Source organism: Hippopotamus amphibius, chromosome 2, assembly GCF_030028045.1.
Source record: "Hippopotamus amphibius kiboko isolate mHipAmp2 chromosome 2, mHipAmp2.hap2, whole genome shotgun sequence".
Lineage (NCBI taxonomy): Eukaryota > Metazoa > Chordata > Mammalia > Artiodactyla > Hippopotamidae > Hippopotamus > Hippopotamus amphibius.
Window position 1 is genome coordinate 106,807,682 of NC_080187.1, and position 144,179 is coordinate 106,951,860.

The 144,179-nt window shown below is 45.1% G+C and overlaps 2 protein-coding genes and 1 long non-coding RNA gene across 9 annotated transcripts; 2 read left to right on the top strand and 1 right to left on the bottom strand.

Annotated features, from left to right (window-relative positions):
- The first annotated feature begins 3,691 nt into the window (after positions 1–3,691).
- LOC130844136 (kynurenine/alpha-aminoadipate aminotransferase, mitochondrial-like) lies at positions 3,692–28,932 on the top strand. Of its 2 annotated transcripts, XM_057720263.1 has the most exons (13): positions 3,692–3,913; positions 4,449–4,617; positions 5,581–5,713; positions 7,859–7,933; positions 13,462–13,671; positions 14,238–14,303; positions 15,528–15,610; positions 16,039–16,135; positions 17,387–17,448; positions 17,718–17,782; positions 19,045–19,151; positions 27,294–27,395; positions 28,346–28,932. In XM_057720263.1, the coding sequence occupies exons 1-13, from the start codon at positions 3,847–3,849 to the stop codon at positions 28,385–28,387; spliced, it is 1,278 nt and encodes a 425-aa protein (XP_057576246.1). In that variant the 5' UTR covers positions 3,692–3,846; the 3' UTR covers positions 28,388–28,932. The 2 variants fall into 2 exon arrangements, with proteins under 2 accessions (XP_057576246.1, XP_057576247.1); XM_057720264.1 differs by lacking the exon at positions 7,859–7,933.
- A 7,264-nt stretch (positions 28,933–36,196) lies between these two features.
- LOC130844139 (uncharacterized) lies at positions 36,197–52,826 on the bottom strand. Its single transcript, XR_009051186.1, has 3 exons — positions 51,757–52,826; positions 37,563–37,684; positions 36,197–37,169 (listed from the first exon to the last, which is right to left on the bottom strand). It is a non-coding gene; the product is annotated as an uncharacterized LOC130844139 (long non-coding RNA).
- Positions 52,827–52,837: 11 nt separating this feature from the next.
- On the top strand, positions 52,838–96,300 carry MFAP3L (microfibril associated protein 3 like). 6 transcript variants are annotated; one of them, XM_057720269.1, is made up of 5 exons: positions 53,270–53,478; positions 72,650–73,068; positions 82,762–83,591; positions 89,639–89,685; positions 89,781–96,300. In XM_057720269.1, exons 2-4 carry the CDS (start codon positions 72,759–72,761, stop codon positions 89,648–89,650), a joined length of 1,152 nt encoding a protein of 383 aa, XP_057576252.1. In that variant the 5' UTR covers positions 53,270–53,478; positions 72,650–72,758; the 3' UTR covers positions 89,651–89,685; positions 89,781–96,300. The 6 variants fall into 6 exon arrangements, with proteins under 6 accessions (XP_057576250.1, XP_057576252.1, XP_057576248.1 ...); XM_057720267.1 differs by lacking the exons at positions 53,270–53,478; positions 89,639–89,685; positions 89,781–96,300 and adding an exon at positions 52,838–52,885 and having other exon boundaries at positions 82,762–89,622; XM_057720265.1 differs by lacking the exons at positions 89,639–89,685; positions 89,781–96,300 and having other exon boundaries at positions 82,762–89,622.
- Positions 96,301–144,179: the final 47,879 nt, after the last annotated feature.

The window sequence follows — 144,179 nt, forward strand, 5'->3', positions numbered from 1 at the left end:
TCCTTAATGCTTCCCTATACATCAATGAACCTAAAAGGTGGCTCTTTGAAAAGATAAACAAGATTGATAAACCACTAGCCACACTTATCAAGAAAAAAAGGGAGAGGACTCAAATCAATAAAATTAGAAATGAAAAGGGAGAACAACAGACACAACAGAAATGACCATAGAAGACTACTACAAGCAACTGCACACCAATAAAATGGACAGCCTAGAAGAAATGGACAAATTCTTAGGAAGGTACCAAGACTGTACCAGGAGAAAATAGAAATTGTGAACAGACCAATTGCCAGTACTGAAATTGAATCAGAAACTTTAAAATTCCCAACAACTAAAAGTCCAGAATTAGATGGCCTCACAGGTGGATTCTACCAAACCTTTAGAGGAGAGTTAACACCATCCTCCAAAACTATTCAAAAAACAACAACAAAAATTACAGGGGAAGGAACACTTCCAAATTCATTCTATGAGGCCACTGTCATCACGATGCCAAAACCAGACAAAGATATCACTAACAAAAAAAAGAAATGTACATGCCAATATCACTGATGAACACAGATGCAAAAATCCTCAACAAAATACTAGCAGATCATTGTATGCTAACTCACATATACGGAATCTAAAAATGGTACTGATGAACTCAGTGACAAGAACAAGGAGGCAGATACAGAGAATGGACTGGAGAACTCGAAGATTGGGAGGGGGCGGGGGGTGAAGTGGAAGCTGACACGAAGCACGAGAGTAGCACAGACGTATAGATACTACCAAGTGTAAAATAGTCAGTGGGAAGTTGTTGTATAACAAAGGGAGTCCAACTCGAGGATGGAAGATGCCTTAGAGGACTGGGGCGGGGAGGGTGGGGGGGACTTGAGGGGTGGGGAGTCAAGGAAGGGAGGGAATACAGGGATATGTGTATAAAAACAGATGATTGAACTTGGGGTATCCCCCAAAAAATAATAAATTAAAAAAAAAATACTAGCAGATCAACTCCAATGATACATTAAAATGATCATACGCCATGATCAAGGGGATTTATCCCAGGTATGCTAGGCTTTTTCAATATTCGGAAATCAATCAATGTGATACATCATATTAACAAATTGAAGAAAAAAAACCATATGATCAGCTCAACAGATGCAGAAAAAGCTTTTGATAATATTTGACAATGATTTATGATAAAAAACTCTTCAGGAAGTGGGCATAGAGGGACACAATAAGGCCATATATGACAAACCCACAGCTAACTTCATACTCAATGGTGAAGAACTGAAAGCATTTCCACTAACTTCAGAAACAAGACAAGAATGCCCACACTTGCTACTTTTATTCAACATAGTTTTGGAAGCCTAGCCACACCAACCAGACAGGAAAAAGACATAAAAGGAATCCAAATTGGAAAAGAGGAAGTAAAACTCTCACTGTTCGCAGATGACATGATGCTATACACAGAAAATCCTAAAGATCCCACCAGAAAAATACTAGAGTTCGTCAATGAATTCAATAAATTTCCAGGATACAAAATTAAGAGTCCTTGCAGAGGTAACCAAGTTAACACGAGGCTATGAAGGTGAGCCCTAGTCTGATGTGACTGGTGTCCTTATAAAAAAGGGAAGTCTGAACACAGGGACATGCACACGAAGGGAGACACCATGTGTAGATGAAGACAGAGATCAGGGGATGCAACCACAAGCCAGAGAATGTTAAAAGTTATCAGCAAACCACCAGCATCTGGCCGAGAGCCTAGAAGAGATTCCCAGTCACAGGTCTCAGAGAGAACCACCCTTGCCAATGCCTTCTCCCTGCACTTCCAGCCTCCAGATCTGTGGCTGGTCTCTGTCATCTCTTTAAACGTATTACAGCAGCACAGAGGAAGCACTCAACAATTGTTTAGAGAATGACTGGGTCCAGAAGACCCGGCCCTTTAATTCACTCTGTCCCCAAGAGTCCTAAGCCAAGTCTTTAGAAGGCAGCCGGACCTGTGACCTTGCTCACCCATCCCACATCCCTGGAGAGAACTTCTGCAGTTGCTCCTGACAATTTTAAAGTCTGATCTGTTTGATTTCTCTGACAATCAACTGTCTATTCAGTTTTCAGCATCTGATTGTCAGGCAAGCTGTTCCCAACTTAGCCCCTGCCTAACTCTTCCCAGGCCATTCTCTGCCTGCATTTTCTAAGCACAACCCTCGGGTCCTCTGCATTCCAGTAGCCTCCCTGATGGTCCACTTCTCTGCCTCTGCACCTGACCTAAATCATCAACACCTTATAATGAATCAGCACCCTCAACCTCTCACCTGTCCAACTCCAGCAGCCAGATAGAAAATTCAGCAAACTGATGAAGCTTGAGAGCCTGCATCTTATGATGAGCTGGCCTGAAAACTCTAGTTTTGGCTCCTTTAGTTTTATTGCCATTGATTGGAAACATGCACAGGTATTAGTTCTGCACCTAAAACAAAAATCTGTATATAATAAATACTATAAGCAGCACAGACCCGAGCAGGAATATGGCTGCAAAGGCTAAACTTTAGTTTTCTTCTCGGCCCAGAACGCCAAACACCTTTCACAAACAGGTTCCTACTGCCAAAGGGAAGAAGTTTGAGTTTGTGTATCTAACGGACCTAAATATCTAAGGGCAGGAGTCCCCAACCCCCAGGGCCGCGGACCCTACCTGGTGGCCTGTTAGGAACCAGGTCGCACAGCAGGAGGTGAGCAGCAGGCTAAAGAGCAAAGTTTCACTGCTGTTCCCCATAGCTGCATTACCTCCTGAATGACTGCTGGCACTACCACCTGAACCAGCCTCCCCCAACACCCCCACCGCCCATCCGTGGAAAAATTATCTTCCATGAAACAGGTCCCTGGTGTCAGAAAGGTTGGGGACCCCTGTCTAAGGGAACCACACTAATGGGAGGGGGGGGAGCCGGGAGGGGGAGGAATCCTGCATCTCTAGTAACAGCAATAGCTCCACTTTTATTTCATAATTAACTTAAGTTTATACCCTAATTAGAGGTTAGTTAGAGCTTCTTGAGCTAATTTCTAGAAACATTCAGAAGCAACATTTTGTTAGATAACCTCACAAAGATCCTTAATTGTGTACATGAATTAACTAAGGACATAATTTGCCTTAAAAGTTGCCAGTTTCTCTAGCGAAAACCTTTAGGAGGCTGAGTCCTTAGTTTTGCTAAGAACATTGCTCCTAATCATAACAGCTAACAGTCACTGAGTGCTTTTATAAGATCAGGCCAGGGTTCTGAGAAGCTTCAGAGATTCTCTGATTTAATCCTGCCCACAGCTCTGTGAGCAAGCAAACTGATGCCCAGAACGCTTAAGTACCTTGTGCAAAATACCCAGTCAGAAAATCATTAAATGCAGCCAGCCTCCCTGCACTGCCTGCGCCAAGAAAGAGACCAGGCTGGAGGCTCAAGGTAGGTCTCAGGCTGGACCAGCGACCAGGGGCCGGAGTCTGACTAGAGGCTTGGAGAGTAGGGACTCACTCGCCTGGAAGCTCAGCCCACGCTGGGCGGGGACTGGAGGCGCGGCTGGGGCTTGGCCAGGATGGAGGGGCGTGGCAGGTTAGAACCAAAGGCCTTGGAGCAGGAAGAGGCGCGCACACTGTTTCTGCAAGTGGACTTAGCCAGTCCTGCCACCCGCCTTGCCACTTCCTAACCAGGCCTAAGCCAGCCTCCAGCCGGAGCTTCGGTGGCCTCTCCTGGCTCCGCGCGCCATACTGAGGCACGGGGGACAGTGGAGGTGGCCTTTCCAGGGCGAGGGTTACAGACAGGATTGAAACGGATCCTTGATTTTCCTAATCTTCAACCACCGAAGGAGGGGCTTGGTGCTTGGAATCAAAGAATGAATTACGCACGGTTCATCACGGCCACAAGCGCAGCCAGAGAGCATTGTGCCATTCGAGTAATGGGTGAGTCTTCGCCGCGCTCTCCCCCGGAAGGGTCCCAGCAAAGCTGCTCTTGTGTCCTGAAACCGGTTCTGCGCAGTCTTGGCACAGAAGACCAGCTAGAACGGGCACGAGGGCAGTAAATCATCAATAGAGAGAACACAGGCCACTGTGCACTCGTCCTGGTTAGAGTCCAGAGGGCTCTTCAGGACACAGGAGTCTGGGTTGGGGGAGGGGGTGTGTGTGTAAGGAGGGTAATGGGAGAGAGAGGGGTGCAATGGGAGCCTGGCAGGCAGGGAGGGGCCGAGTGGAGGAGCCTTTTCTGTTACTGTGGCCCTTGGCTTGTCTGTCTGGTCACTCTGCCTTCTTAGTTGCACCTGTCTATTCCTTAGCTCCTCCACCGGTGAGGCTGGTCCAGAAAAAGTCATCTTCTACGTTTCTTTTAGTCTAGCATTCCTCACACTCTAAAGTTTTACTGACTTTAATGCAACATGCTGAACCATCTCTGTTTATGAAAGTCTTCACTGAAAGTGTTTCTTCTCCTCCTCATTTGTTGAAGCTGAGATATTGGGCAAGGCATCGAAATCTGCCCTCTCTTTGGCGGCTGGAGCACCAAACCCCAACATGTTCCCTTTCAAGACTGCAGTTGTCACCATAGAAAATGGAGAGGCCATTCAATTTGATGAAGAAATAATGAAGAGAGCACTGCAGTATTCTCAAAGTGCTGGGTACTGATCAGTAGATAATTTAATTTTGTTGGTTCATTTTCATGAACAATATTCTACGGCCTGCTGATGAAGCAACTTGTGTCCTTTTTAACTGGGTATTCAGCAGTTAGGAAGGTTTGGGGAAGAGTTTTAGAAGAATAATTAACAACAGCAATGATACTGAATACTTAACCCAAGTGATACTTCTCAACCTTAAATGACTAGGAGAGGGGGAGGTGTTTGGAAGGAGGTTCCATTTGAGCTGAGAGTGGAAAAAAAAGAGAGAGGGGGAAGATAGCTAGGTGAAGAAGCAGGGTAGGAGAAAGGAGGAAAAGGATGACTCAGGAAGCAGCCAGTTAGGTCCTGGGGACATTTTTTGATCATTTTGTTCCCTTTCTAAACAGGCAGCTATGCAAACATGTTGCCCTCAATTCAGATGTGTTTAATTTCATGAAGGCACATGGAACACATATTCTAAGGCTTCCCTTAGCTGGTCTTCTTCCAGTGCTAAAGGGTAACTCACAGAGTGTCTATTAATTATACTTTATTAAAGACTGTTTGCTCGGTGATTGAGGAATAATGCATGTTGGGTGCATAAGAATTGTATAATGTACACCTAGGCTCTCTTTCTGTAATACAAAGAACTTACTAAATGTGAACGTCTAGGTATCCTACAGAAATATCCCTAAGCAAAACAAAAAAATTAATTATGCAATGAGTGCTCTAATGTAAAAGAAAAAGTACAGGCTTTGGATAAGAAAGCTGTAAAGTCAAGTCTCAGCTCTTTTAATCACCAGCTGATTAATTTTATGTGGATTTCTTAATCTCTAAGTCTGTTGCCTTGTCTTTTAAGTAAAGATATTAATATTGGCAAAAAGCATTTGAGGACTTTTAAATTGAATGTATAAAGTGCTTGGTATAAAGTTCCTGTCTACTATTATGATTTTCACTACTGGAAATTTTGAAATGCATTTTGTACTTTAGACTCCCAGAGCTGTTATCCTGGCTAAAACAGTTACAAATAAAACTGCATAATCCTCCCACCATCCATTATCCACCCAGCCAAGGGCAAATGGACATATGTGTCACATGTGGCAGCCAAGAAGGTCTCTGTAAGGTAAGACTGGAAGGAAGGGTACCTGCGGGAGGAATCAAATACTATGTTCCCCCATACAGCCCTCTCTCCCTTAACCACAGAGCACCATGTTTTGTGGGTTAGGAACTCTTCCTTGTCTTCACCTAGAATCATAAATGGAACTTAAAGACATTCACCAACCTGACTGCTCTTAAACAGAGATCCCATCATCAATGATCCAGGGCTCTGAGTCATTAGGACAAGATTCCCAGTCAGGGAGAACTCAAGCCCTTCCTGCAGCTTAGTGAGCGCTGCTTAGTCTCATCTGGCTCAGAGATTCAGGCTACATTTCTGTTATGCTTGTGGCTATAACATTTCAGTGTATGACTTTTAAATTTTTCAGAGGGTGTATCCTGATACTCCTGAGCTGAAACGTCATTCCCTTGTGTGTCTGCTGGTGTCATCGTCTGTGCCTCCTGCCTCTTGTGCCCTGACTCCCTCATGGTTGTGCTTCTGCAGGTCTAAATATATAGTCTGTGTCTGTGTCTGACTTCTCCTCTGGGTTAGTTCTCTCTCTTTCTCTCTCTCTCTCTCTGTCTCTAGTCTGCTTCTCCCCTGGATTCCAGGACCCCACAGAGGTAACCATCATGGGGGGTTCCCCCAATAAAGAGACTGCATATATGGTTCAGTTTCATCTATTCTTCACTTTTCTTTTTCATGAATAATTAGTCCTGGATAAAGAGGCTCTATATTCAGTCTTCACATCCAGATTCAAGTATGACTCTTGTTTATCTCAAACCAGAGTAGCTTTCTTGCTGTTCTTTTTCATGTAAATGTGCAAGCTTGCTATTTTAATGAATTTTAATTAAATTATTATTACAGAATAATGTATTAAAGTAATAAGACTTTATAATTTTCCTCCCTCTTTTTGGACTCAATTAGGAAAAATAACAGGATTAGCTGCTGTTTGTTTTTTTCTTGAAGAGGAATATTTGTGATGCCCCAGACTAGTAGGAAAAACAAAAAAGCTGTTTTCAGTGAAATTTTTTTCTTAGGAAGGTCCACTTTTTTTTCCAGAAAGATACTCAAGAAAATTTCTTCTCTGTTGCAACATCATTCTTATCAAAGAGGAAGATAGCATAGATGGCCAAATGCATCAGTCACTCACTGGCTTATAGCTATGCTTGTTACAGAGGCATCCCGGGACTCTGGTTTACTATTTCTTCCACTTTGTTCTGCAGGATGGAAATTATTTTAGGTGTCTGTGTCTCAGATAATAAATGTCCCTCCCTCCTCATTCAGGATATTTTACTTCCTCATGTTCCCTTATTGACATGGGAAATGTATGTGATAAGATTTTCAGCTGATCCATGGATAACACACAAGCCACCCCACTGATTTGTTTGGTCCTAAGAGGTCTTGTCAATCATGAATTAATTAGAAACTTGTCAGAGGAGGACATTGTTTGTCATAAAATGCCAACAGCTCATAAGGAAAAGTAAATGGAACATCCTAGATCTAATCAGGAAACAGAGGTCACATCTTCTGTCTCAATGGATAATGGCCATGCTGTTTGTCAAGAGCTCTAGGTTGTTAAAATAATAGGGAGGAGATGCTTGACCTGGGGATTGTGAAACATCACAGGATAGGAAATGATTATTCTGTGACAAGTGTAAGATTTAGTCAGAATGGTGGACTAGTATCTCCATGAGGGTAAAAGCCATGCTGTTATGCTCATCACTTTCTCTCCAACCTTTACACAGGCCTGGCTTATAGCAAAGATTTTTAAATTACTCAAAAAAGGAATAAAAGGATAAATGAATTTTAGGAGCAAAACCAGTTATTTTTCATTATTATTATTTTCAACCTAGAATGGAGGTTTGCAAACTATAGCTTGAGAGCCAAGCCAGCCCTTGTCTGATTCTGTAAATAGAGCTTTATTGGACTCAGCCACACCATCGGCTGAGGTATTATCTGCAGCCGCCTTCTCACCATACAGGCAGAGATGAGTAGTTGCAACACAGACACCGGGGCTCACAAAATACGTACCATCTGGCATTTACAGAAAACTTGCCAACTCCTTCTCTAGAATCCTAGTGAGCTCAAACTAAAAGAAAAAGGGGTGCGGGGGGGTGTTCTAAGACTGGAAACCATACTATCCAAGCTAACCTATGCTTCTTTTGTTAGGTGTTTGAAATGATTGTTAATCCTAGAGATAATGTCCTCGTAAATGAACCTATTTATTCAGGAACAATTCATGCTGTGAGTACACATTTCTACAAAAGGCAACTCTCTTTCTTATAATAAATAAGAAGAAACCACTGCACCTTCAGAATTATCTGTCCACCGAAAAATAAAATAGCATCTTTCTTCTGTAAACAGGAGAATCTTTAATATATGCAAAATCTATTAAATGTATGTACCCTCTATACATTTCTTTTTACAGTCTAAGTGTAGAGGTGCTAAAATTGGGTTGTGCAAAATCATGTCCAGATTTCTTAATATTTCACCTGAAATGCAACTTAATTTACAAAGACTTTTTTTATTAGTATCTATATAACCACATGCCTAAGGATGATCAAATGTCAATGTAGAATAACTGTAAAGTAACATGGAATTTATTAGTTTTTAAATCCACAAGTAATACATAATATGATTGTGTTTTCATTAAATTTTCACATAAATGATGTCATATGTATTAATAATCCATTAATTCATCTCATTTATTTTTCGGTATGGGGTGAGATAGGGTCTAATTTTATTTTGTTTCTATTTGAAAAGATTCTCCAAACCCTAATTTTTTTTTAAATTTTATTTATTTATTTATTATTTTTTGGGGGGTACACCAAGTTCAATCATCTGTTTTTATACACATATCCCCGTATTCCCTCCCTCCATTGACTCCCCCCCCACCCTCCCTCGAGTCCCCCAAACCCTAATTTTGAATAGTCCATCCTTTTCCCTCACAAATTTGTAATGGCTTTTGACCATACACCAAGGTCCCATATAACTTTGTCTCTCTTTTCTGTTCCATAGATTTATTTGTCTACCTCTGTGCTAATAACCAGGGTGTGTTCATTATCAAAGCTTTATAATAAATCGAGATTTTTAAAGATTAAAACAAAAACAAAATAACAACAAAAAAAACCACCACCACCAACAAAAAACAAAACAAAACAAAACCATGGAGTGATTCGGACTTTCCTCTCTAGTATTAATTAATGGGACTCTAATGTCCAGAATGAGGAAGCAGATCACCTGCTCTGCTGGGGCCTGCTCAGATCACGCCACTGTCTGGGGCACAATACTTTCAGGTCGATGTGAATACGACTGGAGCACAGTTGGAGAAAAGCAACGAGAGTGAACAAAGAATTCGAAATAATACCATAGGTTGAATTGTCTTAGGAACTATACTCTTTTCCCCAGAAAGAGAAGACTCCACAGGGACATGAGAATTGTCCTCAAGTACATTAAAGTTAACCATGTGACAGAGAAGTTAGATTTGTCTGTGCATGCCTTAGGTTGATAGAACTGGAACCAAAGGGTGGAAACTACAGGGAAACAATTTCAACTCAATGTAACAACTTTCTAACCATCAGCCTTACCAGCTCTCTGAGGAGTAAAGCACTGTCCATCACTGCAGGGGCTCAAAGTAACTTTCAACAGCCACCTGAAACGAATGCTAGCAAAGTAATTCTAGTTTAGAGTAGGGGATTTAATAAGATGATCCTTACGCTCTATTGAATCTAACTTCATGGGTTATCTTTTCTTTTTGGAATTTAATGTTATCTTTGTAAAAATGAATATATACAAAGCAATTAGCTAGTCTTGATGAAAGGCATATTTCCTCAACACTCCTAAGGAAGGGTAAAAATATATTATAAACATTGTTTTTCTAATGAACAATCTGAAAAGTAAATTAAGAAAATTCCATTTCTAATAGCATCCAAAATAATAAAACATCTGAGAATAATTCTACAAAATGGGTGAAAGACTTCCACATTAAAAACTACAAAACATTGTTGAAAGAAATTAAAGAAGACGCCAATAAACCAAAACCATCACCTTCTCCTGGACTGGACAACTTAATACTGTTCAGGTGTCAATACTACCAAAGCTATTGACAGATTCCACGCAGTCCCTATCAAAATTCTGATAGCCTCTTTTGCAGAAATGCAAAAGCCAGTCCTTAGATTCATATGGGATTAAAAAGGGTCCAAATGGCTAAAACAATCTTGAAAAAGTGCAGATTTAGAAGATTCACAGTTCCCAATTACAAAACCAACTGCAGTAATCTGTAGTAATCAAAACCGTGTGGTACTGGCATAAGGATAGATACATATTCCAATGGAATAGATTTGAGAGTCCAGAAATAAACCATACAGCTGTGGCCAATTGATTTTGACAAGGGTACCAAAACTATTAAATAGGGAAAAAGAAGTCTCTTCAATGAACTGTGCTGGGACAACTAGATTTCCACATGCAAAAGAAAGAAGTTGGACCCTTACTTCATGCCATATAAAAATTTAACTCAAAATGGATAAAGACTTAAATATAAGAGCTAAAACTATAAATTCTTAGAAGAAAACATAAGGGCAAATCTTCTTGACCTTGGATTTGGCACTATTCTTAGATGTAACAATAAAAAATACAAGCAACAGCAACAAAAATATAGATAAATTGGACTTCATCAATTAAAAATTAAAATCTTTTGAGCATTAAAGGACATTATGAAAAAAGTGAAAAGACAGCCTACAGGGTGGGAGAAAATACATGCAAATCATATGCACGGTAAGAGCTCAAAATCCACAGTATATAAAGACCTCCTACAACGGAACAACAAAAGACAAAAATTAATTTTAAAATAGAAAAAGGACTTGAGTAGACATTTCTCCAAATAAGATATATAAATGGCCAATAAGTACGTGAAAAGATGTTCAATATCACTAGTCATTAGAGAAATAAAAGTCAAAAACCATAGTGAGGTACTACTACACACCTACTAGGATGGTTATTATTTTTTTTAATGGGACATAGCAAATAGTGGTGAATATGTAGAGAAATTGCAACTCCTGTACATTGCTGGTAGAAATGTAAAATGCTGCAGCCCTGTAGAAAACTGCTTATCGGTGCCTCGAAGAGTTAAACATAGAATTACCATAGGGCTCACCAATTCCACTCCTACTATGTACCCAAAAAGATTTGAAAACTGGGGCTCAAACAGAAACATAACCGTTCATAGCAGCGTTATTCACAATAGCCAAAATGTGGGAGCAGCCCAAGTGTACATCAACAGATGCATAAAATGTGGTCCATCCACACAATGGAATAATATTCAGCCAGAAAAAGGAATGAAGTTCTGATACCTGCTACGACATGGATAAACCTCGAAAACACTATGCCAAGTGAAAGAAGCCAGACACAAAAGGACAAATACTGTATGATTCCACTGACATGAAAAATCTAAAATAGGCAAATTCATAGAGACAGAAAGTTGCTTAGAGGTTACCAGGGCCTGGGGGAGGGGTAAGTGGGGGTTTTTTGCTTAATGCCACAGGGGGTCTGTTTGGAGTGATGAAGAGATTTTGGAAATTAATAGGGACAATGGATGTACACATTGCGAATGTAATTAATGCCACTGAGTTGCACACTTTGGCAAATTTTTGTTATTTATATATTTTGCCATAATTTAAAAAACGAAAGTAAAATCATTGCCTTTTCTTAGTGACTATATACTATTATTTTCCTAAATTCCTACAGCATAAGATTATACAGTGCTTACAAACATAAAACTTATATCTGTGTAAACAGCACACATGCACACACGTTTTTTCACACGTCCGGAGACCAAGGCCAGGCTGTGAGGGAATATACTGATGTGTGTGTTTATTGCATGGTCCAATATTGGCTTCTTTTATTCATGTTTCTGTGATTTTTAAGTCTAAGCCCTTTTAAATTTACCATAGGTGGGGTCTGGATTAGTCTCAGTGCACAATTCTACATTTGACCGCTAAGAAAAGTGTTTGCTTATCCTTTGAAAAATTTTTTCCGAGAAACTCACTCAATTATTGTTATTTTTTAAATTTTTATGAAATATATTCTGGTTGCTTTACAATATTGTGGTAGTTTCAGATGTACAGCAAAGTGATTCAGTTATACATATATATGTATAACTTTCAAATTCTTTTCCATTATACGTTATTACAAGATATTGAGTATAATTCCCTGGCTATATAGTAGGTCCTTGTTGGTTATCTGTTTTATATACAGTAGTGTGTATATTTTAATCCAAAACTCCTAATTTATCCCTCTCCTCTTCTTTCCCTTTGTAGCCATTAGCTTGTTTTCTGCGTCTGTGTGTCTATTTGTTTTGAAAATAAGTTCATTTGTATCATTTTTAGATTCCATATATAAGCGAAATTATACAGTATTCGTCTTTCTCCATCTGACCTACTTCATTTACTATGATAATCTCTAGATCCATCCATGTTGCAGAAAATGGCATTATTTCAATCTTTTTATGGCTGAGTAATATTCCATTGTGTGTGTGTGTGTGTGTGTGTGTGTGTGTGTGTGTGTGTGTGTTTAACATCTTTATTCATCAGTCAGTGGACACTTAGGTTGCTTCCATATCTTGGCTATTGTAAATAGTGCTGCATGAACATTGGGGTGCATGTGCCTTTTCAAAGTATGGTTTTCTTCAGATATGACCAGGAGGTGGATTGCTGGATCATATGGTAATTCTGTTTTTAGATTTTTAACAAACCTCTGTACTGTCCTCCACAGTGGCTGCACCAATTTACATTCCCACCAACCGTGTAGGAGGGTTCCCTTTTCTCCACACCCTCTCCAGCACTTGTTATTTGTAGACTTTTCAATGATGGCCATTCTGACAGGTATGAGGTGGTACATCATTGCAGATTTCCTTTGCATTTCTCTAATGATTTGTAGCATTGAGCATCTTTTCATGTGCCTGTTGGCTATTTGCATGTCTTCTTTGGAGTAATGTCTATTTAGATCTTCTGCCCAATTTTGGATTGGGTTCTTTGTTTTTTGGATATTGAGCTGTATGAGCTGTCTGTATATTTTGGAAAATAATCCCTTGTCAGTTCCATTGCTTGCAACCATTTTCTCCCATACTGTACGTTGTCTTTTCCTTTGCTTGTTATTTACGTGCCAATTTTTTTCTTTATTTTTGTGCACAAACATAAAACATGAAAACACAAGACTTTCATAAAACTATGTCCATAAGCAAGGCCACTACTTGTGACTTCGGCCTCTGCAATCGCTACTCTATAGTATCCACATGCCGTGGCGAGCCACTGCCCTGATGCTCCTTGGTGCCCCAGCACCACCCTGGCTCCCCTGGCCCCTCTCCTAAGACCACCCTGAACCCCGTACGACACAGCTAATGCGCGCATGGCAGGGGGCCTCCAGGACCCCATTCCAGCCTGCTCTGTGTCTGATGTGCCCATGCTACACCACTTGTCCAATATTTTGAATATCACCTCTGCTTATAACTATTTTATGTATTAGCATCACAGATGCTTTATAAGATTAATTTGCTTAATATTCCTTAATTATAAGGAAAATATTCCTTAATAAACACCTATTTTATGAACCAATTCTAAATGTAATTATACAGATAATGCAATGTGGGAGTAGAGATGAGTGCAGGTTTGTGTTTCACTGCATAAATGGTAACATTCTCCTTAGTGTGAGAATGGAGGGCACTGATATTTTGTTACCATGTCTGAATCTTGGGCTTTCTTCTCTCTTTGGACTGGCAGCTGCAACCCCTGGGCTGCAACATGATCAATGTTTCCAGTGATGAGCACGGGATTATTCCAGACTCCCTGAGAGAAATACTTTCCAAGTGGAAACCAGAAGATTCAAAGAACCCAGAGAAAAACACCCCCAAATTACTTTACACTGTCCCAAATGGCAACAACCCTGCTGGGAGCTTATTAACAACTAACCGCAAAAAGGAAATCTATGAGGTATTTTCAAAGAATGTGTTACTTGGCTGTGTTCTTGTTTCTTTCTGATCCTTTAGAAGAGGGTGCTGCAAGTGCCTTCTCTTATTAGCCTCTTGCTCTCAAGGAAGATGATTTTTAATAAAAGGAAGTCATCTATGCCAAGGGTCCCAATAAATTTAAATTCAATAAACTATTACACCCTTGTGGACTATGAAATTTTTCTTTCCCTTTAAATGACATTTTCTTTGAAAGAAATGTTATTCTTGGTGGGATGTTAAACTCCATGAGGTTAATTGACCCAAATTTGATTTTCATTATTTTATGTCTATGTTTTCAACCTGGCCCTTACCTTTCCTACTTCTTGTCATTTCCAGTTAGAAAGAAATTCCTTAAAACTAGGAGGCAGGCTCCTTTTGTAAAGTCTATTCTAGGTAGCTGACCTTGATGCCTAAGATTTTCACTATAAACCTTTTTCTCAGGACCACATATTAAGCTACACAGAAATGGGTACAAAGAACTATAACTCGAAGTGCTTTTCATCTTACATAGCTCTGAAGAAATAACTATGCCCCTTTAACCTTTTTTAGCTCGCAAGAGAATATGACTTCCTCATCATAGAAGACGATCCTTACTATTTTATGCAGTTCAACAAGGTAAGTGACAGTGTCAACACAGCCCACTATCAGTAGATAAGTGGCTGAAAGTGACTGCACTGATTTGATTTTAGCTGGCGTTGCTGAGTATTTGCATCTCTGGTATTACTGCTCTCTCCAGAAATTCCTTACCTTTAGAATAGTGGCTGACTCTATGTGCCAGGCATGGGGAGGATTGTGTGAGTCAAGGGTGAGGGTCGTCTTGACTCCACATCCAGATCGTAGCTCCTCAGACATCGTACCGGGGATATGGAGGGGGTGTCTCCTTGGGTGGCAACCTCAGTCTCTCGGGGCTGGCTGATGAGCTGAGACTTCGAAGCTGTATTCAGACAGGAGGACTGTGCTCAGTCAGTGATGTGGTGGTGGGCAGAGGAGGGGGCATTCCTAGCATCTTGCAGCCTGCTCGGCACCATCCTTGTCACTTAGGCACTGGAACTTACCTGCAGGATAATGGGCTTTTAGATCCCTTTCTACTACATATGTACACTGCTGTTTCCGAGGAGACAGCAGCAGTGTTACAAACTCCCAATGCCCGATTCCTCAAAATCCAATACTATTTGCCCTCAGGGCTGCAGAGAACAAACACATGGATTCAGTCCCCACTTTAAATCTACTGAAAAGAAACAGAACTCTTGGCTTTTTATCTACTTTGCCTGAATATCATGTCTGCCTGCCGGCCACCCTCACCAAAAACATACCCCCCTTTCCTGCTGGCATTTACTTTTGAAGTAAATATGGAAGTCTCAGCATTGCACACTGACCACATGGCTCATCTTCATTGGCACCTCTTTTGTGTTTCTAGTTGGTCTAAGGGTCAACCTTCTCTTTCTAAACAGCTCTGAATGCTGATGGTCCTCTTCGTTTTGGTCTTTTCCAAACTAGTTTTTCTTGTATCCTTCCCCTAAATCTAGTTCATCCTGGATCTCAAGCCTTGGCACAGGGAGGTCCTGTGTGAGGTTCCTGTAAACTCACAGGAGTGGTGTCCTGAGCAAGTGAGAGGACGTGTGTATGTGTCTTTGGCAGAAAAGCCGTGAAGATCGGCAGATACGAATAGAAGAACACGCATCTCAGTCTTACTCCATTTCAAAGGGCTGAGATGAAAACAAGGAAAAGGATGTTGGTCCTACTGTTCTCCAAGTCCATTCCTCCCCACTCTCTGCACAAAGCAGAGACACGGTCTCTAACAGACGTCCCAAACCAACAGTATTTTTCTTCCATTTCAAGCCCTGGGCACCGACTTTTCTCTCCATGGATGTTGATGGGCGTGTCATCCGAGCTGACTCTTTTTCCAAAGTCCTGTCCCCTGGGTAAGGCCCTGCTCTGCCTTCAGGATGCATCAAGAGGTGACGCTGCACCACAGCATCTCTTAGTGCGAATAGTTCTCATTTAAGATGCTGCTATCCCCATTTGATTATGACTATTAATACCAGGCTTTTCTCCCAATTTGTCCCCAGCGGTCAAAAATACTTGCCTGTTAAGCTATAGCTGTAGGGGGTTGGTCAGGTTTTTGATTGTACATATGAAAGAACGCATTTAGAAATACGTGGTCAGATATGCATTCTATTTTAACTGTACAATTTAAATGTGTATTTTAAATAAGAAGTAGTTTTATTAGAATGTGTTAACTGTCTAGGTCCCTCTTTCCCCAGGTCACAACTTTCCTCCCTGTAAAATCAGCAACATAGTATTAATTGTTAATGCAGGGTTGGTATTGGCCTTTTCTCTCTTTGTGCAGGTTGAGAATAGGGTTTATTTCTGGTCCAAAGCCCTTGATCGAGAGAATTGTTTTACACACAGAAGTTTCAACAATGCACACCTGCACTTTTACACAGGTAAGGACAATTTAGGAAAGAGGAATTTTTTAAGTCAGATCATAATACAACATATGAGTAGTTGTTGGCAAATAAGACTGAGTGAAGGTGGCAGGAAGAGAAATTACTGATTGCATCTCTAGTTCCACATGGACTGCATTAGGAGACCACACACCACAGATGTGAGCTCTAGAAGGCAACAGCAATTTGAATGGACCTGGTGCTGTTTCACAGTGTAGGCAGAGTGCCTTGAGAGTCAGAGATCTTATTCACCTTGTGTCCTGCCATCTAGCCCAGGAACCCCCTAAACACTCTGTTGAACTCAACAGGACAGAAGAGGTTTGGTGAAGTAACACAGCATTAGCTTCATTGTCCTGGAATCTAACAGCAAGTGTTCCAAACCCATGTGGTGGCCTGATGTCTACCTCTGCTGCTCACGTGCTGACCTCCCCTACAGACACCAGCTGGAATGTGTTTTAATTAAAATGCAGTAAAATTATTTGCGGCAAATGTATAAATTTCCTCACAAGCTTTGAGAAATGATTGGACCCATCCCTAAGGCAACCTTGACAATCAGACCTTAAGGACAGAACTTCTATCTACGAAGGCAAAAGTGGTAGTTTATATAGATTGGACATTTGTTTGATATTATACATTCCACAAAGTGCAGATGTCCTCATGTTTTATCAAGTTGGGGACTTTTTTCATATTTTCTGTATCTGTTATCAACCAAATTCACTATCCATTTACAACATTTAAAACTTCCATTTTGGATAGAAAAATCTCTGAATATATTGCATAACTTCATGTATCATCTGCATGTGTTTTCTGTGTAGAGAGGCCATCCAGGGCAGCAGTTATTGGGTGGATCTGGGGCTGGACAGTCTGACTTGTGTCCAGGCTCTGGGACTGCTGGTGACCTCAGCAAAGTTAACTTCGCCCCGTGCCTCAGTCTGTTTATCAGTAGAGTGGAAATAATGACCTGCCTGATAAGGGTATTACGAAGATCAACTGAGCTGAAATATATTCATATGGTACAGCAGTTTCCAGCACACAGCAAGTTCCATATAAATACGTTATTTTCACTATTATTGTTGCCATTGTTCTTAATCAACCTTATTATAAACCATTGACTCACAAAGCTTCCTGCAGGTGGTTGCATCTTCTTTGGGTGGTTTCCACACACAATCAAGAGTGGTTTGCTGTTACATTTGGCAAAAAACACACTTTAGAGGATGACTGATGACCTTATTACTGTCTCATCCCTTTTAGCTCCTGGTATCACAGCTTCTCCACCAGTGGGGAGAAGACGGCTTCCTGGCTCACGTAGAGAGGTAATGTATTTTAGGTTCCATACTTTACATAGAAAGAGACTTCACTCTATTAATTTTCATTTTTGAATTGTTCCACAATAATGGGAAAACCACAATGGTAAAAAGTTTACCGCCTGACAGGTCAAATAAATGTGCTCTACTGCCTCATCAAGAACTCAACATTTTCCTCAAGGTAGAATATAGACTCTTATAGACTGGACTCCAGACCTTCTTAGTTTCTGCAATCAATGTAGCAAACACATCCTTTTCATTTTTTTTTCTTCGTCTAGGGTTCTTGATTTCTATAGGAAGCAGAGGGATGCATTATTGGCTGCTGCAGACAAGTGGTTAAGTGGTGAGTGGAACGCACATCCTGTCCTGGGATGAACAGTAGCCCTTAGATGAGTGAATGATAAACACCACATGGTATCGTCAATAACCCTGGGGAAGGAAACAGGGTCCAGGAGGAACAAGAAAATGTTACCCTGTAAATAATCTCAGAAGTAACAGCACAAACCCTGGTACAATTCTACCCATCTCTGCTATACCTGACTGCTGCCAAGTATCTGTGGTTTAAAGAAAAAATACCAATTAGTCTAACAATCAACCAGCAATAACCTAATTAAAGCTAAATAACATCTGTATTCAAAAGGTTTTCAAAATTTTGCTCCAAATAGAAGAGAAATTGTGAAATAAACAGCATACACCTTTTCTGACGTTATAAAGACAAGACAGTACAATCTAAGGCGGGTTTCTCTTTACAGACGACTTGCCTTTTAATCATTAACCTCATGTATCTAATATTTTCTATTGCTAAATTGATTTCAGAATAGTTTAGATTTAATTTTATATTAAGGAAGAAAGTAAAATGAATTGCATGGCTTTCATTACACCACTAAAAATGCCCTTGGCAAGAATAATAGGAAATACAAAGTATCCACTCCTTATTTCCATCATATCTTGTTCCCCAGGAAGTCTTGGTAAAAATAGATTACATCCTTTTGATAAGAGTACTATTCTACTACTTTGTATAGTAAAGTTAAAAAAAAAAAAAAAGGTTTTAATCAACAGCAAGGTGTTTTTTTTTAAGGCAGTAATTAAAATCAAAATATTCTTCCTTCTTGGTTTCTCTGTCCTTATATTCAATGAAACATACACCCTACAAATGACCAGAATTTCTTAACTGTATGTACTCCTTTCATAATTAATTACATTCTGATAAAAACTTCAATTCACTGGACTTCTGAACTATTGCATTAATGATAGGATTTATTAAAACACTAGAAGACTAGAAAGAGTTGAGGAATCCTCTCCTAAAATAGGAAGAGGTGGGCATGGCACTGGATCTCCTGCACTGCCCTGAGACCCACTAAAATCATAAAAAACACATGGATCCCCTCTCTCCCTTTGAACACACACCCCCCCCTTCACTTTTTGAAATAAAACTCAGAACACCCATTTTCAGGACTCATAAAACTATTTTTTAAAAATGCTATCACTGAAGGAACTTTTTTGGAAATACTAGTTTACAATTACTTTGATTTGTTATTTCAGTGATACAGTTGACATCATCAAAAATGACCTTTGGAAATATTTCTTCTCTTCTTTTTTTTGTAGGTTTGGCAGAATGGCATGTTCCAAATGCTGGAATGTTTTTATGGGTTAAAATTAAGGGCATTCAGGATGTAAGAGAACTGATTGAAGAAAAAGCGTTTAAGAAAGAGGTAAAACAGGAAGAAAAGCTACACTTTTTCTTTAATTTCTCAACAAAAATGGTGAGAGAGATTTATTGTTGCCCACTACCCCAACTCATAATATTTGCCTATCAGATACATTATCTCCTTACTAAGATCATAATAGATTTTGGGTACAGAATCAGTCTCCTGGTCTAAACTAGGGGAAATACAGTGACAGCTCAGCTACTAATTAGCTTAGTGACTAAAAGCACAGTCTCTGGAGCCACGTCCTTGGGTGTGAATCCCAGCTGGAGCCCTGTCCTAATATGCGGCGTTGGGTGAGGTGCCTTCCCTGAGTTTCATCTGTAAAGTGCAGATGATAAGAATCCTTCCCTCTTAGGTCACTGTGATGTTGGAAACAGTCAATATAGACTAATACCTGGCAAATAGCCAATGCTTGGTAAGTATTAGCCATTAGTGTTTTTTTATTATTTTTAAAAATTTTTATTGGAGTATAGTTGCTTTACAATGTTGTATTAGTTTCAGGTGTACAGCAAAGTGAATCAGTTATACATATATCTACTAATTTTTGGATTCTTTTCCCATATAAGCCATTACAGACTATTGAGTAGAGTTCCCTGCGCTATAGAATAGGTCCTTATTGTCTATTTTATATATAGTAGTTGTACATGTCAATCTCGGTCTCCTAATTTATCCCTCCTCCCCTTAACCTCTGGTAACCATAAGCATTAGGATTAAAATAAAAGGATTTTTTTCCTGATTATGAAAGTAAAACACACTCATGGTAGCATTATAGGTCATCAAAGCAAAATGAAAAATTTTTAAATAGCCCATAATTTTACCATCCAGATTTTTACGACCATTTGTGATACATCTTCTTGAAGAGCTTGTATATACCTAGTGTTTTGTCTATGAAATTATTTTTTATGAAAGTATAATTGATTTACTATATTACATTAGTTTCGGGTGTGCAACATAGTGATTCAATATTTTTAAAGATTAGACTCCACTTAAAGTTATTATAAAATATTGGCTATATTCCCTGTGCTGTACAATATGTCATTTTGTCTTGTTTATTTTATACATAATAGTTTTTACCTCTTAATCCTCTATTCCTATCTTGCCCTTCCCCCCTTCTCTCTTCCCACTGGTAACCACCAGTTTGTTATGTGTGAGTCTGTTTCTTTTTTGTTGTATTTACTCATTTTATTTTTTTAGATTCTGCATATAAGTGCACATTTGTCTTTCTCTTATTTCACTAAGCGTAATACCCTCCAAGTCCATCCATGTTGTCACAAAAGGCATTATTTCATTCTTTTTGTGACTCAGTAGTATTCCATTGTGTATCGCATCACATTGTGATATGATACACAATGGAATACTTCCTTAGCCCAAATATATATATATATATATATATATATCACATTTTTCTTTATCCATTCATCTGTTGATGGGCACTTAGGTTGTTTCCATATCTTAGTTATTATAAATAATGCTGCAATGAACATTGGGGTGCATGTATCTTTTTGAATTAGTGTTTTCATTTTCTTCGGATAGGTACCCACCCGTGCAATTGCTCGATCATATGTAGTTTTATTTTCAGAGGGTTTTTTTTGGATTTTTTGTTTTCTGTTTTTATTTATTTATTTATTTATTTATTTATTTAGGCTGCGTTGGGTCTTTGTTGCTGTGCGTGGGCTTTGTCTAGTTGTGGTCAGCGGGGCCTACTCTTCGTTGCTGTGCACGGGCTTCTTGGTACGGTGGCTTCTCTTGTTGCAGAGCACGGGCTCTAGGCGCACAGGCTTCAGTAGTTGTGGTTCACAGGCTCTAGAGCATAGGTTCAGTAGTTGTGGCACACGGGCTTAGTTGCTGCATGGCATGTGGGATCTTTCCAGACCAGGGCTCAAACCCGTGTCCCCTGCATTTGCAGGTGGATTCTTAACCACTGCACCACCAGGAAAGTCTTATTTTTAGTGTTTTGAGAAACCTCTATAATATTTTCCATAGCGGCTTCACCAATTTACATTCCCACCAACAGCGTAGGAGGGTTTCTTTTCTCCACACCCCCTCCAGCATTTATTGTTTGTACACTTTTTGATGATAGCCATTCTGACCAGTGTAAGGCCGTACATCATTGCAGTTTTCATTTGCATATCTCTAATAATTAGCGATATCAAGCATCTTTTCATGTGCCTTTTAGGCATCTGTAAGTCTTCCTTGGAAAAATGTATATTCAGATCTTCTGCCCATTTTTTATCAGGTGGCTTGTTTGTTTGATATGACTGTGCAATTCTTTTACATGATTAAAATTACACAGAAAAGTTTATATTCTGCTTTTTTCATTTAAAATTAGCCCACAAGGGTTTCTTCCGGGTTCTTTTCTCCTTTTGTACTTAACTCATAACTCTACTTCGATTTCATTCAGAGGCATTGATTAAGTTGAGACATCTAAATATGCTTCTGTGTAGCTTTCCAGTTTACTAAATCAGTCATCCTTTCTCCATTAATTAGTTCCTTTGTCATATTTGTCACTCTTTTGTAAACACCAAGATCTGTTTCTAAGATCAATTTTGTCTTGACACAGTAAGTACAAAGAACAGATCATGTTGTTGTTGGCAAACTCCTGTGCTAGAGCATAAGAGACAGTCTAGAGGTCAGAGCTGGGAAGTGGCTGCCTGGACTCAAGAGCCAATCCACTCCCCTGGGAAAATCACTCATTCTCTGTAATCATTGTAATTGAGTGTAGGACTCATGCTTTATGAATTGTTTTAATGCTAATAACAGCACATAGAAAGTGCTTAACAGATACTTAAATGACATAAAGAAATGCACTTTAGTAGAACAAATCAATTTTATTACATCTTCTTTGCTTTGTTATCAATGCCATTATTATCCAGAACATGTGATAAGTGGCTATTTGTGTGTATCCCTGAGCTAGGAGCTAAGGATACAGACTTCATACTTTATTGATTTTTTTTCGGTCCCTTTCCTTTACTCCATATACCCTGTTGCACGTACCTTTATCTTTTCTAAATATCTCTAACTTTATCACTTCCGCCTTAGCTCAGATTTTCGTCATCTTACAAGGAGATTATTACCGCTCCCTCCTTCTCTACAGAAACTTTCTTCCAGCACATCCCTAAACTGTTCCACAATATTGGGAGAAATGATGTTTTCATTTCATTGTTAATGAGGAAAAAAAAAACCATCTTCCGCCTTGAAATCTTCTCCCCAGAGTGCCCCAAATCATTTCATTCCCAGCTCATCTAACTTCAGCAGAGAGGGCCCATAATTTACACCATGTAACCACAAGCAGTTACTTAAAGCTTTGAATGTCATGATTTTGCTAGACAACAATCTCAAAGGCTTTACACAACCCAAGTTTATTTCTGACTCACGTACAATTTTCAAAGACGTGGTCTGCAGGTTCCTCTGCTCCCCTCTTGAGTCAGAGACCCAGGTTCCTGCCATCTTCTTGCTATGCATTTTTCAACACATGGATCCACGATGACCTTTGCATGCAGAGGGCACGATGGGTCACATAGGGAGATGTTCAGGGGCCAGGCCGAGAAACAGCACCACAACTTTCCCTCTCCTGGCTGGGATTCAATCACATAGCCACAGGCATCTAGATAGAGGCTGGGAACCCTGTGTTTTCATGCCCAGGAAGCAGAGGACACATGCTTTGGGGCAGTGAGCTGTCAGCCACAGAGGTCACCAAGAAGACAGGTGTCCCATCATTTGGACACAATGACCTATCATTTTTATTCCTTCACTTTATGTATTAAGTTTTTTCACTTCTTTGAGTGATCAATTTTCTTTGCACCTTGGGGCCTCTACACTCTGTATCTTTACGCTGAAGGATTCTTCCCCTACTTTTTGCTTGGTCAACGCCTACTTATCCTTCAACCCCCAGCTTAAAAGTCACCTCCAAATTTGATAACTTAAAAAGGGTATTCCACACTGATTCATTTGCAGATGTTGAAAAATCCTTCCATTCCTGGGATAAATCCCACTTGATCACAGTGTATGATCCATTTAATGTATTATCGGATTTGGTTTGCTAGTATTTTGTTGAGGATTTTTACATCTATGTTCATCAGTGATATTGGCCTGTAATTTTCTCTTTTTCTGTGGTATCTTTGTCTGGTTTTGGTATAGAATGAGTTTGGGAAGCGTTCCTTTCTCTGCAACATTTTGCAATAGTTTCAGAAGGATAGGTGTTAACACTTCTCTAAATGTTTGATAGAATTTACCTGTGAAGTCATCTGGTCCTGGACTTTTGCTTGTTGGGAGTTTGTAAATTACTGATTCAATTTCAATACTGCTAACTGCTCTGTTCATATTTTCTATTTCTTCCTGCTTCAGGGTTGGGAGGTTGTACCTTTCTAAAAATTTGTCCATTTCTTCTAGGTTGTCCATTTTATTGGTATTAGATGCTTACAGTAGTCTCTCATGGTTCTTTAACTCTCTGTGGCATTGGTCATAACATCTCCTTTTTCGTTTCTCATTTTATTGTTAGGCCCTCTTCATTTTTTTTTCTTGATGAGTCTGGCTCAAGGTTTATCAGTTTTGTTTATCTTTCCAAAGAACCAGCTTTTAGTTTCATTGATCTTTTCTATTGTCTTCTTAGTGTCTAGGTAATTTTTTTCTGCTCTGATCTTTATGATTTCTTTCCTTCTACTAACTAAGGGTTTTGTTTGTTCTTCTTTCTCTAGTTGCTTTAGGTATAAGGTTAGGTTCTTTACTGGGAATTTTTCTTGTTTCCTAAGGTACAATTGTATTCCTATAAATGTCCCTCTTAGAACTGCTTTTGCTGAGTCCCATAGGTTTTAGAGAACTGTGTTTTCATTTTCATTTCTCTCTAGGTATTTTTGATTTTCTCTTTAATTTCTTCAGTGATCCATTGGTTGTGTAGCAGCATATTGTTTAGCCTCCACATGTTTGTGTTTTTTGCATTTTTTTCAATATCTACAAATCAATCAGTGTGATATGCCACATTAACAAACTGAAGGATAAAAACCATATGATCATCTCAATAGAAGCAAGAAAAGCTTCTGATAAAATCCTAAATCCATTTATGATAAAAACTCTCTAGAAACTGGGCATAGAGAAAACACTCCTTAACATAATAAAGGCTATATATGAAAAACCCACAGCTAACATCATACTAAATGGTGAAAATCTGAAAGCATTTCCTCTAAGATCAGGAACAACACAAGGGTGCCCATACTAGCCACTTTCATTCAACACAGTTTTGGAAGACCTAGACACAGCAATCAGAGAAGAAAAAGATATATAAGGAATCCAAATTGGAAAGGAATAAGTAAAATTGTCACTGTTTGCAGATGAGATGATGCTATATGTAGAAAATCGTAAAGATGCTACCAGAAAACTGCTAAAGCTCATCAATGAATTCAGTAAAGTTCAATGATACAAAATAAATACACAGAAATTTGTTGCATTTCTATACACTAGTAACAAAAGATCAGAAAGAGAAATTAAAGAAGCAATCCCATTTACCATCACATCAAAAAGAATAAAATACCTAGGAATAAACCTACTTTAAAAGGCAAAAGAACTGTACTTGGAAAACTATAAGACACTGATGAAAGAAATTGCAGATGACACAAACAGATGGAAAGATATACCATGTTCTAGGATTGGAAGAATCAATATTGTCAAAATGATTTTAGTATCCAAGGCCAATTACAGGTTGAATGCAATGCCTATCAAGTTACCAATCACATTTTTCACAGAATGAGGACAAACACATTTAGCATTTGTATGGAAACATAAAAGAATGCTAACAGCCAAAGTGATCTTGAGAAATAAGAATGGAGCTGGAGGAGTCACATTCCCTGACTTCAGACTATACTACAAAGCTACAGTCATCAAAACAGTATGGGGCTTCCTAGGTGGCACAGTGGTTAAGAATCTGCCTGCCAATGCAGGGGACACAGGTTCGATTCCTGCTCTGGGAAGATCCCACATGTTGTGGAGCAACTAAGCCTGTGTGCCACAACTATTGAGCCTCTGCTTCAGAGCCCATGAGCCACAACTGTTGAGCCCGTGTGCCACAACCATGGAAGCCCATGCACCTAGAGCCCATAATCCACAACAAGAGAAGCCACAGCAATGAGGAGCCTGCACACCACAACAAAGAGTAGCCCCCGCTCGCTGCAGCTAGGGAAAGCCCGTGTGCAGCAACAAAGACCCAACACAGCCAATCAATAAATAAATTTACAGGAAAACAACAACAACAACAAAGAAACAACAACAACAGTACGGTACTGGCACAAAACCAGAAATATACACCACTGGAACAGTATAGAAAGCCCAGAAATAAACCCATGCACCAATGGCCAATTAATCTACAACAAAGGAGGCAAGAAAATATAGTGGAATAAAGACAGTCTCTTCAGTAAGTGGTTTGGGGAGAACTGGACAGCTCACATAAATGAATGAAATTAGAACATTCTCTAACACCATAAACAAAAATAAACTCAAAAGGGATTAATGACCTCGATGTAAGACTGGATATTACAAAACTCCTAGAGTAAAACAAGCAGAACACTCTTTGACATAAATCGCAGCAATATCTTTTTTGTGCTATCTTCTAGAATAATGGAAATAAAAACAAAAATAAATGGGACCTAAGTAAACCTAAAAGTTTTGCACAGCAAATTAACTATAAACAAAAAGACAACCTACAGAATGGGAGAAAATATTTGCAAATGATGTGACAGACAGGGGATTAATTCCCAAAGTATACAAACAGCTCATACAGCTCAATATCAAAACAAAACAACAAAACAAACAAAAAAAATGAATAACCCAATCCAAAACTGGGCAGAAGACCCAAAAAGACATTTCTGCAAAGAAGACATACAGATGGCCAACAGGCACATGAAAAGATGCTCAATATTGCTAATTATTAGAGAAAATCAAATCAAAACCAGAATGAGATATCAACTCATACCAATCAGAATGCCCATCATCAAAATTCTACAAATAATAAATGCTGGAGAGGGTGTGGAGAAAAGGGAACCTTCCTGCACTGTTGGTGGGAATGTAAATTGGTGCAACCACTATGGAGAATAGTATGGAGGTTCCTTAATAAAGTAAAGAGTTACCACATGATCCAGGGATCCCAATCCTGGGCATATGTATGGAGAAAAGTATAATTCAAAAAGATACACGCACCCCAGTATTCATTGCAGCACTATTTACAACAGCCAAGACATGGAAGCAACCTAAATGTTCATTGAAAAATGAATGGATAAAGAAGATGTGCTACATATACACAATGGAATATTACTCAGCGATAAACAAAGAATGAAATAATGCCATTTGCAGCAACATGGTTAGACTAAGAGATCATCATACTAAGTGACATCAGACAGAGAAAAACAAATATCATATGATATTGCTATATCTGGAATCTAAAAAAAATGATACAAATGAACTTATGGACAAAATGGAAATAGACCCACAGACATAGAAAACAAACTTATGGTTACCAAAGGGGAAAGGGGAGAAGGGATAAATAGGAGTTTGCGATTAACATACATACACTACTATGTATAAAATAGATTACCAACAAGGTCCTACTGTATAGCACAGCAAACTATACTCAGTATTTTGTAATAACCCATAAGTGAAAAGAATATGAAAAAGAATAGGAAGATAGATATACATATACATGTATATACATATGTATAACTGAATCACTATGCTGTATACCTGAAACTAACACAGCATTGTAAATCAACTATAGTTTGATTTAAAAAAAGAAAATAAATGTTTCATTGTTTGAATTTATTTTTCTAGTTACATTAAACATTTATTCATGTTTATTACAATTTCTATTGCTTGAATAAGCCATCCTTGTGCATTTTAAAGTTTTTCCTCTGTTTCTGTGCATTCTTTATAGCATATGGAGAAGAGGTAGAATTGCTGTATTTATTGTAAACACTTTTCCAGTTTCTATGCTTTCAGTTTTATTGTATGACATGCAGAAATTCTACATAAGTTGATTTTTCTCTTGTGATTTCTTTCATTGTTTTTTAAGTTTAAGAGTCGTCCTCCACTCTGAGATTAGGTTCACCTATATTTTCTTTTAGTTTTTCTTTTGGTACATCACCTATTTTCCATAAACTCTCTTAGATATTCATGCTTCCTGGATATAATTTCTACATTGACAGTTCAGCGCCTTGCCCCTACTTCAGAGCATCCTACTCTTTAGCTTCTCCAGAGCAGATGGACATGGTAAGTACAATATTCTCTTTAGAGTAACACTGGATATCAATTAATTTTTTCTGTTCATTTTGTGAGTTACAACATTGTTTGATATCTTCTTGGGTTTCTGAAAAACGGGTATTAGTTGGAAAGTCACGAACTACCATTCAAAGAAGTTGCCAGACTTCTATAGACAAATGATGCGACCACGTTGGGGTTGAATTTTATTGTCTTCATGAGCAGATTTCAGACCTACCCAGTGCTGGCAGATCACCAACATGTCAGGAAGCGAACCTCTTTTGTGCTGTCATGGAATTAGCATGAGCCAAAAGTACAAATTCATGAAGCCATCAGTCTCTATCTCTGAAGGAAAAGATATCAGCAAGGGTCAAATAGAATAATACTAATGATTAGAGTTAATTCATTGATTAATCACAAAGCCCAGCTTTAACCAAGATTACAGGAAGCGAAGAAGCGAGTTCCTATGAACTGTGTGTCTGGAACTCATGGAAGAGCCATAAACTGAGAGTCCAGTAATGGTAAGAAGAGTATATTCTTACCCTTGGAGATGGGTTATCTCTGGTGTGTTCTTGATTTATTTGCTTTCTCACATCATTAAATATGCTTTTCATAAGTTTTATTTGAGTAAAGTTGGACAATTGAGACTATACAGAAGGCATATGCAGGTGAGAAAAATAATTATATATACATGAAAAAATAATTCATGTTGTAGGAGAAAATGATGCTCTCGAGGGATATAAGAATTTTTTCAAAATTCCTGGGACTCTGATATGTTTCCATCTACGTATATTAGTGAACATGATGGCATTTGACCCAGATAAAGCTGAGGTTAAGCCTGACCTTTCATTGCCTTATCTCAATCTAAGATGGATATTCTTTGTCTAAATTTTTCAAGTTATGACAGACTTTTCCTAAACAGCATCCTAATTTCATTAATTCTTCTCTCTGTTCTCTTTTAGGCCTTCCAGGGATTAGCCCAATTTATAAAGGAAGCTTTATGAAGAAATCAAACTCTTCACAGCACTCACCGTTTGCAGATAAATTATTTCTATGTTTCAGGAGGAAGAAATGATCATTGGTATTAGACTTACAGATTGGGTTTCACCAAACACGTCATAGCTGTAGTAATTTAACTAGACAACTTTTAAAGGGCCCTTGAACCCATCAGATTGCCAAAATACATTTATAATCCAACTATACATGTTGATAAATTTTAAACCCACAAAAAATATTTTTATCCTAGATTTTATTGTAAAGAATTTTGTAGTTGCTTTATAATTTCCCATAAATTTTCTTTGAAACTGACATTTTACAGTAAGCTATTTGTAAGCAAATAGTCATGTTCAAAATGGTATATAATGTGAACTTTATTTTTTAGAAAATGTAATGAGAGCTTCTTGCAAAAATTGTTAGAATTTGACCATTATACATAATTTTCAGTAAGAGTATCACAGACATTATGTTACGGCATAGAAATCCTTTTAAAATAAAATTCTGAATCTAAACATACTAAAGGTCTGCCTGTGAATTCTAAGTAAGGAGGAGATAGTAAGGACTGAGAAAAATGTACTACATTGTATTTTCATGAAACTACACAGCTTTCAAAAATGCATTCTTGTCTATTACGTAATTTCAATCTACTAGACTACTTTGAGGTACTTAGGATATACTTTTTAATGATTTTCTTCCTCACCTTTAAGATCTTTATTTTCTCCATCTGATTATTAAATATATGCTCACTTAATTTTTGTTCAAACAATCCAGGAAGCATATATAAGGAATAAAGTAGAAGACACTGGCTATCTCACTGCCAGCATTTATCATCCGTCCTTTTAGATGTTTTCTATGCATGTATGCGTAATACGTACAAGAATGGGATCTCATTAGGACAGTATCATAAATACCCTGTATCTGTTTTCTACTGCTGTAGAACAATTTACCAGTGCTCCAAGACCCAGTCCTTGTAAGGTTATCCAGTCCTATGATCAATTAGGAAGTTTACCTCTTTATCATTCCCACCATCCTTTGTGTGTATAAACATCTCCATCACGGTTATTATTTTCCCGGCATCTGAATGAGACGTTACACCTTCTGACAGCTAAAGTTCTTGAGCAAAAATCTTACCTTAAAGCTCAGATCAAATCAGCTCGCTCCAAGCCCCATCCCATTTCTAGGGCAAGCTGTGGTGGTTATTTAGGAGACTGGAGAGACGCAGGAAGCAGAGGATAGATGAGATGGGGAAGCTGACAAGCCTGTGTAGTGGGACAAGACAGAGGAAAGTTCAAATTAATTCCCAAAAGTAAAACCAGCCTTCCATATATTTTATTCAACAGTTTTCAACAATAGCCAAACTGCTCAGCCTGGGCTATGTACATGAGGGCCTAGTTTTCCTTTTTAAGTCCCTGACATAGAGGAGTCGATGTACAGTCCCCTTTCAGGCCGGGAAACACGCAATCTAACCACAGCCTACGGGAATCTGCTTCTTCGTAGGAAAATAGAAAGGCAGAGAGAGGACACACAGGAGATGGGCAAGCTGCCCCTTATCACTCAGGGTTCACTTCCATTTCCAGAGATTTCCTCCCCACTGAAATGTTAAAGCACCACGAACAAGAGCCTGCTCTGATGTCTTTGCCCTTGAGTCTTTTCAAGCTTCTGGGAAAGCTGTCTGGCAGGATCCAGAAACACTAACATGTTTGTAGTCTTTGACACAGTGTATTAGATGCTGTGGCTTGGCTCCCTTGGCTCAGATTCTGAGCTCCTTTCTGGGTCTTTGAGCTCTGGAAGGTGAAATACCACATTTCCAGAGGGCCTTGCAGCCGCAGCCCCAGGTGTGAGCTCTGTCCCTCAGATGCCTGGGTTCAGAACTGAGTCAGGAGATGAGCGGGCAGGATGTGGGGCTTCCGTCTCCCGGCACAGCTAAGGCAGCAGGACCTCACAGCAGGCTGCTGCCAAGCTGGATGGATCTGCTTCTGGCAGAAATAGGGACATGCAGGGCTAGAAACTGTCCCCAGCCCTGTGGAAATTGCTCCATCCACATTTTCAGTCATACCAACTATTTGGAAACCATGGAATACATGATAATAAACATTTTTTGCTTAAAACAGTCAGAGTAGTTTCCATTACCTGCAACTGAATGCCCACCAGACAGGTGTGTCGGGGTCTCCAAGACCACCATCAGGCTTCATGGGTCACTGAAAGGACTCGGAGGACCAGAAATTGTTCTGTTCACAGTTACACGTTATTACGGCAGAAGGATAGAGCAAAATATCAAAGGGAAAGTCACGTGGGCAAAGTCTGGGGAAAACGAGGCACAAGCTCCCAAGAGTCCTCTCCCAGCAGTCCCACGGGACTCGCTTAAGTCCTTCAGCAATGATGGGTGACAACGTGGCTGTAAGACTGCCCGCCTGCCACAGAGGGAGAGCAGGTATTCAGCATAAACCACCTGGAGAAGCTGTGACAGCAGGGATCAGCCCCCCGGCGTGCAGAACACTCTTGCATTCCATGTACCCCGAGAGCTCCGTCCCCAGGAGCCAGCCCAGGGCAGGCATGCAAGCAGCCCGTGCCTGGGAATGTGTGCGGCCTGGGGGACCCACAGCTGCTGCCTTCACCTTCTCCTGCCCACCGGGAATCCCACTTCTGGAACGCGAAAGAGTTACCCAAAATACGCAAGACACTAAAAACTACAAAGACAGTAACTGTAATTTAAAACAGCAAAAAGCTGGGGGTGGGGGTAGAGGTTTGGCGACTAGAGGTCTCAAGGTGGGAAAATGTTGTGTCAATCACGGTTCATCAACGTAACTAAGTTTCTGGCAACCACTAAACGCCATTATGGTAAAAGTCAGCCTATAAAGTGTACACTAACTGTTACCTCACTGCCCCACGTAGAGTGAGGCCACACAACACCAAAATGTGGGAGTCTGGAGCAGAGGAGGGTGTACTGCAGGGCTGTGCAAGGAGGAAAAGCTCCGCTCCTGGAAGTTTCAGCAAAGCCCTCTTACAAGGAAGGTGAGGGAGGGCGTGGTTAGTTGTTGCAGCCTCCCTGGTGTCAGATCCTTTGCTCTTGAGGTCAGGTCACCGTCAGGTAAGGAAGTTCCTGTAAATCTGCACCAAACAAATGTTATCCTCTGTTCTGACAAGGAAGGGCAAGGTCTCAAGGCTTGACTTTCGCCCTCCGAGGTACAGGCCTGGCTGAGAGGAGGGGGGTCCCTGTCAGGGGGCCGGTGACCCTGGCAAGGAGCGTTCCTCCAGCACCGGGTCTGGTCCTCCTGCCAGCGCGCAGCCGACTGAGGAGGCAGCTCTCCACTGGCGGCTCCCTCAGGGCCAGGTCCCCAGACCCCGCCCCGCCATCCTCCCCAAGGGAGCCGGGCACCCCTCAGGCTTTTCACTGAACCTGGAGAAAATCATTTATATGAATCGATACATACTTACACGTTGCAGCAAATACCCATCAGGCTAAGCCCCAGCTCACAGAGATCGTCCTTCTTTGAGAGCAGCCCCACCCCCACAGGCGGACCTGAAGTAATGGCGTGCAGTGTCCTTGCAACTTCACCCTGACCTCCCGCCATCTTGGAAACCTGACCGGAGAGGCTGAAGCTGGTTGAAGCTGTTACCTGAATGGCGGCGTCCATGTCCTTCACTTGCTAAGGCCTCCATGGACCTCGTCCCGGGAGACGTGGCCGCTTTGAGGTCGCCCAGGCGGGGACAGGGGACGGGCTCCCGCCGCCTCCAGGCCTGGCCCGGCCGGCGGGCCTTGGGGAGGGCCCTGGGGCTCCGCGGGACTCAGCCCTCAGCCTGTCGCCGGGCGCCGGCTCGAGGCCAGGGGCCTGGAGGGCCCGGGGAGAAGGCCACGGTCGGCCTCTCACTCCGTTCTCCGCGGCAGGGGCCCGGGCCATGGACTGTGGGCGGGCGGCGCCAACCGTCACCTGAGGCTCTCGCGCTAACGCGGGGCTAACGGTCGCGCTAACGCCTGCGCGCTGTCTCCTGAGAGTCTCACGCTAAAGGCTGGGCGCCAACCGTCACCTGAGGGTCTCCAGTTAACTTGGGGCTAATGGTGGCGCTAACGGCTGAGCGCCCGCCCCACCCCTATTTCAAACGAGTTACAACTGTATAAAAACAAAGACGCTTACCCAAAACGGCAACAATTGGGTCATTTTTCTCTTTATTTACAAAATCTTCTCTAACGTGGCTCTTTACTTTTATACTTCAAAAATAAATGTATTGTCTCATACCCTAAGCAGGCGAGTCACGCTTGTCTCGGTCGGATAAGCACAGGCCCTCAAAGGCCATGGTACGAAGTATACCCAGAGCCAGCCCGTAGCAGCAGCTACCACTCCAGGGAAAGTCCACTCACGCAGCTGGTCGGGGTGGATCCAGTGGGTTTCCTGCTGTTGGTCCACGTAGCTTCTGTGGCCGCCCTGGAGTCACCGCTCCGGGTCCACAACCAACTATAGAGCCGGAACGTTTGGTCCTGATAGGAACTGACCGTAAAGTGCTACAAAGAAAATAATGCAGGGAAAAGGGTAATGTAACGTTGGGGTGCTATGTGTAACAGGGGCTCAGAGAAGGCCCCAGATGGGTGACACTGGCAGAGAACAGACTGCAGACACCGTGCAGAGTGGTCCTGGAGCGCAAAGGCCTGGGAAGGAACTGTCAAAGAGTTCAGAGAGAGGCTGCGGGGTCGGCAGAGGTGTGCTAGAGCATCACAGATGAGGCAGCTTCAGCAACAGAAATGTATTTTGCCACAGTCTGGAGGCTGTAAGTCCAAGATCTAGGAACCGGCAGGGCTGTTTCTTCTGAGGTATCCCTCCTTGGCTTATGGATGGACAGCTGCCTCTCCCTGTGGCCTTGCGTGGTCATCCCTCTGTGCATGGCTGTATCCTCATCTCTTCCTGTAAGGACTGTAGTCACAGGCATCTTGAGGGGCCAGGGCCCACCCTAATGACCTCATTTTAACTTAATTACCTCTTTAGAGGCCTGCCGAGACCAGCTCGGCGACTCGAGGTGAGTGACGGGTGCTGCAAGCTTAAAGAAAACACAGACACAGATTTAAGAGAAGGATGGGACCGGGGGACTCAAGAGCTCTAGGATCAAGAGCCTTGTTGATTGATCCCACGTTGCTTTTATTGAGTTCTTGGCATAGCCTAAAGGGCTAACACTCCCAGTTTAGTCCCACAAACAAGGTTATCTTTGAAATAAACTAACAAAGGCCTCACATGACTGGGGCAATGATCTTTGTTTGCCTCCTGGGTCCGATTTGAGCAGGGTGTGGATCTGAGCTGGGCGTGGATTTGAGCTGGGCGTAGAGAGCAAAGCAGCCGTGGGGGCAGGAGACCTCTCTCAGAAGGATTAAGGGTCTGTGCCCCACCCCTGTTGGCCCCTCTGAGACTGTGCCTGTCTTAGGTTGTTCCTCCCCTGAGGAATCTTACCTGTCTCTGGCTAACCAGCCATCCTCCAGGGCCAAACAGGGTGATATGAGGTGTGCAAGGGAGAAAGGGGCTGCGCCCCCCAGAGAGGGTCAATATTCTGTTTCCACGGTAGCCTATGCCCCCATGGTCTCCACGCCCAGCACCCTTAGTTCCTCCACTGCCCAAGCAGGACATTCTGCATCCAGTCACTCGGCCCACATACTTTAATTACTTTTAGTAACATTTACAAGGTTTCAGAAAGACTTCTGAATGTCTTCCCACAGAGGCCCTACAACCAAATACAGTCACAGTCTGAGGTCTTGGGGTTAGAACATCAACATATGAATGCCCCTCCCCACCCCAACTCAGTTCATAAGAAAAGTGGTAAAAGATAAAACACCAGAGAGGGCAGCTGAGGAGGTGGCCAACCAGGTAAGGCCTTGCAGGCCATGCAAGGTCCTGAATTAGCCCACAGACATGGGAGCCTCAGCAGGGTTCCAAGAAGGAGAACAGCAAGGCTGACTTTGCTTTTGAAGGTCACTCTGACCCTAGCATGGAAAATGGGTCACCAAGGAGCAGAGGCAGCACTGGGAGAGCCCTGAGGAGCCTGCGGACAGTACCCTCCGTCTCAACTAGGGGATCAGGACAAACTCTGACAACGCAGCATCTAAGGTGAAATCTGAATAAAGGGCAGATACTTGAGGAAAGAGAGAAGCAAAACAATTTTTCAATACAAACGGAATAAAAAGAGGCTACTGAATGAATTTAGGCTGAAATAAGTATTGCGTGATTCCCAATGAGGAAACTCATTTTCTCTGTCTTACTAGCATGGTTTGGCTCATGTGCTTTTTTTTGTATTCCTTCTTTTGGGGTTGTTTTTATTTCTGTTTTATTTCATACACTTCCTGTAAACTATTTTCTGTCTTTTTTTTTTTATAACTGACATTGAAAATTTAAGTTCCAACCTGAAATACAGACATGATTCCAGTAACACTGAACATTTACATAGCTGGATTGCCCAGACACTACAATTATAGTCATTGAAGAAGCACTCAAGATGATACCCTCATGGGGCTCTTAGATTTTACATTTAAGGAAGAAACCAGGAGAAAAAAACATGTCTCGCTACAATTCAGAAATACTGGAGCCTGACTGCAAGTCCAGATCTTTTGCTGTCCCCCACAGCAGCCTCTGTTTGCAAAGACCTGCCACAGGACCTCTCCCCCAGGCACCTTGAACCTCCTCTGAACCAACCTGGGAAGGAAGCAACAGAGCAGCAGGGGCACCTAGAATTCCCTAGACACCTTAACTGCCACCCTTTCCGCAATTTTTATTAACAAAGAAGAGAAAGAACAAAGAAGAGAAAGAAGAGAAAGAACAAAGGGAAGGAGGAAGGGTGGACCCACATACGTCTTGACAGAGAAATTGGACCTCCAAGAATTTGTGGAAGGAGACAACACTGCAAATATTACAGAGAGAAGGAAGCAGCCCAAGTGTCCGACCACAATGACTTCCTTCGAGTGCCACCCTCCCCCCGTGCCCCCCCCACCTCCTGATCCCCGTTCGCCCTGAGGACTCGGGTCCCATGCACCATGCACTTGGAGGCGAGGCCTGGACCCCCTGGCCAGCTCAGGGCCTTTGTCAGACACCACACAGCCCAACCTCTTTTCCTTTGTAGTTCTTCCTACAGTAAGAAGTCATTCTCGGTGCGCTTGTTAACTGATGTTCTTCTCCCAGGCCCTCATCTCTGAGGACAGGAGCTGTGCCAGGCTCCTCACGGCTGCATCCTCAGGGCCACGACAGTGCCTGGCTGAGGGCAGGCCTCCAGGGCATAAGTGTTGCTGCTGGATTGTGCACTTTTAATGGGGAAGTCTGTGGTGTGTGAATTCCTTCTCAACATAGCTATTAAAAAAAAGACATTACCATTAAAACAAGTAAACTAAACAATGAAGAGACTTACCAGGACTTCCCTGTTGGTGCAGTGGTTAAGAATCTGCCTGCCAATGCAGGGGACATGGGTTCGAGCCCTGGGCTGGGAAGATCCTACATGCCACAGAGCAACTAAGACCGTGCGCCACAACTATTGAGCCTGCGCTCTAGAGCCTGTGAGCCACAACTACTGCGCCCACGCACCGCAACTACTGAAGCCCATGTGCTTAGAGTCCATGCTTTGCAACAAGAGAAGCCAATGCAATGAGAAGCCCATGCACCACAGTGAAGAGTAGCCCCCGCTCACCGCAACTAGAGAAAGCCAGCGTGAAGCAGCACACCCTACACAGCCAATAAATTAATTAATTTTTAAAAAGAGAGAGAATACAGTGGCATTCAATGTAGTTAGAAACAAAGTTTCAGTTGCATGTCTATTGAAGTGGGAAAACATTCAAGAAACACCATGCAAAAGAGTTTGCTAAAGCAGTTTATTTATACAATATGACCCTGGGTTGTTTTTTGTTGTTGTTTTGGCTTTGTTTTTGGAGTTTTTGTTTTTGTTTTTTGCTTAACAAAATGATAGATCCACATATTTAACCAGTATTTTTGAATGCCCATATTTGTTGGCACAGTTCTAAGCGTCTGTGACCCATCAGTGAATAAGGACCCTTGTTATCATGGGGCTTACATTCTAGCACGGGAGGTTGACCATAAGTAATAAACACAATACACAAGTACATCACATAGCATCTTCGATGGGACAAAGGGCCGTGGGGCCACCTGGCAGAGAAGGTAGGGATGCTGGCAAGGAGCGTGGTGCAGCCTGAAATCAGGATGCTAGCCTGGTCCTTGAGAAGGCGAGCAAAGACTCAAGTGGGCATTAGCCACGCAGGCATCTGGGGGAGTGGCAAGACCCCAAGGACACCCAGATGGAGACGTGGATGAGGCAGCTGGAAGTGTCCACCTGGAGTTTGGAGAGAGGTCAGGGCTGGAGGTGAGACTTGGGGTTACCCAATCAGGTCTGGCTCCTCAGCACTCAAAAGTCAACACTCAAGAGAGAGAAGTGTTGGTGGAAAGGAAAGGTTCCTTTAATCAGGATGCTGGCAATCTGGAGAGATGGTGGACTCCATGTGCCCCAAAAGCCACTTCTGAGATTCTGCTCGACCAAGAAAGTTTTAAAGGGAAGGAGGGGAGTCATCTCCGTTAATCACTGAGACGGGGGTCACAGGCATCACTGAAAAGCAGCTTCGTGGCGTAGAGGGGGGTGAAAGCCACCTGGAGGGGGTTGACAGGGGGTGGGGCAGTGTTCAGCACTCAGCTGCGTTCATTGTAAACGCCTGGCAACGTGCATGGAAGTGTGAGCAGGCAGTGTGTCCATGTCCTGAGGCTCCAGGTGAGGTCCTGTCCCCCGTATCTCTTTACTGAGCAGCTGAATAATCACGCACTGCATCTAGAGTAAGTGAAAACACAGTGATCAACATCCTCCTCTAAATGTTCCAACAACCAGCAGCCCACCTCAGCCCCAGGGGCTCAGATCTCAGCAGCAGAAAGTATAGGTAGATCAAGTTCAATGGTACATAGACAGTTCAGTACATAATAGTTCAACTGTTACACAGTAACAGTCCCCAGGAAGTGTCCACCTTCTTCTGATTCCCAAGAAGTCCAGAGGATACACATCCAGTCTGCTGGTCCCTAAGTTCAATGACGGAGCACTCTGAAATTAACGGGGCCCCTGACAACTTGAAGATTCTTTTCAGGATTTCAAACAGACGTTTCTTTCCATGTAGCAAGAACATGCTAAACTCTGCAATTAAAGAGATGAATGTGGTCACTGAATGCTTACCCTACACTGTGGACACGTGGACACACGTGGACACTGAGCACAGCCCCAGCCGCAGACATACCCGTCAGCTCCACTGAGAAGCAGGCAAACCAGAAATTTCAGGCACTTGAAGCTCATAAGACCTGAAAAGGTTAAAAAGAAATCTGGGATAATCCAATTGTGACACAACACATATAACAGCCATGAAAGGAACCTTGTTACTGGGATTGACACAGTCAGGGGACTTTCTCACAGGGCTCTGGAAAAGGTCTTGTCCCAACCTCCTGCCCCCAGCACCTCTCCCCATCGCTGTGTATGGCTATCGTTTAGTTAACACTGCCTGCCCATGAAGGGGATCTTCAAAGCACAACAGGGAAGAAAAAGAGGACTAATAGCTGGGTTGGGCAACATAGATGAGGTGAAAAGTCACACAGTCATATCTTGGTGAGTCTTCTAACTGCTGATGATGGATACACACAGAAGAATCTTACAGCTTCCTAAGGGCTTTCCCACGTTACCTGATTTAATGCTCAAGGCAACCAAGAGGAGTCATTAGTCCCTACTTCACACATAAGGAAGCTGAGGTTCTGGGACTCCTGGGGGACGGACAGCCCCAGGCTGGGCTCAGGGCCAGACAGAGGAGAGGGACACTGCATGGGGACACGACAGCTGCACCAGTGTATGTGTGTGCGTGCGATGTGGTCAGGAAAGAAGAGGCAGAGGAGTGCAATCCTGCAGGAGGGTTGGCAGCACTTACAGATAGGTTCTTGGTACATGATTGCTTAAGAGACGGAAGCCTGAATCAAACTTGGACTTTGTATCAAGGACTCAGAAATATACAGCCCTAGATTTATCATCAGTGGTCATCAGAAGGGATGAATAAACATGAAAGGCTTGGGGGAATGATAATGAGGACGTTCAGACTTCAGTAATTTATGACAGCCTGGGAAATCTCAAAAGTCCACGTATAGGATTGCTTCAAATTGTATTACATTCTTTTGCTGTAATGAAAAATGCCCAGGTTATTTGGCTGAAGTAACAAGCCTTGACCAGAGGGTGGCAGGCTTGCCTCATGATGATTTCTTCAAAAGCTCATACTACAGTAAATTTTTTTTTTTACGAAAATCATAGTGACTAACATTTATTGAGCACTTACGATAGGCCAGGCACAGATATTAACACATGCAGGGCTCACAGTAACCCTCTACAATAGTACTATGGCTGTTGCCATTTCAGTGGTGACAAAACTGAAGTACAGAGAGGTCAACGGCTCAAATTCATGCAACAAGCCCGGTGAGGGTGGAGAGAGAGCTGGGATTTGAGCCCAGATAGCTGGAGATCAGGGCCTGTGCCAATAGCACTAGTCAGTATCGGGTAAACACCTACCTTTTTTTTTATTGGAATATAATTGCTTTATACTGCCATGCCAATCCTTGAGGCACACCAAAATGAATCACCTGTATTTATTCACATATCCCCACCCTCCCACAACTCCCTCCCACCCTCCCTATCCTGGCCCTCTAAATCATCACCCATCATCAAGTTTGTCTCCTTATGTTATGCAGGAACTTCCCACGAGCTATCTGTTTTACATTTGGTAGTGTATATATGTCAAAGTTACTCTCTCACTTCATCCCAGCTTCCCCATTGCCCCCCGCCCCGCCCCGCCCTGTGTCCTCAAGTCCATTCTTTACATATGCATCTTTATTCTTGCCCTATCCCTGGGTTCATTAGTAACATTTTTCTTTTTTTAAGATTCCATATATATGTGTTAGCATACAGTATTGGTTTTTCTCTTTCTGAATTATTTCACTCTGTATGTGGCACATTTATACAATGGAATATTACTCAGCCATAAAAAAGAATGAAATTAAGTTATTTGTAGTGAGGTGGATAGACCTAGAGCCAGTCATACAATAAATTTTTGATTCTGATACCATCCCCAAAATCCAAATGTATCTCATATTTAGCAGGAAGTATGAATGTAACATTATTTAATCATACTGTGGCCTGGAGTTTCATGAATAATGTTCTCTGAATCTGTTCATTCAATTAACTGAAAGAATACAAGATAATACATGTAGGTGTTAATATTAAGTGAATGAATCATCAAGACATTTCTGCACACTCCATGTAAAGCATCATATCTAGGCCATTCTAAGTCATAGTGGGGGGAAGTAATATACTTAAACATTGATTTTCCAATGAAGAGATTTAATATATTTTGTCTTCCTATGTGAGGCCTGTCACTAATTGTATATGGCATACTCCTGAGTCTCAATTAATTTTTTTTAAAAAAATTCAAGTTTTCATTCACTGTAGAGAAATAAAATTTACTTTTAACTTTTTAGAAAAATTAATATGTAGCTGTAATTTTTACAATATTTAAAAATATATTTCATCCAAAAAGAAACATGTACCATAATGTTCACTGCAGCACTATTTACAATAGCCAGGACATGGAAGCAACCTAAATGCCCATCAACAGATGAATGGATAAAGAAGATGTGGCACATGTATACAATGGACTATTACGGCAGCCATAAAAAGGAATGAGATGGAGCTATATGTAATGAGGTGGATAGACGTAGAGACTGTCATACAGAGTGAAGTAAGCCAGGAAGAGAAAAACAAATACTGCATGCTAACTCATAGATACCGAATCCAAAAAAAAAATGGTACTGATAAACCTAGTGACAGGACAAGAATAAGGATGTAGATGCAGAGAATGGACTGGAGGACACGGGGTTGGGAGGGTGGGGGGCGAAGGGGAAGCTGGGACGAAGTGAGAGAGTAGCATAGACATATATACACTACCAACTGTAAAATAGATAGCCAGTGGCAAGTTGCTGTATAACAAAGGGAGATCAACTCGATGATGGGTGATGCCTTAGAGGGCCAGGACAGGGAGGGTGGGAAGGAGTTGTGGGAGGGAGGGGATATGGGGATATATGTATAAATACATCTGATTCACTTTGGTGTACCTCAAAAGCTGGTACAAGAGTGTAAAGCAATTATATTCCAATAAAGAGCTAAAAAAAAAAAGTATAATTCACATCGTAGTCTCAATTGAAATGGCAAACCCCATGGGTTAATCATGGTAAATACATGTTTACTCTCAAAATATCTGCTGAGTCTAGTGCAGTAAGATAACACATTTTCCTCTATTGACCTTATTTACATTGGGACAACACCTGGCTTACCTAGCTGGAGTGACAGGTCAACAAGCATGGCCCTGCCCCAGCAGGAAGTTGGCACCAAGCAGGAAAGAGGAGGTTCCTGCCTTCAGGGAGCACACAGCCTTGTTGTAGAGGCAAGACCAACAGAATCTTATGTCCCTGGGAACTTTCTAAAGTTCCCAAAGATGTGGTTGCATATACAGTCCCAACAAAAGACTTAACATTATCAAAGTGAGAACGGCAGTGAGTTTCACGTTTGGGTGAAGAAAGGCCAGCCAGGCACTCATTGACTCAGTTACTCATTACCACCCACTCCACAGCCTGGCCCCACACATCCACTCTTCAAAACCCAAGTGATTAAAACTTGTATTTCAGGAGGCTTCCCTGGTGGTCCAGTGGTTAGGACTCTGCACTTCCACCGTAGGGGGCCCGGGTTCGATCTCTGGTCGGGGAACTCAGATCCCGCATGGCCCATGGCACGGCCCAAAAAAACAAAATAAAAAACTTGTATTTCAGAAAAATTTCACATGCCTAAGTATCAGAGTTCCTTTTAATATCAGAAATCTTTCCATCAGCAAATGCCAGGAGCCTAAAAACTGCATGGCATGATTAAAACATAAGGTAACATAAGGTGGTTTGTACATTTCAAATTTCAATGAATAAAAGTCAAAAGACAGAATGGACAAGTTACTAAAGGCTGGTGGCACAGAGTTGGGCAGTCCACTGCTGAGGACAGCTGGGGAAGGATTCCAGGTGGTGATGGAGGTGGGCAGGAGCCAGGAGGGCAGGCAGAGTCGGAGAAAGAAGAAAAAGGGCCGCTGGGGCTGGAGATAGATGTGGGCAAATAAAGGATCTCTAATTATTTGGGAGCATCTGAAGGACACTTTACATGATTTAATTTTTAAAATAATAGTCTTTACTGCCCATCGATCTCACGTGCAAAATAATACGATTGCATCCAATAATCTCCAGGACCCTACTGGCTCTAAGTTTCCATAAGCTGATTAACTTCACACTGATCGCACTGTTGTGTGCTGAACTGTGTCCCCCAAAATTCATACGCTGAAGTCCTGACAGCTCCTTCCCCAGAGGGACAACAGCCCTGCTGACACCCTGATCTTGGTCCCTCTGTGGCCCTACTGTCAGCTGATGGCTCCACTAGGAGACTGGAGTCAGAGAAAGACCATGTTCTAGACACGTTTCCTGGAAACAAGCTGGCTTAGCCAGCCCAGGCTGCTGTAACAAAATTCCCCAGGCTGGGGGCTTCAAAAGCTGACGTTACTGTCACAGTCTGGAGGCTGGAAGTCCATGGCCAGGGTTGGCTTCCAGGGAGGCTCCCGTCCTGGCCTGCATGGCTGCCTCTGCAGTGTCCCCAAGTGGGGAGAGATCCTCTCTGGGTTTGTCCACGGGGGCACTAGCCCAGCAAGAGGTTGGGCTCTCACGACCCAGTTACCTCCCACCCCCACCAAGACCAGCCCTTGGGGTTTAGGCTTCCACCTGGGAACTCAGGGCAGACAGGACTCCATCCACAGCACAGAGGTGGATGGACCTAGTCTGCCCGCCTTTTCAGTCCTGCCCATGGACATCACTCCTAGGCGCACAGTAGGCACAGACCCAGCAGGACTCATCCCAGTGGGCTTGGGGTCTGCCCCCCCAGGTGCTGGGACATGGGGACATCCGTGCATAGGGCCCTGCAGGGCACACACTCATGCACAATGTCTCAGCATGTGGGGAAGGACCAGGTGCCCTGGTAAATGCAGAGCAGCTCGGATGGCAGGAGTGCACAGGTAGGGGAGAGATGCCCCTCAGCAGGCTGCCCAGGGAACACCAGCAGGACAAGCAGGCCTTGGAGCCCCTGACTTCTGGGCAACTCAGCACGCAGAGGTCCAGCTGCTAGGCCACCGAGGGACACCAGGCCCCTGGGAAGGGTTCACTATTGGAAATATTAAATGTAATTATTATTAAATTAAGTTATTATTAAATTATTAAATGTAATTATTAGTAATAAAAATTAAATGTCATTAATACAAATTAAAACCGATTAAATGACACCAAACTCCCGGAGCTCATGGCATCCACACTCTCCACATGCAGCTCACTCGGGTCCCTGGACCTGGAGCCGTCCGTGACACTATCAGCGTCCATCTCGCTGTAAGATGAGCCGTTGTGGCCCCTGGTACTTGAGCCTAAATTTAAGAGGCATCCCTGGCATTGAAACCATCAGGTTGTTTCAGAGTAAATCTCGCACTGGCATTCATCACCCAGGTGCCTGAGCAGGTTGCAAACAGGACACTGATGGCTCTTAGATTAGTAAGGTCATCATTAAAGGAAAGGCTGAGAACACAGTGCACTCACACAAATGGAACAGAAATAGTGCACCTTTGGTCCAAAGACAGTACTGATGATGAACTTCAGACCGCCCACCCGATCTTCGAGGGTTTCTAATAATGGTGACAATTTGCACTCATCCACTCGACCTCACGCAACCTCCTGTGACCATCTTAAAGCAGAACAAAGTGAGATTAAATTCCAAAAAGAGATGATACCCTGGCTTTACTGTCATGGTGATGTGTCCTGTGACCTGAGAGCAATAACCATTCTGGAGCCAGGCTGCTCACGGAGGTTTTGATCCAGCTTAAACTATTCGAGGAAGCCCTGTTTGGTTGGTTATTGCTCCAGAACGGCCGCCTCTTGAATAACGTAACTCAATCCAAGAACTGCCATGACTTCCAGGCTCCTTACAGCACAAAAGGCCACATGGTCTCTGACTCCTGCATCTGACCCTCCCCTACGTAAGATGCAGAAACCGTGACTTCTTATGTTTAATCCTCATAGTGAAATGTACTCAGGAATAAAGGTTTAATATTAAGGCAGAACGCATAGATCCTGTGGACAAGCAGGATCCTTTGGGTGTCTCCCCAGCCTCCAGCCACACGGGCACTTGAGAGGTTTCTTCAAGACTGTGGATCTGACTGCCTGGACATTTGTACAGAGACATTCTTCTCATCCTCCCATTGGAGAGAGATTATTTACTCAAACAGGAATGTTAAATTTTATGGTCAAGGCAAGGGGTTTTCTAGAGTAATTTTTATTACATACTAATTTTAGAGATTAACTGTATGTAAAAAGCCACCTCCCCAAATACTAAGTTGCTTCTAACCAAATCATCATTCAGGTTTTTTAGATAAACAACTATTCCAAAGGAAGTCATTGCCATACTTTCATGTACCTTTCCTCATAAGGACTAGCTTATTTTAAACTACTATATATAAAATAGATAACTAATAAAGGGCTTACTGTACAGCACAGGGAACTGTACTCAATACTGTGTAATGACCTGTATGGGAAAAGAATCTAAAAGAGTGGATATATGTATAACTAATCCACCCTGCTGTTCATCTGAAACTAACACAACACTGTAAATCAACTATACTCCAAAAAAAAATTAATTAAAAAAAACTGTCTAAATCACTCCTTAAGTTCAGGTGTCACCCAGCAGACACTGAGCCAGTACCGACCCCATGTAGGATGGCACCCCAGATACAGAGGCTGCACGCACAGGAGGCGTGGTCTCCATCCTCGCGAAGTTTCAACTAGTTTGGGGGGCTGGGTAACGTGTGGTCAATGCAGTTCGCATGATAGAACAATTTTAATGTTGTGCCAGATAAAAATAAAGTTACTTAATTTGCTGTGTAGTAAAATTCTTTAGCCTGATTAAAAATGTGAAATTCGTTATTATTTATTGTGATATTTATTCTTGCTGTAAGCCTGTAACAGCAAATGCATTCATCATGCGTAATGTTTTTATTAATCTTCTGCCATAAATAACTCATGGGATAAGAGTCACTCTCCAATTTGTTTTATGGCTTAAAAAAAAAGGTACCCTAGTTCTTTCGTAAATGAATTGTCATATAAATTATGCAATGTTCCTAAATTGTTAGACAAATCTGGCATATTTATTTTATAATAAATTAAAATGCATGCATTAGACTCAATTTTCCCACTTACGTGCAATATAGTTTCACTGGCCCAAATACCGCATCTAATGCATTCTAGAAGTCACAAATGCTACGGCTAATTTCTTGTGCTGACATTAAGAGCAAATTTTTGTGATGCTTGTACAGCACGGCCCCTTTCACACTTCACGCAGGTACCATCACCTTTACGTTTAGGAGGATCAGCTTGACCGCTAATGCAGCAAATGAAAAATATTCTCACTCTAAAACGATGGATATGTGTTTATAGACAGCAAACATACTGATTTCATAAAAACATCACACTCTGCTGACAACAGTATAAAGTGCAGACATACATCCCCTCTTACATGCCCAATTTCTGTCTCTCTACCTCCAACCCCCTCAAAGGGCCCACAGCTCTAAGACTCCGGGTTGAGCTGCAGCTCAGAGAGGCTTCTGGCTTCCAGGGGCTCGAGGAAACCCCAGGGGGATCCACAGGATGCCAGGAATCCTCAACAGGGCTGGGTCGGGATGATGGGGTCCAGCCCCAGAAACCAGCAGGTCATCAGCCCATGCTTGGGGAGCAGAGGTGACAGGAGGGCAGCAGGAGGGTCATCCAGCCCCAACGCCAGGCCTCAACCCAGTACCGCCATGAGGGGTTGGAGGCTGGGGGTGGTTGAAGGCAAAGGACCACCATCTTCCTCCATCACCCCTGACCCCGAGCACAGAGGTGGAAGAGGAAGAGCAAAAGGGTAACTGTCAGCCCCCAGGAGGTCCCCATCACCCTGCACTTCTGGCCTTCAGCCTCCTGGCCCCCAGGCCCTACTCGCAGAGAGGCCCGCTTGGACCACGGCTTTCTCCCCAAGGAAGTGAGGCCCTGGCAGACCCAGTGACCGGGGGAACATTCAGGGAAGCTAGGGCGGCCATCCTGCTGTCTGAACTGGTTCCTGACAATCAAATGCAGTAGATCTCACAAACACAAGAAAGGTATATTTCATGTGGGTCATAGAAATTGGCAATGTTTGAATTATGTAATTCTATGCTCCTGACTTCCCTCTCAGGTCACATTTTGAATACTTTAAGTTAGAGAACAACTACTATTTAAAGGAAACATGAGCCAGAATCTTATATGAAATAAATCAACTCAACCCTCCCTGCATGCGGTCTTGGGAGCCGTCCTGGGCGCGAGGCTTGTTCCAGGTGGTCTCAGCACTGACTCACTGACTTGGTTCCTCCTTTCCTGGTAAGTCTTCTCACAAGCCTCCCATGACACTACAAAATGAAAGCAAACAACACTCTCAAGAACGATACGTCGTGTGAGAGTCAACACAAATGAAAATAAGAGACAGAAAACCGGATCTGACCTTCAGAGCCAAAGCCCCCAGGTACTGGAAGGTGGTCATGGGAAACTGACAATACCAACTCCACGGGGAGCATGGTCTCCCTGCAGGGCTAGTTTGGTGCTAGCATGGACACCTTCAGAGCTGTCCCGGGCTCTCCTGCTTCTCTGGTGCCCTCAGGAGGGGGGGTCCAGCACCAGATGAGTTATAGGTTGGTAAGTGGCTGAAGATGATGGGGCATTGCCTTTCGTGTCTCTTATGGGAAATAAGCAATAGTGGACTTTTAATGTAATTAAGTGTAATATTCATGCACCAGCCAGACATTCCTGAAGACCGGCTGGTTACCTCAGTCCATCTGCAGTCATTAGTACTACAGGCCTAAGCACACACCCGGAATTATAAATCACTGAAATCAGCCATGCGGAGATAGCTGTGCAGAGCCCTCTTCTACTCCACTGTGACTGCTCCCAACATCACCAGCCAACGTCACTATGCATCTCAGCAATTCCTGGGTGCACTTCTCACCTGACCCTACACCCCACACTGTGGGCAGCAGATCGCAATTTCCATTCAACTTAAGCAACCTGACCCATTTAGTTCATACATACAACATTCCTCAAGTTTTAGGGATGGCTGATTCTAAGACACTTATTGAAATTAATAGCAGAAATGCTGACCTATTACAGCAGCGAGCCCTTGAACTCTGATGCTAAAAAAACAGCCTCTTAGTAACCTTCTCTTGCAAAAATTTGTGTGAATTCAGCTATACACTCATCCAGGATGTATTTGCAGCCCTGCTTTTTTGCCAGTTGACCCAAATCAAGGAGGAACAGGCTAGTAATGGATCTGAAACATTTCATCAGAAAGAAAAGCCAAATCAAGATGACACAGACCAAGGCCAGAGTCTCGATGGTGTTTCCCACTAACCAAACGAATGACAGATTTTGTACTTTTACACACCTGCCTCCAAGATACTCCAACGTGTAGTTCTAACACAAATATGTGATTCAACAAAATTTACTGGCATCAATTATGTGCCAGTATGAGATTGAGATTGAGATGAGACTGAAATGATTACTAAAGAGAAGCTGCAGAGTTTGTGTCTGCCTGAGATGCAGGTGTGATCCAGCAGAAGAACCCTGTGCCCTCAGCTGGACAAATTGGCTGTATCAACCCCTACGTGGGCCAGAAGCAAAGAAAAACTATTCATAAGCACACTCGCCCACGATGGAGAACTCACCACACAACCGTTCCTGTAATGACGGCTAGAAACTGAACTTATTATCAGGGAGACAGGAGCGGGGATCTGAGTGGAGGCAGGCACACTTTGGGCCGTGTCTCTTGTGACTGGGGAGAGGAGTTTCAGCCTGTTAGGAAACTTCGTTCCTAGGTAGGGCTCAAGCCACAGCTGTAACAACATCAAAAGTAAGTTTGGCCCCCGTGTCGGCCCCATCCTGTGGTGACGATTCATGTGCAGATGTCCAGTATCCCCACGCTGCCCTGTGCGAAGCCCCCTCTCCGGGGCAGGGCCGGGGCCTGGGCCACCAGCTCCCAGGACCCTAACCTGCCCAGCACAGGGGAAGGCCCCAGAGGAAGCCGGTACCCACATAAAGCAGGGCTTCCAACCTTCCAGTCCTTCAGATCTGCTATGAGAACGAGCTCTTTCCACCTTCTGCGAGGCCAGCATCTCCTTTTCCCCATTCCCGCCTCTGTAAGGCCCCTCTGTAAGGCCCCCCCAAGGGGCTTGTACTCCCCTGTCATCCACCGCCGCCTGCCCAGCTCGGCTCAGCCGCACCTTGGGGCTTCCCCCTGCCTCTGTCCTGGCTGAGCTCTGTGTCCATTTTTTATCATGTGTACCCACAAGACAAAAAGATAAAGCACAGGATTTCCTTTCCTTCCCTCTTAATTCTAGCAAGTAATGGCAGGAAAAAAAAGCGAGGCATGGAAGCACAGAAACCACACCTCGCGTCTCCAAGCTCACCTTGGAGCCCTCATTGTTCAGGAGTCGGTCTCTCCTACCCAAGTCAGAGAGTCTGCAGACGCTCCCCTGGGCAGAGCCCGGGACTTCAGACAGCACTTGACCCAGGCGTGGGGCCTCCCAAGCTGCCATGCTCCTGGAGAACATCTTGGCTTCTCTAGGTGCCTGTTTCTCACTTGCCGACCAGTGATGTGTTTGTTAATTCCATTACACGGGTCACCCAACTTTGACCCGTGGTGGGAAAGTGGATGTTTGGCCTTCCCTCCCTCCAGAGGAGATTATAAATTCAAAGACCAGAAAGCCAAGCTATGCACAAGATGTAACTTCCTCAGCATCCAAGGGAAACGCAACTGTGAAGTCCAGTTTTACAAAGGGTCTCCCTGACCCCACCCCACCCCACCTCCCAGGCAGCCTCTCCTGCTCTTCACGGAGAGGTCCCCTCCTCCAATCTTTTCGTACAGATACCCATCACCTCTCAGGAAGGCCCTACACACGGAGGTGACCCCACATTCATTCCTTCTCCTGCCAATAACCCACGTCCCTAAATCCAAGTCACCATCCGGAATGAAACCCGGAGGGGGCAGTAGGCTCAGCTGGAAGGTGACCAGGGCTTTGTCGTGACCTCGGAAGGAGGTCAGGGAGGGTGTGACCCCCAGCTGGGTCGCCGGCCCCACGCAGGCTGTGCTGGTTTGCGGATAACTGCTTAGACCACACATATGCACACACCCCTCAGATGACCCCATCAGGGTTCCATCTATACCCAGAACAAGGAAGGGAATATTTTCCTAACCCTGACTCGGACGTTTCAAGAAGCTTCGCATTCCTCCACCAGCAGGTCACAAGGTTTTGGGAAGAAAGACTTGCTTCCTTCCATTCCTTCCCCGCCCCCTCCTTACTGTGCCTGGTCAGACTCCTAGGAACAAGGATGCTGCCTAATGAGAGTCCCACAGCTCTTGCTGGTCTCTTCCAGGAAGGGGTCAGGTCAGAGCCTCCAAGGCCCCCTCAACCCCACCAAGGGGACTACCCTGAGTACACAGGTGCTGGGGAATTGCACGTGGCCTAAAAGGCCACCAAGTAAAGCCCCGAGCGGCTCAACACACAGAGGAGCAAGCAGCTGCCTTACCCTCGTGCTGGTCGAGATCCCCAGACTCCCCAACACAAGCCCTGGCTGGTGAACACACACAAACACAGGTGACATTTCTGAAACAGCCAACCCTCTCTTCCCACCCACAGGCATCTCTCCACCAGAAAAAAACAATATACGGGCTACTTGAAGTTCTGGACTAATACTTTTTTTTCTTCCTCTTTTATCCATATGACTTACAATCCTGTTTCTCAAACATATGCAGAATCACCTGGAGGACCTGTTAAACTTGCTGGCCCCCGGGGCCACGCTGCTCAGGAAGTCTGGGTGGGTCAACCATCCCCAGTGAATCTGAAGCAGGACCCTCCATAGTCAGTTCCAAGTGCTCTCAGCAGACAACACGAGCTGACAGAACTGCAAAAAGTATGTTCCCTTCCAGTTAACCTGCCCTCCCTGGGTACCACATTCTCAACAGAAAAAAAACCAAACACAATCTATTCTAAGGAGTAACCTGTAATTAGAAGGTTATGACTACACTGCAGAAGGAAACAAGGAGAGAGAACAATGAAGATTGTGAATTAATTAGCAATACAATGCGGAACTTTGTGCAGCCACAGACTGATAAACGAGGACCTCAGACATGCCCTGATTCCTGAAGCTAAAGAAAATCCACTGGGTCCAAGGTCAAATCTGAGGTCTCACTTATATCACTCAAAGGAGCATAACCATTTAGCAAACTTCATATGATGTGCCTTTGTTCTAGTATCTTTTCTGTGCTCCCTACTTACCATCTTAGGAAGAATTTTTAAAATTAATGAACTTTAGGTGGGTACATATATCTATCATTCATTTATTAAGTAAAAATTTGACTGAGGATTGAGAGCGAAGATACAGAGAAGGGCTGACAGGAGCCCTTGTGGTCACAAGGCCTCAGTGCAGTGGAGAGGAAGGAAAATAAATCAAGGTCAGGTGTGTCAGATGGCGACAAAGTACATGGCACAGGCAAGGTACCCAAGAGAAACCCTTGGGGAGGTCAGCGGAGATCCAGCCTGGACAGGGTGCTGGAAGATGTAATCGTTTGCCAAGGGGTGAGCAAGGCAAAAGAAGGGACAAGAGAACTACAGGACCACGGAGGTGTGACTTTGCATGGCAAGTCATTCGGGTTGGTTAGGATGGGGATCATGCGGGGACACTGGCTGGAGGCCAATCTAGAGTGGGAGACGGGGGTCACTTCATGCCTAAACCTTGGACTTTATCCTAAAGGCACTAGGAATCCATGTAGGGATTTTTAGCAGACATGCTGAAATATAATTTGCTTAGAAAGAAAAGTGTGTGGAGGCAAGAGGATGGATTAGAGAGAGCACAGAGGGAGGACCCTTCTAGAAGGTCATTGTTCTGTGGTTGATGGGGAAGATGATGGGGCCTGAAGAGGATGGTGCAGGTGGAGGGTCCATATCCAGTGACGTCTAAGGGCAGGTGGACAGGGCCAGTGACTAGCTGGATAACAGGGGAAGGCAGATGAGTCTAGGATAACATCATTATGTGAGCATAGCTAAGAGAAAGGGGGTACTGGTCACCAAGCTAGGACTTGTGGGGGAGGAGCAACTACAGTTCACGACTTCTGTTGGGAACATACCAGATTCAAGTTCTCACCCATCCTCTCCCCAGGCTAGACTCTTCACGTTGCGGACCTCCAAGAGGCCTGCACAAGCTCAAGAGTGGGGCTCAGGAGCCACAGGAAATGATGGGGCTTCACAGGTCGGGGGAGGGATGTGGGGGATAACAGCACAAGGTGGAGTTCTAGGGAAGCTTCCCAGGAAATTCTTCTCTGGAAGGACCTTCACTGTAGCCAGTGTCCCCAAGTACGCCAGCACTGACCTGGGGCTGGACAAGGCGAGAGTGAAGCCACCCACAGAGGAGATCCAGCTGAAACTGTGCAACTCAGATTAGGACTTGAACCTATGGGCCAGGACTCAAACCCAGCCAAAACCAGATTGGGACTTGAACCTACAGTCTTTTTTTTTTTTGGCACACGGGCTTAGTTGCTCCGTGGCATGTGGGATCTTCCTGGAGCTGGGATCGAACCCGTGACCTCTGCATTGTCAGGCGGATTCTTAACCACTGCGCCACCTAGGAAGCCCGAACCTACAGTCTTTTAACTGAGATCACACACCTGGTCTCAGGACTTAATGAAGCTCTGGTTCTTGATGTCTCGTTGCAGAAAGAGTTCACTGGGACACAAAGTGATAGGTCAAAAGTGGATTTCTTTAGAGACACACTCCACAGACAGAGTGTGGGCCATCTCAGAAGGGTACAGGGTTGTCAGTTTTTATTGGGGTAATTTCATAGGCTATTGAGTGGGAGGAGTATTCCAGCTATTGTGGAGAAGGAGTGGGGATTTCCAGGAATTGGGCTACCTCCTATTTTGACCTTTATGGTCAGCCTTGGAACTATCATGGTGCCTGTGGGTGTGTCATTTAGTTGATGTATCCTGAGGCTCAAGGTCTAGTGGAAGTCAACTCCTCCTCCATCCTGGACTAGGTCATGTAATGTCCTTGGGCTGTGTCATTCTTTTAGAGGTTATGCCCTGCCCCCTTCCCTCCTGCTTCACCACCATCTCAAGCTTGGCGGGGCAGTGTCCCCCTCCCCAGACAGGAAACTGGCACAATCCAACTCACCTGAAAGCATCTCTCTGGGTTCCTGAGTTTACTCCTCTTGAGCCTGTAGACTCTCTGCCCTGGAAGCTCTCCATTTCTGTCTTCTCCGAAACGGAAGACGATAAACAAGTTCCCACGACCAGATCAAGTGCATCCAAGGTGGCACCAGCGCATTCTGCAGGGTCCTGGAGAACGTGGCGTCTCAGAGGAAAGAAGAACTGTCTGAAGAAAAAAAGGACTACAACACCGTACAATGATCCATGAGTGCGGACAAAGCCCTAATCTTTGAAAAAGGCAGGTGAAAATTTCGTGTCCTCATGCAATTGTCAAGGATGCTTATTAAAAACAGGAGAAAAGAATGAAGGACTCGGGTTTCCTGAAAGAGAAACGAGCTGAAAGTTCTTGAGGCAATGAAACTAACGCTGAAATAACCGTTCTAATTCCACTCACTTGTGAGCCAGAACCCCTCCTCGCCGGGCCTGGCCGAGACCCGCGCACCTGCGCCCCGACCGCACACCTGCGCCACCCCCGCGCGGCCAGACCCGGAGGCCAGGCTGCGTCCACCTGGGCGCCCAACGCGGCCGCGAGCCGGCGAGCATGCTCAGTCGGGTCCTGACCCGCTTCTGCTGCCCGGTCCGCGGCGGGGGTCGGGGCGCTCCCCGGCGGGGCTCGCCGGGGACCAGGAGAGACAGGGAGAGCGGAGTGGCGTCAACCCGCCCCCGGCAGCGCTCGCCTCTGTCGCCTGCAGGATGCCGAGGCGCTGCCGCGGCAAATCCGCCGCTCCGGGTTTTCGCCGCAGCCCTAGGGGGCGGGGCTCGGGACTCGGGGGCGGGGCTCGGAGCTGGGGCGGGGCCGGGGGCGGGCCGGCGGCGGGGGCGGCCCGAGCAGTAGCCGGATCCCGGCCCCGCACCAAGCGGTCCTGCAGTCTGGAAAAGGGCCGCGTGCCCCGCGGGGCCGGGTCTCTCAACTTCGGCAGGCGCCTTAGAAAACCCGTCTCTCACTGAGAAAGCACCACAGTAGTCACTAGAGAAAACTTAGAAACTCCAAATAGTCACAAAGGAGGAGACTAGAATCCCAAGCCCGCCGCTCAGAAGCCGCCGGTGGGCACTGACGGCGCGGGCACTGCGGCCGCACGGGAGCCCTGCTCGGGGTAGGTCCGGGATCGCGGGCCCAGGGCGGCTCCTGCGACGGCCGAGGCTGCAGCGCAACCCCGTGCAGCGGCGGCCGAGGCTGCAGCGCAACCCCGTGCAGCCGCGGCCGAGGCTGCAGCGCAACCCCGTGCAGCCGCGGCCGAGGCTGCAGCGCAACCCCGTGCAGCCGCGGCCGAGGCTGCAGCGCAACCCCGTGCAGCGGGCGCCGGCCGGAGAGAGCTGGGATTGGGGTACGGCCGCGGGACCGCGCAGACCGAGGAGCCGCCCCCGGCCGCAGCCCTGGTCCCTCCCCCGCGGGCCGCCCGGCCCCGGCGTCCCGCCCCGCCCCGCCGCGCTGCCGCGAAGACCCGGCGGCGCCGCGCCGCGCGCACTGGGCATGCTCCGCCTGGTCGCTCGGCTCAGCTCAGCTTCGGGAGGCTGGGCTCCGGGAGGCTCCGCTCGCCCGCAGCCCGCAGCCCGCACCGCCGCCGGCGCGAGGACAGAGGCGGCCGCCGGGAGGCTGCGGGCGTCGGTGCGGCGCGGCTCCCGGGCTGGCCATGGCGAGGAGCGCGCGGCGGCCGCCGGGGTGGCGAGGCGGCGTCAGGTTAGCCAGGTTAGTGGGGCGCCGGCGGGCGGGGGAGCGGGCGGCGGGGAGCCCCGCACCGCGTGGTGGCCGAGTCGCTGCCGCAGCCGCCGGGGCCGCGCAACTTTGCGGCGCTCGGGCTGCAGGAGCCCGCGGCCGGGGCTGCGCGCCGGGAGGCGCCCGAATCTCCGCGTCGGGCTCCTGGGTCGCAGGATGCTGCGGGATGCGGGAGCGGTGGGTCGGGGACACGGCGTCCCAGGCTCGTGCCATAGCCTTCCCACAGCGAGGAGCGTGATGTGTCCACCGCGCGCTGCCGGAAGGCCCCCGGTCTCCGGGGAAAAGGGACGCCAAGCCGCTGCGGGGCCTTCGACTCCAGATCTCCCGATTCACCGGGCCTCAGTGTCCCCGGTACGAGGGGAGGGGATGATGCACTGTCCCGGGCCCCGCAGGCCCTGAGTGCGGAAGGCGAGTTCGGGCGCCGCAGGGGTGCGGGGAGCTGTGGGCACCGCCGACCGCCGCTTCCACTGGAGCTCTCGGGAGTTTGTCGCATTTGACTCCACAGCAAGTTGACATCGAATTGCTTCATGGCGCGGAGTGGGGAAACGTGTTTCATTGGCTTAAAAAACAGTAATTGCAGAGCCAGTTTATTTTAAGCTCGACCGTTAGCCGGCCTTCCCCTCCAAAAAACTTGAGCTTGCAAGTTGCAAGATGTAGAAAGCAAGCTAGCAAAGAAGAAAAAAAAAAAAATGTTTGCAGGTCCGTTATCTGCTCACACTGTAGAAAATAATCTGTTGTGGTTAAATGGTTATTGTTTTTAAATATACTTGTTACAGAAAAGTTGGATTACTGTAGCCATCTTTACTGTGCGTTATTTTGGCTTTATGTTAAAAACTTGGAAACGTAGAGTCGCAGAAGCGCAGTGGGTTTTTTGTTTGTTTGTTTTTGGTAGTTTTCTCACTTTTGTTTCTAAAGGAAACATTTTTTTTCTCAGTTGTTACTATGCTGAACATAGTGAAATTGTTCAGGATGAAATGCAAGATGGAAGAAAATTTATTTTCAGAAGGGAGTAAGTTAGAACAGTGTGGTTCTATTGGGTGTTTTATGGAAAATGAAATTTGTAGATCCCACTACCGTTTCTGTTGGTTCTGAAAACATTTAGTACCATTACCACCCTTAGGATTGCTGGATTTTGGGAACAAGGCAAACAATCCTTATTCTAGTGGGAACTAGGTCTACCTCTAATTGAAGCTCTAATTCTCAAGCTGGTTTCCAAAAGTACCACTTAGTGGGCTCAGTTGTTTTATTTATTAACTTCTTACAAAATGTCTGGTTTGAGTACTTCATAGACCTTAATAGATTTTCAAGGTGTATTTGCTTTTCATTGAATTGTGACCAGCTTTTAATGTTTGTGCTTGTGTAAGAAGTCTCCAGCTGTCATTCCAGAAGCTCCAGACAGTTTCTCCAAGTGGGCTCTGTGCTATGCCTGTAGGTGACTGAGACTTAATAACAGGAGTGAAGTGTCCAGACAACAAGAGCTGCAACACAATGACTCTTTTTGCAAGTTAGACCCCTGTAGTTGTCCATTTTGGCCAAAGAGTTTGGTTGGTGGTGTTCATTGCTCCTAAACATTTTTCTTAATATAATTATAGAAAATTTTAGAAGTTTTAAAAAAAACCAACACAAATGTTGAGAAATTGTGTTTCTCTTTTCTATAAAAATGCATCCAGTTCAAAATCTGCCATGTGTACTGCTTATATGTAAAGCTTATATGTACAGCAGGGCCTGTGTTCTCAGGAGGAGGAGTTAGGACCATCTTCCCTCACCCTTGGCTTTTTCCTGGCCTGGAGGAAGCAGCTAGGCCTGAGTTTCCCCTTTGTGAATGTGAAGTTTAATACAGATGCTTAGGCCCCCTTCTGGATCTGAAAATCCTACCTATTTTATCAGTGTTAGGAAGACAATGAAATTTAACAAAAGGCATGTTTAAACACCACTCTTGGCTTTAAAAACTCCGTATTCTGCTAACCTAAAACTAACAAAACCAACAGGAGTTAGGTTGAAGAGGGATTTTATTACTGCTAATGAAGAAAAAATCGCAGAGTAGACTCTGTATTCACATTCGGAAATAGGTGATAATTTCTTCTCTTTTGTACCTAACTGTTGAGTTCTTGCAGCTCAACTACTGGGCACATAGATTTTACTTTTAATTCCATGTCTTTAGGTTTCTGTAGTGCATAGTGCTGTTAATCACATTGGATATCCGAGGCAAACTATTGCCTTTAAAAGTAGAGTTTCAAAAAAAAGAAAAAAGTAGAGCTTCCTCCATTCTCAAGACAGAAATTTATTCAACTCCTTGTTTGCTTTGCAATGTAAATACTTGAGGCCCTTTGCTTAATTTGAACTTTTTTTTTAAACCTCAACCCATGGTTTTGTCCCACTACTTTTTAAAAAAATTTATTTATTTATTTATTTTATTTAGTGGCTGCATTGGGTCTTCATTGCAGTGTGCAGGCAGAGAGCGGGTGCTGTTCTTCATTGCAGCGCGCAGGCTTCCTATTGAGGTGGCTTCTCTTGTGGAGCACAAGTGAGCAGCCTTCAGTAGTTGCAGCATGTGGGCTCAGTAGTTGTGGCTTGTGGGCTCTAGAGCGCAGACTCAGTAGTTGTGGCTCACGGGCTTCATTACTCCACGGCATGTGGGATCTTCCCATACCAGGGCTCAAACCCGTGTCCCCTGCATTGGCAGGCAGATTCTTAAAACCACTGCACCACTAGGGAAGCCCTTAATTTGAACTTTTGCTTAAACTTTGCTTAATGTGAATTTTTTGTCCTATGAAAGAACTTCTAGATACTGAAATACCAAATAAATATTGTGGCAAAATTGCTTTTAACCCCCAGCAAAGTGCAGTCAGATATGTTAGATGAGAATCATTTTCTTGGAATTCAGAAATAGTGCAGATAGGTCATTTCGCTAATTCAGCATGTAACCAAGCATTTGGGGTATGGCTCGCCCTTTTCTAGCCAAGCCCGGGACACTTGACAACACTTTGTGATCTATGGCAAATTACATTGAAGTCAGAAACAGCCTTAGATGCAAATGGTTGATTTTAAGTTGGCTGGAAAACCTCTCTGGAATGGTTAGAGGATTAAGGGGCTTGGTTGATTCTGTGATAAGAACCAGTTAAGAGCTGTCCGAACTGGTTTCTCAGTTATACTCAGCACAGAAGTCCTGTGTGTTTATCGGCTTCTGCCTCTGCCTCTGCCTGAGGCCTTTACTCATTAAAAAATCACATTCATTTTTCTTCCCTACAATCTTATAGTCAGGTCCCTAAGGCTGCAAAAATGAGTAAGACACAGTGATTCACAATCAAGTCAGAGAGACAGGCTTGAGCACAAATAAACTCTAGTACAAAGTCAGTGCTGCCGGAGGGGTGTCTTGGGTTGGATGGGGAGGGGCCTCATGAAAATAGTGACATTTCTGTAGGATCTTAAAGAAAGCCGAAGAAATTAGATAGGAGTCTTCTAGCAGGCAAGTCCAGGCAGACAGACCACCATGATGGTAGTTAGGGTAATGTCCCCCCACCCCAAGAGGTCCACTTCGGGACTGCACAGACGGGATTAGGTGGAGGCTCTGGAGATGGAGAGGTTCCTGTGGATTATCCAGTGGGCCTCTGTAATCGCAGGAGTCCCTACAAGTGGAAGAGGAAAGCAGAAGTCAGTGTCAGATGCATGTGAGGAAGACTCACTGGCCATTGCTGGCCTTAAAGATGGAAGGGGCCAAGGAACGGGGGCAGCCTTTGGAAGCTGGTAAAGGCGAGGATGCAGATGTCCCCCTAGAGCTTCCAGAAGGAACACAGCCCTGCCACTCCTTGATTAGCCCATCCCGACCCATGTGGAACTTTTCACCCTCAGAACTGAAAGATATTAAATGTGTGTTTTAAGTCGCTAAATTTGTGACTTCGTGCCTTAAGAAGGAGCCATAGAAAGGTCATCCAGCCATATACAAAGAAAGATTTGGCAGTGATGGAATCAGGGCCAGGGCAAAGGAGTTTGGATTTCATCCTATTATTGATAAAGGATAGGAAGCCAACTGAGGGTTTTTAAACAGGAGCATGTGATGAGCACGCTGCCAGTTTTATCTTCCTGAAAAAGCAATATACAGCTAAACCCCAGGTTTCACAGGGCAGTTTGACAGTGGGCGTGTAACTAGAGGTGGTCAGAGGCAGATGAGAATCTGGAACCAGTGTGTCATATAATTCATTTCTCTCCATTGATATGAAATGCTGTTAGTATGCATGTTAGTAGGATTAAGAGCTTAAGAAAACTGTGTTCACATTTGGTAGTATATAGCCCCATGTAGAAAGTAAAGCAGGAGGGGGAAGTCACATTTTGACTACTTTGTTTCTGTTCATTGTGCTCTTAACAGGCAGCTGCTCTGCTGAATACACACCATGCAGACCAGAGGTGGGCAGGGACCTGGGAAAATCAGATTTAACATAGTTGAGAACAATGCCATGTCACCTGGGCCAACTGTGACCAGTTGGTAGGAGCTGCTTGCGGTGCCATGTCGTGTCGTGGGCTTGTACATGCTCAGCTGGGAAATTCCCACAAACCATCAGCAGTGTTTGCTGTGGGCTCCACATTTACTGGGACGTGGTCAACAGCTACACTACCAGATGCCCTAACTCACGGCTTTAAATATAAGAAATTCAGTCATTCTCTCCAAACCTATTTATTCAGTCTCTTTTATGTACAAGGGCTTAATAGCCTATAAAAATGTATAGTCTGGGTGAATTGACATCTCTGTATGTCTAGAAAACCTAACCTGAAGAAATCTTCTACTTTAGTGTTACAGGAGTGGCCCCAAGTTGAAACCGAACTACATGTAGAAAAATTAGTAAGAGAGAACAGATTTTTCAGACAATATGGTGAAGGAAGCCCTGCACTGGCAAAACCTAATCCTGGGAACAACAGTAAAGACTTGATTAAGACTTATCTTAGTGAAAACAAAACTGTAAATCTATATTGTATGGCTTCCATTTGCGTAACTTTTTAAGAATTTTACCCTTATTTTATAATGATGGAGTAATTATTGTTTTTCAGTGTATAGGACAAGCTCAGTGTAAACCGTTCTGTCTGTCTTGAATCTCCTCTCCCTTGGCCTCTGGGATAAGAGCCCCTCATTCTCTGAGGGTTTGTCCTTCCTGGGTTCTAGCCTTAGTTCTCTCATCATGTGGCCCACTGTGTTCCTTCAGGGAGATTTATTTTTTCCTCATGACTGCATCCGTCACCCACACACCAATGTCCGCAAATCTGTACCTTCAGATAAGGCTCTCTCATCCACTGATTCATTCAGCAAATATTGATAACCTGAGAGCTTATCACCTAGTGGAGAGATGGGCACAAAGACGATTACAGTGAAAATGTGAAGTTCTGGGTGAAGGTTGGTGAGAAAAGGAGTGTCTGGAGCTACCTGGGGAGTCCTGGTTGGCTTTGAACCAAGACTTGAGGAGGGGTTTGCCAGATGGGTGAGAATATGGAAGGAAGCAGGGCTGGAGCACAGAGGTACAGAGAGAGCTCCAGAGATCAGGTTACAGAGGTGGGCAGAAGTCAGCCATGAAGGATCATGTGTGTCCTGCCATGGACTTCAGGTTTACACTGCTGGCAAGATGAGCACCTGGAATATGTCTGAATCCGATCTCTCAGAGTCAGCTGACTTTGGCAGGCGCACGGTGTGTGGACTGCAGGCAGGTAGGACTAGAGGCAGGTCAGCCAGGATGGGTGGGGTCCATCCAAGTGAGGTTAGTCAGAGGGGATGAGCGCTTAGACCAGGGACAGACCTGGACGTGGCAGCCATGTGGGCAGGGAGGGAAAGCAGGCATCGTAACTCCCACGTACTTGGAGCATCTGGCAGGTGTGTGACAGCACCTTCTCGAGGGATTGCGGGCAGAGGCTGACTCCACCGCATGTGCTTAACCCAGGGGACCTGAAGCGGGAGGAGCAGGAAAGCCGATTCGGAGGACTGTAGTTGGAACTGCATTGTCGCAGGGCATAGACTTTGTAAGACAGGCATGGGAAAAAGAAAGAAGGGATTAATTCACTGGTAGTCATCCAGCTTCTGGACAGAAGTCTTTGGGACTTGCCAATGAGACTAAAAGGAAATCAGTGTGGGTGGACTTCCTTATTCTGGATTTAGAAGGTAATGCTTCTAGAAGCTGGGCTGAAGTTGACTCTGTCATCAGTGGGAAAGAAGTTTGCTGAGCAGAGATTTAAATACCATCCCAACCCTTTCCTTCCATTGATGATTTGAGTTGGTTAATGGTTCCAGGAGGAGTGTAAGGGAAGAGTTTGCTCCTTAAAAAAAATAAATCAGTGGATTGGAGGGAGTAGTTACCCTTTGACAGGGCTGGAGGTGGCAGTCTGGGGTTCGTTAAAGCAGTAGGTCTCCTAAACAAGACGGGATGTGTCTGTTCCCACACCTGTACCTCTCTGTACTTTCTTGAATCTGCCGAGAGCTCTGTGATATATGTGGCAGTGGGGACCAGCCCAAATTGGCTGGCTAACCTCTTTCTCCCCTGTAAAGGGGTAGGTAGGTGTACAGCCACTGTGCTTTCTTAAAGGTGCAGAGCCCACTTTCTCTGGTCCCAGGCAGAAGGTATTGGAATGCATTAGGGTTTGGCTCCAGGCTTCACCCAGGTCTTCCTTCTGGGTCTTCACACCTGAGGATGGCAGTGGGATGACTTAAATGTCAGTCAACCATGGAGCCTGCTTGCTTCTTAGATGCTACTGTTAGTTTCATTTTGTAGATTTCTGCTTTGCTGCTAAAGCCAGGGCTGGGCTGCACTGCCCCGTTACTGGACGTGTTGGAGAGAAGGTTTTTGTCCTTCAGGGTTTGGACAGCCCCAGATGACTTGGTCTCTGTGTGAGTCTAGCTCTTGTTAGACTTCCCAAAGGTAACCTGGCTTTCTCCATTTTAAAACACTTTTGAGGAACTTGAAAGTAATTCTCAGAAAGCATCTGAGTATTACCAGCCTTTTGCTTTACTGGGGGCTGGGCGTTTCTCCCTGTACGTCTGACCCCGGGACCTGTGGTGGACTTGATTCCCTCCTGCTTTCGTAGGGTGTCCATCGCTTCCTCCGGGTTTTGGCCGTCTCCTCTTCTTTTACTAGGGTTATGGATCTCTGTCTCAAAGCCCTCTTTATCATTGCTCCTAAGAAGCCCCGGAGGCCCTCTTATTAAATAGAGCTTCTGGAGGAGTGCCCTGATATGCCGACATTCTCGGGATGAGCACGCACAGCAGATCCACTGCATGAGTCCTGCTAAAATATACTGTAACAAAGGTGTTTGTTTTTAATTGGTAGGCTGTGCTTATTTCCACCCCTACTTGATAAACTAAGCCGTTAACTCCTGTGAGGAAAACCATCCTGTCTCATTAACTTACCCTTCAAGACTTGGCCAGTCCCAGTGAACATTCTGTGATCTTTCCAGCTGGCCTTCCTCTGAATTTCTGCAGGTTTTACCCAGTTGAGTGCTTAATTATGTGTTGCTTTGTGTACAGGTATCACCAAGATTATAAGCACCTTTAGGATAAAGACTTGGTCTTAAAAATTTTTTAAGCCCCACAGCAGTTGGAACTAAACTGATAATAGTAGCCTCTTAAATACTTGGAGTTCCACTTAACTGAGATGGCTGAGTCTTGATTGTTTTTATCATTCAGATGAATCTGACGGGCCCAGCTGAGAAATCGTTCAGAACACCCGTAGAGTGTGCTCAGCCTAGTGGGGCCTTCCCCTGTCAGAGCTGAGGGAAAAGCAAAACTTCCTTAAGAAATTCTGCATGGAAACCACCGAATCCACATTTTCAACTTTCTTTTTTTTTTTTTAATGTATTTCCTTTTTTTCTTTAATCTATTTTTTAAATTTTATTTTGTTTATTTATTTATTTATTTATTGGCTGCATTAGGTCTTCATTGCTGCACCTGGAATTTCTGTAGTTGCAGCGAGTGGTGGCTACTCTACATTGTGGTGCGTGGGCTCCTTATTGTGGTGGCTTCTCTTGTTGAGGAGCATGGGCTCTAGGCACATGGGCTTCAGTAGTTGTGGCACACGGGCTCAATATTTGTGGCTCACAGGCTCTAGAACACAGGCTCAATAGTTGGGCTCTAGAGCACAGGTTCAGTAGTTGTGGTGCACAGGCTTAGTTGCTCCATGACATGTGATATCTTCCTGGGGCAGGGCTTGAACCCGTGTCCCCGTGTAGCCTGCATTGGCAGGTGGATTCTTAACCACTGCACCACCTAGGATGTCCCCATTTTCAACTTTCTTCTGGTGGTTTTTGTGAAGGTCATTTTCCATAGTGTCACATTGAAACGCACTTAATTTTGAGGGAAGATTGACCTTAGGATATATGCATTAAACTCAGCTAGAAGAATATTCCGGTCCAACCATATTTTGAAAAGTATCACTCTATGTTCAAAATTTTAAAATAATAATAAATTTTAAAATAATACATAATCACAATATTTTTAAGTTATTTAAAAATAACAGTTATGACGGTTTGGGTGTTAGTGGCATTTAGCCAGTTTCCCCTGTCTGTGGTGTCCACTCCCAGGTCACTGTGGGCAGGCAGCAGGAGCCCTGGGGTGATGCAGTCCTGGAAGGGCGTCCACACACAGGTTGGCGACTTGGCCTCTGCCTCTTTCGCTGTCAGTGTAGACAGATATATACAGTCCTTCCCCACGGGTCATGGGGAGGCTCAGATGGGTAACATCCGTGGGTGTGTCTTATAAACCATAAATGCTTAGGTGACTATAAGGGATGTTTTCATGCTGTTAACAAGAATTAAATCAAGTAGAGTTTGAATTACAGGACCTCTTCTGATCTGTTTTTCCTAAGATCTGGTTCTTGGGGAGAGTCTGTTAAGAACACGTTGGTCATACAATTCCACTTAGTGATAAATGGGCTGGTAAAGGAGGAAGAAAGAAAAGCTTTGTAACTACTCTCTGCAGTTACTGAGCATATTTTCTCAAATAGATGAGATTTTATTCTGATGAAAGAAGCCCTGGGTGATCCAGTTCCTCTGTGGTGACTCCGAATGGCCTTAATCAGACACCAGGGAGATGAGGAGTAAGGGATGGTTTTGACGCTATGAACTATAAATTCCATTTCAGCAGTCATAGGAATGTCCATTGCAGGCGTAGACCAGAGTCCCGTAAACCTCACTCACCTCGCAGGCCCGAGTCCTCCGATGGCGGATCCTGCAGCCCCCAGCACCCCCACCCCCTTCCAGGGCTGCCTGGGCAGCGCCCTGCCTCTCCTGTAAGGGAAGGATGTGTTCTGAAGACTGAGCTCTAGGGAAGCCTTGGGTTATGTTTTAAAGTTAGATTTGTGGTAAAGAATGGACAGTTACCTAGAATTCTTAAGAAATGGGTGGAATTTGTAGGAAATACAGGGCCAGTGTGTATGCCCAGTGAGTTATCATCTATCTAAAGGAGAGGCCCAGAGGGGTTTAAGCTCACCCAGCAGGTAGCCAGGTGCTTGCCCTGAGCAGGGCGGCGACCCACCATGACCATGAACAGTGTCAGGGACAAGCCCAGCCCCAGGCACACATTCCCGATGGGTAATGCCCTGGAGAAAAAAGAGGGTTGGGGAGAGGGAGGGGGAGCACACCATCTCAGATCACACGAGGGGGAGGGTGCTGACCAGGTGACATTTGAGAGTCAGAATGGGAGCCTGGCCAGCATCCCAGGGGCTTGGTCCAGAGGAAGGAGTGGCGCAGGCGGGTCCCTGCATGCCTGGCACCTTCTGGGATTAGCGGAGCGCATGTGGCTGGTGGGGAGTGAGAGGGGCAGAAAGGTCAGAAATGGAGGCTGCGAGGCAGCCAGCGCCCAGATATTGTAGCCACCACAGGAAGGCCCTCTGGCTTTTACCCTTGATTGAGGAAGCTCGGGAAACATGCATCGTACTAACTTAAGAGTGTTCCTGGTGTGTCGTCCTTGAGGCCTCCCCATGCATGGACCGTCACCAAGCATTCACAAAAATAAGTGACGAATGCCTGGTGCCTCGGACGGCAACAGGTATTTGAGCACCAACCACACCTTTTTATAGTTCACACAGAACTTATAGGGAGTTTGTACAGTCGCAGAATCACGAGGATAACAGTGGTACCCCCAAGTCGCACGAGCAGATGCAAGGCCTCTCCATCATGAATTAGCAAGCGACGTGGAGCCAACAGGGCCCGGGCGGGCACAGCAAGGGCTAACTCCGTGGTGGGCCTTGGTCCGAAGCAGCGGGTGGGCCAGTGGCGTGGCCACGGCGCCAGGGTCCAACCCAGCACCCAGGCTCAGGCATCACATCGAGCTACCCCGGGGGCAGGGGGGGCTGAAGGAGAGACCTCCCCTGCGGCCCAGATGAGGGTCCCTCCCCGCAGCCCCCCAGCCAGCCCATCCCGCCTACACCTAAAGGCGCAGCCAGGGTTGGAGCTAATTCCGCTCTGCATTGAGATGAGACACCTGGAGGGTGTGGTTGGGGGGGTCCAAAGGCTTTAGGAGCTTGTGTCCTGTTGTCCCGGATGGAGGGACTACACGGAAAGGTGCATCCCCAGCAAAGGATGAGTCCCCACGTGCTGAGTGATCCCCAGGCTGCATCCTGGCCATCTGCCAGGTCCCAGGTGGCTGGCCACCAGTACTCTGCCCCGGCTGGTCCCTGCAGGGTGACCTTCGTCTGGACACAGACATCTCCCTTCTCCTCCGCAACCCAGCCACACCCCTGCTTGTTGTGGTCATGTGATGGTGGATTTGGAGGAGAAATAACCAACCATCACTTAGGGATGGCTCCTGTAGGAAAGGGCCCCCCTAGTCCACACAGTGTATCACCCTTGGCCAGTGGGAGGTGGTCCATGTACAGGCAGATGGGGTTGAGAAAGGAATTTTCACTGCCACGGCCTTAAGTGTTTACAGTGTCTTCCAGAATCCACAAGAAAATCTAAACACAATCACTTCAGGCCTGAACATCACATTTAGGAAGTAGGTTAAGAACATTGGTCTCTGATTTACACAGTCTGTGGGGAGTGGGGCTGGGCGCCAGGAGGCAGGGTAGCCCCTCCATCGAAGCAGAGCGCTGGCCTTACACGCAGGCAGCTGGGGGTCAACACGTCCATCAAACATCGCCCCAAGAGGTGGGATCCTCTGGCCACTTTTCCAGGCCAGAGGGCAGTTCTGGCCTACTGATGTGTCCAGACTCCCAGATGCCCACCAGCTCCTGTCTGGCTTCACTCTGGACGGAGGAGCTTATACACGAAATACATCAAGAGCGCCTTGGGAAATGGGCTTGTGGTGAAGTTAAAACAAGAAGAGTTGAAGGCTGGTTGAAGTTGTACTGTAGATTAGCCAGTAAGAGAAATTAATTGCACTAGAATGAAAATTCAAGTCTCCCTATATACACACTGCAAAGAGTAGGGAGGATGTTTTGAAAGGACACAATTTTTTTTTAAGTAGGGGGAGATGCTGAAAAAAACATCTAGAAACAGGCAGAGAAAGATAGAAACAGCTCGAGGTGCTCCTGGACCAGCTCTTTGTTGGATATAGGATCTATCATCATAGTGTCAAAGATGAGAGAAAAATGCCAACACAGCATCCTCACCTTTTATCTGCATCATGATAGGTTTCGGGAACAGGTTTGGTAGCACAGAGGCACCATCCACCAGTCTATGTGTCCCACTTGTATTCAGCTCCCAGGTTTTGTTTATTCCCTGGACCATCAGATTTCTGAGGAAGTATCTCTCTGATCAATTAAGAATTTGCATTAATTGGGCCCAAAACTGTTTTAGCCTATTCATTTAAAATGAGAGCTTGAAGACATTAAATACACGCTAAAATATCAATAAATTCTTCTAAAAGATACACCTGTGATTAGAATAGCCCTTGGTGCCCGTCTCACCTGCTAGAACAATAGAAAATTGCCTTTATGGAACCAAGAGGCTTTAATGTGATATCAGGCCTGATGTGGGTGTGACTTTTTATCCTGGTTTGAAGCCACTAGATTGTGGGACCCCCAGACACGTAGGCAGTCAATTACCTTCTTTGGTCTCCCTTTCTCATCTTGTGTAAGAAAAAAAAAAACCTTCAAGAAGAGTACCCCAGTTTTTCCAGATCTAACGTTCATGTTCTGTGAACAAATACATGTGATAGACCCATTTTTATCTTGCCTGACAGTAGTCATTATGAGGAAAGCCTTTGATACTATTCTTTTTCTCTCCCTCCTTTTCTAAACATTATATTTATGAGAGCTTTATTTTATATGATTCTTACTTTTAATCAGGAAAAATACTGTGTGGAAAAAACATGATGAAGATCCAAGAAGGGCTTCTTAACACGATGCACCCAGGAAAAATAACATGTTACAGAGATGGCATCTCTGGGCCTATCGTTCATCGTTAGGTTTGAAAAACAGTGATTTAAAACATCTGTTTTTGAAAAGGAGGTACCTTTTGTATATCCAAAAAATAACAAAATGTACAATTCTGTAGAGGCCTGAACGTCAGTGTAGTTGATAAAGAAGGAATGAGACCTTTTATTCTAGCTCCTTCTGAATCATTCCGTGAGCTTGCCGGCCTTGTCTGGGGGTCACTCCCCCCTGTTCCCTGTGGACACGCCCCATCCTTGGTGTTACAGCCTCCCCTCCCCCCTGCGTTGTCTGGACACCCTGCCTTTCCAGCCCCCTGTCTTACACACTTCGCCAGGGCACCTGATTCACACATTTCCCCAAGTGTGCCCAGTCCTCTCCAGTCACCGTTTCTTCTTTGGGGTCAGCTTCTGGCCCCTGGCCCCTTGGTGAATCCTTTATAATTAAACCACAGAGTCACTTCCTGTAGAAAGTTCTTCCTGGACCCTTCACCACTCTTGTCTCCTGTCCTGTTCCATGTGGATCCTTGACCCCTTGCTGATGGGGCAGTTGTCATACTGTCCTGTAACTGTGCATTTACTCTGTGTCTTCCTCCTCGATTCTTGGGTGACAGGGGTGAGGACCAGATCTTCCCTGTGTGCTCCACACGCCGGTGGTGTGCCTGGCGCAGGGAATCTTCTCAGTTACTGTGTAGTGGTTTGGATTGATGCTGCGAGCTTCCGAAAGCCACCTAAACAGGATGCTCTTCATCCTTTCATGTAAGGATCACACCTGCCCACCAGAGTCAGGAGTTACCTTTGTGTGGTTAGAGGCATCAGGAGTCCCTGCATGGACAGATTCTAGAACACATGTCCGGAAGAAAGAAGGACTGTGGGAACCTCTTTCTATAGCGTGACTTTGGACATTGAGATAGAACTTAGCTGATTTAGGACTTAAATGGTGTTATGCTGGGCTGCAGTCACTGTGGCAGGAACATGCTTGTTCCACAAAGCTCTTCTTCTTTGACTTTGGATTCCTGTATGTAGCCCATGTTCAGACATCACCTTAATACCTAAAAACTCAAGCTCGGGGAGAAAGAATGGGCTGGTAGAATTTTGTCACTTTTTTTTTTTGAAATTGCCAAAGAAACATTTTTTTTCCAGCTCTTTATTAGAATATAATTGCTTTACATTGTTATGCCAGTTTTTGCTGTACAACAAAGTGAATCAGCTGTATTTATACATATATCCCCATGTCCTCTCCCTCCCACAACTCCCTCCCATCCTCCCTGTCCTGGCCCTCTAAGTCATCACTCATCATCGAGTGGATCTCCCTTTGTTATACAGCAACTTCCCACAGAAACTCATTTTTAAACCATGTTTGTAAAAAAGGGTTAGCGTGGGAATCTCTCATTGATTATGATACACAGGAAAGGAAGTTGCAGAAAGGTACCCGTAACTAGGGTGGCCAACACTGGCTACCAGTTTTGAATATTAGCATCTACAATGTAATGAGTACGTCAGGCCCTGTCCATTCCACAGGAAGTTAAGATTTCCCACCTTGCCTGAGTAGGGTCCCGTCAAGAATGTGTCTTAATCTAAAAGGTGGCCTCTGTACCGGTCACATCATTTATGCACAAATGAAAAATAGTGGTAACTCTTCATAGATGTTGTGACAAAACCCCGTTGTGTGAAGTATAAAATTATTCATCACAGTTGATGGGAAAATGCCAGCATGAATACTGCCAAGAAAAAACAATCATGTACATTCATGTAGTTCAAAACACCCTGAAACAAGAGGCTCTTTTCCTTCCAGTTCCAGAAATTCATGGTCAATCATCATGTTTTATTATAGGTGAAGGGAGAGCAAACAAGACTCCGCAAAGCATCTTATTAAAATGCTTTTAGATAAGATGCAATTGTTGGGAAGCAGGAAAGGGATCATGTTAAAGAAAGGACATTTGATGTTTGCTAAGTGTTTTCTCTTTTGTTTCATTTATTTAAAAAAAAAAAATCAAGTATTCTGTGAAAGTTTTCCCAAAGGCCCTGAGCAAACACGTGAACCTTAACAATTTGTCCATTGTGTCTGTCACTAAGCCCCGGTTTGGGCATCTGTGGCCTTCGTTGTTGTATTTTGAAGGACTACATTTTAAGCTGCTGGATTACAGTCCTCGTGCTTTATTCTTCAGTGGCTGAAATGGCTTTCCCAGCGTGATGGTGTTATTAACTGAACTTTTCACGACGCAGTCTGCAAAGTCTGACGAGCTGAGCAAAGTACGTTTGTGGAGTGTTTGCCCAGCGTCCAGAGGGACGTGATGTCTTTATGTTCTTCTCGCAACTCCCTCTTCTTGAGCACTTGCCTGTGGATTCCACCCGTGTGGCTGCAGAGCAGGTGGGGAAGGAAGCAGGACCTCGGGCACCCAGGATGGAGGAGATTCTGCAGACCTGTGCTGAGTCCCTGCCCTCCGCGTGCTCTCCTTTTAACTGAGAGAAGGGCAGAGTCATCTGGGGGAGGGGTCTCAGGAGTCTGGCACAAGCTGCATCTGCCCTGGGAAGATTGGGACTGAAATCTGTCAGCCGTGGGACTCCCTTGCGGAGCGGGGAGGCCTGGGGGGGACTTGGATGCTGGGGGGAGGCCAGCGGCAAACACCCACTCCCAGTGTCACCAGCCGGCCAGTGCCCCCACCCCCCCCCATCCCCTCGCTCCCAGCACCCGCAGAGCACGTCGAACTTACCTCCCTCCCCGCAGGATTGTAAGTGGACACGACCTGTGGCTCGTTGAGTTTGTGGCGCTCCCACCGCCACCCCTCCCCCACCCCCAAGCCCCTGGTAGTGTGCCCAGTGCATGATAAATACTTTTTTGAAAGTCTGAACTGAAAGGGCATGGCATGAGATATGGTGAATTCTTACTAAAAACTCTTCATTACTGGACATTAAATGCTTTCTTTTCAGAAATGAATGTGCGTGGAGAGTTTTAGAGTGAAAACGCTAGGATTACAGACAGCCCATAAATTACACATTCTGTTTTCCACGTAGCTCAGTGACTTTTCAGATGGGACAGGAGGGAAGGCATGCGTCACCTCAGCTTGCCTGTGTCAGAGGGGACGCCTCTGCCCCTTACCTGGTAAGGTCTCTGAGGGGACTTGATGCCGGTTCAGAACAGTTGCTGTGTCTCCAGCCCAGAACACCCACTGACAGGGTTAAAAGATGACAGAACAGCGTTCTCCCCTTCCCTTTGTCCTGGCCAGCACAGTGTGTTGGAAAGTGGAAGCCAACGTGGCCAGCCTTTGTTTGAAAGCAGCTCTCGATTTACACATCTTAAAAGCCATTGTGATCTCCCCTTTGCTGTATTCTCCCTGGTTGTGGGAAAAGAGTCACGGTGTATTTACTGCACATATTCGCAAGAACCTGTCTCCCACGACGACTTGTGTCCGACTCACCCTGAGGTCCTTGGTGGGCGTCTGCCCTGGCCTCGCGGACGTGACCCCGGGCGCTGCTCACGTTGCTTATGCTTCTCGTACGTGAACCCCGTCACAGGACCCAGCGCTGGAAACCATTCGTCATGACTTCTGGTGGTGGGATGGTAGTTGTATTCAACCAAACCGAAAACAAGATGTGATATCACCTGAGGATAAACTCGAGCATGGGTTCAGGAAAGGATGCTTTGTGCACTACATTAGTAAGTTTTATTTATCAAGCGGAGCAGTGCATGCTTGATGTACATTTGACCATGTATCCTTTGAACAGCCCTTACTTGGTAAGTCTCGGGCTGGAAGTCCAGGCCCTCAGGGTGGTTGCATCCAGGATCGTGGCCCGGTCGCTCTCAAGCCTGAAGCCATGCTCTTCACCATTCCCTGTGGAGCAGGTCAGCTTTACAACTTCCTGCTAAAAGGAAACCACAAGAGGAGCCAAGTAAAGAAAACCATTGACAGAGTCACGGCGGGGTGTCTGTCATGCTCCTCAGCCCCATGATTCCCACTTGGGGGTCACACGGGGGCCGCCCTGGGCAGGAAGGCACCTGGCCCTGTGAGGAGTCTGTTTGGGAGGCTACGGCTCTAAGAAAACTCGGGTCTTTCCTACTGAAGAACTCTGTGGTCTGAAACTGCTTTATCACCCCTGGTACCTCTTCAGTGTTACCGTCCACACAATTGGAATAAGAATTTCTGCTTTTGTAGATGGAGTCACTCATTCAGCAGTCCGTTGGGCACCTAACGTGTCAGTGACAATTTCAGACTCTGCAGACACAGAGAAAGATGCGGCACACAGTGCGCTCAGGATGACGTCGGGCTCAGGACGGACATCAGCACTAGGGGAACAGAAGGAAGAGTCTGCAAATAGACTCACTGTTTTCAACAAGAGTGCAAGACAGTCCACGGAGAAAGGATGGTCTTTTCTTCACATGGCGCAGAGACGGCTGGATGGGGAAGAAGCGAGCCCCGGCCCTTCCCTCCCGTCATACGCAAAAGTAGCTGGAGTGGGTCCGTGGCAAAGCTAAAACTGGGAAGGGACACGAGGGAACTTGTGGTCATGTTGGAAACATTCTACATCTTGTTTATTGTGGTTCCATGGGTGTGTAAATCTTTCAAAACTTCTTAAAATGCATACCTGACATGGGCACTTTTTAATTTGTAAATTATGCCACAGTACAGTTGATCTTAAAAAAGAGAAATCACACCCCGTCCCTCCCCTGTTTAACACCTTTCAGTGAATGTCAGATAAAATCCAGATTCCTGACTCTGTCCTCCAAAGCCCTAGGTGATCTGGGCACGTCTCGTAGTGCCCCCTTTTCTTTGGTTGTTGGCTCTTCCTGGAATGCCCTTCTCTGGGGTCTAGGCGTGACTGGTTCCCAAAGAGGCCTCAGCTCTGGGGCCACCTCCTCAGTGAAGGCCTCCCGGGTTGCCTTACTCGGCACTCAGGTGCATCATGGTGTGTTTTTCAAAGCATGCATCATTAGCTGAACTTCTTATTTTTGTGGTACTTATTGTCTGCTTTTTCCCATGAGGATAAAATCTCCGCAGGAAAGATCTGTCTTGTTTGTTCATCTATCTCTGGAACCTAGAATAAAGTCTGCCTATAGTAGGTGTTCAATTATTGTTTTTGAGTGAATAGAAGGGGTAAGGATTTTAGATTCTCTAATGTAGCAGTGCAGGGACATGGAAGGAAGACAAGTTTGCTTTGGGGACATGACATCCAAGTTTCCTGCAGAGGATCCTGGTGAGGACGTGCAGCGGGCCGTGGGTGGTACCCATCTGCAGGAGGAAGGAGTCAGGGCAGAGTATGTGGCTGAAGGTTCTCAGGTCGGAGGCGGCAAGATGGGCGAGGGAATGGCACTCAGGGCGAGCTGCGGGAAAGGAGGAGGGGGACCAGGAAAGGACAGCGCAGTCAAGAGAGTGGAGTGCGGAGGCCACGGAAGGAGAGGCCACTAGCAGTTCATGGTGGCAGTTGCCACAGGCCTGGTAAGAGAAAGACTGAACACTTGGCAACTAGAAGTTACTTGTGACATGAGTAGGCGCTGCTTCAGTAAAGAGCAGGTGGATACAGGTGTCCTCATTAGAGTTGCTGATGGCAGGTGAAGGCTTGAGGCTCAGATGCAGAAGGCCTCCCACAGGGTGGGAAGTGGACAGAGGGGACTCACGCCTGCCTCCCTGTAGGGGGCAGGTAGGATTACTGCTGGGCCGTGGTGCTGGTTGCAAAGCTGGAGGTACCGTCGTGGCAAAAGGACGCTGGACCCACCCAGCACTGATGCTCAGATTGCTGGCTGTCACCGGCGACCATCCCTTTATTTTTGCGGTCACATCATGGGTGTAGGATGCCCTCCAGTCCTGCTCCGGCCTCCGGGGGGTAGCAGCCGGGATGACGAGGGATGGGGTGAATCACGGCTGTGCTCTGGCAGAGTGATCATGGCAGGAGGATGGGGGTGACGGTGTGGGGGGCGAGGTCTGTGTGCCCAGGTCCAGGCGGGCACAGAAAGGAAATGAGCCAGCCAGGTGGAAGGGAGAGCCTGAGGAAAGCAGGATGGCTGAGAAGCCCACTGAGGGGACTGAGAAGGTGAGGTGCAGGGAAAGACGAGTATTGAGAACTTCAGAATGACCTGGAACTTCAGAATTTAGAATTCAGAGAGAAGAAAGGTCCCGGGTGTGGCCACGTGATTAGTGGATAAAATGGAGAGTAGAAGTATAGGTAAATATTAGATCTTTGGGTGAAGAAGTACAGCCACCCATCGTGTCACCCCCTTCATCCTGGGAGGCAGGTGAAGGTGGAAACCAAGGGATTCAGTGAGTGATGAGGGCGGGAGGTGAGGGTGGCCCCGGGGCCGAGGGAGCTGGGTCCCCTGAATCTCCAGGAGCCGGGGCAGTTGCCCGACAGGGGAAGGGGCGTCCTGGTGGGGGTGAGGGGGGCGCTGGACTGATTCCGGGGGAGCTCTTCCGATGTGGCAGAGCCTAGGTGCACACTGCAGGAGCTGGAGCTGATGTCCACCGGCAGAGAGAGGTTAGGAGGGCCCAGGTGCACCACCGGTGTCGACGGGGACAGGTGAGGGGTGGAGGAGGCCTCGAAGTGCAGGATGAAAGAAGTGGGGCTCGGCTGTTGAGCCCTGTGAAGTCATGTGATATAAACTTACCATGTTCCTGCTAAGAGTCGTATGTTTCGGTAGCAAAAATAACAAACGTGTATCATCACGATTTCTGTGAACATTTGGCACATCTTCTGAATTTGTGTGCTATTTAAACATTACACAGATGTGTATTTTAGCTGGGTTTCTAACATGTTATAAATAATCATCTTAAAGTATGAATGCTAATATTCATGTGTTTTTGGTTTTATAAACAGGTTCTTAATCCGGAGCCAACTCCATGGACCCAGGCCGGGTTTGGCCCCTGGCCTGCTGTGAGCAGAGCGCTGTCCGCTAGACCTCCCTGGCTGGTGGTTCTGTTGCCTTATGGAGCTAGCAAAGAAGATGGGCCGACTGAAGCGCCACCTGCCTGTGTGCTTTCTGCCTTCTGTGCCCTTGCTGATCCTAGCGTCCACTCTGACGACTGCAAAGAGTGTGACCAACAGCACTTTAAATGGCACTGACGTGGCTGTGGGCTCAGCGCCCGTGGTCATTGCCAGAACCGACCATATCATCGTCAAGGAAGGGAACAGTGCCTTGATCAACTGTAGTGTTTATGGCCTCCCTGAGCCCCAGTTCAAGTGGTATAACTCCGTGGGCAAGCTGCTGCTGGAGGACAGCGAGGACCGAGGGGCAGGTAGGCTGTCCAGCGGTGTGCATGTCAGAAAAGACGAGGAGGGGCTTGGGGGCCTCTGAGTGTCTGTGGTTCTTCTTCACGTCATTTGAAGATCTCCTTTTGCCTTGCTTTTCTAGGGCAAGAGTGAGAAATAGGTATCCGTAAGGATTCAAAGCAGTAGTGAATTCATTTTTTCAGTTTTGACTCAGAAAAGGACAGGCAAACAGGATTGTCTTTTCAAAGGCCCCTTGCAGTTTCGTAATATAATGCATACAACATATTGTAGGGGCGAACGTAAAGTGGCTTTTTCTTAAGTATAGCTTCCATTTATAAGGGAGTTTCAGTTTGTTTCAAGAAACATAGCAGTTATTTACCATTAAATGTCAGTTTAATTTGTGGACTGTGGGTTTAAAGTCCATGCCTTTTGGGAGCGGTCTCTGCAGCTTTTCACCAGCAGCCAGAGATCACGTGTGTTCCCAGGGACCTGGCTGAAGTTTCTGGACTGTTGGCCAGGATGGGGGGGAGGTTTCAGAAGGGAGAAATAACACGTGGCATCGGAGGAGTGCTTGGCTTCTCCTGAATGAGTTTCTGGCCAAAGGGTGGGAACCCCCTTCCCAAGCACCAGCTCACTTCAGGAAGGACTGCGGCCAGAGGGGGCATCGTGGGTTCTCGGGAGTCCACACACTTCCTGTCTCAGGAGTAAGGACCAAGCTTGACTGATGGACCTGAAGGCGGGGATGTGCTTTCTGAGCATTTCTGATAATGACCCGGGTGTTGGGCGGGGGGAAAGGACCACGGATCTGACTTAGCAGCTGCATGGTTTCTGCTGCCCTTTCCCTCGTGTGCTTCCTGGCCCACAGCCCTCTAACCCCCAGAAGAGTCTCTGCTCCAGGAAGACCTGCATTGATCATCTCTTTTCCTCATTTTATCCTGATCCCTCAGAGAAAGAACAGAGGCTGACACTCGTCTGTCTCCTTAGGCGCTGGCAGACAGGGTGTCTGGCAGGTCCAGGCTACTGCTCGCAGCTGTGCCCCGACCTTCAGGCTGCTGGAGGCCGCCTCCCGGGCTGCGGGGCTGCTGCCGGCGCTGTTCCTACAGTCACGAAAATATCATGTGTATGTTTGCATGCTTCAGCTGGTAGAGGAGACCTCCCTCCCCACCAAGTAAAATGATGGGACCACAGAACTTTCCCATCAGAAGGGACCCTGGAGACACGGCAGTCCAGTCCCCTCTTTTACATGACTTTTCCCGGTCCTGTGGTCGTTAAGTGGCTGTGACTGGAGCCTTCCGTGCTAAAGGTGGGCAGACGGGACAGCGCAGCCCCTTCCTCCTGCTGCAGGTCAGGAGGAAGTGACATCACACCTGCGAGGGGCGGTAACCGTGGCAACGTGCACACATGCAGGTCCCTGGACTCCACGGGGTCTTTCTGCAGGGCTGGGCCTCAGTGAGGATTCTGAGGTGACCTCACTGAGGGGACCAGGGACTCCAGACCGAGCCTGCTGCTCCCATGGGCCTGGAGCAAAGGTGGTCCCAGGTATGAAGAGCCGGGACGGGGCTCTGAGCCCTGCATCCTGGAGAGAGGAAAGCGTGGGAACAGCGTGGGGCCTGGACTTCAGCCGGGACATTTTGAGGGCTGTCCTGGAGTGGTACTGACTGCTCCAAGGAGATCGCGAGAGGTATTGATGGTAGGTGTGGAGTCGGTCTTGGCAAGCGGACCTTGTGTATCATTTCTCTCTGTGTGTGCTGGGAAGTTGGCTGAGCTGGAGTCACCTGCGTTCATTTCTTTTCTGTCTGTGGGCGCCGGAGGTGGAGGGAGCAGATGCAGTGGCCCCGGAGACAGAGCCTGGGTGCAGGGCTGGGCTCTAACTGTCTGGTTGCGTTTGTAGCCAGCAGCCATGCTGAGAAATCAGTCAGCCGTGCTAAAACCTCATAAGGAAGACACACTGTGAATTTTTTAAAAGAACTCATGATCCTGGTACTTGATGTTCCAGCTCAGCTTTGGTAATTACCGTGCACAATAACAGTCATTTCAGGACACTAGTAACGTGGGCTAATATTCAGAACAACGGAGCAAGACAGAGGAGATGGCAGAACGTTGATCCTCATCATGAAATGCAAGCATCATGGTGCCACTCGAGGACCTTTGGTCTCTAAGTCTTCATTTCTGATGGGAAGATGCCCACGTTCTAACCAGGACGTAGATTTCGATTTCCTGGCTGATTGGCTAGGAGTTTAAATGGAGCATGTTTCGTTAATAACTCAACAAAGAGGTGATTGATACAGCATGGAAAATGACCCTCGTATCCTGGAATGTTATCTGTGTACCCAAACCGCTGCTGAAACCAAACAAGATGAGTGCAGTTCCCATTAACAGCCACTCCCGTTGACTAAGCCCCTTGTACCACATTGCACACCTTGTTTCTGGTCCTTACAGTGAGTGTGATGCTCTGGTGGCCTTGTTGCTCACGGATCCAGAAGAGAAGCGGGTGGTTGGAGAAGACAGTACCCAGCAGAGTGTGGCCGGGCTGGGCTTTATTCTCCCTCTATGCCCACCAGCACCTGCTCATCCTGCAGGTCTCGGCAGGCGAGGGGTGGTAAAAGGCTCTGACCAGAAAGATTGGATGAGAGGCTGGATGGTCAGTGTATCAGCCCCATCACAGTCACAAAGAAGCAGGGTTAGGACACGGCTGTGACCTGCGTAAGAGGCGTGCGCACACCCAGGTGTGTTCAGAGTCATCTGGCGAGTCACTCTGGAGGCCACCACGTGTGCTTTGCAATTCCAGGAGCAGGTCCGTTTCTCGTTGGCGCTGAGAAAGTGAGAAGGCTGTTCCTGGTCCTATCCCCGCAGGTCCCAGAAGGAACGGGCTATTTCCTGTCACTGGCAGGGGCCACAGCCGCTTTGCTTCGTATCCCTCGTGTTGTCACTTCAGTCCCACAGAGCAGGAGAGGCTAATATGTGAGCTGTTTCCGGAGAAAGACTTTTTTTTTGGAGTTCACCAAAGGACACGTGTGGGGTGACCCACCAACCATGTTACAGAAGTAACCCAGAAGTCCAGTATAACATAAGTAACCATGAATGGCCACAAAATGTCCTGTTTTCAATTTTCCTTTTGCTAGAGATGAGTAGGAATGTATCGGTGCCGGAAAGTGATATGAAAAAGTCCCCATTAGTTCAGGGACCAATTATCCAGTGTATTTTTGCTGCAGTTTCATACTCTGACCTTAAACCATTGAAATGCACGTCAGCACCTTTATCAGATGATAAATAAGAAGCATTTCAAGAAAGTCAGCTTCGCAGAAGTAGAGACACAGGTGTAGAGAACAAACTTATGGAGACCAAGGGGGGAAGGAGGGTGGGAGGAATTGGGAGATGGGGATTAATACATATACACTATTGATACTATGTGTAAAATAGATAACTAGTGAGAACTTGCTGGATAGCACAGGGAGACCTACTCAGTGCTCTGTGGTGACCTAAATGGGAAGGAAATAAAAAAAAAGGGGGTTATATGTTTACGTGTAGCTGATTCACTTTGCTGTATCGCAGAAACTAATACAACATTGTAAAGCAGCTATATTCCAATAAAAATTAATTTTTAAAAAAACTTCATCTTTGGAAAAGGCATAGGCCTTTGTAAACATGCCTGGTGCGTTAGCAACTAACTTGGAAATTCTTCCTTCAAGTGAGGTTGTAGACTTTCCTGGGGGTTTGTTTTCCGTTCTCTTGTAGCATTCTGCCAGCAAAAATAGTTAAGAATTCTCTCTGAAAATAAACATGCACAGAGTAAGCTAAGCTGAATTGCACGAAGGTCACAGTTGTCTCACAGGTGCTCGCCCTTTGTGGAGTAGCTTCACCTTCACTGTTAACAAGTTTTGCTTTGGTTTACATGGCTCTAGTGTTTTTATCCTCTGCTTTGCAAATGTTTTTAGTAGCCCATGAGATGCTTTCACCGCCTCCTGCCAGGGGGCCACAGCACACTGTGCCGGCCAGGTCTCGAGACCTTAGTGTACACCCTCCCCACCATCAACATATCTGGGGCGGTGGGGGGGGGGGGGGGGGAGGGGCGGTCAGCGCCACAGCACGAAGTGTACATCATCCTTTGTCCCTTGGATGAAGCATGGAGTAGCGCATTAACCTGCCAAAGTGTTATACTGCGTCCCTCTTTTAGTACATTAAATATCTGAGACTTAAAAAATCAGCTCCTCAAAAGGCATTAGACAAAATTTATGCAACTATAAATACATTACTGGAAATTCAGCAGAACAGCACAGTGGCATCCCTTTGAGCAAGTTCTTCAACTTTTCGGAGCCAGTTTTCCTATCTGTAAAGCAGAGATAATCTTCTTTTACCGCCAGGCAGAGCTGTGGGTCTCGTGTCGTGTGTTAAATGCTCATTATGGTACCTGGAACACACAGAGCCATGGGTAAACAGCAGCTGCCGCCGTCATCAGTCCCATCACCAATGTCCTGTGTTGTCACAGTCAGGATCCCAAGTGCATCTGTCTCTGCTTCATAGTATGATGTATTTTGTAAAGAAAGGAAATAGTTTTCTGGGCAGTTTCTAATTAGCTCCCACAAGTTCTCAGTCTTTTAAAAAACATTCCATAAAGACCAAAAACATTTATATCCCCTAAGTGCTATTTAAAATCTCGACACAGCGCTGTGACCAGTGTGATGGCGAATGTGGCGCGCCTCACCCTTCATCAGCAACATCCCCTCTGCGTGCAAAGGGCCCACTGCCCTCCAGTGCACCCCAGGCTCTGAGACAGCAGTGAATGTGGGTGTTACACAGTATACTGTGCACAGGATGAACTTTCCCTTTGCCTAACCCACTGGTTCTCTCACCCAGAGGACTGGCCAAGACTGGAGGTGTTTTTGGCTGTCACAGCCAGGGCAGGAGGGGAGGGAAGGGAGAGGTGATGCTGCTGGCATCTAGAGGGTGGGAGCCAGGGATGCTCTCAACATCCTGCAACACACAGGACCGCCCCCTACAAAGAATTATCTGATGCAAAATGCCAGCCCAAGAGGAGAAGCTCTGGTCTCACCCAAAGAAGCGTCCTCAGCCAGCTAGAGAATCATTCCGAAGTCAGTTAAGTCACTTGTGTGAACCCATAATGTATTTTTCCATCAAAGTGGTACTTTGGTTCATTTTCCAAATGGAGCCATGTCAAGGCCCAGCCTGGTAACGAGCCACCGTTTGCAGTGTTTCTTTAATGAGTTGTGCTGCCTCTGGGGTGTGAGCCCAGAGTGCTTTAGCCTTAGCAGTGGGAAGACGCTTCCCCCTCCCTCTCAGATGAGGATGAGGGCTGAGATGCCCGAAACGGAGGTTACCTCTATCCACCCTGTGCAGGGTGCTCTTAGAAGACTACCTATAGTCACTTTCAGAGGAGACTCCTGCCAGCCCGTGTGGAATGACGTGCTTGGCACTTTTTTAAAAATGAAGGTTATCAGGTTGAATTAGCCAGTGGGTCAGATGTTTCCTCTGCCAGGAAATGAAAAGGTTCTTTTCAGATATTATTTATACCTTTAAGCAGAGCACAACTGCAGGCTGTGATCAGCTTGGGCCACCTCCGCCCCCCACCCCCCCCCCCCACCCCCCTTCCTGAGCTGAGAGCTGAGCTGAGCCCAGAGGATCCGCGGCCACTTCTGCCCCACGTGATGCGGGAAGCAGTGTGTTAGCGCTGCCCCAGACCGTCTGAAGAGGCCACTTGGGAGGCTGTGCAGATGGGAGGCACAGGAGCCCTTGCAGCTTGCAGTGTTTGTAACCTGGGTCACTGCAGTCATCTCCTGCAGAAGCCCTGTAACAGGCGCAGCCATGCAGGGGTCTGTTTGTCTCGACTTCTGTTCTGTAAAAAGGCTTGGATCCTTTCCCCTCAATAGCCTCTATTTCACATATTGGAAAATAGGCCCCACGCCTATAGACCCGCGTGTGTTTGGTTCTTATCTGAAGAGTGTGGATTCAGTGCAGTGTCATTCAAGTGCCTATTGCACTTCCTTTCTGTTTTCATAAATGTTATTGGAACTCTCACCACCTGAAAAGTTTTAAGTTGGTTTCAGGAAAATTATCCCCTTGTTTTAGCAGACTTAACTCTCCTTCTTGAAAAGTTTAAGAGCCTCCGTGCTTAAACACAATGGTGAACAGAGCCTTAAACTTCTCATACCACCTGTCGGGGATGTAGACTAGCCACACATCAGCTTGTTTACACTTTCATGGAGAGACATCTGCAAGGAAAAACAGAAATCCTTTTCTTCTAATAAATAATTTCGGGGAAATTCTAAGAGCTTTTGCATTTGGGCATGATGTTAATTTTTAATGCCGAGCGATCCTCAGGACAGCTGGAAAGATTGGGGGTTTTGACAGACGTGGGTTTGGAGGAAAGCTGTAGTTACAGTATCTTTGTGGTGGTGCTGTCGCCTTTCTCGTGATGCTTTGGTTCTGGGAAAGGTTGGTGCTGCTCTTTCTGTCCAGCGGTCATTTGGTCAGAAATTGTTAGCACAAGCGTTAGTCCTGATCTGTCACGTCCAGTCACAGTAACCTGTGTGCCATGGCATTTCTTGGTGTCACGGGTTTAACTGTCACCACGCGATGTTGCTGACCTGCTTCTCTAGTTGCTAGACTCTCCCTCCATGTGCCTGGGTGACACAGGGATACGAGGTCAGCCACCTTCCTGGCCTGGGACCCAGGTGATGACTTTGCCCAGAAGATGTTGGCCAGGAAGAAGGCTTTAGAATTGTGTCTCTGGGGAGAAAGATGCTGAAAATGAGATTTTTTTCACCTTCTTGATTTCCTTACATTCATTAATATTTTCCCAGTCAATCTAGGCTTGCCTGATTTGAAGCATTTCAAGAATTCTAAAAGTGGGTCACAGGCTCCATTCATCTTGCACTTTGGTCGATGCCAAAAACCAACCTTGCAGCCATGTATGTCACCAACGCAGCCCACTGGCAGTGTGCCTTCCCATCCTCCCAGCAACACAGTGTATAATCAGGGCCCCCCACTTCCTCTGGCTCTCTGCAAGGTGGAAGAGTTATCTGTTTTTAAAAATTACTTGAATCTCTTTAAATTTAATTATGATTTAACCACGAGTGATTTTATGCACTTAGACACTATCTGCATTCCTTTTTTCTGTGACTTGTCCGTCCATCTCCTTACCCATTTCTTTTCCGTTTTGGGTTGTCATGATTTATAGGAGTTATTTATGTTTTATAGTTATTAAGCATTTGTCAAATATTCTAGAATTTTCTCCCACTCTGTCATTTGCTCTTAACTTTAGTATATGTTATAGTGTAAAACTTTTAATTTGGGAGAAATCTGATCCATCAGAGTTCTCCGTTACAGGTTCTGGGATTCTTGAAATGCCGAAAAAGGCTTTCCGGTCCCATGGTTAGAAAAATGTTTTCATATCTTCTATTCACTTTATACTTTTAGTTTTGCATTTAGAGTGCTTGGAATTTGGAGACTGTTAGTATCTTGTAACTAGCATGCATTTCTGCATTTCCCTTTTCTATAACAATTATAATACAGTTTTCACTAAAAGCATTACTTAGGTGTGGGTAGAAAGCAGTGTATTACCATCAGATGCCTGCCTTCTGAGTTCAGTGCTCTTTTATGCTCCTCTTCTTCTACACTCGGGTTCCCCCTACTCTGTCCTTGAATTTGTAGATAATTACTCCACAGAGGGAGTGGGGGTGGGAGGTTAGGAGGTGAACAGATTGATCCTAACTGTTCCCCATACAAATAACCTCACCTTCTCACCCTCTCCCATCCTATTTCCTGCTATTTTCCAACAAAGTGAGGAAGGTCAGTGTGAGAAACTACTACAGGTAGAGTCTGTAACTCTCTGGGATCCAGTACCTTCCACGTCTATAATGAGCTTTCAAGCAACCTGAGTTCTTTTTTTCTATGCCTGCTGTAGTCTGGTTTGATGAAACATGCACATTTTAAGAGAACAAATTGATCATTTCCCTTGCTCAGGTTATTCTATATTTGGATAAATCTGCCACTGAGGTATCAAATTTCAAGTTCAGGGAATGAACGGACAGGGTGGGAGACTTGCTTCTGCCCATCTGGACGAGGCGTTTCACAGGCTGGGTGCTAGGTTCGTCTGTTCATACACGTTCAGGTTCACGAGAGACTGAAATTCCCTAGATTTCCCAAAGCAGTGTTTTCTGCTCTTGGGAAAGTACACTGGCTGAATTCTTAGAGGGAGGGTACTTGGGGATGCCAGGAAACAATCTTCACAGATGTTCCTTCAGAAAGCAAAGGAATGAGACAGCGTCTACGAGAGGCTTCCCACCAGGTTCCCCAGGCCAGCGGGAGGAGGAGCTGCAGGCCCCCAAGGGCCCCCATGGCTCCAGCCAGCTTCCCAAAGGACGGTCCTTGGAGCAGAGGACCTGGAAACGGGCCTCTGCTCTCTCATCCCACAGTCGCTGCAGACGCTGGTCACTGTGGTGCTTACAAATTTTTTTTAAAAAGCCGTTGCTTGTTGCTTTGGGGAAATATCAGACTTTTAATTAGAATTAATTACTGCCAGAAGGGGATGAAACAAGCGAAAATACAAAGCAATAATAGACACTTAAAAGGAAACTATACACTAAGTTGCCACGTCCCTCAGGAGAGGTGTTGCTGGCTCGCTTGGGGATGCAAGTGCTTTTACAGAGAAAGATCTGCCTGTTCCTCGGAACCCTCCCGAGACCGGCCCGCGACCCTCCTCTCTCTACAGGACAGTCTAGTGGGGTGGAGGGGTTTCAGAAAGGCTCAGACAGGAGACCCAGAAGGGAAACCCAGGATCACGTTTCCCGGAGTCCTCTGACCTGCGGGTACACGGGCAGACTAAGGATTAATCCCAAGCAAAGATTAATTTAGATTAATCATTCCCAGGGCAGCACTAGAGCCTTTCCAGGCCAGACGGGGGAAGAATTCTTATCCATTATAATGCTTTTCAGCATGCATTCTCTGTCATGTGAGGCCTGATTTCAGCCTGATGGGTCTGTGATTTTTTTGCAAAGCGAAACCAAATTGATGCTTATTCACACCCAGCCTCCAAATCTCCATAGTGTTAGCCTGTAACTGTAAGTGACATAGTTCGTTGTAGATTCTCAAAATTAATTATTTATGTTTCCATCCACGAGGTCACACCAGGATAACTTCAGTCTCAAAAATGAGAAACCCAGGTGAACAATTACAATGTAATTGACTTATTCCAGATTTTATGTTGATCCCCAAATACTTTATATTCTGAAAAGTATTAAAACTCTCCAGGGAACATATATTCAGTGGAGCCATGCTCATAGGCAGGCTAGAAAATCGGAGGCTACATTAAGGAATTCTCTAGTAAGAGCACAGTATTTTCCAGACTATTTTTCTGATTTTTCTCTAGGATGTGGAATCACAAAGTATGATGTTAAGAGCACAGCCTTTTGGGCTTGAATTCACGTCTAGCTCAACTGCTTCCAAACCGGTGCCCTGGGAGGTGGCTTGGTGGGCCCGTGCCTCAGTGTCCACATCCTGTAAAATGGGCTGATGCTAGTAGCTCCTCCCCGCATTGTGAGGATTAGGTGAGCTAACACTGTCCCCGTCTAGCAAGGGCAGCGTTTGCCGTCCCCACCATAAGACGTGCTGGGCGTGGTGGCGGGAGGTGCACCCAGGGATGTGCAGGGTGGTCTCTGCAGGGAGAGAAGGGCCTGGCTGACTCTGTCCTCTTCCTCCTGCAGGAAAGTGGCAGATGCACGATGGCCTCCTGAACATCACCAAGGTGTCCTTTTCAGACCGGGGTCGATACACGTGTGTGGCCTCCAATGCCCACGGCACCGTGAACAACACGGTGACGCTGCGGGTCGTCTTCACGTCGGGGGACATGGGCGTGTACTACATGGTGGTGTGCCTGGTGGCCTTCGCCGTGGTGCTGGTCCTCAACATCACCCGTCTCTGCATGATGAGCAGCCACCTGAAGAAGACCGAGAAGGCCATCAACGAGTTCTTCCGCACGGAGGGCGCGGAGAAGCTGCAGAAGGCCTTCGAGATCGCCAAGCGCATCCCCATCATCACCTCCGCCAAGACGCTGGAGCTGGCCAAGGTCACGCAGTTCAAGACCATGGAGTTCGCCCGCTACATCGAGGAGCTGGCCCGCAGCGTGCCGCTGCCCCCGCTCATCATGAACTGCAGGACCATCGTGGAGGAGCTCATGGAGGTAGTGGGGCTGGAGGAGCAGGGCCAGAACTTCGTGCGCCACGCGCCCGAGGGCCAGGAGGCCGCCACCGGGGACGAAGTCTACACCATCCCCAACGCCCTGCAGCGGAGCGACTCCCCCGCCGCCGACTCGGACGGCTCCTCGCTGCTCGAGCCGCCCCAACAGATCGCCATCCAGGTGTCCGTGCATCCCCCGTCCCGGAGGGAGCCCACGGACGACCAGGACGGGGGGCCCCTGGAGGCCAGAGACGAGGAGGACACCGAGCCGTCGGCCGAGCCCTCCCCGGAGTCCGCGGCACCTTCCACCGAGGTCACATCCGCAGCGCTGACCTCTGAGGAGCCCACGCCCGTCGAGGTACTGGACCATGTCCTGCCGCCGGGTCTCCTGGAGGCTGCAGAGCCGGCCGGGGCGCGTGACAGGAATGCCCGCGTCATCTATGAAAGCCATGTCTAACAGCCCCCCGAGAAGCTATGCACATCCCCCGAGAATCAGGGCCGCCCCCCCGGGGACAGACGCAGTCCGCCCTCGCCGCTAAGCCTTACCGGAGACGCCCATCCCGTAGGTAGGAGTCAGGCCCCTTCAGAAGGGGAGCGCACCTGTGTGCACGCTGTGTGTCCGGACGGTCCCCGCGACAGGATGCGAGCAGCGTCAGGGCGCAGAGCCGGTGACCTTGGGCAGGTGTCTGTACGCGCAGCACGAATCTCAGAGGCTCTTCTCTGCCAGATACCTTAATCGCTGATGCCCTTTTGGCAAAGAGCACCCGACTGCAAGAGACTCTGAGGTCAAGAGCCCTGTCTAATGCGCACTGCACCGCTTTTCCTTTAAAAAATTATAGGTCTGCTACGAGAGCAACTGCACGTTCGTGGGTCTGTTGCACTTTCTTCTCAGTTTTAACCCCCTTCACTGTTCTCTTATAACTGAGTCATTGTGATACGAATGCTAATCGTTCTTTCTGGTCTCGTCCCCTTTGCCACTCTGTCCTTATTTCTCCCCCCGAACTTTTACCTCGGAGGCTTTGGTGTCAGGGCTGATAACTACAAGTCATCTGTAATGTTACCAGTTACCAGCCTCGTGAATTTTGTCATTTCCCAGGCCTGTCTCCATCCATCACTTTTTTTGTTTCCAATGAAGCTGCTGTTGTGAAACTGAGAGAAAAAAAAAAACAGCTTTGCCCAGGAATAGCACTTTAATAGCCAAATAAAAATGTGTTGCCTGTCCAATTCTGAGAGCCTTTGGGTGAGCTCAGCTGAGGTTGGAGGGAGACCATAAACTTGAATTTACCCAAACTGTCCATGAAAAGTGCCGTTTTTACGTTTAAGTAACATCCTCCTCCAAACACGGCTGCTGCTTGATCTGGAAAACAAGCTGCTTCCAGAGACAGAGGCATCTGAGGAATCTGTGTAGGTGTAGAACGTGGGCCTCCCAGGAGGGCTTCCAGGGACTATGGGCCGTCTGGGAGGGTCCATGGGGTCGCCTAGCCCCCTTCTCTGAACTGCAGGGCTAACTTGTCCGTCCTTGAAGGGGAGAGTGCCAGGTTAGAATCATGGCGTCAAATTTCACGCCAAAATTCTTGAATTAATTTTTAGTCCCACAAGAAGGCAGTTATACGTGAGGCAGAATGATGCTATAGAAAGAAGATGAAACTAGTCACCCAAAGGCCAGCACCTCATTTGACTGTGCCAGTGACCACCGCGGGCCTTGGGCCAGCAGGGCCTCTGTTCCCTCTCTGGCAGAGGGATGGACCCGATGGGCTTGAGCTCCATCTAGAGGGTTCCCTCTCCTGCAGAACCAAACCAACATTATCACCCTGCTGCCCTGTCGCACAAGTACTTGAAAGATTTGTCACCTTCCTCTCTGGTCGATCTGACCTTTTTATGCAGAAAGTTAGTATTGTTGTAGATCAAGAGAATCAGCTTCAGAAACTCAAAGCTTTCTAAGCCAGTTGTGAGTCTTCTCCCCCACAAACCATTAGGGCAGTGTCTGCAGTTTGGATGTAATTGTGGGAAGAATGAGAGGTATTATTTCATTTCCATTTGCAAGCAGGGGAGCTGTAACCTTGAGGTCATCATGAGGGTCACAGCCATATCGTGGGTTCCTGGGAGGTTCCCTGGGCCACATGGATGGTGAGAGCAGACCCGATGTTTAGTCCTCACTCTCTCGCTATCTGGATAAGTGACCTTTGACACCCCCCTGGGTTTGATCTTTCTCATCTGCCAGACATGGAGGTGGTACCTGATGGGTCCCCAGAGCCCGTCCGGCTCAGACATGTAGAGTCTTATGGGAAGTTTGTCATCCCCCATGACGGCCCCTTTGCATGAGACAGGCAGTCCTGGAAGCCAAAACGGGCACATGAGGGTAGATGCTCTTGCTGCCAACCTTCACTGCAAACGAACGCATCTGGCTCTGTAGCTGAAGGCAGAGGGTTTGGGTTCAGGGTTTTCTCTCTGTATAGATAACTGGTGTGGGAGGCTGTCTGACAAGACGCAGAGTTGGAGCAGATTCCTCTTGGCCTCAAATGACCTGTTGCCATCAGTTAGGAGTGTCTTGGGTGGTCACATAAAAAGTGAGTGTTGAACAGTCCAGAGAAACCTTGACCCCCACTTGCGCTCTCTGGACAAGGGTTTTCTGTATTTGGGTTGCAGAAAAGTTTTATCTCCACCTCTTAGAATGTAAACATTTTCCGCTTGTTGTGAAGGTCAGCAGATTCTTACCATGGATCTGTACACCCAAAGCAGCATCAGGGACCCAAGGCTCATTTTGTGACACTGCGTTAACTTTTTTCCATTCTATCCAGTTCTCCCTCCACTGAAACCCGCGTGGAAATTACAGGAAATTTCCACTTGGAAATTACAGGAAAAGGCATCTCTCCCACCTAGACATTGATTCAGGATAGACAGTTAAAAACAGGCAGTTTTTTTGTGAAGCAGGAGCAGCGATGTGTGACCAAAGAACGTTTTCAGGTTGGTTTTAGCTTCTTTAGACTGTGGAGGTTATATAGATTTTCAAAGCGTTCCCCCTCTTTAAGGCATCAGAAAGCTCTTGATAGAATAAGAGCCAACTAAAGAGGAGGCTGGCTTACAAGGAAGATTTCTCTGTCCAGAAAGGCTACCCTCTTCCTGTTCATCCTGTAGCTTCTTTACAAAATAGAAAGGCTCTCCTGCTAGAATATAGAACAGAGATGATCTCGTGACTTTTGGCTGATTTTTCAAAGATAAACTGTTCGACTTCATAGAAATTCATAGAAGTAAGGCTGCATGTGAGTGTGTGTGTGTGCGCGCACATGCGCACACACGTCAGACTCATTTGGGCAGTTTTAACAGCTTAACGCTAAATCCCAAACCATGTCCTTTGGGTCTTAGGTCATAGGTCATCATTCTCAAAAGCAAGCAGTTTCTGATTTCTGAGTCATCTGGTTATATCTCTAGCGATTTTTTTTTTTCTTGAAGTTCTGAAAACGATTCAGATGTGTGTGCATATTTAATTCACTTAGATGATCTGTAAACTTGAATGGTATTTATTCTAAATGGGAAAAAATTTTTATACTGCAAATCTATGTAATTTATAATGGTTTTGTTTTATATATTATATTTTCATAACTTTAGGGCACATCTACTATTCTCATCTTTTTGTATATCATACTTGACAAAAAGAAATACTAATACTTGACTAAATCTCTAGGAACCAAATGTGACATCTAGAACGTATAGAAAATGCTCTAAAAATACCTGAATGTCCTCACCCATCCTGAGGGTTACTGTGCTGTGTCATTATACCCAGAACAGTTGCTGGTGAACATTTCTTTTTTTCAAAACCAAGGCCAAAAGGCCTGACCTCCCACACGATGGAGTCTGGAATCCTTTTCTTCTTTATCTTTTTTTATTGTGTGTTTCATTTTTAATTGTAGACATCTGTGTCATTCAGACCTCCTTCGAAGGGCAAATGTGAGATAAGAAAGCAACTTGATGGAAAGACTTGGCTTGAACGATGGCTGTATAGCTTATTCACTGGACTGATAACGTTTCAAATCTAATGCTTGGATTGTTACTTATTGATGATCTTGGATCTGTTTAGCTCTTTAGCTCGTGAAGAAAAAGTAAGGCAGAAAGAATGTTTGCATGTTTTGAACAGACAGCTCAAAATGTAGTGCAGCCGACACAAACGACCTCAACCATAGAAACACCAATCCCAGCCAGCAGAGGAGCCATTTCAAAAGGCAGATCAGACACCAGTGTGCACAGGTTGAATTTCAGTGTTGTACCAGTGCTAAAACTCTTAAAGGGCAGCCTCTGTGGTTTTGTGAACAGGGGTTTCCTCCCAGTGTTTCTTTGGGTGAGAAAATGGAGCATGTACCTTATCTTTCAGATACTCTATTTTATACTTACTCAGCACAGTTCAATGACTACCCTGTACCTGTCTTCACATACCCTTTTTGCAGTCCCTTTAGATCATAATCCCAGTTTCTATTCTTGCTTTTTAAACTAATTTATTGGTACTCTTTAAATAGCCAGCAAATCTCATTGTATATTCACACACACGTTTTGAGCACCTGTTACCTTCAAGATATTAGTCATTTTTACATTCACCTATTCATTTAAAAATCCTTTAGTAGATAACAAAGTTCATCTTCCTAATGATTTTCAGGGTTAAACAAGTGATTAGCAAGGTTTGGATTAAACAAATCAGTGGTGGGGAAAAAAATTGAATAAAACAGAATTGCTTATTATGCTTTCTGAAGGACTGTGTGTCTGTCATAAAGAAAATGTTGTATGAGGGTGATATTGATCTTTAATTGAGATTTTTTTAGAGATGTCATTTTTTAGGGAACTTAGAATACCACAGTCAAAACTGAAGCTCATATAGAGAATATAAAAACAGAAAGCAAATAGTTCTAAGAATATTCTGGCATAAATTATTTTTATTTAACAAGGAATGAAAACCTTCAGTGTATCTCTCAGACACCTAGCACTGCTTACAGAAGGTGCTGGCACTTACGTTTGATGTGCTGTCCCTCTGGTTCTGGATGTCTTATGTTAAAGCTGGGAAATAAGATGGAAAAACGTGTCTGGGTGGAAATGTCAAACTGTTGATTTGTGAACTATAAATGTTCACCTTTTAAAAACAATTTAAAGGTATAAACAAATGACTAATAATTTAAGTTGATATAGCAGCAAAAAAGCAAAAAACCACGTGAGCCATCCTGTATTTTGGTTGTTGCTTTAATAAAGGATTTGCACAGGTGTGCCGAGCGTGTCGTGTCCCAGCTCAAGGCTGTGCAAGCGTGGCCTCATTTACTCTTTCCAGTGGTAAGAAATCTGTAGTCAGTCCTCATCCCTACCTTTTGCATCTGTGGCCTGTCTTGGGGAAAATGAAGTCATTTTTATGTGAATCTACAAACTTTATCCAAATTCAAAAATCTTAACTCTGTTCTGACAAACTTGATAGCTGTTTATTTTTTATAAATAAATCTATCTATACCAATAAATAATTTTAACATGTAACATCAAGCTTATTGTAGAAAATCCACAAAGACCAGGAAACTCACCTATGCACAGAATTTCACGGGAGAAGGCGGTAGTCATAGATCCAACACGAAACACCTAGACAGCACTCGACCCACCAAATCCAAGAGCATGTTAACAAGGTGCCCTTTGAAAACTTTGAAAGCTGGATTCCTCTCAGATGAGATGAGGTCACGTCAACAGAACAAGAAAGGACAACATCAAATGGGAAACAAACTTAGTGTTTTGCTGTAGACTGGAGAGGCCAACAAAATTATTTAGTGGGTTACCTGATAAGCAATGCATGTAAGATCCATAGGTTCTCAAGCAAAAAAGCTTTTCAGAGAACTGTGGTGTGGCATTCATGGAAAAATTAACAGTTGTGCCATCCAGGAAGAGAAAATAGGAAAGTTTTGTCCTAATTGCATAATTTTTTTTTTCATTCTTGCTGTACTCTTTTTTTTTTTTAAGTTTTTTTTTTGTTTTTTGTTTTTTTAAATTGGCTGCGTTGGGTCTTTTTCGCTGTGCGCGGGCTTTCTTTTTTTTTAGTTGCAGTGAGTGGGAGCTACTCTTCGTTGTGCTGCACAGGCTTCTCATTGCCGTGGCTTCTCTTGTTGTGGAGCATGGGCTCTAGGCGCATGGGCTTCAGTAGTTGCAGCACATGGGCTCAATAGTTGTGGCTCACGGGCTCTAAAGCGCAGGCTCAATAGTTGTGGCACACGGGCTTAGTTCCTCTGTGGCATGTGGGATCTTCCTGGAGCAGGGCTCGAACCCATGTACCCTGCATTGGCAGGCGGATTCTCAACCACTGCGCCACGTAGGAAGCCCGAACTGCAAAATTTTGACTGGTACATGTTTTCAGACCCAGAACAAACAGCTGCTAATGTTTTTCTATTTTTACAGGTTTTGGAATAGTGCATTCTTCATGGGCCTTAATCAGAGGAGCCTAGGTAAGGCTTAATATTAATCTGAGTGATTTTCAAAGCCTGTAGTCACAGAGCTGGAAAATGTGTCAGGTTTTCTGATCTCCCCGTCTTTTTGGCAGAGTCCCTAACACTCAGGGGTTCAGCTCTGCTTGAATATCTCTGGTGAAGTAGAGCCCGTGACCTCATTGAGGACATACTCCAGTGTTGGTAGGTTTTAAGCGCTGAGTCAAAAATCTTAAAAGTGGTCCCACACTGGTCCTGTCGAGCCATCTGGAATTGAAAGCATACATTTGTCCTGCCGCAATAAAATTGTCCTTTTACTGTCAACCCAAAAGGAAAATTGTAAATGTGTTCATATTCAAAGAGAGGATTACCAAAGGTGTGGGTGCTCCTGGCACCACTACATTAGTTACACACCACGTGGCACACTTTTAAGTTTAAATGGTTTCTGCTGATGAGGTGTGGGAGGCAGGAGGGAATTCAGGTGCTCCCCCAGCCCCTGAGATGCCCTGAGGCTACAGCTCATTAAGTAAAAGACAGTTCAACTGCCAGAAAAATGAAAGAACCAGCGGATTAAGTGCCTCGGTAGATTAGTATGTTTGGGAAGGACCATTAGAACTGACACATTGAAAGAAGTGTATGTGTTAAGTGGCTTATGGAGGTATTTTTAAATAACAGGTGAATTAGAGCCAGCACCACTTGCATTTAACTATTAGGTAAAATGAAGATGCCAAGAGTAAAATAAGAATTTTCCTAAGATATTAACTCATATTAAATAAGCTAAAAATATGAATGAAGTTTGATATATAGCAATATGAACTTTCAGAAAGCACATTTCTCACTACCAATGGAGTGGGTTTTCTTATGATGGATTCATGTTTTAAAGCTCATAATGGAATGGGAATCCCCATAAATCATGCAAAAAAGTCACCTGCACATAAAACTCTAGCTAGATTGAGGGGCTTTCTGTTGTTCAGTTTACGTGCTGTACTGCATCTGTTTCCTGAAAGTTTTCATGATTCCTGTGAAGCTCACATGCGTCGGGGACCGTGATGTGATCGGTGTCTCTGATTTTTAAGTCTGAAGGATTATTACATCTGCTGTGGTGCACTTATCCCACCCAGCCATTCGATGAGGCGAATAAATTTGTCCCAAAACTTTAAAAATATTCCTAATTCTAAACATCATGGTTTTTACATGAAGTGGCAAAAAAAAATGACAAGTTTAAAGAAAGAGGTAAAAGTCTTCCATACCAGGTGTACTGGTCGCCCGCACGGTTGGATGATGTCTCCTGTCTCTCCTGCTAGCATTACCTCACCTGTTGGGCTAGTGAACCAAGCTATTACACATGAAGTGAGATGCCTGATTATGGATAGAGACTGTGAGAAAATTCATCCATCATATAGTAAGAGGTAAATCTTAATGTTGGCTCTGGTTGAAATTATTTTAAAACGGAAACATTACAAAAATTAGGACATGGCACCATATTTGTAGAAATGTCTTCATCTAATGAAGAAATTTTGAAAGTGTTAAGACCTCAGAAATTATAGGAAATTTAAATACATTCCACTTGTAGCAAAAAAAGAAAGATGACAGTTGATGTGGGGAATCTGGGATCATTCATTTTTCTTTATGTGCAGAATATAACTTTCCTAAGTTTTTGTCATTACAGTAATTATTGAGATACATTAGTGATATTTCTGAAACCCAGCCAGATCTTGAACAAAAAACAACGAAACAAATTTAACCCAAGTTTTAAAAAAATACTTACAGATAAATAATCTTATATCATCTAAATATTTTATGTTACCTTTTCTCATCCCATAATGCCTTTAAGGTGATTGAGTTAAGTATATTTTACTCTCTGTGCATCCTTTGAAATTAGTAATTGCTATGTTTCATACAAGTTCACTAACTCAATAACAGACCTATATTAATCAAACATTTTACTCCCAATCATTTTGAATCCATAAGAGATTTTCAGTATGACTATAAAAGCAGAACAGCTAGATGATCTAGAAGTGCTTTTCTTTATCTGTAGCTAAAAATGGAAGGTTTTCTGGCAAAACACAAAAATCAGATGATTATGCCATGCTCACAAACAGAGTGAATGTTTGTATCCTCTCAAAAACCGTATGTTGAAATCCTAAACCCCAACATGATGGTATTTGGTGTTGGGGCCTCTGGAAGGTGATGAGGTCATGAGGGTAGACCCCTCATGAATGGGGTTAGTGTCCTTATAAGAGGCCCAGAGAGCTCCCGAAGACACAGCGGGAAGACAGCCTCCTCTCAACCAGGAAGCTGGCCTCACCAGACGTTGAATCTTCCAGAGCCGTGGTTATGGACTTCCCAGCCTCCAGGACCGTGAGAAATACATTTTTTTTTTGTTTAAGATACCAGTCTATGGTAATTAGACTTTTTATTTTGAGAATTCTAGATTCCCACATGGTTTTCAGAAATAGTACACAGAGATCCCATGTACACTTGATCAGTTCCCCCAACAGTCACCTCTTACAGAAGCATGTACACCATCACAATCAGGGCATCGATACTGATAGAATTCTCCAGTCTTAACCAGGTCGTCCCAGTTGTACCCACACTCATTTGTGTGTATGCATTTAGTTCTGTGAAATTTCACCACACGTGTAGGTCTGTGTGTCCACCACCACTGAGATGCAGAACATGCCATGAGCACAAGAATCCCTGGGTTTTTGCCTGTTTACAGCCGCACCTCCCTCTCTCTCACCACAGAACACGTTTTTTTTACATCAGTGAACTTTACTTCATTAGATAACTGAAGCTTCTCAGAACCAATGATAATAAGTGTGTTTGCCCAATAGGAATACATGGAAATGTATTAGTTTCTTGATGTCTGACTTCCTGTTGCTTTAGAAGGACTTGTACAATGTAGACGGGCAGGTGTGTTTTCTGAAACACAAAGGAAAGACCACCAGACATTTGAAACCCTAGGAAACCCTTGAGAAGGAGGGACGTGAAGCAGGTATCTTGGCGGAGGAGCTCTTGGACTCCCAGTTCACACCCTGCACTCTAGCTCAGCCAGAAGACGCAGAGCAGAGAACAAAGGCGTGGTCGCTACATGCCTTTAAAAGTCTCAAAGAGAAAGTGCTCCCTCCCAAATTTACAACGTCCAGGTACACTCCAGAAGTTCCAAAACTAAGGCACAGAGTGGTAACAAGTCACAGGCAAAGACTCAGGCAACCTCTGTGATGCTGGTGCTCTTGTTAGCCTTGTTTTGCGCTCCCTTGGGTAAGACGGGACTTGGAGGTAAGTGCCAGCCCCTAGACCGTGATGACGTACCTGTCACTTCTCATGTTATATTAAGAAAGCATTCGTGCCAGTTACCATCTCAAGTGTTGTAATTAAGACAGCCAGCCACAGTGTTGAGGAAAAGATCCTCTGCCCAACTCAGGATGGTGCAGGAGGAGGATTCCAGAACACGGTCACCTGAGGAGTCTTGAAAAGCCCTCACTCAAAGCCACTGAAAAGGCACCACAAAAGAATCCTTCCTCCGAGTAACATTGTTCTCTTACTGTGCAAATGCCCTGGACTCGTAATCACATTTGGCCTCTGTCAGGAATTACAGACACAGAGTGTGCATTGGTTTACCCCTATGACTGTACCTAACAACCAGCTGAAATCTGAGTGCCCAGGACCCAGGAGCGCTGAGGAGAGTGTGGGAGGGTACGGGACTTCTGGGAGCCCAGCCCTGGCCAGAGGTCCTGAGCAGCCTGAAGCTGGACGCTGACCTCTTAGAAGCATGAGAGGAGCTGCCTAGGGAAGCAGGAGAAAACTGAGAAACAACTCTCCTTCATACTGTTAGCCAGGGGCAGCCGTGCCCAGATAAAAGTGAATTTTTAAAATATGGCAAATGGTAAATGCATTAGCTTGTGTGAATCAGTCGTTAAAATTACAGAAAATCATGCTCGTTGCCTAATTTCTAGCCAAGAAATCCCTCCAGTTTTGGTCCTGGGTGTCTCCTCGGTGACACTGAACCTCAATGCTTGAAGCATTTTGTGCTAAGCTAATCAGTAGGGTCCTGTTACAAAACTCAAGTTATTAAACCATTTCTAGGCAATGATTCCCAGTGATAGTGGAGGGCAGACTTTCCTTTAAGCAGCAACATTGAAGCCTCTTTCAAATATTTGAGTGTGATACATTAATTAGAATACGTTGTCTTCATCAAGTTCAAAAGTGTTTTTTCCATAATTGCCACATCAGTAACTTGCTGTTCTGTATTTCCCACTCCAAACTCAGGACTAAGCACAAGATCTGCACACCATACTCTGATGTTTGAATTTGTTCTCTACCACCTAAGTTTTGCTCTATTTCCTCTGCATCAGCTGTATTTCACAGCCTTACAAAATTGTTTATGCTCTTTCATCAACAGTGGGATGTAACATTTCCTGTCATTTTTCGTATCAAAGTGTATTTAGGTAAAGCTGGGTAAACCCTTAAGTCTTTTCTTTGGTTTCACCTTCGTAACAAGACACACCCTTCTTCCTCCCTGTCTTATAGGCAGGGTAACCTAATAGATGACCCCATGTTCTAAAGAACAGAAAAGTCAAGTCATTTTCCCGAGACCATAAGAGATTCTACAGCTACCAGACTGTGAGCTCTGTGCAGACTGCAGTCCTGTTTTATCCCTAAAGTACTTCCTACAGAAGCGTAAAGATTACTCGCCTGTAGTAAACGTTAATTAAATGAAAACAAATATGTTTTCTAGTTAATTAGGATTTAATTGGTATTGGATTAAATGTCTTCATTCATAGACCCCAGTGAAGGGTAAAAAGTACACTTTGAAAAGTCTCTTTGAAACTAAAACCATACTTGTACAGACCCCCCCTTTCTCAGGATGGGGTAGATTTCTTTTTCAAAGGATAGAATATAACTCTTCTCTTTTTGTCGAATTTTAACCTAATATATTTTTTTAAAGAGCCGTTTATAAGTCTTTTGTCCACTCTGGTGGTGTCTTGGTGAGACAGCCCTCCAGAATCAGAAACCTGCAGTAAATTCAAGAGAAAAAAAGAGTGACACTGGAATCACCTCTCTCTATCATTTTGTGTCGTGTTTTCTACAGGCACTTTTCGGGGGTGGCGGGGGTCGAGCAGAATGAAAACCACATCCTTTCTGCAGCTCAGATGCTGGCGGGGACAGTCTGTGCACCCCGGGGACAGGTCAGCGTTTAAGCGACCAGGCTGCCCGGGCCTCCTCCTAGGTTTCTTTTACCTCAAAAGAAACAACAAAATTCTAGTGGAGAATTCCTTTCCTAGAGCCCGTGCAGCCCTCTCCTTAAGTCTTCGCCAGGGCAGACCAACCGCAATGGAAAGTGAACCCACACACAGCTGATGGGTTTAAATGTTCCTGAACAGCCAGGGGTGTGTCCCCCCGCCGAGTTGCTTTTAGGGCACAACAGGGCAGCGCTGCCCATGGCCTCGTAGAAATGGGAAAACAGGACTCATTAAGTGAGGGAATTACCGGGGACTGGGCTCAGGTTCACACAGGAGGCCCGAGAATGCAGCCCAGGAGGTGGGGGCTTTCACCAGCTCCTGCGTTTCCACCTTAGTGATCTCTGGTCCCCTCCAGCCACTAAGGCACATAAACACATCCAAACATTGATTGCTTTCAGTGCTGTGGGTTAACTTTTCCCCTGTATTTACCAGGCTTTTTGAAAGACAAACCTGCATACTTCCTCAATTCCACTTTTCTTTGCAGACTTCACAGGGGATCAGGCCAAGGTTACCTCCACTAGGCTGACTCCTCCTTACTGTCCTCGCCCCCAGGCCACACACACCCATCCTCCCCTTCCCCAGCCTCCCCCCACTGATCAGCCCCTGGCACTAGCACCACCATCAGAGCATCATCAGCGCTGTTCACCCTCGACCTTGGGAACTGTGCAAACCCTTCTGAGAGGCCTCAAGCTGTTGGGCTCACTCGCACACACACACATATACCCAGCACCCGCTGCAACCAGAGGCAGGTGAGGAGGAGGAAGAGATGCTTCCAGGACCCTCTCAGAAAAATGTAACTGCAGAAAACTAAGGGGATGGTCTTATAATGGCAGAACTGCCTCACTACACGGCACACATGCGATCTTGTATTGGGGGGACTGATATCTGAACCATGAGAACCCGTCACCCCCTCCATGACATCCGTGTGGACAGAAACGCACCCGCCACCGGATCAGCCAGCTCTTTGTCCTGGTTCTAACACCACCCTCCCATTCGAAAGCTGAGTAACCACCCAGAGGCAGTGGGGAAGCGGGGAGTTCCTTAGCCAGATTCCACACATTTCTACTAGAGCCCCCGGGAGACACTCCATCACACTCCCCTGTGGAGCCTGGTTCTGTAATCTCGCTGCCACCCGGACCTGAGCAGGGCCCGGATCCAGAGCTCTGTCCACCGCCCCAGCATCTGGCAGGGCGGCAGGACTCCTGCTGGATTATGTAACCTCGGCCCTGCGCAACCTCGCTGTAAATCCTCTTTCCTGGCATCTGCAGTCCCGAGAGGACAGCCTCTGGGTATTACTTAATTACAGGGTAGAAATCCCTTTGAACCCTTTGTAATTCACCTCTCTCTACTTTGCTGTGTGTCTCTGAGCTGCCCTTGACCTCCTTGTCCCCACCCAATAAAGGACCTGCTCTATCTTGATATGGATCCAAAGTGGGTCCAGTTGGTTTTTACTTTTATGTGAATATTGTGCAAATAAAATCTTAATTGCTTTTACTAAACAGGAATTCAGACTTACCAATTATCAAGTGCTTACTACATAACCTGACCTTCAAGTGAGTCAGAACAAATCCTACTATGGTATCTAGTTACATTATCTTCTTACCCAATAAGCAGTAAGTTCATGGAAATGAATAGGGTTTATTTCCTATACAGTTTTCCTGACCTGATAACTGCTGGGTCTACTTCTATTTTACACTGTGTATTAAATTCAAGCTAAATATCAGGGGGAAAAAATAAGGGTAAGAAAATATGGAGGGTAATCTTAGATGTGTCTCAGAATTCCCCCAGTATGAGTCTGTGGTGCATTACTTTTCTGCAGATCAGCTGAGTAGAGGTTTCTGGGGTCCAACAGGACCTCCTGGTGTTAGCTAGTAACTAGGTAATGTGCATCTCATCATCTCATGGTGCCTACAAATGAACAGCAGGGCATCACCTTGATCAGTAGAGAAGTCTGCCCAGCGAAGAAATAGGCATTTGCTTGTTTAAAAGCATCCTTCATCTTGATATTGGTACATATAATCTCTTGACTCATTGAAAAGCAGTGTTTTTCAGTAAAGCACAATTTGTGTGTGTGTGTGTGAAGTTCAAGTGATAATCTTCAGATGAAAGGCCAAAACGTGCTTATAAGTTTGTGGGAATAATCCTGAAGTATATATGTTATTCAAACTCTTTCAGATTAATAAGAATCTCTCTGAAATAGAAAATGAAGGTATCGGTCATGTTTTGCAGTTAATGTGATCCTGAATTCATCACCCCTTAAAGAATTCTCCCTCATGTAGTCGATTAATGACCAGCTGAACCAAAATAATGTCCCTTTTTTTTTCAAAATTTTTTCACTGTAATTAATCAGATGATGATAAGATTTGGACACAAAAAAGGATTCAACAGAGAGCCAGTCCCTCTTTAGTAATTCAACTTTCTTTTAGAGTACAAAGCACCACTGCACACCCTCAAGTCCTGCCCTGTGCGCAAGTCCAGGGACAAGCAGGCACTCCCTAACTGCAAAGGTACCGAGAGAGAGCCGTTCTGTCAAACTACGTGTTTACAGACACGTACTTTTATTGGATGTTCATAGGAGTCAAGGAAATACTAGGCTTCCAGAACATAAAAAATGAACAAGACCTGGTTCCTGTCCTCAAAACTTCACCTTTTTAGAAAGTGCATAAGGTATATAGTAAATATCTACAATAGATGATATTTCAGAAAGTAATAAATGTTGGGGAAAAGGTGGCACACCATCAAAGATTTTAGGGATTGAAAAGGGTAGCTCAAGATTAGATTGAAGCATCATTGTGAAACACGGGCCTCAGGTGTTTGTCTTCTGCTTTTAGTAATCATGGAGTGTGAAACCCCCAAAGCATCACAGATCTCATTACAGGGGAAGAACTGCCAACACCTAGTTCTTGGTAAAAACCCTTCCTTAATGTTGCATCTCTGCTAGTAGTAAAGAGATGCCAGAACGAAGACAAGTTTTTGCTCTGTGGATAAAACTGTTGATGTACTGTGAAGCATAAATCCACTTAATCCAGCTCTCAAGAAATGCTTAGAACTGTGGCTGGGCATCTAAGATACCATTCCTTGTGCATATAAGGAAACACTACACTTGTGGGGAAGCAAGAATTTTATTATATTTTATTTGATCAGAGTATTATACTTGCAGAAAGAAAATCTACTTGGTTCAGGTTTATGTTGTATTTTTAGAGTCTGTTCTTGTTCAAACAGACATAGCTCTATAGAAGCATCAGCTCTTGTATATAATGCTCAAATTTGCATGACTATCAAATCCATTAAAAGTGAATCTTGTAAAAAAAAAAAAAAGTAATAAATGCCTTCATTGATAGAGAACTGAAATCCTAGCACAAGTCAAGAGGAATGCCATACTTTTGACTGGGAGAAATCAGGAGAACTTTGTGAAGAAAAAGGTAATTTCAGATAATCTGTGTAGGGTAGTTGGGATTGGGCAGGTGGAGATGGACTGGATGGGAGGTGAGGGTGGAGGCAATAAAGGGCCACAGAGGGCCCTCTGTTGGGCTGGCACGGAGAATGTGGGGTATGGGGGGCAGGTTGGAAGGTGGGTTAGGGTCTCCTGGAGGCCAGTGTACAGAGTTGGCAGTGTGGACTCACTAAGTCAGAGTGTGCTGGACGACCTCTGCTTTGAAAAGATGCTCGGGAGAGGGTGAAGCTCCCCATGGGGACTTCAGAGGCTCTTGCTGAGGGTCTGCACAGGTGAGCGGCAGGAACAGCAGGGCAATCAGACAGGATGTGAGAGATGTTTCTGAGGGTGTCACCGTCGGGGCGTGGCCACAATTGTTTCTGGAGTAAGAGGGCGGGAGGAGCAGAAATAAATTGGAGCTTTTAAGCCTGGATAACTAAGAGAACCATGTTGCCATCGGAGAAGTGAGGAGGAGAACGTAAGGAAAATAGAACACTTGCAACAATTATAACCATTACCGTTATGATTTTTACAAGCCCTTTTCATCTCCTTGAGAGTGACAGATACGTGTCTGTAAACATGTAGTTTGACAGAACTGCTTTCTCTAGGTACCTTTGCAGTTAGGAAGTGCCTGCTCATCCTGGGACCTGCTCACAGGGCAAGACTTGAGAGTGTGCAGTGGCGCTTTGTAAACTGAAAATACGATACAAATAACACTGAAAATAGAATCAATAATTTGTCTTCTGTTGGAAACAGAGACTCATCTATCTTATATATTGACACATTGATTACTAGAAAACCCTACTCTTGTTCTAAAGTCCCCAAGCAAGGGGATTATAAAGAAATGTTTAGCAAACGGCTGGAATCAAATGGCTTGGTTAGGGAGCTTTTGGCCATCAGGAAGGTAGAGAACCCACCTCAAAGCGATTTAAGCAACACTGGGATTGTCTGGGTTTTTTTGTTTTGTTTTTTTGTTTGTTTTGTACTCTTACATGATAAGAACTCTGGCGGTGGAGAATTTCCCAGGGTGAGTAAGTCATCAGCATAATTAAGTACCGAGGTTTTCTCCAGCCTCCAACAGTCCTGTTTCCCCTGGTCCTTCACTGGGCTCCCTCATGGTCTTCAGGTGGAAAAGCAAATATGAGCATCATCCTTCACACTCACCATTCAGATACATGAAATAGGAAAGGGCTGTTTCTTCTTATTCTTTTTTTTTTTTTTCTTGGCAGTTAACATTTATTTTCTCCTTAGTTATCAAGGATTCTTATTTTCTTTATTTTTTTTTTTATTTTATTTTTTTTTGGGGGGGGTACACCAGGTTCAATCAACTGTTTTTATACACATATCCCCATATTCCCTCCCTTCCTTGACACCCCCCCCTCGAGTCCCCCCCATCTTCTTATTCTTGTTTGTTTGTTTTGTTTGTTTTAAGGAAGAGAACCCTTCTCTTGTAAGTGCATCCAGCAGACTTGATTGGACATCAGTTTGTGCTGGACTGAGTGAAATGCCTGTCCCTAAATCAGTCCCTGGCTCATATGAACCACGATAAACACCCCGTGGACAGGGCCAATCTCCCCTGAAATCTAACCACTTCAACTATGAAGAGGGTGAAGAGGGCTGAGCAAAACCAGGGTGATATTAAAGAGGAGTACAGGAGGGGCAGATGGAGGCCGGGAGGCCACGGGGCGTTTGCTGTAATGCCAGTGGTAGGAGGCGGAGATGGAGAGAATGAGCAGCTGCAGGGTAGATTTTTTTTAACATTTTATATCAGTGTATTTAGAAATTGAGAGCAATCTACCCTTATTTTCTGTCACTCTGGGAACTCTCGTAGCCATAGAAACAAGGACCAATTAGAATCAAGTTCTCCAGTGGCAGCCATGGTTTGGGAGGGAATTCTATGCCCCCAGGGAGCTGGTGCTCTTCTTAGGAGGATGTGGGATTCAGCCTGCCAGGCTGGCTGGGATGGGCAGCTCTGCAACAGCACAGTCACCCAGCCCAGGGAAAGGGCTTCAGGTTCTAAATGCCCTCCTGGGAGCAGAGAGAAGGTAGCCCGTGGGAACAGCGGAAAGTCAGGCGCTGTCAGAAAAGTGGAAAAGAAACATGTACCACAATGTTCACTGCAGCACTATTTACAATAGCCAGGACATGGAAGCACCCTAAATGCCCATCATCAGATGAATGGATAAAGAAGATGTAGCACATATACAATGGAATATGACTCAGCCATAAAAAGGGATGAAAGTGAGTTATTTGTAGTGAGGTGGATGGACCTAGAGACTGTCATACAGAGCGAAGTAAGCCAGAAAGAGAAAAACAAATACCGTATGCTAACTCATATATATGGAATCTAAAAAAAATGGTACTGATGAACCCAGTGACAGGGCAAGAATAAAGATGCAGATGTACAGAACAGACTTGAGGACACGGGGTGGGGGGCGAAGGGGAAGCGGGGACCAAGTGAGAGAATAGCATTGACATATATACACTACCAGATGTAAAATAGATAGCTAGTGGGAAGCTGCTGCATAAAACAGGGAGATCAACTTGATGATGGGTGATGACTTAGAGGGCCGGGATAGGGAGAAGGGTAGGAGTCGAGGAAGGGAGGGGATATGGGGATATATGTATAAATACAGCTGATTCACTTTGTTGTACAGCAAAAACTGACACAACAGTGTAAAGCAATTATATTCCAATAAAGAGCTAAAAAAAATAAAAATAAAAATAAAGTGGAGTCGTTGATCCTGTCACGAATGCCTAATGGTCATTATGCTGTAGTTCCAAACAGAATTTCTGCAGCTTCTGATGTTCCACTTACCCTCTCTTGATAAAAGCATCGTGATACATCAGATTGTCTCAGGTTTCTTTAAACCCATCTATCTCAGATTCATGAGAGTATTTATGCATGAATCCAGCTTCCCTTTCCATTTGTTATGTCTCTGGGACTTTTCTTACCTGATTAGGGTTGGCTGATACATGTGTGAGGTGTGGGTAACGTGGAGATTGCGTGCACAGCTGAACTCCTGGTGTCTTCATGTCAATCTGACAGATGTGTGCATTGGCCAACACTGGGCACTATGAAAGCCTGAAAAAATGCATGCCCAGCTGTCCAAATCCAACGGCCTGGACATCTGTCCTTACCAGCAGGGTGATAGACCACCCTGTCTACACTCACTAGGTCGTAGGCAAACTCCCACTGCCAGGTGATCCAGAAATCCTGGCCCACTTGGTGGCTGGACCGTTCTCCATTCCTCTCCAGCCACATTCTTATAAACCAATATGAAGGACAGAGATCAATACACAGAAATCAAAACACGATACCACAGCAAATAGCAACAACGATGGTGGTGATGCCAGCTGTTGTTCATTCAACGAGTATTGTTACTTGCCTACTCATGTGTCTGCCTGGGGCTGTTCTGACTGTTGGAAACCAGCAGTGAACAGGCAGGGTCCCTGCCCTTAGTATTTTTGGTTTTTTCCGATACATACCGAAGAGTGGAATTGCTGGGTCATGTGGTAGTTCTATTTTCAGTGTTTTGAGAAACCTCCATACTATTTTCCACCATGGGTGCACCAATGTACGTTCCCACCAAGAGTGTAGGGGGGCTTCCCTGTTATCCACATCCTTGACAACATTTGTTTATTTGTGTTCCTTTTGATGGTGGCCATTCTGACAGGTATTTGATGATATCTCACTGTGGTTTTGATTTGCATTTCCCTGATGATTAGCGATGTTGAGCATCTTTTCATGTGCCTGTTGGCCATCTGTATGACTTCTTTGAAGAAATGTCTATTCAGGTCTTCTGCCCATCTTTTGACTGGGTTGCTTTTTTGATGTTGAGTTGTGTGAGCTATTTATATATGTTGGATACTAACCCCTTGTTGGTCATATCATTTACAAATATTTTCTCCCATGCAGTAGGTTGTCTTTCTGTTTTGGTTTCCTTTGCTATGCAAAAGCTTTTAAGTTTAATTAGGTCCCATTTGTTTGTTTTTGCTTTTATTTCCTTTGCTTTAGGAGACAGATCCAAAAAAAATATTGCTACAATTTATGTCAAACAGTTTTATGGTTTCCAGTCTTACATTTAGGTCTAATTTTTTTCATATAGAGAGTATTTAATAATGGCAGAGAGAGTATTTAGTAAGGAATGGTACCTTCCTTATATGGTGACACCTCTGCTGGAGTACACGGGGTATTTATAACATTTCACTGACTTTCTGCTGTACATTTTTCCCCCATCAGTTTTATTGAGATATGATTGACATATAACAATGTATTCGTTTAAGGTGTACAACATAACTATTTTATATATGTATATATTGCAAAATGATCACCACAATAAGTTTAGTTAACATCCATCACCTCATCTAGTCACAAAGTTTTTTTGACTGTGTGATGAAAACTTTTAAGATTTACTCTCCTAGCAACTTTCAGGCATACAATATCGTATTGTTAACTATAGTCACCATGCTGTATATTACATCCCCAGGACTTATTTATTTTATAACTGGAAGTTTGTACTTTTTGACCACTTTTACCCATTTCCCTCACCCTCCACCTCCACCTCTGGCAACCACCAATCTGTTCTCTGTTTCTATGAGTTTGGTTTTTTTTTAAAATTCCACATATAAGTGAGATCATACCATGTTTGTCTTTGACTTATTTCATTAAGCATAACCCTCTCAAGGTCCATCCACATTGTCACAAATGGCAGGATTTCCATCTTTCTTACAGCTGAATAATATTCCATTATACACACACACACACACACACACACACAAATATCCACTATATGTGTATATATACATATATTATGTATATATGTATATGACATATATTAGTAGATAGAGATATGTAAATTTCTTTATCCATTCATCAGTGGACACTTAGGTTGTTTCTATGTCTTAGCTACTGTGAATACTGCTGCAGTGAACATGAAGGTGCAGATATCTCTTCAAGATAGTGATTTCATTTCCTTTGAATAAATACCCAGAAATAGAATTGCTGGATCATATGGTAGTTTTATTTTAAAATTTTTAAGGAACCTCCATACCACTTCCCATAGTTATTCCACCAATTTATATTCCCACCAACAATGCACAAGGGATCCCTTTTCTCCACATCCTTTCCAACACGTGTTATTTTTAGTCGTTTTGATAATGGCCATTCTAACAGGTGTGAGGTGATATCTCATCGTGGTTTTGATTTGCATTTCCCTGATGATTAGTGATGTGGAGCATCTTTTTATGTGCCTGTTGGCCATTTGTATGTCTTTTTAAGAAAAATGTCTACTCAGGTCCTTTGCCTATTTTTAAGTCAGATTTTGTTCTATTGAGTCTAATGAATTCTTAAAATATTTTTTGATATTAACCCCTTATCAGATATATGATTTGCAAATATTTTCTCCCATTCCATAGTTGCCTTTTCATTTTGGTGATGATTTTCTTTGCTGTGCAGAAGATTTTTGGTTTTAATTAGTTCCACTTGTTTGTGTTTTTCTTTTGTTTCCTTTGCTTTTGTTGCCAAATTCAAAAAAATCATCACCAAGACCAGTGTCAAGGAGCTTACTGCCTGTGTTTTCTAGTTTTATGGTTTCAAGTCGTACATTCAAGTCTTCACTCCATTTTGAGTTGAATTTTGTGTGTGGCATAAGATGTGGTCCAGTTTCATTCTTTTGCATGTAGGTATCCAGTTTTCCCACCATTTTATATTCTTGGCTCTTTTGTTGTAAATTAATTGACCACATAGACATAGAAAAGACTTGAATTCTCTAAATCTAAAACTTTCCTATTACTCTTCTCATCCTAAAATCAGTTCACGGACTTTGTAAGCACAGAACCTTTGGTCTATAATAATTATATTCCTTTTTTTCTAATCTGGCATCTTGCTGCTAAGGAGAAAAACATTCCCAGAAGTCCCGGCCAGATTTGAAACCTCCATCCATCTTCAGTATGTCAGCACACTGAGTGAGCAAGCCATTTCCCTAGAGCTGTCAAAGGACAATTCTTTTTCAGACTAGTAGGTGTAAGGGCACTGAAACTGGCCATCAGTTGAAACAACAGAAAGAGTGGCAGGGGCGGCAGGGCCGGGGGCGGGGTTAGGAAATTAAGAATACATGCTGTAGATTTTGACTGTTCTTAAAATTTGGAAGTCAAAGTTATCATATACAAAGAGCAAAATTTTACAGGGAGGCTCAGGTGTTTGAATCCCACCTATCTATAGATGTATTATTTATAAATAGCTTTCTACTGAGATGGCCCAAGTTTTGTCTGGAAATAACATCTTGCCATTACCTCGTATTTCTCAGCTGCATTAAGGATCAGTGAGCAAATATAACTATCACACATCACAAGCTCCTCAAAGTACTGAGGTACATAATATTATCAGCGAGGATTTGGGGCATTAATATAAAATTCTGGAAAAATGCTTTTGTTTGTTTGTGTGTGTTTGTTTACCAATGAAGTATAAACATCAAATATCAGGGGAAAAAATATACTGATTCACCAGACTGAAATCTCTCAGAAGCTGAGACATATTTCCAATGATTTCCATGTAACTATTTTAGACCAAAGTATTTCTACAGATTGGACTTGTGCCTAATCATACAATCAGATCGCTTCAACCACCCAGATGCTTATGGGCGAAAATAATAACTCCATATTAAGTTATTATTAGCTTCTTCTGCCCGAATCGTGGCTAAGATCTCTTTGTCTTTAGAAGTGATATTGGCATAATCAGATTACAATCATTTGAATATTTTCTTCCTAGCTTGTGCGCCTATTAGCAGCTCTCAGTTAGAAAGCCTCTCATAAATGAACGAAGCATCCTTCCTTAAGGTTAGTCAGTTCACCCATGAAATTTGAAACCTTCAGGAAGTCTGACCTACTGTGTGTGTTATGGTAACATGCTTTTTATTTATAAAACATTGGTATTTTTTAAGCTCTTTATTGGAATATAATTGCTTTACACTGTTGTGCCAGTTTTTGCTGTACAACAAAGTGAATCAGCTGTATTTGTACATATATCCCCACATCCCCTCCCTCCCGCAACTCCTTACCAACCTCCCTATTCCAGCCCTTTAAGTCATCACCCATCATTGAGTTGATCTCCCTGTGTTGTGCAGCAGCTTCCCACTAGCTATCTATTTTACCTTTGGTAGTGTATATATGTCAATGCTATTCTCTCACTTCATCCCAGCTTCCCCTTCACCTGCCCACCGCCCCCGTGTCCTCAAGTCTGTTCTCTACATCTGCATCTTTATTCTTGGCCTGTCACTGGGTTCATCAGTACCATTTTTTTAGATTCCATATATAGGAGGTAGCATACGGTATTTGTTTTTCTCTTTCTGGCTTACTTTGCTCCGTATGACAGACTCTAGGTCCATCCACCTCACTGCAGATAACTCAATTTCATTCCTTTTTTATGACTGAGTATATTCCATTGTATATATGTGCCACATCTTCTTTATCCATTCATCTGATGATGGGCATTTAGGTTGCTTCCATAAAACACTGGTATTGAATGTAGGTACTATTATTTTAGGTCTAGGACTGTGATGCTAAAGCCAGTCACCCTGCAAGATGAGAGATTCGGAAACAGACTTACCTGTTACACAAGGTATTACAATCAGGATTCTAATGGTGCAAGTCATTGGTGTAAGTAGGCCCTTTATCTAGCACGAAGCATGAAATGTAGGGACCACCATAAAAATATGAAATGTGTGTGTTTAATTGGAATGATCATTGGCAAGTTTCATTTCACAGGGTTTTAAATAAGCTTCAAGTCTTATGGTAACAATTCCAAGCCACCTAAAATCCTCTGGCTTAGAGGACAAAATATAGATACGTTAATTTGAAATATAGTTGTTTCATTATTCAGAAAGTATGAATCGGGTATTACCCTTTTAAAAATTAATTTGTTTATTGGCTATGTTGGGTCTCCACTGCTGTGTGGGGGCTTTCTCTAGTTACTGCGAGCAGGGGCTACTCTTCGTAGCACGGGCAGAGGCTTCGCATTGCATGGCTTCTCTTGTTGCAGAGCACAGGCTCCAGACACATGGGCTTCAGTAGTTGTGGCACACAGGCTCAACAGTTGTGGCTCACAGGCTCTAGAGTGCAGGCTCAGTAGTTGTGGTGCTTAGGCTTAGTTGCTCCACAGCATGTGGAATCTTCCCAGACCAGGGATAGAACCTGTGTCCCCTGCATTGGCAGGCAGATTCTTAACCACTGCGCCTCCTGGGAAGTCCAAATCGGGTATTACTTTAAAAAAATTTTTCCCTGACCAGGCATAGAAACTGCACTCCCTGCAGTGGAAGCATGGAGTCCTAACCACTGGACTGACAGAGAAGTCCCACGTATTACTTTTAAAGACAGACTTTGGTATCTTTCCAGACTACCAGTGCGGGTTTAACATGAGTTCCTGCCCCAATTAACTCTTTTGTGAAGTAACTCTTTGAGGAAATTGGGCCAAATTGTGGCGGGGGGGGGGGGGGGGGGGGAGGGTCTGTGATCTTGTTTTTTGTCAGTTTCCCTTCTTCCCCATGTCCCCCCCACCCCTCCACCCCCAATTCCTGATGCTCTCACCAAGTCCTGTCTCAGCCCACACTTCCTCCAGACCTATGTTCCTCCAGCTATTCAGCAGGTCTCCAAGTAAATCTGAATCTGATAACTGTTCAAACAACATCAAAGAAATATCACCATTGGTGGGATTTCAGGCAGGTGGTGATAGGCAATTGGACCCAGGCAGGGTGCTTGGAAAACTCTGAAATGGGGTTTATGAATCTACCTGCTGCCTCTTAGGCTCTATGGGTCAGAGATGAAGGATGTTGAGGACAGCCCATCACTCCTGTGTCTGCCTGCCACAAACTTTTCCAGACCAACCCCCAACCAATGCCCTTAAAATAGAAAGGCCAGAATGATTGGCTCACTCTGACCTACCATTCTTGTGTCAGTAAAATATTAACAACTATAAATAACCTAGAAGGCCATTCCTGGGAAAAATGGCAGAGCACAAGTTCATTCTGCAGTGACAGGGAAAAATAACATTTTAAATCAGATCAGATTGAAGCACTGACAATATTTAATAAAATGTTTCTAAGCAACGAGGTAGAAGAATCAAAGAGCTTCAGTAGAGTTAACATTCACAGAATAAAAAGGAATCCAAAAATAGCCTCACTTTCTTGTAAGCAATTCAATCTGGAAGGTAAAACAAACTCCTTCCCAAATCTCAGCCTGTTGAATAATCGTCTCTTTCCAAACGTCCCATGTGTAGTTTCAGCACGGAATAACCATGTCAGTAGCCAAGTTTTAATATGTGTGAAAACCTTGGAGAGTAAAAACGGGTACAGCCATGTTCCCATGTTTATTTACATTTGAATGATTTAAATGCCCTGGGCGTGAGATACACCCTCTATAACCCTTGTTATCAAGATAACTTACAAATTAAAAGGAACACTCAGTACTCCCTTTTATGTGTGCTTTAGACCCATCTTAGTGGAAGTGTTTGATATTCCATTGCTAATGACACCCTCGCTTTGTCAACAGGAAAGATTTTCTAAAGAGGAATTTAAATGTCTGTAATAGACTCAAATAAGTACTTAATAGATTCAAGTCTAGAAGAGAATATGAGAGCTTTTGATGTCACCTTATTGCCACAAAAGCAAGAACGCTTAAATACTTGAAGAGTCATTTTCCCACCACTGTGTCTTTGAAATGACAGCTTAGAAATCCCGAATATTCTCATAGCTTCCCGGAGAGAGGGCTGCAGTGTGTGTGAATGTCCTTTTTACATAACAGTCTATGCAGAAGGCTTGTGGCATACAAATGGGTATTCTTGGCTCACTTTGACTCTGCACCAAAAGCATGTATAATGGGCTCAAGAAAGAGAAAAAGGAGGCCCTTTTTCTGGCTGTTGGTCCAGCTGACAAACTGGATTTCTCTGTTTCTGCTGCCTCGGGAGTTTGGTACAGAAAGTCAGGTAGGGGACCACGCAGGTCACTAGAGAGAAAGGCATTTGGTGAAATCCATCCATCCATCCATCCATTCATGCAAGAAGCATAGTTTTAAGAGTCATTTATTTAATTAACCACTTTTTAGAAAATTCACCAAAAATACGTTTTTGTTTTGTTTTGCTTTTTCCTTTCGTGATTGGTTTATTTCACTTAGCATATGTCTTCAAGGTTCATCCATATTGTAGCATGTGTCAGAATCTTCTTCCTTTTTAAGGCTGAATAATTGTGGAGTTTTTTTTTATTGACGTATAATTGGTTTACAATGTTTCAGGTATACGGCAAAGTGATTCAGTTATACATATACATATATCTATTCTTTTTCTGATTCTTTTCCATTGTAGGTTATTACGAGATATTGAACATAGCTCCATGTGCTATATAGTAGTCCTTGTTGCTTATTTTATATATAGTAGCATGTATCCATTAAGCCCAAATTCCCAATTTCTCCCTAGTCCCCTTTCGCCTTTGGTAACGATAAGTTTGTTTTCTATGTCTGTGAGTCTATTTCTTTTTTGTAAATAAGTTCATTTGTATCAATTTTTTAGATTCCACATATAGGTGATATCACATGATATTTGTATTTCTCTAACTTACTTCACTAAGTATGATAATCTCTAGGTCCATCCATGTTCCTGCAAATGGTATAATTTATTCTTTTTTATGACTAATATTCCATTGTCTATATATATATATATATATATATATATATATATATATATACACACCACATCTTCTTTATCCATTCATCTGTCAATGGGCTTTTAGTTGCTTCCATGTCTTGGCCATTGTAAACACTGCTGCTATGAACATAGGGTTGCATGTATCTTTTCGAATTAGAGTTTTCTCTCTATATATGCCCAGAAGTGGGATTGCTGGATCATACGGTAACTCTATTTTCAGTTTTTTGAGGAACCTCCATACTGTTCTCCATAGTGGCTGCACCAATTTACATTCCCACCAACAGTGTAGGAGGGTTCTCTTTTCTCCTCACCCTCTTCAGCATTTATTATTAGCAGACTTTCTGATGATGGCCATTCTGATCAATGTAAGGTGGTACATCATTGTGGTTTTGATTTGCATTTCTCTAATAATTAGCTATGTTGATCATCTTTTTGTGTGCCTGTTGGCCATCTGTATGTCTTCTTTGGAGAAATGTCTATTTAGATCTTCTGCCCATTTTTTGATTTGGTTGTTTGTTTTTTGTTGTTTTTGTTTTTGTTCTTTTAATATTGAGCTGCATAAGCTGTTTGTATATTTTGTAAATTAATCCTTTGTCTGTCACATCATTTACAAACACTTTTTCCCAGTCCATAGGTTGTCTTTTTGTTTTGTTTATGGTTTCCTTTGCTGTGCAACAAAAGTACATAGTTTGTGTGTCCACTGAAGCTCGCCAGAGGTGATTTGTGAGATTGAGGGCACACAGCTCGGGTCCTAGCTGGGTCCAACCCCGTAATCACACACCTGCTGCCAAAACAAGCCTGACTTCCCTCCTAGGTCAAGTCTTTAGACTGTACACAAATTCTAGAACTATTGATTTGTTCCTTTAAGCCACTTTCAATTTCAAAATGATCCACTTCACCAGGCCTTTTGCATGAGTCTGCTTGGAGGACGTATTTGAGCCAAGGGCTTGATGTTATATTTTTTGTTATTTTTATTATTCCTACCACTTTCTAATATATCTCAGTGAATGTGTAAAGTGATCACAAAGTAAACGGTTAAAATTTTTTATAGAAGATGATGAGATTTGCACAATGTCCGTTTAAAAGCACTTCCACAAAACCAGAAATTGAGCTACCAGCAGCTCCCACCATTTTTCTGAGGTCATGGTGTGCCTCCCTCACTTTCTTAACCACTGTACATCTTAAGTTCTATACCAAGTACACCAGGGATGATGATACCGTGGTGTTTCCATTCAGACATCTGCCCACATGATGCTGTCTGTCCTGACGTCAGCGTGTACATCCAAATAGCACCGCACCTCGTGGCAAAGCATTAGGTCACCGCAGCTCATGGTGGTAAAAACAGTGCTCAGTTGATGGGGAAATTAAACTGCTTTAATATATTGTGTTTTATCTTTGTGAGTCAAACTACAGAATATGCTTGGTCTTATTCTAGATTACCTTTAAAACATCCCATGTAGGTTAAGTTGTCACCTGGGAGACCCTGCCTGTGACCCCATGGGGTAGCCTCACTGCTGGTTTCTTCAAGAGTCTAGACTCTTACATCATTATTGGAAGATTAGAAGAGGTAATGGCCCAGAAAATACTCTCTCCAGGCATGCAAGCTTTAGGGAACAGTGAAGGCCACTGAACAGGGAAGCAAGAGACTTGTCTTATCTGAATCAGCTGAGAACCTGCCTTGTGAGCCATGCGCACACAATTTAGATCGCATTCATTGCCATTTCAGGTGGCTCTAAGTGGCTTCTGATCACCACACAGATCAAGTTCAAGCTCCCAGGGTGGCCTTCAGTTTCAGCCTCTGTTCTGCCCAAGCTGTCTGATGGGTGGCCCCATGTCCACCCTTCAGTCTGTCCAGGTGTCCAGACTCTGCGGTCAGGCTACTTGCTTTGAATCCTGGGTCTGCCTCTGGCCAGCTGGGCAGGTAACCTCACCTTTCTGGACCTCAACTTCTCAATCTGTAAGCAAGGTAGTTACAAGAGCTGCCTTGTAGGGTGGTGGTGAGGATTAAGTGAGTAGAAATGGCCCTGTCCTTGGCATGGTGCCCACAGGGAGTACATGCTAGGTGTTTGCTGAAGAAAAGCTGTCCCTTCACTTTCATGCCTGACTTTAAACCCACTTGCTCCGCGGCACTTTCCCAAAGCAATGTACGTGGTTTAAGGATCAGTGGGCAATGGTTGAGCTGAGTTAGCAGTTCAGACACTTGATTTATCCAGGCAATGTGAAAGCAGCGAGACTGATTTTCCTCTGATGCTTGATCCATTCATGGTCCCCTCCTTGGATTCCTGCTTCTTGAGTTTCTGTGTCCCCGTGGGTGTGTGAGCCTGGGATGCTGTTCCTCACAGCCATGCACCACTTCTCCTGGCAAACTTCCACTCCTCAAGATGCAGCCCAAACATCACCTCTTCTGTGAAGGCTTCCCTGACTCCCCTGCTAGGAAGGTGCTCTCGTGCACAGCAGTTTTTACAAACGGCCACATAATTCTTCGACATTCCCCACACTGAGAGTTTAGGTCCACGTCCCTCCCCTTGTTTCTGGGGGTGGGGGGGAGCTTCATCCAACTGAGTCTTTGGCAGGAGAGATGCTGATGTCTTATGAGACTGGGCCCTGAAAGATGATGTGGCTTCCACCCTGCTGGCTGGAACTCATCCCTTTGGAGTTGTGAAGAAGCCTGGCTCCATGCAGAGGCCACGTGTATACTCCTGGTGGGCAGACATGGTCATCCTGTTTCCAGGTGGGGCCCCAGACATGGTAGAACACAGGCAGCCACCTCCTCTGTGCTCCATGCCCCTCCAAATCCCTAACCTACCAAATCTATGAGAATAATACAACAGTTGCCTTATGCCACTGAGTCCTGGGCTAATTTTATTATCATCCAGCAGAAGGAACTGGAGAAACTTTCTGTGAGTTGCAAAGACTTTGTATGTTCCAACGTTACAGCACCCAACAACCCTGCAAAATCCGCATCTTCATTCGTCACACTCACTGGATTGCAGCTCCCCAGAGGCCAGAACTCTGCTTTCCTCATCTTTGTGTGACTGGCGCCAAGCGTGGTGCCTAGAACATGGGAGATACTCAAGATGCATTTTGAAGAAATGATTCCTTAGAGGGTACAAACATCCAAAAATATTACATTAAATTATAACCAAATTATAACTGATATTTATAATGACCAGAAGGGTTTGCCCAGCGCCTGAAACTCTGTGAGTTCTCAGAAGTGCACGTAACAGAGCTGTGTCTGCACATCTGTGTAACACACGTGAACGTCACACACACCCTGAGTGTTGGTTTCCCTGGACATCCCCCCACCCCCACCTCATATGCCCCCACCCAGCACCTGAGTATTCACTGGGCTCTTCTCTAACTTAGACCGGCTTAGAGAAACTCTTCTTCCTTCCTGTCTGAGCTCACACCTGAGCTCAAAGCCCTCCTTGAAGCCATCACATTGAACTAGCCCAGAACACAACCGAGAGCTTGCCCTGGCATCTGCCAGTCAGGTTCTCAGCCTCCTCCATGCTGGGCTGAGCACACGCCCCTCCGCTAGCAGGGCTCACACACTGATCCCTCTTTTTGTGCATTTAGTAAGACAAGAAAGTACAGAGCTTCTGTTGTCACTGCCAGCTGCAGCTGACTATTTATAGACACGTGTTCTGTGCTCACATAGAAACGTAACATATACATGTATATTCACACCAAGTTTTTGTCGGGTTAGCAGCTCAATTGGCTCGACACCGCTGCTTAGAGCTCCTGGTACTGCTTCAGGGGCCGCTGTTCACTTGTACCCCTGAGCGCTGCCTGGGAGGAATCCCTGCCAGCCCTGCTCAGTGCCAAGCAGGAGACTCGTGCTGGCTTCATTTCTTTTGTTGGGTTTGAGGTACATCTTTGATGCAGTGTCCACATGCAGACCACTTTTGCCACTTCTCCAGTGTCTGATTCTGTGAATAGAACTGCAAGAAGCCATGTGAGTCAACAAGCTTGTAAGGGGCTGAGATTAGAGTGTACATGAAATTTACCCAAAATTGACAGCACTGACTGAGATGGGGGGTTGGTGGAGAGAGGCCAGCCTGTGAGCCACAAAGAGCATGGTGGGGTTTTCTGGCATGGGCGGCGCGTGCAAGAGCACAGATGGAAAGTGGTGGCCTTGGAGAGAGGACACAATGGCCTGTGGGCTCTGGCCTGAAGAGTCCATATTCAAGGACCCGGTAAAATACATAAAGGAAAAAAAAGTGGGGTCAGACATTTCCTGAGCACCAGTGCACTGTGTGCCAGGAAGGTTTCTAGGTACCTTACTTGCTGGTCCATGTCCTTTGCACCATTCTCGTGGCAAGTCACATGACGCCTCTGAGGCTGTTCCCTCTTCTGTGGCCATGGCCTTCCCCCCACCCAAGGCTAGTCCACCAGCTCCCACCACTCACTTTCCACAATCTCCCCGCTTCACTGAGATCGGGGTTGTCTGGTGTGAACTCACTGCACCTCCAAAGTTCTCATTATCGGTTTGTTGTTTTTCTTTACCGATTTCAGAAAAACTTTCGTAGGCTCCATCTTTGATCCCGGTTTTCCTCTCATATCTTCCAATATTACCTCTGATTTGGCCCATTACCTTCAGCCAGTAAATGTTCCTAAACCTCGGACTGTCTCTCTTCCAGAGACGGCCTTTACTGTCCACTTTGAGAAGCGCTGACCCCTGACCATGATGTTCAAGTCCCTCTGAATGTGGTTGAAAGAATCTTCCACTTTCCTTCATTCACACCAGAGATTCTAGATCTATCAGGTTACTCGTTGCTCTCTACCCTCTGCCCCATTCACCTGCATTTTCGCATATCTGTCTGTCTCTTTGGATATAAACATACACCCCGCCCGCTTCCTTCTCTGTCCCCTGAAATCCTACTTACACCTCCAAGGAAACCTGACATCACACCCCCTCCGAGAATACTTATTCCAGATCAGCCATTAAAACGAAATTCCTCTCTTCCAGGATATTAGTCTACTGCTGTGTGGTAGCAAACAACCCCCAAATCTCTGGCTTACAGAAAAGGCATCTTACTCCCATCACATGCAGACTGTGAGTTCTACCATTCTGGGATCCTGACTAAAGGAGCCCATTCTGTGATGTTCTTGTGGCTGAAAGAGCAAGCAGGCTAGTGGAATCTCACAGTGACTCTGCACCTTCTGCTTGGAGGGGATGCATGTCTGGTTCTCGCACATTCCATTGACCAAAGCACATCACATGGCCAAGTCCAAAGTCTGTTGGGTTGGGGATATCTGGGCCTCTTCCAGGGATAGACTAAATAACTGCAGATGCTGTCTTGTGGTGCTGGGCTGGTACCTTTTTGATGGCGTGAGGAGAAATATGCCTTGTATCCTTCTCATTTGGGATAAGAACTAAGCTTTTTTTTGCTTTTTTTTTTTTTACTTTATTTATTTATTTATTTATTGGCTGTGTTGGGTCTTCATTGCTGCATGTGGGCTTTCTCTAGTTGCAGCGAGTGGGGTCTGCTCTTTGTTGTGGTGCACGGGCTTCTCAGTGCAGTGGCTTCTCTTGTTGCACAGCATGGGCTCTAGGTGTGTAGGCTTCAGTAGTTGTGGTGCCCAAGCTTAGTTGCTCCAAGGCATGTGGGATCTTCCCGGACCAGGGATAGAACCTGTGTCCCCTGCATTGGCAGGCGGATTCTCAACCACTGCACCACCAGGGAAGTCCCACATTTTTAATTTTTTAAACCAGATATTTTTTAAACAGCTTTATTATTGAAGAATCATTCTTTTTTTCTTTCTTGGCCATGCAGCATGGGGAATCTTAGTTCCCTGACCAGGAATCGAACCCGTGCCCTCTGCACTGGCAGTGTGGGGTCTTAACCATTGGACCACCAGGGAAGTCCCCACATTTTTTAAAATTCAGGTATAAGTGACATAGAGCATTGTGTTAGTTTCAGGTGTGCAGCATGATGATTCGCTATTTGTGTGTACTGTGAAATGATCATGCAGTAAGTGTAGCTAACAGCCATCACCTTGCAGTCACAAAATTTGTTTCTTGTAATGAGAATTTATAAGATCTACTCTTTAGCAACTTTCAAATTTGCAACACAGTATCATTAACTGTAGTCACCATGCTGTGCACTACATCCCAGGACTTAGTTACTCTATAACTAGAAGTTTGTACCTTTTGACCTCCTCCACCCGTTTCACCCACCCACCTCTGGAGACCGCCAATCTGATTAAGAACTAAGTTTTGATCATCTTGTATGCCCCATATATTGAGAAATTGGAGTATTTAGAGACTATAAAGTACTGTAAATTGCTTAATGTAGAACATATTATTTCATCTTTCAATTAAACTTCTTTATATTGGACAAGCACTGCATTTAATAACGTTTATTATGTGTCAAGCTTCCTGTTTCCCCAAGGAGAGCCCAAAGCAGCCGCATAGAGTCCAGCTCAGTAGCCTGACTGAGTCCTTAGTGGGGTTTTAACAGTCCCAGTCAGGGTTTTCAAGCAGAATGGGATTTCATACAGGATATTGAACACCTACAAAATCACAACTGAGTGCAGGAGCAGCTGGGGAGCCGCTACCAGACTCACCTCCATAGGTGAGGTTCAGAGACCAGAGTCTGATCCTGTTGTCACCTCAGCTCCCATCACAGATGCCTCCCATCCTCGCTGGGCTCAGGGCTACACACTGGGATGCTGAGTCAGCCATAAACCTCTGTGCCTCCCTGACGGGGCTCAGCAGCCATCTCAGCAGCACAGAGAGGACCTCTGCTCCTCTCCATCTTCCACAGTAAGGTCTCACGCTGGAGTGTGTTCACAGCCAGAACCCCAGCTGTAATGCAGTTGGGGAAATGCTGATTCTGGCTTTCTGGCTCTCTGTGGTTTAGAAAGGTGGATGCCAGGCTGAGAGCACATGCTGAGGGCCTCCGACCAGAGGCAGCCCACCCACGAGGCTACCTGACCCCTCTGGCCCAGCAGTCATGGAAGCCTCCATCTGCCACCCACACTCTGCTCTTTAGGACAACAGCTTAAGATTTCATCATAGACACAGAAATGAATTCACAGCATTGCTGTATGAAATCCATGGTCATATCGAGACACATAACATAGGTAGTAATCAATGTCATTTATTAAATTGCAGCACTGATAGGGCTGTGTAGGAACTCAGACTGATTTTTGAGGCTAAAATAGGACTCTGCAAATAGCCCTGCTTTATCAGCACGCGTCAGGGCTGAAGTGATGGTGGAAGACAAGTATGTAGAGGAGGGCAGGAAGGCAAGAGATTGGATATCAGGCTCCATCTGCTCCCAGAAGGGATGATGCTGAGTCCCCTCCAGCTGTGAGGGAACAGAATTCTATGCAGGAAAGTCTTGGATTTCTCATATTTCTTCTCTGAGTGATGCCACCCAGGTGAGAACTGGAGTTTGTAAGCCGACCAGTGTTGGCAGGGAGCAGAACGGCAGGCCTTTCCCCTGGAATGTGCGTTCATAATTGCAATTGGCTTTAAAGATACTTTTCATACAGAAATGCAAAGCCAATGATGAAGGAAGTTCTGCATCTCAAACTGCTCATACTGAGCATAAGGCCACCTTCACTGCTTGTGTCTTCTTTGGGTCTTCCATCGTGGGCTCCTGCCATGATTGGATGTGGTGCTGGGTTCTAGGACACAGGGGTGAGTGAGAAAGACACAGCACTTAGGACAGGTTCTAGTGGGAGAGTGAGACCATGAACAAGTAGTAAACAAATAAGAATTGGGTGTGTCCAGGTGCTCTTAAGAAACGAAAAGGTGCAGAGGACACTCTTATACAGGAAGGTCTGGGCAGACCTCTTCAAGGATGGTTACAATCTTGGTGTGTATATGTGATTGACTTTTGGGAACTCAAGTTTTCCACATTGAATTAGATAATGCTCTGGATATTGGTTAGATTTAGTTCTCTCTCCTTAAAATAGTATTAATAAATATCCTGGTCGCTTATGACTTTGGGTCTAACTCCAGTTTTAGGTCACAGGCTAGGAGATCTATTTTTATACAATTGTTTATTACAATTTGTCGTACATTGGAGTAGCTCTTATCTGCTTACAATCTGGATGTTTCAATGTAGGATTCATGTTATAAAAATAAAAACATATGCAAAATAATGTAAAACTGTGTGCCAGAGGATTTTGGTAGAAGAACATAATAGCTTTAGTGCAAAACCTTACGCCTGCCAGACCCTGATACAATGCACCCCAGTGCACTACAGTTCACCCATTAGAACACAGGAAATAATGCTCTTCACTCTTCCCAGCTTTGACCACTATTGTGCCCCAGGCTTCAATGGCTGCACGCCAAAATTTACTCGCTTAATGGATAAACAAAATGTGGTATAGCCACACAAGGGACTACTGGGTTTCCTCCCTTCTTAGGACTTAGCAGGGTTGGGTCTGGGGAATGCGTTCAAGGTCACCACCCAAGGGCAACACTCCTGACAGCTGCCAGTGTTTGGAATTGTTTTAACTCCAAGATCCATTCATTCATTCAACAAATATTTATTGAGAAACAACTATGCACCAGGCCCTGTGAAAGGCATTGCAGGTACGATAACTAATAAGACAGAGGAGTGGTGCAGACGAACGAGATGGTTAATACTGTAGAACGTGCTGGGTTCATGTCCCATAACAGAGATTGAAGCCAGGATGCAGGAGGCTTCTTGGAGGCGGTATCAGCCTCTGAACTGATTCCTAAAGAGTGAGTTGGGATGAGCCAGGTGAAGACAGAGGTGTAGACAAAGAGGAGGCTGGAGGGTTACACCAGGACCAGATAATAAATGTTCTGAATTACTCTGCTAAGGAATTTGTTCTTTAACACGTGTAATGTGAATCCTCTTGTCCAGCACAAATCCTGATAAATCTTTCCTTTATTACTTATTCTATGGGCCATAGGAAGTCAGTGAAGGATTTTAAATGGTGTAAGTATGTCAGGGTAGGGGGTGTTGACTTAATAAGATTTGCATTTTGCAAGCTCCCTTTGGCTACAAGCAAGGAAATGCATTGTAAAGGATCAATACGAGAAGTAGTGAGGCAGTGTAGGAGCCTGATGGGGTAATCCAACCAAACGTGATGGAGCTGGGGTGGGAGAGTGGCCACAGAGTAGGGAGAAAAGTAGTTACAGATGGGATGGGATGAGGTGACAGAAAGGGTGTGTCAAGGACGACACTGCGTTTCCTACTTGAGCAAAGAAGCTGTGTCAGAGCCCTCCCCTGACACAGGGAACATTGGAGGAAGGGGAGGGAGAGAAGGATGCTTTCTGTGTGTGAAATGTCCAGCTTTAGTGCCTGTGGGACATGCAGGCAGCTGGGCATGGGCTGAAACTAATGAGAAAATCTGGACTAGAAATATAATTTTGGGAAGTTGGCAGCCTTTTGAGAGTAATGAAACCTGCAGGAGGGGATGAAATGCCCTGAGAGGAGGGAAGAGGAGCAGGCCTGGTGGTGGTGGTGGGGACCCTGAGGAGGAAGAGATCAGGGCTTCAGGGAAGCAGGAGAGGGCATGTTCCAGGAGCCAAGGGAGTATTTCAAGGAGAGGGGATTTCACGTTGTGTTGGAAATTCAAATGAGATTAAGAATTTTAAAAATTCTGTTTACAATATCACTCCTTTAGTCTTATTGAATGTACTATTTGCCTTCATGGGAATCTCTTGCCCTTTAAACTCTCTGCTCTTACCATTTTTTTTTACTGCCTCTTGACCTCATTTACCTCCTGACGTGGCTTAAATCCCATAACCAATCACTGTTGGCCAACAATTCTAAATCAATGTATGTTCACCTGAACTGGCCCTGCGTGCTGATCACGACCATTTTCTCTCCTTATTCTCACTTCTGATCACCCTTGATGCATTCACCACAGCACCTGTTTCAAATATTTTCTACTTTCCTCAAAGCATGAATCCCTGCTCAACTCTCAGACCCAGTAAATAGCCTCACCTCCTGTTGACCAGAAAGATGGAGGCCCACCACGTGAGCTTTCTTGCAGATGTCCCTCCTTCACACTTTAAAACTTCTTTTATCTTCTTCGATTCCTTTCCTCTTCCTATATATTCAAAATAAAAGTGCTCCTCTCCAAATCTAACTTACATGTGACCTTGTCCCTGTCCACCAGTCACTGCTGGCCTGTCTCTAAAGATGGATTTTCCCTATTGACTGGCCATGACCTTCCAGCCTAGAAGCAAATATAAGTCTTCTGTGGCAGAGATGGCCCCTGGAACCCCCACCTCCTGGTGTTCAAGACCTTGTGTGCGGGCATGACCTGTGACTTGCTTCGTAACAACTAGAATATGGCAAAGGCGACAGGATGTAAGTGATCGCATGGACATGATCAAGGGACATCGTGCCTGTCTTGGGAAGGTTCTCTCGGTGGCTTTGAGCTGCCATGTTGGGAAGTCTCAGGTGGCCATGAGCTCACAGTGGCCTCTAGCCAGTGGCCTTCAAAACTGTGCTCCTTGGTCCATCAGCCCACAGGAACTGAAAGCTGCTACAAGTTGCAAAACCTAGAAATGGATCCTCTTTCCCGCCCCACCCCGTGGAGAATCAGATGAGACTGCAGCCCTACCTGATACCTTGACTGCAGCTTTGTGAGGCCATAACACGGAGTACCCAGCTTGGCCAAGGCTGGGCTTTGTTTTTTTTTTTTTGGCTGCATTGGGTCTTTTTTGTTGCCGCGCGTGGGCTTCCTCTAGCGGGACCTGTGTGGTAATGTTCATGAATAGCACCCCATGAGTAATCTGTACCCCACAAAGGCCCCTCCCTAAAACCTCTGGGCTCTGAAACAACAGCCCTTCATTGCAATAGTTTTTTTGTTTTTGTTTTTGTTTTAATTTTTTAAATAAGCTTTATTTATTTATTTACTTTATTTATTTTTGGCTGCAACAGGTGTTAGTTGTGGCAGGCAGGATCTTTCGTTGCTGGCTTGCTTCTCTCTTGCTGCCTTGTGTGGGCTCCAGAGAGCATGGGCTCTGTAGTTGTGGCACTCGGGGTCTCTAGTTGTGGCGTGGGGCTTAGTTACCCTTCAGCATGTGGGATCTTAGTTCCCTGACCAGGGATCATACCCAGGTTCCCTGCATTGCAGGACAGATTCTTTACGACCGGACCACCAGGGAAGTCCCTGCAATAGTTCTTGGAAGGTAAGTAACCCATATACCAGCAGCTGCCCTCTGGGGGATTTTAAACGGCCTCAATAAAGAAGATGTGGCACATATATACAATGGAAAGTTACACAGCCATAAAAAGGAATGAAATTGAGCTATTTGTAGTGAGGTGGATGGACCTAGAGACTGTCAGACAGAGTGTAGGAAGCCAGAAAGAGAAAAACAAATACCGTATGCTAACTCATATATATGGAATCTAAAAAAATGGTACTGATGAACCCAGTGATAGGCCAAGAATAAAGATGCAGATGTAGAGAATGGACTTGAGGACACGGGGTTGGGGCAGGGCGGCAGGGGGGCAAAGGGGAAACTGGAACAAAGTGAGAGAGTAGCATAGACATATTTACACTACCAACTGTAAAATAGCTAGTGGGAGATTGCTGTATAACACAGGGAGATCAACTCAATGATGGGTGATGCCTTGGAGGGACAGGACAGGGAGGGTGGGAGGGAGTTGCGGGAGGGCGGGGATATGGGGATATATGTATAAATACATCTGATTCACTTTGGTGTACCTCAAAAACTGGTACAAGAGTGTAAAGCAATTATATTCCAATAAAGAGCTTAAAAAAAAAATTAAAAAAATAAAACGGCTTCAAATCCTGGTCGCTCCTCCCCTGGGGAAATGGAGTCTATTTCCTTACCCCCTTGAATCTGGGTCGGATGTGTGTCTTGCTTTTACTAACACAAAGTGATTGAAATTGTTAGAGGAAACACAGACTGAAACCTCCCACCCTGGCCAGGCAGACGGTAACAATTTGCATGAGTTATTTTACAACAGGAAATCTGGGAAAGGAACATGGAAAAAGCCACCACCAACCAGAAGAATATGGGAAAGGTTAAAAGGAGACTCCAGTCCACATGTCCTACCCACCTCCCAGAATCCTCCTCGCTGGAATCCATCTTGGCTGAGAGATGTGTGTGCCACTGGAAAGGACCCCAAGTCAGAACGACTGGCCAGAGACAACCCAGAAACTGATCCCATCACCATAAAACCCAAGACTGCGAGCCACGTGGCAGAGCAGTTTTCCTGGGTTCCCTCACCCTCCCGCTCTCTGCCTGGGCGCCCCTTCCCAATAAAGTCTCTTGCTTTGTCAGCACCTGTGTCTCCCCAGACAATTCATTTCCGAGTGTTAGACAAGAGCCCACTCTTGGGCCCCTTCCTGCAACAGAATGATATTACATAACTTCAGAGACTTAAGAGATCTACAGCTTTGACTCTATGTGCTTAGAACCCATCTTTCCAGAATCCCACTGCCCTGCTGAGAAGCCCGGGTCTCGTGGATAAACTACCTACTGGGAGGAAAACCAGGGTCCTGGGTCTCCAGCCCCAGCTGAGCATCCACCAGCAACCAGCACCAATTGCTGGGGTGAGAGGGGTCATGTTCCTGCCCCGTCGAGCCTCGCAGCCCCAGCCGACACACGTGTGGAGCTGGAGAACCACCAGCAGAGCCTCATCAACACACAGAAATGCAAAAATGATGCTATTTTTTTAAGACACTCTAAGGTTGTCTGTTAATTAACAAGAGATCGCCGAAACACTCCCAGTGCTAATCTTCACTTCTCTGGTGAAGCAGTTCCTTTAAGGATCAACAGTGACCTCAGCTGAAAATTCAGGGACCTTCTCTAGGTCTTTTTCTTCCTCCAAGGCATGTGGTGCTACTGAAACTCTTTCTCTTGGTGCCTCCGTCTCCTTTCATTTCTGTGGCCTCCTCTAGAGCTCAGCCTCTTCCCCTCATCCCCTGAATATGGAGGCTCTCAAGGTGATATGCTTGGACATTCTCTATAAAATCTCTTCTTGGTGGTTTCATCCAATCTCATTGCTTTAAATATCACCTCCATGCAGATAATGTCCAAATCCTGAAAGAGGCATAATGATTAGAGGCTCAAAGTCTGGAAACAGGCCAGTCAGGGCTTTAATCCTGCATCTGCCAGTCCCTAACCAAACGTGTGACATTGACGCGAACCATGAAAGTGGTTGAACCCCTCTAAACCTCCATTTTCTCCTCTCTTAAATCTGGATAATAAGAACATCTTGCTCATGGGGACCTCACTTCAGCCTGCCCCAAAATGAACACTCAATAAATCAGAGCTTTCCGGTGTTTTAACAGTTTATCGTACCACTGCTTGCGTAAGAAAAAATGGTAGTATTTGTACAAGGGCTGGGGTAAATGGAGGTGGCTGTGGTCAGAAAGAATTGGCCGGAGGGCTTTGGCCTCTCCAGCCCCTGCCCAGCCCCCACCCAAGGGGCTGATGAATATTCCGGCCCTCACCCCACTGCTGGCACAGCAACAGGAAGCTATGCAGTAGATGGTAGCAATTTCTATCCTCAAGTCCTGCTCCCTTTCCAGGGCTCCAGCCCCACAGTAACAAATCTTCTGGGTTCCGCCCACCTCCTCTACCCCAAAACCAGAAGGTGATTCTCAAAGTGAGGTGCCCTGATCACCTGAGAACCTGTTAGACTTGCAAAGTCTCAAGCCCCAGCCCAAGCCTATTGAGTCAGCACCTCTGGGGACAGGCCAGCAATCCGTATGTTAAGGATCTACCTCGCCCAGGTGATTCTGCAAACCAACAACAAATAGTGATTTCAGCAGAGTAGTCAAGCCTGCTCCCCCACCCCCTCCCGATTTGCATTCATTAGTCCTGCTACCTCCGGCTACCTGGGCTCAAAACCTCAGATCCACATCTACCAGCCAGCCCTGTCTAATGGGTCATCAGTCCCACTTTCCCACCAGCAGCGTCACTCAAATCCTCCCTTCTCTCTGTCCCCACTGCCACGCCCCTAGAGGAGGGGCTGGCTAGCGTCTGCCAAACCAATTCACTTAAAATCCAATTTGCCTGCAACTAATTTCACCAACAGCCATTAAAGCAAGTTTAATTTAAAAATTAAGTTAATTAAAATTGGATTCACATTTAATTAAATGTTAAAAGTATAACTAAAATTTAATTTTGTACGTAAAATGAATTTGTTTATAATTTTAAAATATTAAATAGAAATTTAATTTCATTTAAAAATTAATTTTGTACAGTCAAATCTGCCCATTATTTTCTTCATGACCTCCACCACTTCTAAATTTACTCTGTCCTTGCCCCTCACCAGACAGTTGATAAATATCTAATTCTATTCTTCTAGTTGATCTACCTTTTACTTTTCTTACATTTAACTTCTGAATTGTCTGGGGTTTGTTCTGGTTCTCGGTGTAAAGTGGTCAACTCACCTGCCCACTTACTGCAGGAGGGAAAAAGACTCCTCCTTATGATGCTAAATTCTGGGGGCCTTGAGTGAAGATTGAAGGTGATAACCAGACATTGAGTGGTTGTCCCATTTCTAGGTCTGACAGACTTTCTCTGAAGCTTCTTAGTAGTAGCTTGAAATGGGTTTATTTGCTAGAAACTCAGGCATACGTGTCCTTGGACAGGTTCACCTGGAAATCCTTAAATGCTTAAGACTTTGTACTGGGAAATACACCTTCTGGGTCCTCCCCGGTGTGGAGTTGTTTCTCTCCCAGCCGAAGGAGGGAGGAGATGGACAGATGTCGCTTCAGATAAGACGTCAGCCATGCCCGCTGCCCCGACAGATGTAGGTGGAGCAGGGGCTGGGGAGATAGATGAGGGTCAGACATGCGGGGCTGCTCCTCCCATGCCTGGTCCTGAGGGGACAGCATCACAGAGATGAGGAAGCTGGAACCAGGGGGAATGCGCAGGGTGGGTCCAGGCCACACAGGCAGCGACAGCCGAGGGACAGGGCAGGGCTGCCTAGTTAGATCTCTGCTCCTGTGAAAGGAGGGAGGGTCCCCTGATGCACCAGGAGAGCAAGGCCACCGAGTACAGTGCAGTAGGTCTGAGCTGGGGGCTGCCATGGTGCCAGAGAAGGGGACCTGATGAAGGGGCTTCTCAGCTTGATGCAGGTACAGCTGAGACCCGGAGCCACCTCTTGTGCTCCAGGACCCTGGGGGCCGGGTGGGCAGGGGGACCCCCAGGAGCTGATGCACCAGGAGGAACCCAGAAGTGTCCTCCCCTCAACCCCCGGCTCATGGCAGCCAGCGGCCCTGGGATGGGCTAAGACCAGAGGGATGCGGAAGACAGCAAGAGGGGCTAGAGTAGACACGCCTCCCCTCTGCACCCACATCACGCCCCAGATCCCACACCAGGAAGACCAGGAGAAGGAGCAGGGCAGAGACTGACATTTCCCAAAGAGAAGGAGTCACCTGGAAAAGACCGTTGAAATCTGTAGTCACAGAGGGGCCCTGACTGCCCATCACCACCAAGGTGGTCGGGGTGGATGAGGAGCAGAAAGAAAACTGCAGATCTTGGCACACCTGAGCAGTGGACCTGCAAATCAGCAGCCCCGCTACCTAACACAGGTAGAAAAGACATCCAGAAGCTTGTAAAAATGCAGAAAGGTCTGCAAATTTCCTACCATTTCCTGTCCACATTTCCCCTTAAAATAGTACCAACTTTCCTAAATTAATGATTCACTTTTTAAATAATGAATAAATAAAAATACAAAGTATACGTAATGTATGAAAAACACTGGTTCAACAAAAACCCATATACCCAAATACCTACTTATAAAAAAGGACACCTGGTCACTCTGACGGCCGTCCCACCGTCCCTCCAGCCCCACCCCCTTGACCCCTCCAGAGGAACCACTCTCCTGGTTCTGCCTCCATCATTCCTTGTTTTTCTTAATAGTTTTACCCTGTGTCTATTTCTCTAAACAATATATATAGTTCAGTTTTGCAGGGTTTTCTTAGCTTTATATAGATAGACTTTGTTGTATGTATTCTTTGGGGACTTTTTTTAAATTGAAGTATAGTTGATGCACAACGTTGTGTGAGTTTCTGGTGTACCCCAAAGTGTACGTAAATATATATATTCCATATGATGTTATGGAAAAACCCCAAAAAAACCCAAATGAAAATTTTGGCCACCCATATATATATATATATATATATATATATATATACTTTTTCAGATTCTTTTCCATTATAGGTTATTACAAGGTATTCAATATATTTCCATGTGCTATACAGTGGGTCCTTGTTGTTTATCTATTTTATATAATGTAATATGTGTATGTTAATCCCAAACTGCTAATTTATTCCCCCCACCCCCGTTATCCCCTTTGGTAAACATAAGTTTGTTTTTGAAGACTGTGAGTCTATTTCTGTTTTGCAAATAAGTTCATTTGTATCATATTTTTAGATTCTACATATAAATGATATATGATATTTGTCTTTGTCTGACTTCTCTTAGTATGATAGTCTCTAGGTCCATCCATGTTGCTTCAAATGGCATTATTTGATTCTTTTTATGGCTGAGCAGTATTCCATTGTATATATGTACCACATCTTTATCCATTCATCTGTCTATGGACAATTAGGTTGCTTCCATGTCTTGGCTATTGTAAATAGTGCTGCTGTGAACATTGGGCTTCATGTATCTTTTTGAATTAGTGTTTTCTCTGGATATATGCCCAGGAGTGGGATTGCTGGATCATATGGTAGCTCTAATTCGTTTTTTAAGGAACCTCCATACTGTTTCCCACAGTGGATGCACCAACTTACATGCTCACCAAGAGTGTAGGAGGGTTCCTTTGGGGACTTTTTTTTAGGTATTTTGTTTCTCAAATGCTTCAATGTGGTTGTAAATGTAGCAAAGAAAAAAGTTTTTCTCACTTTCTTAGAGCCCTTGCCTAGGTCTGAAAATTACACTGACAAAGGCAGAAGAACAGGAGGAAAGCATACATATTTATTTAATGTAAGTTTACATTTACATTTACTTACATTTAATGTAAGTTCCAGGTGACATGGGAGCCTTCATAAGGACATGAGGGCCCAGAGAAACAGGACTGAGCACGTGATGCTGGGTGTGGTGGAGAACGGGCAGCCGTGGAGGATGGCGGGGGTCAGGGAAGATGAGTGATGTAGTAATGGGGGGGTCACCAGGGCCTGCTTGTCGGGGTTCTTCTTGGTTGCCTCCGTGTTTGGAGATGCAGGCGTGCTTTTCCTCTGGGTGTGAGGAGGGCACCTCTCACCTGAGGGATTTGTGACCTGCTTCAGGGAAAAGGGCAGGGAAAGTCAGAGGGACCTTCATGCTTCTGCCGTGGTCTCAAACTCCATCAGCCTAAAATATTCAATATGCCGAACTTCTGTGTTCGCGGTATCGTGTCCCAAACCCCATGTCAGGTAACTGATTCATCCATTGGCCTTTCAGGGTATGTCTGTGCCCCAACTCACCCATCCACATCTGAGGTGACCCAGTCTGCTGTCTCCAACAGTGCTACCCCGAGCATCCCAGGGTGGGTCCCTGGGCACATGACCGGGGCGGGCTGGCTCGCAACATGAAACCTGGGCAGTCACACGGGGCCCCCCGCCTATGAGGACCTGCACCGCTTCAAAGCTCTGCTGTAAAGTATGTGGTAATTTGTGAGAACGGCAGTGGGAACGAATGAACGCACCTCTGAGTGGGGGTGGGGGGCTCTGCTGCCTCCGTCTTGCCGTCTTCATTTCTGAGTTAGGGGCTCTGCATTTTCTTTTGCATTGGCCCCGCTAAAACGCAGCTTCAGTGGGCGCTCCGGTCCCAGTATCTGCTTCCGTCGACTGTTGTGCTATTGTCCAGAGGACAGCAAGAGGGTCCAGACACATGGATTTCCAGATTCACCTGAGGGTGAAAGTTCACATTGCCCCATGGCCCTGCCCACACTTTTTGTCCAACTTGTTTAATTTTGTCACTCTGTTAGGTATGAAATGCAGTTCATGTATTATATTTTAATTACACTTTTTATTTTATGATCATTGTAGATTCACATGCAGTTGGTAGAAACAAGACAGAGAGACCCCCTAAGCCCCCACCCAGTCCCCCCAATGGCAGTACCTGCAAAACTTCAGTGCAGTGTCACAGCCTGGACACTGGCACAGAAATACCCACCAATTCTACTCAGGTCACCTGTTCTCGTGTGTCCATGCGTGCGCACACATGCTTAGTTCTGTGCAGTTCTATCACGTGTCGGTTTGTGTATCCACCAGCACAGAAAGGATCCAGAATATTCCCACCATCACAGGGATCCCTTGTGTTGCCAAACACAACCACACCCACTAACCTCCCACCCCATCCTTCACTCCTGACTGCTGAGCATCTATTATCCATTTCTACAATTCGTTTCATTTCAAGAATGCTGTAGATGGAATCATCCAACATTCAGCCTTTTGGAATTCACTTTTTTCATTCAGCACAACACCTATGAGATCCACCCAGCTTCTTGCATGGGTCATAGGTCATCCATTTTATGGCTAAAAGAAGCAGCTCTTTATGGTCTGGATGGACCCCAGTTTCTTTGACCATTCACTGGTTTTAGATCTGGGTTGTCTCCAGTCTGGGGTTATTATGAATTCAGCTGCTATTGTATTGAGGTACAAGATTTGTGTCAACTCTCATTGTACTTTAAGATGAATTTCCCTGAAAACTCAAGTGCAATATCTTCTCGTTTGTTTACAGGCCATTTAGGTTTTCTCCTCTCTGAAATGTCTTTTAACCATTACTCTTTCTGATTAATCTTTCTCATTTTGATTCATGCGAATTCTTTATAGATTCTGAATACTGATCTTTTGTCAATAATGTATGTTATAAATGTCTCCCAGACTCTAGTTTGTCTTTTCCCTCTCAGATGTCCTTAGAGGAACATAAATTTTTAATCTTAATGTGGTCAGACAGCAATATCACCCTTTTGTTTGTTCTTTCATGTTCTGTTTAAGTTATTCCTTATCCCAGGATCACAAAGATAGCCAGCACAGTCTCCTAAAAGCTTTAGGGTTTTGCCTTTCACATTTAAGTCCTTCATCCACTTGGAGTTTGATTAGTGTGAGGGATTTAGGTAGGGGTCCAATATCACTTTTTGAACACAGATCCCCAATTGTCCTAAGACCATTTACTGAAAAGTCTGTCCTTTTCTGAGTGATCTGAAAACCCACCTCTTGTGTATACTGAATCTAAATATTCTCAAGTCTGTTCCTGGGTTCTCTCCACTCAGCAACAGAAAATGAGCAAGTCCCGCTTGTGGGGGGTGGGGGAGATGGGGCAGGCTTATTCCCAACACCCTTCTGGCCCTAACCTGTGCAGGTGTTCAGTGTCTCTTTGGAGAAGCCCTGCCCTTTGAGGGCCTGGGCTGTGTCTGGTCTTTGATGCCTCAGGGGGCTCTGGAAGGTCAGCAAATACCAGCTTCGGGGGCATTAGTCGACCTTCTTGCCAGTTCAAGTTTTTATCAATTTTTTCCTGTCCTTATTGGCTGTTTTCACGGGGGTGTCACTCAGAGTATCTCATGGGGCCAGGAAGGAAAACACAGGGAATTCACATCCAGCCAAACTGGCAGCTCAATTGCCTCCAGCAGAACTGAATTCAGGCAAACAGACTTCCAGCCCTTCTTCAGCTCCTCGCGGGGCCCACTTTGCGTAGTTTGGAAGCCTCCAAATTCATCTCCCGGCTCGAGTCTCTCACCAGCCAGAGCCACCTCCCCCACGGCTGCCAGGGTCCCCTCCTTGGGGCAGATTCCTGAACAGACCACAACGCTCTCCACCCCCCTGCCCCTCTTGGCTATTCCGTTCCAATGGGTCTCGTCACCTGTGAAAGGAGAGTCGAGGCCCCCAGCCCCGCCCTGGAGCTCAGCCACCCCCACCCCCTCCACGTGCCCGCCTGAGCCCCACCCTCTGCACGTGTCACCTGCCACGGCTGGCGGGACTCTGCAGCTGTGGTTGGAGAAACGAGACATAATGAGGGGGATTCTCCCCGACCGTCAGGGGGCCCTAACTGCGCGCATGTGCCCTTCAGAGCTGAGAACCTCCTCCAGCTGGAGGCGAGAGCCGCCGAGTGTGCGAAGGGCCGGCCTGGAAGGTGAGGCCCAGCAGCCGAGGGGAGCGGGCAGCCTGGAAGCTGGGGGTGACCCTGGGCTGAGCGCAGCGGCCGGGAAGCAGGAGCCTCAGTCACAGGGACACCTGGGCCCGAATTCGGCGCACGAAAGAGGCTCCGAGCAGGTGTCCCCAGAGCTCCCCACAGAGCCCCGCCGGCTGCTCCTCCGAGACCCGGAGCTGAAAACCAGGCGAGCCCCCAGACTGCTGACCTGAAGAACAGAGGTAAGAAATTCGGTTGTTTATTTAAAGTATGTGGTAATTTGCGAGAACGGCAGTGGGAATGAATGCACGCGCCTCTGAGTTGGGGGTGGGGGGCTCTGCGGTCAGGTGTGTTCGCCTCCCCTGTCTCAGGTATGGCTACCAAGCCTCTCCCAGCCTGTGTTCTGTTTGTCCTTGGAAAGGACTGTACATCCCGGATTGGCTGACCTCACGGGGGTTCTGGGTGATGCAGTGTGATAACTTCCACAAAATGCCCGCGTGGTCATTCACAAGAGGTCACCTCCTCGCGCGCCGCCCTCTCCCCATGGCCACGCCTCCCTGTTGCCTCCGATGCTCCAACCTCTTCACACCGACCTGCTGCCCGTTCTTCAAGCCCAGCGGGGCTGTCGCCTCTCAGACGAAGCTGGGATCCAGTGGCTACAAGCAAAGCCCTTCTTCTACGAAATTGTGCGGCTTGCCATCTTTAGCCCTACATCAGAACAGAACTGCAGCTCAGGCCTCTTCTTTCCGTGGACTCTCAGGAAATAGCAGACAGGAGATGCAGGAATTTAAAAGCTCCCATTTGTTTCATCCTGGGGCTCTGGGAGCACTTGTCAGGCGCCTCCCGCGGCCCCAGAGCAAGTCCTCTACCGGGTCTCTGAGTCCCACCCACTGCCCCTCAGGACCAACTGTATATTAGGACTGGGAAGTGTTATGGACTGAACTGTGTTCCCCCCAAATCCAAATGGCAAAGCCCTAACCTCCAGGACCTCAGGATGTGCCTGTACCCAACCTGTGTCCTTATGAGAAAGGGAGATTTGTTTGGAGACACAGAGAGATAGGAGGGGTGTGAGCACCGAGGAAAGACCATGTCTTCAGAGCAAGAGGACAGCCATGGCCTCGGGAGAAAGCAAACCTGCCAACACCTGGATCTTGGACTTCTGGCCTCCAGAACGGTGAGATGTAAATTTCTGTTGTTGAAGCTCCCCAGTCTGTGTATGGCAGCCCTAGTGAATGAATATAGGAAGAATAAAACCTTGCAGGAGACATCTAATAATAGTTGATTGTTCAATAATCCACAAGGTGTACTGGCTGTGTTTAGGATTCATTTTACATTTAAGAATTTACATTTTTGAATATACCAGTATGTTATGAAAATAGATCTTCAAGAGCCACCATAACATAATTTTAGGGCAATGCTCCAGGATAAAACAAGAATCAGCATAACCAGGGAGCATTGGAACCTACATCTCTTTACAGAAGTAACAACTATTGAATTCTGGTCCAAGGTGCAAGGGGGAGCAGCAGCTTATAGCCGGGACATTCCACGATTCTCTAAGAAATCTCTGTAAAAACCATATCACTGACAATTTAGTGATTGCCCGTGACTGGCAGTGTCTTGGAGGGGGCAGTGACTGATCCTGTGGGAAAGTCTCTGTTCTTCTCATAATGAAAGGTGCTAAGTAGCCACTCTCTGCCTCTGCAGCTGGTGAGTCAAGAGCTCCCACCTGGCACTGGCCTCTGACACAATGACCAGTCATGCTCGCCGGTTCCATCCCAGTTGCAGGCATTGCTGCCAGACATACGTTGATCATGCCTTGTTCATGGCTTATATTTTTACAGGGCTGTGATTAAACTGACAGAAATGTCTAAAGGTGGGAGGGGAAAGAAGAAGGAGCAGGGGCTCCACGTGGGACCCTCACAGCCATTCTGTGGTTGTTTTGTTAGAGGCACCTTGTTACTGAACTCAGCTCAAGAGTCCAGTACTGAGAGACAAGTGTTGGGTAAAAGGAAAAATAGCTTTATCGAGGAAGCTGGCAGTCCTGGGGAGAAGGTGGACTCAAGTCCTAAAGAAACAACTCCCCCTTGATGATCAGGGGGCAAGAGCTTTTAAAGAGGAGTTTCAGGGGTGCACAGGCAGGGATGGGGGGCTACGTGCAGAGCAGCACAGTCATCTTGAAATTGGTCATGTGTGGTCTGATCAGCGTCATCTTGATTGATTTAAGTACAATTAATCTTCAGCTCCAGGGTCAGTCGATTTGTTCCCATTTCCTTGAGGCCAGTTCTTGGAACTGTGTAAGATGGAGCAGCTTATGTCATGGCTGCAATCTGTTCAGCATGTAGTTAACTTCTTCCGCCTGGTGAGGGTTCAGTATCTGAAAAACAGCTCAAAAGATATGGCTCAAGATAGTATCTATAGCCCTTGAGGAGGAACTAAAGGTCCTTGACTTGGTTTAATGGCTAAATTATTATCATTTGGTATTGTTTGACTATTTTCCTTTGCTTCTGCATTTTCTTAGTTCTCTGATTAAATTTGCTCTTTGGCTAAAGTTTTTCTACAGACAAGAGGCAGGCAGAAGATATGGGGATTCTGTCCCAGGAATGCCACCTAGGGTCCTGCTCAGTTTCAACCTCTGTCCTTTTTTTTTTTTTTTTCCAGTTATGTGGGTCCTGATCATGTGGACCTTGTACGTGTATATTGTTTTTTTTTTAATCAAAGTATAGCTGCTGGACAATATTATATAAGTTCAGGTATACAATATAGTGATTCACAATTTTTAAAGGCTATATTCCATTTATAGTTATTATAAAATATTGGCTGTATTTCCCATGTTGTACAATATATCCTGTTGCTCATTTGTTTTATACCTAATAGCCTGTTCCTCTTACTCCCCATCCCTATCTTTCCCCTCCCCCATCCCCCTCCCCACTGTTTGTTCTATCCATCTCATTTCACTGCCCTTTACAACTCACCATGGTACAAACAGCCTCCCATATGACCTGTGAATAGCATCTTCCTTCTCTGTATCTTCCTACATTGCTAGTATCAAATAATTTGCCCAAAATATGCAATATTAGAATTACACTTAAATCATTATTTTGAATGTATCCATGTACTGTTTACTTCCTTGGAGAGATTACAAGCTCCTCGGCACAGGAACTGTGACCTCTTATTGACTGTGGAACCTCAGCCACAAGCACAGTGCCTGGTACCGAGAAGGCAAGTAATAACTATTTAACAAATGAATCCCAGTTCCCAAGGAAAATAGCACCAGAGCTTTAGAAGGGAAAGGAAAGCCTTAATAAATGACCTTCCGTCCCGTGTATTTGTTTCTGAATTCTTTTAGACTCTAAATATTGGAGCATTCTAAAATGCATGGTTTGGGTAGAATCTAATCAGTCTCTTTTGGGCTTTCTCAGGGCAAAATCTGGCCTCAGCTAATGCATTCCCCACCCTTTCCTTTCTCTCTTTTATGTCCCTTCCTCCACCTGCAAGCCCTCATCCTGGTGTCTATCTTTCCAGATTCTCTGCCTCCTCCTTTGGGCTAATCGCTTAGCCCAATGATTGCGTTTCTTACCAGTCTTTCCTTCTTTAAATCCCGTTGCATTATCAGCATCGAATTCTCCTTCTGTGGGCTCGTGTCATGCCCACCCCCAGACCATGCAGCGAGCTCTTGGAACTCAGTGACTGTGTGTCTTTAGCAGGTCCTGACGCACACACTTGCTGACCGCTTTGTCCCGGGAGAGGGGAGGTGCGCTCACTCTGCCACCCGCCTCCTCACATCTTCCCAGGAGGCAGAGATGCCCCATCACCTGGTCCCACTGCAGAACATCATGGGGCCCACATTTACTTTGGGGAGGGTGACTTAAAAGTCACTTATTCAGCCAGTGTTTATCGAGAACAAGTTGAACAAGCTTTACAGACATTGCCTCACTGACACTGCTTGGGTCCCTGGAGACGTGGCTGTGAAGTGACATGGGGAGCCCATCACAGGGGGTGACTAGGACATCAACAAACAAATGAGAGCATCTTAGAAGAAGGAATGCTAAGGATAAGACAGAACCGAGTTGTGGTGCTGGGGTAGGAAGGTGGCTTATTTAGTTTAAGCTGTCAGGAAAGACCTCTCCAAGGAGGTGACAATTTAGCCTAAAGACAAGGTTGAAGACAAAGAACCTGTTATGCAAAGAGCAGATGAGGCTGGAAAGAGCTGGGAATAGGAGGGGGTGGCCAAGGTTAGGTGCAGAAAGTGGGGGTAGTGAGGACCCTCCAGGCTGTGGGGGCCACAGGGGCCAGCTTGGCCCAGAGGTGGAGGTTTTATTCCAGACCCAGTGGAAGCCACCAGGGGATAGTGCTCAGGAGAAGGGGTGGACTGGTGGGCGTTTGGGCTTCGGTACCAGGTGGTGGTGCAGAGGCCGGGATGCAGCAGGGCTGCTACTAGGACTCTGTGACAGTCGCCCCGGCAGGAAGCAGGGGAGGCCTGGACTAAGGTCGTAGCCGTGAAACCAGTGGGAAGTGTACGGCTTCAGAAGACATTTTGGCGGTAAAACCGACAAGACTTGCTGCTACATCAGATGTTGTGGATGGGAGTGAGGAAAAGGGAGAAATTTAGAGGGACTCATGAACTTTTGGTCCCAGCAACTGGTGCTGTTAACTGAGATGGGAAAGACACAGGCTCTGAATGGGGGCTGGGTGTGGACCCCAGTCTTGGGCAGGTTAAGGTAACCCTTAGACATTCAGTAAAGCCCATGAAGAAAGGTCAGTTGAGGCCTCAGGGCTCGGCTTGGCACCAGCATTCACTCCTTTCCTTTTGCGTGGCTCCCTGAGCCAGCTGATCGTTGCTTCCACAACACATGGAAGATTCCTGTGCCATATCGTTACCCAGAGGTGGAGCATGTGGGATTTCAACTTTCAGGATCATAGAGAATTATCAGCTCCACACCGGCCTCTGGCCTAAGACACGCTCCCTCTTAGGAAGGTGGACACCACATAATAAGGAATAGTACTTCGATAGGGACCAAAAGAAGATGATCTGAGGGTCCAGGTTTTCACCCTCCTGTCATGGCCATTTACCGTGTAGTTTATTCTCTGTTTTGCACCCCCTCCTGGATGTAGCACACCATACAAAGAAGCTGGGAAATAGCCATTGGTCACACAATTCTCTCCTGAGGCTTGTTTTAATATTGTCTCACTCTCTGAGTTGAAGATCCTGGGAGCTGCCGGTCCTAAACTATTTCTGTGATTAGAATCTCTGAAGTTACCTGAATCTTTGTACTCATTACTAGGAAATGTTTCCATCGGGTGAAACTATTCATGTTGGGGGGAGTGGGTGATATCATGGTTAGATCAGGCTCTAAAAGTTTTTGCAAAAGCAAATACACTATTTCTTATTTATTGTTACTCTGTATGCGAGTAGCTCCCGTGAGAACCTCATAAGAGGAGGCATCCTCTGTCTAATTACCATCAAATAATATCCAGTTCCTAATGTCATCCTAGAAAAGAGCTGATACTACTTTCGTATAAAAATTGCACTATTTTCATTAACATACATCACAGCTAAACGCCAGCAGGAAACAAGGTATTAGAGCGTGTGTATTCTGGAACTATTTGCAGAATAACCTTAAAGGAGCATTATGGCTTATAAGAGGAACTAGCAGTTAATCTAGGTTGTGGAAAATAAAAGCGAAATTGTCATTGCGAGCTATCCTAACAGCCCTTTGTAAAGACATCAACCGCTGAGTCACTGAGGCTGTGGACAGAGACTGGAAAAGTCAGAGCAAGCCCATGCAGTGGTTTCCTGGTCGTTGATGGATATTAGGTGTTGGCTCACATTCTCACAGGTCCTATACATGTGTATTCTGAAGAACACAGTCATATCACCATTTTTAATACCTACTCCGAGCAAAAGACCCTGTTTAAAACATGTTGAAATCCTTTCTTTCCCTAAGCTCTAGGAGCTAAGGCCATATTCTAGTCAAAGCTGCCAGATGATTTAATGAGATGTTACCCAGAAAAAAAAAATTAAACAAGGATCCCCATCTGTCTGTCCTGGGAAATGGATCGAAACGGAAGTCTTCCCTGACGGAGGTCCAGTGCCTCCCTCGGGAAGAAGATTCCCGATCTCCTCACATCAGAGGCCGTGTAGCAACTCTGCACTGTAGCTCAAGAAACCAGAGATTTCTCTATTGAAAGGCCAGAGGGAACTAGAGTTGGCACGAATCCCTCCAGGAGTAAGAAGCTGTCTTTCTGTTAGGCCCATCTTATCCAGGTCCCCTCCTGGGATCCCTCAGAACACAAGGCAGCCTTGTCTTAGGGCCAGGAGGCTGATACTCCAACCTGGTACCCAGAGGCTCCACTAAGTCCTGGGGGCTTTGCAAGGCTGGTCTCAGCAGCTTAGCCTCCAACCAGCATGATTTTGAACCAACTCTCCCCTTTCGTGGAGATTTTTCTCCTTTCTCTGTTATCAGTCACTGGTCCAAGTGTTTCATTACTTACAGTGTGTTATTTCTGACTGAACAGGGCATTTTCCCCACTGTATTTAAATTGTGGAGGAATTCACTCAACAGTGTCCAAGTTTAAGGTCACGAAAAATGCTTTTCTCTGCACCTAACTTAATTTTTTAAAGAGGAAATTTCTAAGATCTCCCGTGACTTTCAAACGAAAGCCTGATTCAATGAAAGGAAGAGAATTAAGAGCTTCCCCATGTTTGTGGTTTTAATATTTAAACTCAGCTGGGCAGCGCGGAAGGGTGAGTGCAACACAGAAAGCCAGCCACGCGGCCCCTATTTTTCTCAGGCGGAGGGCAGTTTAGAATACCGTGTCCATCTCTTTTCTTTTCCAGTCTCTTAACTAAAAATAACCTCTCGCAAGCCGGCCTCGTCTTCGGGTGTTGTCTTAATGGAGTTTGTGCAGCGGGTCATCAACTCTGCTTCACAGCCATTCATCATAACCCAGGATCTGCCGGTGATGATTGGCCACTGCAGACATAGGGGCTTTCTATTTCCATCAAGAAAAAGAATTTATGAAAGTTTGCCCCTGACTTTGATGAAGCAGAGGTCTAAACGCCATCATAACAGAAATGCAGGCCACATTTTTTAAAGCTACCCCAGGGGAAACAAAACAAACATGCAGCAGCCACTATAAAAAATCTCTGAGCATTTAGGCTATAAATATTAATAGTGTCTTCGACTTGTAAAAGCACTTTACGGTTACAAAGAGATTTCTCATTTATTCCCCACGACACCCAGGTGATAAAGGAAGAAAAGCAATTTTTTTTTTCTGTTTTCCAGATGGCACAACCAGCGTTCAAAGGCCCAAGGTCATAGGGCTGGTGAGTGGCCTGAGCTTGAAGCTGGGTCCAGCACGTTCTCACTATGTTGTCAATAATGTGCTGTTCTTCAAACATGAGGCCAAGATCTTTGTGTTGCTTCTTCCAGTAATTGTGATGGGCAGATCTGCCATAAACCTTGTGTATCCCAGTCAGCTTCTGTCTAGGGATACATATTGCTTAAAAGGCCAGTCCCAGCTGGGGGTTCAGGCTGTAAGGGAACTGCACTGTTTTATTCATTTGGCCTTTGTGAAGATCAAAATTATGATTACAATAGCGCCGTGCTTTAACCCAGAACATTTTTTCCAATTGCTAAAAGAGCTGTATAGGCATATGTTTGCACTCCTGCTATGTGCAGATTTTTAACAGAAACAAAAAATATGAGCTGTGACCAGAATGGAGACATGTGGACTTCATGGATTGCAGTAATTGTTAAATATTTCTTATGGTCTGTTGAAACTGGGGCCCTAGAGGTACTACACTCTCTTATCACCATCCGCAGTAGCCAAAGAAGTATTTGACAGCCATTCTGTCCATCTGAGTAACATACAGGGGAGGATGCACTGATTGGAGCTGCTCTTAAAAGGATGGTAATTCGTGGAGTTGGAATGAGCTGTGTTCCCCCAGATGACAGAGCGGGAATCACCTCCTGGACGATGCTTTTACCGTCTTCTGATGCTGTGCGTTTCCAGTCACCAGACAGGACAAGCAGTTCCCATCTGCACTCCATTTAACCTGGAATATTGGTTTTCAGCTTCCCTGTCTTATATGTGGGATCTACATCATTTGGGTTTTCTTCTCCCACATTAGGGGGAAATCCATGGGTCCAAATGATATCCTTCATCCCCAGGTGTTCTTGGGTCCACCCTGAACCTTTCCAGAGTTCATGGAGGAGGTTCTAGGTCACAAGATGCCTGGAGAAGGAGATGGAGACGGGAAGATTACATAACCCCTGAATCCAGAACGAAGCTTTTATGTGCAGGCTGATTTCGCCTATTTTGATAGAGACTCAATTTTCATAGTGGTGAGGATGGTAGGACCCGGGCTGGCAGCGGGGGGTGGGGGTGGCAGGGGATATTTCCACAAGGAGAAAGAATTTAGTTTGAGAAAACTTTGTCAAAATATATTCCTCTGAACTGGGCATAGACTTCACACTGTCCCTCCCATGATGCCTGTGGAGGTCGGGGGCCAATGTTTCCACGGCCCCGTGAGCCACAGGTGAGGGTGTCTGCCTTCGCTGTTTCCCCTAGAGCTCACAGAGCAAGGAAGGAGAGATTCCAGGGGTGAACACGAAGTTCCATCCTTCTGATGGCGCTGTAGTGGGAGAAAGAGAAGAGAGAATTGTTTAGGACAAAGCTTACGGGGAAATGCTAAACCATTCAGCAGTGTTCTGAAGCAGCTCAGAACCAAGGTGACACCTCCTGGTTCTGAATGTGGAAACAGGGCAATGAAACCATCAAACCACAGCTTACATCTTTCTTTCTTTCTTTTTTTTTTTAATTGGAGTATAGTTACTTTACAATGTTGTATTAGTTTCTGCTGTACAACGAAGTGAATCAGATATGAGTATACGTATATCCCCTCCCTCTCGGACCTCCCTTCCATCCCCCATCACGCTCATCTAGGTCATCTCAGAGCACTGAGCTGAGCTCCCTGTGCTATACAGCAGGTTCCCACTAGCATCTATTTTACATATAGTAGAGTATATATGTCAGTCTACTCTCTCAATTCATCCCACCCTCCCCTTCCCCCTCTACCCCCACCCTGTGTTCACAAGTCCTTTCTCTACACCTGCATCTCAATTCCTGCTCTGGAAATAGGTTCATCTGTACGATTTTTCTAGATTGCACATATATGCATTAATATACGGTATTTGTTTTTCTTTTTCTGACTTACGTCTTTCTGTGTTGATGGGCTGAGCAGACACTGTGTCCCCACAAAGCACTGTGCATAAATCACTTAATCTGCACAAGACACCTACTAGGTGCCAACATCTCCTCACTTCACCAACGAGGGACGTGTATTTAGAGAGGCTGAGGGACTTGCCTGGGGTATTCTCTAGAAAGTTCAACAGGCTGGTCTCCACCCTGTGCCTTTGTGATTCTGGGTCTGCACAGCCCCCAGAGGATGTTTTGTGTGAGACCCTCCTGCTCTGTGGGGCTCCCGTAATTTGCTCTAAATATGGAGGCAGCTCCCTGGGTGTCAGCTCTTCTCAGGGACTCGGATGAACAGCTGGTGTCACAGAAAGAGGCCCAACTAAGGGTCAAAACCTTCTTTTCCATCACAGACACGTGGAAGACACAGGCATCTGAGCTCCTCTTTTGGCCTCAGATACAAAGTGGGGATGAGGTTTTCTCTTGCAACATCAGGTGGTTGTGGAAAAGAGTGAAGGAGAGAAGTCATGTATGTGAACAAGTCTGAACACTGTGAAGTACTAGCAAATATGCTGTTAGTGTGAGAATAGGAGTGGGCTTGGGGGGCTTAATCTATCTGGATCAATTTCCCCGTGACCTGCATTGGGTGGCTGGTTTCTAGGTGTTTCAAGAGATTCACAAGGAAGGTTGAGCAGGGAGCGTCCTTAGGTCATTGATGTACCCAACTCACTCATTCACCTTCCTGTCCCTCATCTCTCCTGGATGAAATTGAATGAGCATAGAAATGCTGGGTGTGATAGCTTCCCACTTACTTCCCTACTGATCTCTTTATCTGCTGAATAAGTGTGATCTGTGCTGTCCGGTACACGGCACTGGCTGTGTGTGGCTGTTGCATCTACATTTAAATTAACGTTCTAGTTTTTCAGTCTTACCAGCCACATTCAAGTGATTACACAAGACTTATGGGTCCTGTGTTGGCAGCTACAGAACACCCCCATCGTCCCACGAGCAGTACTAGACAGCCCTGATCTAGGTTATCTGTAAAGGCTAATCCAACTCTAAGCCCTACTGCATGTTTAAAACCATGAATTGTTTCCCATGTGTTCTTAGGCCCTCTTGTATTGATATGTAAATACATGTAGACACCACGTCAAGGTAGGTGTCTATTCTTGTCAACAAAAGACATGACAGCCTTGGTACCTTACATATATTATATTTTTTTTATTAATTTCTAATTAAAACACTTCCAGAGGCAATATATTTGCATTAAAATTCTATGAGAGGGATCTTTTACTGGGCTTAGAAGATGTTCCTTAATACCAATGTTTTCTCACTTCCTTTTGAATCCAGCAGGGGGTTTCTCTTACATATCTTTGCTATTCAGGTAGCCTAATCCTATTTCAGATGAATAGGTAAAGTGGGCATCTTTGCCTATAACCTTGCCGTCTAAAACCTGCTTCTAAGGGACTTCCCCGATGATCCAATGGTTAGGACTCTGAGCTTCCACTGCAAGGGGTGAGGGTTCAATCCCTGATCAGGGAACTAAGATTCTGCATGCCATACAGAGAGGCCAAAAAATTAAAATTAGTTAGCTACAAAATATAAAACCTGCCGCTGAGAAGCCACCACTTCATCCCTCAGGGTATCGGGCATTTCAAACAGTTAAGTAGAAAGTACATTAGTGTCTATCCATTTGTAAATGCTGACACAAATGTCTCTCAGGCATTGATAAACTGAAAACACACACACACACACACACACACACACAAATCTCCTAGTACTTCAAGACCAAAAGTCAAAGTTTAAAGTGTTTCAAGACTGTTTTATCAGGTTTTTTTTTCTGACCATCTGACGAGACTTGAGAATGTCTAACTCCCCCTCATCCCTCCCTCCTTTCTCTCTCTCCCTCATTCCTTCTGCCTCTTTTTTCTTTCTTTCTTTGTCTCTTTTTTCTTTTTTCTTTCTTCCTCCTTCCCTCCCTCCTTCCTTCTCTCTCTTGTTTTTTGATCTTAAAGTGCACTAGATGTTTTTATCTATTGCCCCTGCATCCAGAGTTTTCAAAAATTATTGTAGATGCGATGACCCCACATTATGGAAAATGTGGAAAACTGGAGAAAACGGCAGTGAGGGGAGTACCTGTGCCTCCATTGCTCCTCCTCAAAGGCCATCAGCACCACCATCTAGTGCCTCTTAAGGTTCCTTACATAAATACTTGTTTTCATTTTTACTATATTGGCATAATTATACTGTGTGTACAAATGTATACTCCTTCTTTAGGAATAATATTTCTATTTTTCACTTGACTAATATAAAATTAGTGCTTTAAACAGAGCACTTTTTTTTTTTTTAAACTCATTCCTTCTAAAAGCAGCCCTGCTGGGTGGGGGAGGAAAGAAGCAGCAGTGTCCCCTTTGAAGTGGCTTGAAGCCCTATGAGCTTGGTGGTAGAGTCTGAGGATGCCAAGCCCTCAGATGAGCTCCTGCGGTGCCTGAGAAAGAAAGTTCTGCACACAGGAAAGTCTTAGGGAACTTGGGAGCGGTCAAGAGAGAGCCCACCCACCTGCAAGAAAATACTAGGTGGGTCACAGACTAGGTAATGTTTATTCAGATTCCCATTGGGTTAGTCTCAATCCCACAACTTTCTAATGCACATGTGGCCTAAAATTCAATTTTAAGAATCTTTACATCTTTCCGTGGATTTAACTTCAGGTGCAAAAGAGGGTAGTCCACATCCCTGCCCCCAAACACTTAGATAATTAAAGTTCTTTGGGTTGCAAATAACAACCCACTTCTGCTTAGCTTAAGGAAGAAAAAACAAAAAAACAAAAAAAACCAAGTGGGAGTTTTTAGGAAGATGGAGCAGCCCATGGAACCCTAGAAGTTCAAGTCCACGCCCCTCCTCTTAGAAAGCTGCCTCCACACGGCTCAGCCCTGAACGCCCCCAGACTCTGGGCTGCTTGGGTGCAAGCTTCAAATTTCCAGATGAGAAATGAAGAGAGTTCCCTTGGGGTCAAACCTGTACCTCCTGCCAACCAGCTTAGAGCAGAGGCGCGTGCATCTACCAGGGATGCTAGCTGATCCCCAGGGTGAGCCCAAAGGATCGACGACTGTAGCTTCGGGGAAAGAGCTCCGTCTTATCTTGAGCAGCACGTCTTATACTGGGAGCATTTTACTAGACCTTTCTGGGAGGCGAACTATAAATGTGTTGGGGGGGGGGTCCTTCTTTAAAGAGTAGGAAGCCAGGACTGGGTGCAAATGCTGTTGGGGAAGAGATTCCTGGGAGCCCCCTTTCCCCGAGTTCCAGAGGGAGAAGCCCCTGCTGTCACTCAGACTCGAATGCCAGCTGCCTCGCATTTGGCCAGTAAACAGCCATGCTTTCCTAAAGGCCACTGTAGCGAGAACAGCATCAGCTTCTAGATACTGCTGGGCTCAGCCAGCTGACAGCATGAGGCTGTTGCTGCATCCTTAGCATGCAAAGTTTAGGACTGGGAGGCCTGGCAGCACAGAGTTCAGAAGCAGCCTCATCAGTGACTTCTTCCCCAGGCACGTCCATCCTCAGAACCCTGTGGGGTGGCTGCCCTGGGGCCCCGACTACCGTGAGGTGGTCTGTGGATCTGATGCCCCCCAGTCATTGTCATGAAGATACATCAGTGCTCGGTCTCACCTACTTTCAAATATGTGTCACTGTTGTGACCAAGAAAATCATTCGAGATTCCACAATAGCTTATTATAAGCATATATATTCCCTCAGTCAATAAAAAACTCAAATAACTATTAAATGTGGAGTTTCCCCCCAATGTTTGATGTTGATGCGAAATAACAGGGAAAAGGAGGATCAGCAAAGGTCACAGCACCAGCTGGACACACGAACAGAGACCCACGCTGGGACGTGGGGGACATGGTTCCTTAGTAGCCCTGGGGCTTCCCTGGTGGCGCAGTGGTTAAGAATCCGCCTGCCAATGGGTTTGAGCCCTCGTCCGCCTGGACACAGGTTCGAGTCCTGATCCGGGAAGATCCCACGTGCCGCGGAGCAACTAAGCCCACGTGACACAACTACTGAGCCTGCGGTCTAGAGCCCGTGAGCCATAACTACTGAGCCCACGTGCCTAGAGCCCGTGCTACGCAATGAGAGAAGCAGAAGCCGCTGCAGTGAGAAGCCCACGCACTGCAATGAGGAGTAGCCCCTGCTTACCGCAAATAGAGAAAGCCCATGGGCAGCAACAAAGACCCAACACAGCCAATAAATAAATAAACTTAGCAGCCCCGGCTCTGCCCTTAGTGGGGCATCAGTTGAAGCCAACCCCAGAATTACTCTTCATGCTCATTTTACTTTGTGACATATGACATTATGTCATGTAAAAGCTATGTTCAAATTCATGGTTTATTAAATATATATACGTATATGTTTACATAGGTAGTTTAACTTAATTAAAATTCATTAGTATATTAATAAATTTAAAAGTTAATAGGGAAAAAAAGAGTGGTTTATGCTCCAAAAAGTCGTAATTCCTTTAATCTGTCCCATTCCTGTGACAAACGTGACCTCAGTGGTCCTTGTCATTTGCATAAATTTTCTCTTTTTATTCTTTGTTGCCTCTCTTTGTCTCTCTGGTAGGAAGTGCTTAGTTAATCTTTGTCTCTGGGAGTGTAGACCTCCCTGTGGCAAAATGGAATTGTTAGCGGGAACCACTGCAGACAGGGTTCTGCCTTCCCAGGCTCCGCTGGCCCCTGCTTAGGGGCCCGACCATCCAAGCTGCTCCGCGCCAGTTGCGCCCTGCCCTGCATCCCACCTGATCCACTGGGAACCCTGGCCTCCTCCCCACTCTCACAAGAACTTAATTTTTCCAGTCTAGGACTAATAAAATGGTGCTTCTCCAAATCCAGCTGTGGGAAACATTTAAACCAGTAACTCATCTCTGTTTATAAAAATTTAATCTGTAAGGAAAGAAAAATCTAATAAGCCAAGACCTTCTGCTAACAACCACTTAATTTTGGATTTACCCAGACGGAAAAGAGATCATTATGTCTCCAACGAATTAGAGCTTAAATGGGTCTAAGGCACAGTGTTTAGCTCTGTAGGTCAGTTTTAGCTTTGCCTTTCCTTCTGCTCAATGTGCGGTTTTCCTTACAGTGAATGATGCTGACTTGAAATTTGATTTTGCTAAGTAATATTTTTTCTAGCACATTTGCTGATGGCCAGGTTCAAATTTTACCTAAGTGCCCCAATTGCTGAATCAAAAAGCTTGTGCAGTTCTAAAGGTTTTTTGTTTTTGTTTTTGTTTTCAAATAAATGATCATGCAGAGCAATATTTAGCTGTTACTGCCTGGAGCCCAGGTAGCAGGAGGAAGAGTCTGAGGCAGAGGTGGGAGCTTTGCCAGCTGAGACACCAGCACCTAGATTGTTGTCCTGCAGCACATCAAGTGTGTTCTCGGTCGGGGATGTCACCATTACATTTCAGGAACAGCTCCAGGCTCCAACAGCAGCAGGAGCCCCTCACTTCCTGTTTCCTAAGGCACAGCCTCGCTATTAATGCCCTCATTTTCTTTTGTGCCCCAAGAGAGAGTCAGCATGGTGATCACCCAGCCAGAGTGGGTCTATGGGACAGACCGGAAGGCGGTAGAGCTGTAGGTTCTGATTCCAGACAATAACTTCAGTTCCCTCTCTTTTTCCCTTCTGGTCACCCTGCACTCTCTGCAACTTCTCTCTCTTTCTTCCATCACCATCTCCATCCCTGTCCCCCACCCACCCCCATTCCCACCCCCATCCCCATCTTCCTAATGCAATTCACACCAACAGAATCCGAGTGAATGCTTAAAAGAGTCTTGAAGCACCACTCAGGCAGGCAGATCTATTTGTATGCAGTACCACCATTTCCCACCAAAGACAGAACAAATTCAA

Excerpts from the sequence above, each read along its gene's own strand:
- LOC130844136 (XM_057720263.1), top strand. The coding sequence starts at position 3,847 with ATGAATTACGCACGGTTCATCACGGCCACAAGCGCAGCCAGAGAGCAT. Across the intron at positions 3,914-4,448 it reads TTGTGCCATTCGAGTAATGG|CTGAGATATTGGGCAAGGCA; the intron begins GTGAGTCTTCGC and ends CATTTGTTGAAG. Across the intron at positions 7,934-13,461 it reads ATTCAGGAACAATTCATGCT|CTGCAACCCCTGGGCTGCAA; the intron begins GTGAGTACACAT and ends TTGGACTGGCAG.
- MFAP3L (XM_057720267.1), top strand. The coding sequence starts at position 72,759 with ATGGAGCTAGCAAAGAAGATGGGCCGACTGAAGCGCCACCTGCCTGTG. Across the intron at positions 73,069-82,761 it reads CAGCGAGGACCGAGGGGCAG|GAAAGTGGCAGATGCACGAT; the intron begins GTAGGCTGTCCA and ends TTCCTCCTGCAG.